The 142,690-nt window shown below is 45.4% G+C and overlaps 2 protein-coding genes across 12 annotated transcripts; both read left to right on the forward strand.

The window, feature by feature from the left end:
- The first annotated feature begins 39,194 nt into the window (after window positions 1–39,194).
- Arid1a (AT-rich interaction domain 1A) lies at window positions 39,195–116,147 on the forward strand. The gene is made up of 20 exons (XM_041651330.1): window positions 39,195–40,380; window positions 69,065–69,277; window positions 71,767–72,222; window positions 74,140–74,256; window positions 98,825–99,065; window positions 99,316–99,405; window positions 100,141–100,308; window positions 100,947–101,259; window positions 101,871–102,016; window positions 102,115–102,224; window positions 103,552–103,761; window positions 105,536–105,743; window positions 107,105–107,237; window positions 107,398–107,573; window positions 108,194–108,344; window positions 108,422–108,556; window positions 108,636–108,732; window positions 109,178–110,069; window positions 110,375–110,505; window positions 113,139–116,147. The coding sequence occupies exons 1-20, from the start codon at window positions 39,235–39,237 to the stop codon at window positions 114,861–114,863; spliced, it is 6,858 nt and encodes a 2,285-aa protein (XP_041507264.1). The 5' UTR covers window positions 39,195–39,234; the 3' UTR covers window positions 114,864–116,147.
- A 4,402-nt stretch (window positions 116,148–120,549) lies between these two features.
- Pigv (phosphatidylinositol glycan anchor biosynthesis class V) lies at window positions 120,550–135,727 on the forward strand. Of its 11 annotated transcripts, none has more exons than XM_041651889.1 (5): window positions 120,550–121,197; window positions 123,016–124,321; window positions 126,773–126,888; window positions 130,861–131,982; window positions 134,926–135,727. In XM_041651889.1, exons 3-5 carry the CDS (start codon window positions 126,811–126,813, stop codon window positions 135,193–135,195), a joined length of 1,470 nt encoding a protein of 489 aa, XP_041507823.1. In that variant the 5' UTR covers window positions 120,550–121,197; window positions 123,016–124,321; window positions 126,773–126,810; the 3' UTR covers window positions 135,196–135,727. The 11 variants fall into 11 exon arrangements, with proteins under 11 accessions (XP_041507823.1, XP_041507824.1, XP_041507825.1 ...); XM_041651890.1 differs by having other exon boundaries at window positions 123,016–124,315; XM_041651891.1 differs by having other exon boundaries at window positions 123,016–124,036.
- The last annotated feature ends 6,963 nt before the right edge of the window (window positions 135,728–142,690 follow it).

Here is a 142,690-nt window from a genome sequence, read left to right on the forward strand (position 1 = left end):
TGAGGATAACTTTCCAAAGTCAGTTCTCCCCATCCACCATGGGTCCACGGCTTGAACTCAGGTCACTGGACTTGCTCAACGGGCACCTTTAGCTGTTGAGCCATCTTGGTGGTCCTAATGTCCCCATTTTAGGAACCTAGAATCATGGTTAATGACTCTGTGTGTCCCCCAACTCCCCTCTTCTGTACCTGTAGATGTGAGGAATGGGTTCTTGGCAGGGTCTTCTCTGGCAGAATTAAAGCGGGAGGGCTTTCCTGGTGGGTGCTGGTGATCGTGTGTGATCCCGGCCACCCCTCCACTGAGCACAGCTAAGCAGACTGGGTGGAATGTTTAAGAAGCCACGTTCTAAAAGATCCTGAAGACTCAACTAGGCTTCGTTTTAAAGACTTTGGAGAGATGAGCCAGCAGTGCTGCCGATTTGGGCTAAGGCGCTCCTCTGATTTAGAAGAGATTACTAGGAACCTACAATGTGATCTTGGCAGTCATGAGAGCCCAGAGGGACAAAAGTTGGAGTCCAGGGCCCATAAAGGGATTCAGGACTCATAAAGGGTAACAACCTTGAAAAATCACCGTGTTGGTCCAAGTTTAAAATGCTTCACAGTGGTATAACAGAGATAGACACAAATTCTTCCCACACAGACTACATGTCAACTCCAAATCATCCCCATGTTGCAGAAACATCTCAGAGCCTGACCTTGCATTAAATTGGTCCTAACTACCGGACGCTTAAAAATCTATGGCAGCATTTTGGAGGCAGAGTCAGGCAGAGCTTTGTAAATTCTAGGCCAGGCTGCAATAGAATTTGCAGAACATAGATAACACAGGGAAGCCCAGTGAGACCAGGCCTCAAAACAGAAACAAAAACAAACTTGATGGTGCAAGAGAGATGGTTTAGTAGTGATGAACCCTGCTCTTCTGGAGGGCCCTAGTTCTGTTCCCAGCACCCCTACTTGGTGGCTCACAATCACCTACAATCCCAGTTCCAGGAATCCATGTAGATGAGGCTGATCCTCCTGCCTCACACTCCCATGTCCTAGATTACAGGTGTAATTCACCACCTGGCTTGGACATTTTTTTTTTTTGAGACAGGGTTTTTCTGTGTAGTCCTGGCTGTCCCAGAACTCACTTTGTAGACCAGGCTGGCCTCAAACTCACAGAGATCCACCTGCCTTTGCCTTCCAAGTGCTGAGATTAAAGATTAAAGGCATTTGCTCCCAACACCTAGCTGGCTTCTACTTTTGATATATAGTTCTGGTTGGCCTGGCACTTGCTATGTAGCCCAGTACTGCCTTACACTCACAGCAATTCTCCTGCCTTAGTCTCTTGCTGGTATAACAGAAACACGCCCCCAGGCCCACCTTCACTGATTGATTTAGAAGGTCTCAAGACCTCATTGGATTAGGTATTGCTTTTATCTCATTAGAACGAAAGTTGATATAAAATTTTAAATTGAAAATAGATTTTTTTTCTTTTTTTTTTCTTTGCTTTCTGAAAATAGATTTTTTAAAAAAAAATTGTTTGTTTGTTTTTGTTTTTCCAGACAGGGTTTCTCTGTGTAACAGTCCTGGCTATCCTGGAACTTGCCCTGTAGACCAGGTCTTTCTTTTTAACTTAAAAACATATTTTTGAGATAACATCTTATTCATTTACCCCAAGATAGCCTTGAACTAATTCTGTAGCCCAGACAGACCTTCAGCTTTCAATTCCCTGGCCTCAGCCTCCCTCATCTTGCAGGCTGGCACCACAGGGTTGGGCTGTAATTATATTTTCTAATAGTCCCAGAGACTTGGCTCAGTGTTTGATAGCTGTCTAGTGGGTTAAGCCTGGTTTATCTTTCATTTCCTCTCCCTCTCTCTGTCTCTCTTTTTCTTTTCTCTTTTAGTTTGGTTTAATTTAGCTTCTCAAGTACTGAGATTACAAGAATGAGTCACCAAGCAGCGTTTATGCTTTTGTTTCTAGTCTGGGGGGTTGAACCCAGGGCCTGCTGTGGGCTAGACAGTACAGCAACTGAACTACGCCTCTAGTCCGTGAACTTCTTTTTCCTTCCACTTACTTATTTTGTATGTGTGTATGGGGGGGGGGGCAGTGCTGCAGTGCAGGAGCCTTGGCCAAGGACAACTTATGGGAATTCGTTCTCTCTTTCTTTCCTTGGGGATTGAACTCCGATCTTTAGCCTCGATGGCAAGCAGTTCTCTCCTTCCATTGAGTCATCTTGTCTGTCCTTGAACTTGTTTTTAACAGGTGTCTGGGCCGACTCTGGACGACACATGAATAAGTTCTCCATCAATAATGCATTTTCTGCATTTACTACACAGCTGCGCAAAGCCGATCGCCTGGCTTGTGTTACTTACCTTCTCTTTGTTCACCTGGCATTCACAGGTCCCCAAAGAGATCACGTGGTTGGATTGATTTGTCGTACTCCGTGTTGAGTGCTGCCCTTGAACACCAAAGCTAGCGCCGTTGGCTCGCAGTGGCTTCTGGCTAGCCTGCCTATAGCTCCTTTGAGTTTGTAATCGAGTTTCTTTCATTTGGGTTGTGTTTTATTACACACATGGCTCGGCTCCATACTCGGGAGCCTGAGGTCCAAGGACCTTGAATTCAAGACTTGCCCAAGAACAGGGTGGATTGGCATTCATGAGGTAGAGTCGAGGCAGGTGGATCTCTGTGCGTTAGAGGACAGCCTGATCTACAGAGAGAGTTCCAGGACAGCTAAGGCTACACAGAGAAACCCTGTCCTAAAAAATGAAAACCAAAAACCAAAGCCAAAGGGGGGGGGGGGGATAAAAGACTTGCCTGAACTACAGAGTGAACTCAAGGCTAGGCTAGTTAGCTTACTGAGACTTTTTCTCAAAAATAAAAACACAAGCCGGGCGGTGGTGGCGCATGCCTTTAATCCCAGCACTTGGGAGGCAGAGGCAGGCGGATCTCTGTGAGTTCGAGACCAGTCTGGTCTACAAGAGCTAGTTCCAGGACAGGCTCCAAAACCACAGAGAAACCCTGTCTTGGAAAACCAAAAATAAATAAATGAATGAATGAATGAATAAATAAATAAATAAAAATAAAAACACAAGGGTCACAGGTGCTGGCACAAGTCTTTATAATCCAGCACCCTGGAGGAGGCAGAGGCAGGCAGGTCTCTGAGTTCCAGGCCTGTCTGGATTACATAGAAGGTTCCAGGCCAGTCAGGGGTACACAGAAAGACCTTGTCTCCAGAAAAAGTTGGGGGTGGAGGTCAGGGCTTGGAATGTAGCTCAGTTTGTTAGGTGCTTGTCCTTACGCGCTGAAACTGAGACCCTGGGTTCCATCCCCAGTATCACGTCGCAACTAGGCACGGTGGCACGCAAGGGAGGTGGAGAAGGGTTACCAGTTTAAGGTCCTCCTAGCTGAATAGAGTTCAAGGTCATCCTGGAGTGTGTGAGGCCTTCTCTCCAAATAAATAAATAACTCAGAGATATACCTCAGGGACAGAGCACTTAGCCAGTGTATGTAAGGCCCTAGGTTCATCTGCAGTCCTAAAAAAAAAAAAACCCAAAATGGCTATTTCTGAGAAACCATAAAACTTTTCAAAACACTGAACATATTGATTTTATTTAACTTATTTGTGTGTACATATATGTGTGTGTCCGTGTGATATATGCATGCCTGCTGGTTCATGTATGATCCAGGTTGATATGGGTGTCTTTATTGCTCTCCACCTTATTGTTGTGATAGAGACCCTCACAAAAAAGCCTCCCCTTAGCCGGGCGGTGGTGGCACATGCCTTTAATCCCAGCACTCAGGAGGCAGAGACAGGCGGATCTCTGGGAGTTCGAGGCCAGCCTGGTCTATAAGAGCTAGTTCCAGGACAGGAACCAAAAACTATGGAGAAACACTGTCTTGAAAAATCAAAAAAAAAAAAAAAAAAAAAAAAGCCTCCCATTTTACTATACTGGCTGGCCAGTGAGTGCCTAGGTCCGCTTGTCTTTGCCCCTAGTCCTGTGGTTCCAGACCTATGCACTCAGGCTCCCTCTTCCTGTAGTTACTTGGCTTCCAAGCTCAGGTGCCGATGTCCAGCAAACACGCTATTGGTTGTCGCCTCAGCTCCAAAATCCTACACCACTTTCCATTCCCGCAACCAAATATCACATTGACACCAATACTTACTTGTTTTTTTGTTTTTTATTTTGGTCTTTTGAAACAGGGTTTCTCTGTAGCTTTGGACCCTGTCCTGGAACTTGCTCTGCAGACCAGGCTGGCCTCAAACTCACAGAGATCCACTTGCCTCTGTCTCCTGAGTGCTGGGATTAAAGGAACGTGCCACCTCCGCCGAGGTCCTGTGTCCATTCTTCTTATAGGCCAGTGGTGACAGATCGCACTGGCTGGCCCTGTAAGTAGCAGGGTGCCGGTCACATCTTGTGCGCAGGTGCAGAATTGATTGGAAGAGGAAGGAAGGGAAGCCCAAGTGGGAATAAAGTTTTGTTTTTCTAATGTGCCACCACCACCGCAAGATTTACTTTCTGTTTGATTTATGTAATATGTACGTCCCTGGATGGGTATGTGCACATGGTAAGATTCCTGCGAAGACCAGAGGGAGCATGGAATCTACTGGCACTAGAGTTGTAGGTGGTTGTGGTCAGCCTGATATGGGTGTTGGGAACCAACCTTGGTCCACCACAAGTACAGCACGTGCTCTTTTTTTTTTAATATTTATTTATTTATTATGTATACAGTATTGTCAGTATTGTTTGCATGTGTGCCCAGAAGAGGGCACCAGATCTCCTTACGGATGGTTGTGAGCCACCATGTGGTTGCTGGGAATTGAACTCAGGACCTTTGGAAGAGCAGTCAGTGCTCTTAACCTCTGAGCCATCTCTCCAGCCCAGCAAGTGCTCTTAATAGCTGAGCCCACTCCCAGTCCCATATAGACAGATATTTCTTTAGGCAGCCAACTCACAAAAAAACTACACAGAGGATTATTATTAATTATGAAAGCTCGGCCTATTGCTTAGGCTTGCCTCACTAGCTCTTATAACATAAATTAAGCCATTAATAGTCATCTACGTTTGCCTCAGGCCTTCTTACATCTCTTCCATCTTGCACCTTCTGTTTCTTCTCTGTCTCCTCTATTGTCTTTTCCATGGCTCAATTCATCTCCTCTTCCTCTTTCTCTGCCCGGAAGTCCCGCCTAACCTCTTCCTGCCTATATATTGGTCATTCAGCAGTTTATTAAACCCATCAATTAAAACATCTTCACAGTGTACAAAAAGATTATCCCACATAATATAAAGATAGCCCCATCAGAGTTAAATTTTTGCCCTTTGCTTTCTCATTTGTTCTCTCTTGAGAGCTCACAGGTGACATAGGTACATGTGGAAACAGGCGAACAAATTGTGAGCTTGCCTTTGACCATGAGGGCGCTGGGGTGGAACCCAGATTGGCAGGCTTGGCAGCGGGTCATTCTCCTGCTTAGCTACCCTCTTGGCCATGGCTTTTGTTTTATAGCCGTAGGAATAACCGTAGGAATGGTGTGAAATGTATCACAGTATCTACTTGTTGGCGGGTTCTTTTGTTTCATTGAGACGAAGTCTGACATAGTCCAGGTTGGCCTCCAAGTTGCTAAGTAACAGAGGCTAGCCTTGAACACGAGATGTTTCCATCTCTGTCTCCCGAGTATTGGGATTACAATCACCTGTCACCAAGCCTGGCTCTCGCTGTGGCATTTTCTTGATTGATGATTGATGGCACCAACTTAGAGTGGGCAGAACTACTCAAGTAGTTCTGTTTTGTTATAAGGAAGCGGGCTGCATAAGCACTGAGGAGCAAGTCAGTAAGCAACAATCCTCCACATCTTCTGCCTCAGCGCTTGCCTCTAAGTTCCTGCCTTGAGTTCCTGTCCTGACTTGCTTCTGCGATGGACTATAAGTTGTAAGATGAAATAAAGTCTTTACTCCCCAGGTTCCTTCTGATCAGTATGTTTATCCCAGCAATAGAAAGCAAGCTGGGATCTCAAGCCTCAGCCTCCTAGGGCTGGAGTTAGAGGCATGTGCCAACACTTCTGGCTTTATATAATAAAGTTCATTTGAGAGATGTTAATTCAGAACCTTTAATGGTGTGAAAACATTTTTTGTTTTATAGATTATTCTATCTTTTTGAGACAGGGCCTCAAACTCCTGACTTTGTGCATTCCTTCCTAAGTAGTTGGTACTGCAGGCACATGCTGCCAAGCCTGGCTTCAGTTCCTTTCTCCATCTGTCCTTCTCTTCCTCCTGCCCTTGTTTAAAATTCACTATTTCTTTTTCTTTTCTTTCTTTTTTTTTTATTTTTGGCTTTTTTTTTCTTTTTCTTTTTTCTTTTTTTTTCTTTCTTTTTTTGGCTTTTTTTGAGACAGGGGGTTTATATGTAGCTTTAGATCCTGTCCTGGAACTAGCTCTTGTAGACCAGGCTGGCCTCGAACTCACAGAGATCTGCCTGCCTCTGCCGAGTGCTGGAATTAAAGGCATGCGCCACCACCTCCTGGCTTAAGTCACTATTTCTTTTACTTTATTATTATTTTCTTTCTTTTGAGACAGGGTTCTTGTGTAGCATTGGAGCCTGTTCTGGAACTCACTCTGTAGACCAGGCTGGCCACAAACCCACAGAGATCTACATGCTTCTGCCTCCCAAGTGCTGGGATTAAAGGCATTAACTGCCACTGCCCGGCTCTTTCTTTTTTAAAAAGAGACAGATTTTTACTCTACAGCCTAGAACTCACTATATAATTCAGGCTAGCTTTCAACTTGTGGTGATCCTTCTGCCTCTGCCTCCCAAACGCTAGGATTTCAGGTCTGTGCTTAACACTCACCATTTTCCTGATGTATCATTTGTGAATGATGTAGCTAATTTATCTACCCTTTTTCGTTTGGAGTTCGTCTCTGGCAACCTCTTGAACCTAGCCTAAATATGTTTTGTTAAGACCACTCAACTAAAATTCTCCGATCAAAATCACCAGGGACCTCGATGATGTTAACCAGATTGTCATGACAGCCTCATCCTTATTTGAGAAGCACTCATGTGATCACAGCAGGAGGAACAGAAGTTCATGGTCATCTTTGGCTACAGAGAGAGTTTAATGTCAGCCTGGAATACATGAGACCTTATATCAGCACAACACACACACACACCTACAATGTATAAACTGATGATATTATATTTATATAATATGATCTATATGTGATATATATATAATACATATAAATAAGCTCCTGATGTGGGGTATTTGTTTACACTGTGTGACGGTGTGTCATTGTGATTGGTTTAAGAAATAGCTGAGGGGCTGGAGAGATGGCTCAGTGGTTAAGAGCACTGACTGCTCTTCCAGAGGACCCGGGTTCAATTCCCAGCACCCACATGGCAGCTCATAACTGTCAGAAGATCCAGTTCCAGAGGATCTGACACCTTCACACCAATGCACATAAAATAAAGTTAAATAAACCATAAAAATATTTAAAAAAAAAAAAGAAATAGCTGAATGGCCAACAGCTAGACAGAAGAGAATAAGCGGGACTTCCTGGGAAAGGAGGAACTCGAGAAGAATCTAGGAAAGCAGGAAGATGCCAGTGGAACACTGAGGAAGATGGATGTGTTGTGGAGGATAGGTAACTAACCACAACACAGACGTAGACTAAAAGAAACAGTTAAGTTATAAGACCTCATTGGGAACAAACCTAAGTGAAAGGCCAAGCTTTCACAATTGATATGAAGGCTCCAAGCCATTATTTGGGGGTTGGTGATCCCAAAAGAAAGTCCAATTACAACTTCCAGCCCCAGAAGTTGAAGTTCCCTTGATGATATAAACTTCTGCCTCTATCACTGTACCTCCAACACCTAGATAATGTCAGGAAAATCACAGACCATTTATGATGAATGAATGATTGTCATCATTGAATGTGTAAATTATTGAATATGTTAGATAAATAGAATATGTTAATTTTCATATAACAAAATGGGCTATTTCTGGGAAAGCATCCAACTCTCCTTAGGAGCTCTCAATAATTTCTTTTTCTTTTCAGTTTTTTTTTTTCTTTTTCTTTTTCGAGACAGGGTTTCTCTGTAGCTTTGGTTCCTATCCTGGAACTAGCTCTTGTAGACCAGGCTGGCCTCGAACTCACAGAGATCCGCCTGCCTCTGCCTCCCAAGTGCTGGGATTAAAGGCGTCCGCCACCACCACCTGGCTCTTTTCAGTTTTTTAAGACAGGGTTTCTCTGTGTAGCCCTAGCTGTCCTGGAACTCTCTCTGCATACCAGGCTGGCCTTGAACTCAGCTCTACCTGCCTTTTCTTCAAGAGTGCTGGGATTAAAGGCGTGCACCACCACACTCTTCAAATTTGATTTCATAGGCCTCGCAATGTAGTTCAGTAGGGAGAGTGCCTGCCCAGCACTCATGAAGCCCTGGGCTCTGTCTCAGCAATGTGTAAACTGGGTATGGTAATGCGGGTTTGCAATCTTCATGGGGGGGGGGAGGGCAAGGAGAAATGAGTTTTTCCAGCTACCTGAGACTCTCTCTCAAAACAACAACAACAACAACAACAACAAACACCCTGCTGTTTTTTTGACTTGTTGGTAACATAATAATGGTATGTGCACCATAGCCATTTCTGCATGCCATCTAAGGCATGTTGCTTTCCAATTTGCAATTCCATCAGGAATTACCCAGATCATGCATCCTTGCATCAGTACTGGAGCTGTCTGTAGGTGTGAGTCTCACCCCAGGGAGCCCTGCTGACTTGAAGCACCTGGATCAGGTGGCTCTGGGTTTTGTTTTGTTTTTTGCATTTTTCGAGACAGAGTTTCTCTGTAGCTTTGGAACCTGTCCTGGAACTAGCTCTTGTAGACCAGGCTGGCCTCGAACTCACGCCTCCAGAGTGCTGGGATTAAAGGCGTGCCAGGCTCTGGGTTTGCTAGTTCATTAAGTCGCTTCATATCTGCGTGTCCTGTGCCCAAGAGAAGCTACTTTTCTTCCCCCATCTACCGGTGACCTCCATTTACTCCTAGGAGTTAGAAGGCTGAGGATTGCCGCAGTTCAAGGCTACATAGCAAATTTCATGCCAGCCTGAGTACAGAGTGAGCCGCTGCCTAAAAAAAAAAAAAAGTTTGTAAGAAGAGACTGCTCTTTCGTTTCCAGGCCGCCCAGAAACAAAGAATCACACAGAAACTATATTAATTACAACATGTTTGTCCAATGACTCAGGCATATTTTAACTAACTCTGACATCTTAAATTAATCCATATTTATTAATCTTTGTATCACCACAAGGCTGTGGCCTACCAGTAAGGTTTGGGTAGGTGTCTATCTCTTTCGGCAGCTACATGGAGTTTCTTTGACATGGCCTACTCTCTCTCTATGTATATAATATATGTTCAGATTTTCTGTCTGGTTTTATTCTACTAGCCAAAACAGCTTTATTTATTAACAAATAGAAATAACACATATACAGAAAGACATCCCACATCATCTCCCCTTTTTTGTCTAATTAAAAAGGAAGGTTTTAACTTTAGCATAACAAAATTACATATACCAAACAGTTAACAAGCAAGAATTATAGTTACGGTATTTAGTCCATTTACATATGGCAAACTTTATTATCTATCCTGTCTGAGTCTAAAGTTTTATATCTAATTTATGCTTTATCATAACTAAGGAAAATTATAACTATCTGTCTTCCACTCTTCAAAGACCCCAGAAGGATATAATATTACCTAAGTAAAGTAAACAGGAAGTACATTGTAAACATCTTCCAAAGTTCTAGAAATAAGATAGATGTCTTAACTGCCTGGACAGTCACTCAAAGGTTTTTGGAATGTTGGGGCATGCATCTTCAGCCTACTGGCCCATAATATCTGGCAGACTTTTTAGTGAAGCAAGAAATTGGAAGATCTGTTATGCTGTGTACTGGCAAAGTTTGTCAGTTGCTTTTTTCTGTGTCCTGTAGAATGTCTGGCAGAATCTATCATGAAACAAGAACCCTGAAGTACTGTCTTACCTTCTTTTTTTTTCTTTTTTAATTTTTTTAATTTTCGAGACAGGGTTTCTCCGTAGCTTTTTGGTTCCTGTCCTGGAACTAGCTCTTGTAGACCAGGCTGGCCTCGAACTCACAGAGATCCATCTGCCTCTGCCTCCCGAGTGCTGGGATTAAAGGTGTGTGCCACCACCACCCTGATGTCTTACCGTCTTTAGGCAAGTTCAGCAGTCATTTTTCTGTGGATCCTGCATGTCCAGTTTATACAGCATACCATTAAGCAATCCAGGCAAGAGCAGTTTTTTTTTCCCTAAATGGCTAGCGTCGTCACATTGAAGGTAAATTTGTAACAAGTTTCTTCAGTGTCCACCAACCAACCTCTCTGAAGTAACTGGTGCTGCCAGAAGCAGACAATTCTCACTGTAGAAAAAAGTCTAAGTTCTTAAAATCTGTTAAATGCTATATTCAGTAGGTCTTTGAAGTGTTAAAGATTATCTATCTAAATGAAATATATCTCTGTACATCTAGAAAACCTAACTAACATGACTATTATAGTTGACTATCAATCCGTAATTTTTTGTTATAAATTACATTTTTTTTTTTGGTTGTTTGAGACAGAATTTGGACCCTGTCCTAGAACTAGCTCTTGTAGACCAGGCTGGCCTCAAACCAACAAGGATCCATCTCCCTCTGCCTCCCAAGTGCTGGGATTAAAGGCATGTGCCACCACTGCCCAGCTTATAAATCACATTTTTAAATGAGCTGTACAAACATCATACCTTAAACAAGAGAAGAAATACATATACACAGTGTAACAAAATTGACCTTAAATTTGTATCAATAGACCAAAATCCAAACCAAAGCAAAGTATTCATATCTATATCATAGTTCCCTTATTTTATTTATTTATTTTTGGTTTTTCAAGACAGGGTTTCTCAGTAGCTATGGAGCTAGTCCTGGAACTCACTCTGTAGACCAGGTTGGTCTTGAACTCACAGAGATCCACCTGCTTCTGCTTCTCAAGTGCTGGGATTAAACGCATGCACCACCACCACCTGGCCCACTTATTTATTATTATTATTATTATTTTTAGAAATTGACTATGAAAAAAAAAAAGATTTTGACTGTGACCATTAATCCTTTATAATCAACCCCCTTTAAATGAAAACAAACATTTATAAACAATCATTTTTGGGAATTTGGGCATAGTTTCCTCCAAACTGCTTCCTGCTCTTTGTTGGGCATATTATTTTTAAGGTTCATAGATACCTTTCAGGGGATGCTGTTCCATCAAATCACATTAGCCTAGAAGGAATTCACAGTTTCTCATCTTCTGTGAAAACAAAAGCAGAGCCTTTCTTTCAAATTAATATATGCTTAGACTCAAGTTTTTTTTTAACCTTTTATCTTTATTCTATATATATTGGTGTTTTGCCTGCATGCATGTCTGTGTGATGATGGCAGATCTGGAGCTGGAGTTACAGACAGTTGTGAGCTGCCATGTGGGTGCTGGGAATTGAACTCAGGTCCTCTGGAAGAACAGCCAGTGCTCTTAACCACAGAGCCATTTCTATAGCTCCAGACTCCAGTTTTAAAATCAAGATACTTTTAAAATATATATGCTGGTTTAGCTTGGCAGCCCCCAGAATCAAATGTCTCTCTGTTGTCAAAAAAAATTGTAGAAAACACAATAATATACACAATCCAGACCCTCTGTGTATATTCCATCTTTACATGGCTTATTATTTTTATTCCTTTAATCTATAACTGTCTGCACTTTTTTATATTACTTTTACTGTCTCTTCAAAGATTTTGCTTTATTTTTTAAACCTATTTTTATTTTTTTATTTTTTTTTATTTTATTTTATTTTTTTTTTGGTTTTTCGAGACAGGGTTTCTCTGTGGTTTTGGAGCCTGTCCTGGAACTAGCTCTTGTAGACCAGGCTGGTTTCGAACTCACAGAGATCCGCCTGCCTCTGCCTCCCGAGTGCTGGGATTAAAGGCGTGCGCCACCACCGCCCGGCTTTAAACCTATTTTTAAAAATAACTGTTTATACTCTTTTTTTTCACTCTCCCAAGTCTATGTACTTTTATCTAACACTGTGACCCCTTGAGAGGCCTTTTTTTTTTTTTATCGGAATCTGCTTTTGTTTGTTTGTTTGTTAATGCTTTGGTTTTTCGAGGCAGGGTTTCTCTGTAGCTTTGGATACTATCCTAGAACTCACTTTGTAGTCCAGGCTGACCTCGAACTCACAGAGATCCACCTGTGTCTGGTTCTCAAATGCTGAGATTAAGGCATGCACCACTACTGCCTGGCTATCTGAACCTGTCTTTACTGTGTATCTGTAATCATTTTCTGACCAGGAACCCTTTTTTTCTTCTTAAATGCTAAGCAGGCATGGCTAGGATCAACTCTGAGGTTCTGCCTGTTTGCTCTGCCCAGTCCAGCATGGCAGAGGCATGATTACCACCTCAGCGAACCGTGCTTATTGCCCCAGTTCCAGGGACGCAGAGTGTCTATGTCACCATTAAGCAATTTGTACCACTTTGCTCACAAATCCCCTTTAAATGCTCGGTAATGGGAACTTCCAAAAACGCCAGAGTCATTTGTGCTGCCTGAACCAGCAAGCTAGCTCTTAAAAGAGCTGTGATGTTGTTGCTGCTCACACTGAGTCAGGGAACCTTCTCTTACAGGAATCACGCCTCTGCTTGCCTCTAGCAAACAGAACCCACCAAAGAAAATGCTGCTGCTGGGAAGTTGTGCTCTACACTGCTCTTTTGTGTCTAGAATCCCTTCTCAAGCTCTCTTGGGTTTTATGTGGATGGAGTTGGCCCCACATTGGGCGCCATTAGATAAGCAAAGACTGCTTCTTTGTTTCCCAACTGCCAAGACCGGAATGATCATACAGAAACTACATTAATTACAACACTGTTTGGCCAATGGCTCAGGCATATTTTTAACTAACTCTCACATCTTAAATTAATCAATTTCTATTAATTTATATATCACCATTAGACTGTGGCCTACTGGCAAGTTTTCATGGGTGCCTTTCTCTTTTAATAGTTACTTGATGTCTCTTTGACTTTGCCTACTCTCTCTCTATATGTCTCTTCGAATTTCCCACCTGACTTTACTCTGCTAAGCTATTGGACAAAATAGCTTTATTCATCTACCAATAAGAGCAACACATATACAAAAGGATATCCCACATCAAAAGGTTTAACTAGCAGTAGTTGCTCATGCCTTTAATTCTAGTACTCAGGATGCAGAAGCAGGCAGATCTCCCTGTTTGAGGCCAGCCTGGTCTATAAAGTAAGTTTCTGAATTCCAGGATAGCCAGGACTACACAAAGAAATGCTATCTCAAAAAAAAAAAAAAAAAGTTTAAAATAGTGGTTTAGCCAGGCAGTTGTGGTGCACACCTTTAATTCCAGTACTCCGGGGCAGAGGCAGGCAGAGCTCTTGAGTTTGAGGATAGCATGGTCTACAAAGCAAGTACCAGGACAACCTGAACTGTTACATAGAGAAACACTGTCTCGAGAAACAAAAACAAAAACAAAACAAACAAAAAAAGGAAACAAGGGGGAAAAGGTAATAGAGAGACATTATTTAAGGGTTTTGTTTAGTAATTTAGTTCTCGAATGCACTCTGTAGATCATGCTGGCCACAGCTTCACAGAGATCAGTCTACCTCTGGCTTCTGAGTTCTGAGGTTGAAGGTTTGTGTCACCCCCCACACACTGTTTTTTTTTTTTTTAACTTTTCACTTTTTTATTTGTTTGTTTCTTGTTGTTTTTCTGTTTTGTTTTGTTTTTGGTTTTTCTTTTTTCTTTTTTTTGGTTTTTCGAGACAGGGTTTCTCTGTGGTTTTGGAGCCTGTCCTGGAACTAGCTCTGTAGACCAGGCTGGTCTTGAACTCACAGAGATCTGCCTGCCTCTGCCTCCCGAGTTCTGGGATTAAAGGCGTGTGCCACCATCGCCCGGCATCACACACTGTTTTTTAAGAAAGGCCTCACTGTGACCTGAGGCCAAGCTGAAGGGTCAGTGCCTCTGAGGACCTATTGTCTCTATCTCCCTAGTCTTAGAACTATAAACACATCCCACCACCACACGTGGCTTCTGCATGTGTGCTATGGGGATTGAACTCATATTTCTATGCCTAACTAGGAGTTCTCTGACCGAGTTATCTCCCCAGGCTCCAGACTCCTTTTTTTTTTCCTTTCCTTTTCTTTTTTTAGTTTCTTTTTTTTTTTTAATATTTATTTATTTATTATGTATACAATGTTCTGTCTGTATGCCTGCAGGCCAGAAGAGGGCGCCAGACCTCATTACAGATGGTTGTGAGCCACCATGTGGTTGCTGGGAATTGAACTCAGGACCTTTGGAAGAGCAGGCAATGCTCTTAACCACTGAGCCATCTCTCCAGCCCTTTTTTTAGTTTTTTTAAGACAGAGTTTCTCTGGAATAACAGCCCTCGCTGTCCTGGAACTCACTTTCTAGATCAGGCTGGTTCGAACTCAGAGAGCCGCCTGCTTCAGGAGTGTTGGGATTAAGCTGGGATTAAAGGCATGCAACAGCAAGGCCCAGCTTTATCTATTGTTTTCAAAACAGGGTCATTAAACCCCAGTGATCTGTGCTGTGTCCTTGCACAGTTCTGGGGATTGACTAAACTGGGGTGTCAAGAGAACGGAAAAAGGACATACACACAGACATAATGTACAAAAAAGCTGGACGTGTGCAGATTGGGCTCTCTGATGGAGAAGCTGCACCCAGTAACTCTGCATGTTTATTATGTGCAGTTGAAAGTGAGGGTTATTGCGTATAGCTGAGCTGGCGGCACGCTTCGTTCATCTTGGTATAAGCACTCTTTTGGGGGAGCAGTCTTCAGTCTGTAAACGTTTAGAGGGAGAGAAAGCACACACTGTCAGCATTCATACTCAGACTAGCCATTCCTCAGAGCTTTCCCCATGGAGAACCATGTCACTCCCATGAGTCTGAGGCATTGCTATCCTTGACAGACCATGCCCATGACAACAACACACATCCATCCTACATACCTGTCTTCACCTACGCAGCAACGGGATTACAAATTCAAGCTACCAGCCGGGCCGTGGTGGCGCACGCCTTTAATCCCAGCACTCGGGAGGCAGAGGCAGGCGGATCTCTGTGAGTTCGAGACCAGCCTGGTCTACAAGAGCTAGTTCCAGGACAGGCTCCAAAACCACAGAGAAATCCTGTCTCGAAAGACCAAAAAAAAAAAAAAATTCAAGCTACCATGTTTGGCTTTTTTTTTTTTTTTTTTTTTTTTTTTTGGCAAGATTTCTCTACAGCCCTGCCAAGGACACACACAGACACACCACACACACCAAAACAAAACAAAACAAAACAAAACAAAAAAACTGCCTACAGGTTTGTTTTGATTTTATAAGACATGGTTTCTTTGTGCATATGTAATCCTGGTAGCCCTGGCCTTACTGGAACTCCCTCTGTAGACCAGACTGGCCTCAAACTCAGATATCCACCTGCTTCTCCCTGAGTGCTAGGATTAAAGGCATGTGTCACCAATGTGAGCTTCAACCCTGTTTTGTTTTGTTTTGTTTTGTTTTTAAGATAGGGTCTCTACGATGTAGCCCTGGCTGGCCTGGAACTAACAGATATCTGTCTGCCTCTGCCCCGTGATTACTGAGTTAAAGCCTTGTACTCCACATCCAGCCTTACACGATTTGGAAGTGGAGCATACATTTAAATATTGAAGCATTTCATGGAAAACCAGCTTCTAGTCTGTGCACAAACTGATGGAGTCACTTATCACTCTCTCGAATGCTGCGGTTTCTTCATGAAGAACTAGCTGGAGCCGGCTCTGGTGGCGCAGGCCGGTGAAGGAGGCAGAGGCAGGTGGATCTGGAGTTCGAGGCCAGCCTGGACTACACATTTAAAGAAAAAAAAAAAAAAAAAAGAACTAGCTGGAGCTTCCGTCCCAGCGATGGGGACTGTCCTACTTTGCTCTCCGGTGCTGTAATAAAACACTGACTATGCCAAGGTGAGGGCACACACCTTAGAGGCAGCAGCTGGCGGATCTCTGTGAGTTCGAGGCCAGCCTGGTCTACAGAGCGAGTTTCCAGGAAAGTCAAATCTGTTAGACAGAAAAACACTGTTTTTTGAAAAACAAAACAGCAATAACAACAAAAACATTGACAAATAAACAGTTTGGGGAAGAAAGGGTTTATTTCATTTTATAGCTTCCAGGACATCAAGAAGGGAAGTCAAGGCAGGAATCTCATGCTACAACTGAGGTAGAGGCCACGGAGAAACACTGCTGCCTTGTTCCTCTTGACTTACTTCAGCTCTTTCTTCTATACCTCAGGATCACTCCCCAGGGATGGCATCCATCACAAGGGACTGGGCCCACCCATAGTGACTTTTAAACAAGAGAATGCCCCCAGAGGCTTGCCTAGGGGGTGATGTAATGGAACACTTTCTCAGTGGAGGTTCCCTCTTCCTAGATGACTCTTGCTCGTATCAAGTGGACAAAACTCTAACCAGCACAGTGACATGTGAACCGATGCAGAATTAAGTTCAGTATGGTAGCACCTGCCTGTCTTCTCAGGGCTTGAGAGGCGGATAAATGAGGATTGTGAGTTCAAGGCCAGCATAGGCTATGTAACAAGACTGTCTGAAAATAGGAATAAAAATCCTTTCGAGGGGCTGGAGAGATGGCTCAGTGGTTAAGAGCATTGCCTGCTTTTCCAAAGGTCCTGAGTTCAATTCCCAGCAACCACATGGTGGCTCACAACCATCTGTGATGAGGTCTGGTGCCCTCTTCTGGCCTGCAGGCATACACACAAACAGAATATTGTATACATAATAAGTAAATAAATAAATATTTAAAAATATCCTTTCGAATAGATTTTCTGTACTCTGATATTAGATTTCTCCACCGACGCAGTAATCCATATCAAGCCAAAGTGAAAAAGTATAACAGGTTTATGTGCACAAAGGAACTCCTGGGTGGGTCCACACTAAAGCTGGGAGATATTACAGCTTGTAGGTGAGGGATGATGATGTATCCACCACAAACTAGGTTTGTGCCCCAAGTACAGTCAAAAGCTGAAAGCTTTAGGTGGGGCTTCAGGCTGCTGTCAACTTCAAAGGAGGAGCTGCCACAACTGCCAAAAGTTGGGAGCTGGGCTTTTCGGGGCCTTCCCTTTGTGCAGAGAGTCTCTGAGTGGATGGGGTTTGGAGAGACAGGAACGGGGCTTCTCAGACTGTGTGGGAGCTAAAGAGTAAGCTCCAACTGAACACTTTCCCCGGGGATCCACACACTACCTCACGTGCTGGTTTGTGTCTAGTTATTCCTGGGAAGTTTCAGATTTTTGTTTGTTTTTGGTTTGTGGAGACAGGATCTCTGACTACACAGGAACTCACTCGGTAGACCAGCCTGGTCTGCATTGAACCACCAGAGATCCTCCTGCCTCTGTCTTCTGAGTGCTCGGATTAAAGTCGTGTGTCAAGCAGGGCGATGGTGGCACATGCCTTTAATCCCAGCACTCGGGAGGCAAAGGCAGGTGAATCTCTGTGAGTTCGAGATCAGCCTGGTCTACAGAGCTAGTTCCAGGACAGGCTCTAAAGCCACAGAGAAACCCTGTCTCGAAAAAACAAAAAAAAAAAAAATAAATAAAGTCGTGTGTCACCCCAGAGCCCCAGAAAATTTGGTGAAGTAAATGAATGACTATAATTCCGGTACTCTGGTGGTAGAAACAGGCACATCAGAAAGTTCAAGGGCATTTGTAGCTACCTGAAATCTGGTTTAAAAAATCTTCCCCTCACAGGGCGGTGGTGATGCACAACTTTAATCCCAACATTTGAGCAGCAGAGGCAGGTGAATCTCTGGGTTCAAGGCCAGTCTGGTCTACAGAGAGAGTTTCAGGACAGCCAGGGCTACACAGAAAAAAAAAAAAAAAAAAAACCCTTTCTTGGGAAAGGACAAATCAAAGCAAAACCCCCACAGAAAACAAATCTCCCCAATTTAGTAACTAATACTTTATCTCCCATCTTACCGTGAGTCCAGGGCTGGCGGTGATGTGGCTCAGGCTTCTTCATGAGGTTTGTGAGCTCTTTGTCAACATGACAAATAGCAAAGAAAACAGTTTGCAAGGAGGAACAGAATATTTTGGCTCATGGCTTCTGAGGTGTCAGACTATGGCCATTGGTGCCTGTTGGTGGTGTGCTGAGACAGAGTGTCACCGTGAGGGACAAAGCTGCTTACCTCATGGCAGCCAGGGGAGGGGGAAGAGAAAGAACGAGCAGAAGACTGGAAACACCAGGGACCCTCTAGCACTGGGGTGTAATGGAGTTGGTTGAATGTTTGCTTCCTATGCAGGAAACCCTGGATCAGGAGTTCAAGGTCATCCTCAACAACGTGGTAGGTTCAAGGCCAGCCTGGGATTTGTAAGACCCTGACTCTAAAAAAAAGAAAAGTCGAAGGTAAGAGGGGAGAATAAACCTTCCATGACCCACTTCTCCAACAAGTACCATTTCCTAACCTTCTTTTCATCCACGAGTCTGTCAGTGGATTAGCCCATTGATGAAGCTCATGAGCCCATCTCTTCTCAGTGATCCAGTCCTGGGTACTGACGCTCTGAGGACCAAGTCTGTACTGTTTGTTTGTGGTACATTCTGTATTCAAACCACAAGGGTACGGGCAAATTTTGGTGGTCAGAGTCCTCTGTGGGACTAGCCAAAGAATGAAGAGCCAACGCCAACAAACAAACAAACAAACAAACAAAACATTCCAAGGGCACAATGGCGGGAGGCCTCACTTGTTTTCCTGTGGGCCTCTATGCAGGTTGACCTGACAAAGGCAAGTTAGTTTTCAGTAAAAATGCTATCCAAGAAAGAACAAGGGAGAGGACTGCAGTATCTTTTGTGACTTGCCCCAGATGGTACCCACTTTTGTCTCCCTGCCTGGAGTCAGGGAGATATGTTTTATGCGTATGGGAGTAAGGCTCCTTGGGAACCACGAACTTGGAGACTGGTTCCTAATGAATCTATTGTTTGTTTTTATTTGTTTGTTTTGAGGCTGGCTTGGAACACTCTTGTAGACCAGGCTGGTTTCAAACTCACAGAGATTCTCCTGAGTACTGGGATTCAAGGTGTGAGCTGCCACACCCAGCCCAGATATTTGAATCTTTTGACTGAAATCAGACTTCAGGAAAGCCCATTGGAGTAGTTTTGTTTACAGCTTGGTCACATGATGGGGGGGGGGGAGCCCGGGGGTCAGATTACATTGTGTGTTAGCATCTCCGGCTTCCTTTGGACCCCAATTCTGCCATTCTTCTAGAAACATCCAGGGAATATTTGCCAATTAAACTTTGCTTGGTTCAGAGAGAACACCTGCCCTCCAGGCGCTCCTAGCCGGTGGGAGCAAACTTCAAGAACAAATATGGCAACGGAGGCGGGAAAGTTTGGAGAAAAGGATCCACGCGAGGCAGGGTTAGCAAACCATGCCCATCGGTTTAGCATACCATTGATCTGCTTTTGTAAAAATATTGTGCTCTTCTCCGGCCGGCCGCTCTCTGGTTGTCTGTGGTGTGGCTACTTTTGCAGTGACGGTAGAAAGGAGCCCTAGGGCCCTCACCGGGCAGAGTCTTCTCACAACCTGCAGGATTGACCGTCTGATTCCTTTTTATAAAATACCAGTTGCGAGCATGCAATGGTGCGTGTGGCGTGACTGGTGCCTGTGACCCTGGCACAAAAGAGGCTGAGGCTGGAGGAGCAGCAATTCTGAAGGCCAGTCTGGACTACTACATAGGAAGTTCCTGACGCAAAACAAAGCAATAACGAGCAATTAAATAAAAGCCAAAAAAGTTTGGCGATGGGACGAGGAGAGCTATTAGACCCTTTGTGGCAGAGGAAGGAGAAGAAGTAGCATGAAGGAGGGGCCTGACAGTTGGTTTTTGCCACGCAGGCCTGAGGACCAGAACTCTGCCTAGAACTGATTCCAAAACGTCGTCCTCAAATCCCCTCCCTCCACAATTTCACATCCACCCCAACGCACACATCATCCACAATGACAGTTTTAAAATTAAACCAAAACTGATTTGTGTGTGTGGACTTTTGTGTGTACCCAGGGCAGTATTTGGAGGTCAGAGGGATCCAACCTAGAACTTAAATCACCAGACTTGACAACAGATGCCTTTTACCCATGAAGCCATTTTTGAGACAAGGCTTCTCTGTGTATCCCGGGCTGTCCTCAAACTCAGAGATCCTCCTGCCTCAGCCTCCTGAGTGATGATGGGATTAAAGGTGTATGCACCACATCCAGCTTTTTTTTTTTTTTGGTTCCTTGTGTTTAGCATTTATGTTCTTGCCGGGTGGTGGTGGCGCACGCCTTTAATCCCAGCACTTGGGAGGCAGAGGCAGGCGGGCGGATCTTTGTGAGTTCGAGACCAGCCTGGTCTACAAGAGCTAGTTCCAGGAGAGGCTCCAAAACCACAGAGAAACCCTGTCTCGAAAAACTAAAAAAAAAAAAAAAAAAAAAAAAAAGCGTTTATGTTCTCTTTCAGTGTTTTTCTGTACCCATATGCATTTTTGTTTACGTCTGTACATATGTTATTGCTTAGATTTAATTTTAATTTTTAAAAAATATTATTTTAAAGCTGGACATGGTGGCGCTCATCTTTAATCTCAGCACTTTGGGAAACAGAGGCAGGTGGATCTCTCAGGACGAGGCCAGCCTGGTCTACAGAGTAAGTTCCAGGACAGCCAGGGCTACACAGAGAAATCCTGTGACAAAAATAAATAAATAAATAAATAAAATTGATTTAATTTAAATTTTAATTATTTTTTTTAGTTCTAATTTTGTAATGAATTTTTCTGGGAGGGGGAGGATAAGTGCATAAAATGTATTTGACACCAAAGGTGTAAAATTTAATGTGAAGCTCTGTAGCTTCCATTCCTATTTTGTTGTTGTTTGTTTAGGACAGGGTATCCCAACTCCAACCCTGCCCCTGCTGTGCTGGAATTCACCAGGTAATCAGACTGGCCTTGAACTCACTTGTGTCCACTTCCTGCTTCTGTCTCCTAAATGCTGGCCTTAATTATTTTATGTGCATTGGTGTGAAGGTGTCAGAGCCCCCGGAACTGAAGTTATAGACAGCTGTGAGTTGCCATGTGGGGGCTGGTTCCTCGGGAAGAGTAGCCAGCGCTCTTAACCACTGAGCCATCTCTCCAACCCCTGAGGTTTTTGCTTTGTTTTGTTTTTGTTTGTTTGTTTTTACAAGATAGGGCTTCTTTGTGCTATCCTGGAACTAGATTCTTAGAGTAGGCTGGGTTTAAAATCTGAGTTCCACCTGCCTCTGCCTCCTGAATGTTGGGGATTCCAGGAGACTTTTTTTTTAAGGTTTTATTTATTTATTATGTATACAGTGTTCTGTCTGCAGGCTAGAGGACACCAGATCTAATTACCCATGTGGGTGCTGGGACTTGAACCCAGGACCTTTAGAAGAGCAGAGGCATCTCTCCAGCCCCCAAGAGAGTTCTCAAACTACAGTCCCTATGTATATTAAACGTCTTTAGAAACAGCTTTCCTGGGTTTACAGGATGAGTTTTAGTACAGTCAGAGTTACGTAGAAAGACCCTGTTTCAAAAACAAGAAGCAAACAAAAAGTTTTCAGTGTGTGTGTGTGTGTGTGTGTGTGTGTAGGTCAAAGGACAACTTGCAGGAGTCAGCTCTCTCCCCCGACTCTGGGGGTCCTAGGTATTGAACTCAGGGCCTCAGGCTGCCGAACCATCTTACCCACGTTCTTCGAATGGATATAAAAGAACAGCCATGAGGGCTTGAGGTTCGTGAGCTTGGATTTGAACTGCCTTTCCCAGGAGTGAGGATGTGAGGTAGAGAGACACGCGGGTTTCCTCAGAAATACACTACAGTGGATAATAACCTCTAGAGGAGCTAGATGCCCCCAAGTCACTGATAGAAGGTCTCAGAACCAGGCTCCCGCACGCAGGGAAGGTGTCTCTGTTGCTATGCTAGTTTTCTTTGGGAATGACATTCAGTTCAGATAAATTCATGACAAAAACTTGGCATTGAGAAGCTTCCTCTATGAGAAACCAGCATCTTCACTTGGGGGAACAGAAAATCTGAACTCTGCTCTCTTTTGTGGGCAGACTCTGTAGACTGCCTTTTTCTGTTTTTTTTGTTGTTGTTGTTGTTGTTGTTTTGTTTTGTTTTTTAATAGAGGTCACTTAGAGCATACCTGATGTCCAAGTATACCTCGATTGTGATCCCTGGAAGTGGCAACAGGAGCCAGGCCAGGCAGAAGCAAGCTTTGAGAGGCGGTTACGTTCCCTGGTGTGTGAAGAGCAACTTGGGGAAATGAAAGTGAGGTAAGGAGAGAAATGTGAGCCAGAGAATCAGGAAGAGAGTGGAAGGCGGAGTTCCCCCTCGGCCCCACGTGCGTTTGCACACACGCACATGCCTCATTCTCTGCCTCTCGGTCCCTCGCGGGTGCCGGGGTGTAATCCGGCACGCTACACCCCTGACCACTCCTGCTGACACTTGGTCGTGAGTAGCAGCCTTGACTGTCAGAGAAACAGCCAAGAGAAGGGTCTGGCTCGGATGAAGAGAGAGCTTGACCCACCGTCCACTAACTTCAAGAAACGGGCAAAAGGTGGCAGCACTGGCAGCACCTGCAGGTGTCTGAAGGAAGCTTGGCCAAGAGCCAGGTCCACTTGAGCTGTCAAGTCCCAGGAGACGCTGGAAAAGGAAACTCCACCCAAGGCCTCATCGTTAGCCTAGACATGGAAGGGAAGCCTTTCCAACATAAGTGTGTGTCCCTGGGTGTAGGACACGTGTGGAATAAGCAATTCTATAGATAGGAGTAGATCAGCTGCTGCCTTGGGCCACAAGCTGTGTAGAATGAAGATTAAAACTGCTGAAGACTGGGGCTTTGCAGGGGGATGAGAACCCTGGCCCGGACCACTCTCTCTCTCTTTTTCTGTCTTTCTTCTTCCTTTCTCCCTTCTTTCCCTTTCTCTCTCTCTGTCTTTCTTCTTTTTTTATTCTCTCTCTCTCTCTCTCTCTGTTTTTCTTCTTCCTTCCTTCTCTCTCTCTCTCTCTCTCTTTCATTTTCCAGGACAAACAAGGTTTCTCCACGTAGCCCCACGTAGCCCTGGTTGTCTTGGTACTCCCTCCATAGACTAGGCTGACCTTGAACTCAGAGAGATCCTCCCGCTCCTGCCTCTCAAGTGCTGGAATCTAAGGCGTGCGCCACCATCACTGGGCTAAGCCTTATTTCCTTCAATGTCTTCTCCGTCTTGACATTTGCAGAAGGGGTGCTTCCATTGTAGGGAGGGCGGTGCAGGGAACATCATAGTAGAGTGTTCTCTTAGTATGCAGGACGTCAGGTTCAATCACCAGCAAAGCACATCCTTTTTCCTTTGTCCATTTAAAGAAGGCTTTGCTCTCTAGAGCTCTAGAAAAATCCATAAAGAATATTTTTCCTGTCAGACATAGTAACATTCACTTCTTCTTTTTTTTTTTTTTTTTGTGAGAAAGGGCTTCTCTGTGTAGCTTTGGAACCTGTCCTGGAACTTGCTCTGTAGACCAGGCTGAAATCGACCTGTCTCTGACTCCCGAGTGTGTGCCACCACTGCCTAGTGAGTGTGACTCACGCTTTAATCTCAGCACTATCCAGACAGATCTCTAAATCTGAGGTCTGCCTGGTCTACAAATTCAGTTCTAAGACATCCAGGACACAAAGAAACCCTGTCTTGAGAAAAGAAATAAAAATAAATAAATAAAAGGCTACTTTTCTTGGTTTTATTTTTGAATCCTTGTGTTTGTGTGTGTATTCATGTGTGCATATTTTGTGTGTGCCAGGGTGTGTGTACGGAGGGGTTGTCGGGATAGAGCACACCCTTTCACCTCCTTTAAGATGGGATCTCTTGACCTTCTGGGGACTGTCCTCTTTGTGCCTCCCATTTCTCCACAGGTGTGCTGGCATCACAGATGTGTGCTTCTGTGTCCAGGGGATCGAAACTCGGGTCTTTGCAGTTGCCTGGCAAGCATTTTGCCCATTGAGCCATCGCCCCGGCCTTTTCCTCTTTTCTGCTTTTTTTTTTTTTATTTGAAGCAAGGCCTTGCATTATAGCTTAGGATCACTTAAAACTCAGTAGGTAGCCCAGGCTGGTATCAAACTCATGGCAATCCTCCTGCCTCAACCTAGTGAATGCTGACAGAAGGTTAGTTTTGGGTTTTTTTTTTTTTTTTTTTTTTTTTTTTTGGTTTTTTCGAGACAGGGTTTCTCTGTGGTTTTGGAGCCTGTCCTGGAACTAGCTCTTGTAGACCAGGCTGGTCTCGAACTCACAGAGATCCGCCTGCCTCTGCCTCCCGAGTTAGAAGGTTAGTTTTTTTGTTTTGTTTTGTTTTTTTTTTTTTTGTTTTCGAGACAGGGTTTCTCTGTGGCTTTGGAGCCTGTCCTGGAACTAGCTCTGTAGAACAGGCTGGTCCCGAACTCACAGAGATCCGCCTGCCTCTGCCTCCCAAGTTCTGGGATTAAAGGCGTGCGCCACCATCGCCCGGCTAGAAGGTTAGTTTTGAGGCAGGGTCTCGCTATGTAGCCCTCTAGGTGCTGGGATTGTAGGTGTGTGCCACCCTGCCTAAAAGATATTTATTATTTGTTTGTTTGTTTGAGGCAGGGTCTTTTTACATAGTCCTGACCGTCTAGGAGATCACTACTACGTAGACCAGGCTGGCTTTGAACTCACAGCAATCGCCCTACCTCTGCCTCTCAAGTGCAAGCATGAAAGGCATGCTAAAAGTGATTCTTCTGCTTGGGAGTATTTTCCTCAAACCCCCTTCACTGTGTTTTAGGGTCTTTTTGCTTTCTTCTTTATGGTTCAGTAGGTGAAGTAATTTGGAAAACCCAACCTTAGAACGCCCTGCTCCCCGGAAGGCCCTTGCCTGCCCCCATCCCTGTAGCAGAGGCATTAAGGACTCTTGAGATGACATCACAAGCACACTGCCGCTTCCCACCCTAGGCACTCCAACCCCGGCGCGGAGAGGCACAACCACGCACGCCAGAGCCTTGTCCTCTCTCTACCTGGCCTCGTCTCCTCAGTGACAGAGACAGATGGGGGAACGCTGCTCAACTTGTTTGTTTTCTTTTGGGCTTTATATTCTCTTTCCTCCAATTTTGTCTGTCTTCTCTAGTCTCTGGAAGAAAATGCAGCCACTGCCAGCAGTCACCAGCAAGATCTGTTGAGGGGCGTTGGGGAATTCAGATGTACCCACTTTTCAATCCCCCCCCCAAAAAAAAACCCAAGACAACTACTTTTGCAAATGTAACCTCTTCCCCACACCTAACACTGTGAGCTCAGAATCCCCTATATGCTGTATGGAGATTTAAAGATTAGTTAGTTTTCCTCTATATTTATGTGTGTGTTTCAGATGTAGTGCAAAGGTCCAGTTTACATTTCTTCCTCTACTCTCTCTCCTTTCTTTTTTAAAACATAATTTAGCCGGGCGGTGGTGGCGCATGCCTTTAATCCCAGCACTCAGGAGGCAGAGGCAGGCGGATCTCTGTGAGTTCGAGGCCAGCCTGGTCTACAAGAGCTAGTTCCGGGACAGGCACCAAAGCTACAGAGAAACCCTGTCTTGAAAAACCAAAAAAAATAAAATAAAAAAATAAATAAATAAAAATAATAATTTAAATTTTCCCCCCAAGAAAGGGTTTCTCTGTGTAACCTCAACTGTCCTGGAACTCTCTCTGTAGACCAGGCTGGCCTGGAACTCAAAGAGATCCACCTGCCTCTGCCTCCTGAGCACTGATATTAAAGGCGTGTGCCACCACCACCCCACATGGATTTTAAAAAGATCTTATTTTTGTGTATGTTATGTATGTTTTACCTACATGTATATATACGCACCACATGCCTGGTGCCACAGAAGTCAGACTGGGGATCAGATCCCCTGGAACTGGAACTATATTTTACATGGTTGTGAGCCACCATGTAGGTGCTGAGAACCAAACCTGGGTCCTCTGTAAAAGCGGTAAGTCTCTTAACCGCTGATCATCATATAGCCCCAACTTACTTTTTGAGACTGGGTCTCTCGCTAAACCTGGAGCTCACTGGTTTGGCTAGACTGGCTGGCCAACAAGTCCCTCCCTGGCTGCCTTACAGGAACACAGTGTCACCACCCCCCCTCCAGACAGGGTTTCTCTGTAGGTTTGGAGCCTGTCCTGGAACTAGCTCTCGGAGACCAGGCTGGCCTTGAACTCAGAAATCCGCCTGCCTCTGCCTCGTGAGTGCTGGGACGTGGGGGACATGAGTGCTGGGATGCGGGGGACGTGCATCACCATCGTCCGGCTGAGAATGTCTTTTCTGTAGGAGCTGGGGACCTGAACTCAGTTCCTCACTTTAGTAAAGGAGTCTTCATCCGGAAGTCACTTTGTTTTGTTTCAAGATAGGAGTGTAGCTACTCAGCCCCAGGTGGCCTGGAATTTACTAACAGAGACTAGGCTGGCCTGGAACTTTCAGGATTATCTGCCTTCTGAGTGCTGGGATAACAGATGCCTGCTATCATGCCCAGCTCTGTATTTGTTTTCTTAAACTGTAGATGAGTGCGATGCCCCCGGCTGGCAAATGGTTAAGCTTTTAAGGTAAACATCAGTCTGCTCTTTATAAATACTGTAGTGGACAACTGGCTTTACTGACGTTGTTTATAAGGGGAAAACTGAGTAGAGAATTCTCTTAAACATGTATTTGCAAATTGAAGAAGAAAACATAGGGTTTTACACATTCGTCTCCTTATCATCTCTTTATCAGAGCCTTAAATAGGATGTCTTTGATGAACTGTTCTGCTTTGTGTGGATGCTAGGGGAGGTTTCTGAAAAGTCTGACCTGAGGAACCAGATGCTGGGGGCAGGGGGTGCGGCCACGTATTCACAGAGTGAGGAAGTGCTGATCGTTGGTCTGGGACTTCCCAGGTCACTAATTTTGAAACCCACCCCCAAATTCTGATCTCTCAATGGAGAGGCCTGAAAGGCTGGAAGATGATTCTATCTCGCGCGCGCAAAGGGCTCTTTCTCTAGCAGCCAAGTGGACTCCAAGGCAGGCTTGCTCTTTCTGTTCTCATCTGTCCAATTAAGGGCATTATTTCATTTGGTGCATCTTAGCCATTCATTTTGGTGGACAGTTGTTTCTCTCGTTACAAAGACCAAAGACCATTCTAAACCCAGTCAGCCAAAGAAGTAGACCAAATATCTCCTGATTCCCACATAGCCGCCCTGGGAGCACGGGGTTCCAAGCTGAGCAGGAATCCCGGCCGTGATCCTGAGCATGCCATGCAAGGGCACTGCACCCTGCAGAAGCATGAACCTCAGGAGCAGACTGCGTGGCCTGAACAGCACACAGGAAAGATTTTTGTGCCGTTAGGTCCTTGAACTCAAGTATTAGAGACCCTGAGAAAAAGTGAGGAAAAATGGCTTTTGGGGTGTGGGTGTGAGGACTGGAAAGGCTCCCTCAAATCTCTTCTCTAAGGGGAGGCAAGGCTAAACTGTAAAGCCTAAAGGTAGCAGTAATAACAATACACCTTTCCTGACTATGCCCATGATCTCAAAGGACAGCTTGACTCCTCAAATCCTCCTAGAGGTCTCAGAGAAGGAGAACCACTGTAGCTTTTGTTTTAGTTTGTTTGTTTGTTCAGGACAGAGTTTCTCCGTGTAGCCCTAGCTGTTCTGGAACTCTCTTTTTTAGACCAGGCTGGCCTCGAACTCATAGAGAAACACCTGCCTCTGTCTCCTGAATACTGGGATTAAAGGCGTGAGCTGTCCCTCCTGAGAAACACTGTAGTTTTAATTGTTTCTTGTTTTCCTTTTCTATTTGTTTGTAAGTTTTCTTAGAAATTGAGACACCTTGGTCAGAACACCGGAACTTATAAATAATGTGGCTTTTTTGTTTTGTTTTGTTTGTTTTTTGAGACAGGGTCTTATGTACCTGAGGCTGGCTGTGTAGCTGAGGATAACTTTGAACTTTTGATCCTCCTGCCTCTACCTCCCATGTGCAGGGAATGCAGGTATGCAGTACCACCCCTGGTTAAATGGGGCTGGGAATTGAACCTAGAAGCCAGGCTTTTGTGCATGGTGGGCTTTCCCAACTGAGCTACACCCCCAAGTTCTAAATAAAATCCTCTTTCTCTCCATCCATACTGGGGATTGAATTCAGGACCTCAGTGTTCTCCCACTGATCTATAGTACCAATCTATAAATACATTTTGAATGAAAAAGCCTATTCTAATTTGGAGGTATGCTGCTTCCTTTTAAAAAGACATCCACTTAGCCAGTAAGGGCTAGGGTTAAAGGGCCAAGCAGTGATTAAAAGAAAAAAAAAAAAAAAAAAAAAAAAAAATAAAAAGACATCCACTTATAGTGAATTGAATGAGAGGATTGGCATCCGAAACCAAAAAGCAGAAAAATCACTGACTGGTTTCAGTGAAGAACAAAGCCATTCAGCCAGAGGCAATGGCATTTGCCTGAATTCCCAGTAACTGCGAGGTAGAGGCAGGAAGATCAGGAGTTCAAAGCCATCCTTGGCTACCTACCAAGTTCAGTGCCAGACTGAGTTACATGAGCTGACTGCAAAAAGAACAGGTATGTGTGTGTGCCGGGGGGACAGGTCACAAAAAGAACAGGTGTGTGTGTGTGTGTGTGTGTGTGTCGGGGGGGACAGGTCACAAAAAGAACAGGTATGTGTGTGTGGGGGGGGGACAGGTCACAAAAAGAACAGGTGTGTGTCTGTGTATCAGGTGGACAGGTCACAAACAAAAAAACCCAGATATGTAGGGGGGACAGGTCACAAAAAGAACAGGTGGGGCTGGAGAGATGGCTCAGTGGTTAAGAGCGTTGCCTGCTCTTCCAAAGGACCTGAGTTCAATTCTCAGCAACCACATGGTGGCTCACAACCATCTGTAATGAGGTCTGGTGCCCTCTTCTGGCCTGCAAGCATACACACAGAAAGAATATTGTATACATAATAAATAATAAATAAATATTTTAAAAAACAAAAAGAACAGGTGTGTGTATGTGTGTGTGTGGGGGGGCAGGTCAGGGATGAATAGCTCTTGCAGCTGTTGAGGAGGATGAGAGTTCAGTTCCCAGTTTCAAGGAGGGCTCATTACTGTCTCTTAACTCCAATTCCAGGGGATCTGATACCCTCTCTCGCCTTGGTGGGCACCTGCACACACACACACACACACACACACACACACACACACACACAGAGAGAGAGAGAGAGAGAGAGAGAGAGAGAGAGAGAGAGAGAGAGAGAAAGTGGAGCTGGCTGCTGGGAGTTTGACCAGTGAGTATAGGGGCAACACAAATTGGACTTGTGTGATTTTTTTTTTCTTTTTTTCTTTTTTCTTTTTTCAATTTAGGGTTTCTCTGGAACTCAGACCAGGCTGACCTTGAACACACAGAGGTCTCCTTGCTTCTGCCTCCTGAGGGCTGGGATTAAAGGTTTAAAGGCGTGTACCACTACCACCTGGCAGGTTTCTTGTTTTATTTGTTTGGGACAGGGTGGGAGGATTCTCAAAGGTTTGGAGGACAAAAGACCTGGGAAGACTGGGAACTGAATGTAATTTGGCTGGGGATTAAAAAAAAAAGGGGGGGGGGATGTCAACACAGCAGAAAGCCACAAAAAACAATGCATCTTTTTTGGACATTGCTGCTTAGAAATAGGCATAACCATTTGGACCCCTTGGAATGAAAGTCTGGGGCTGGATTTAATTCAGTGTTTTAGAGCATTTATTGCTCTTGTGTAGGACGTGGTTCAGTGCCCAGCACCCACAGGGCAGTTTACAACTGTCGGTAGCCCCAGGGTACCCGGATCCTCTGGCCTCTGAGGGTACTAGATACGCCGGCAATAAATGCCCTTACACACATGCAGGTCAAATATTCATATGCCCAAAATAAATATAATTATTTTTCTAGAGTCTATGGCTGGAGCTCAATCACCTAAGTGCTTGCCGTGCAAGCAGGAGGACCTGTGTTTGGACATCCAAACAGGCACAAAGCAAGGCATGGAATTAAAAAATTAAAGAAGTATCTACACGAGCTAGGCGGAACATCAAGGTCTCTTACTGTCCAGGAGCTCTGTTGTTTAGAAAATTCTTCTCCTGCTGTTCCTGCTAAGTGTTTATCCTTTGCAATCACACTTTAAAGTTCAATGTCAGAGGTGTGTGTGTGTGTGTGTGTGTGTGTGTGTGTATGTGTGTGTGTATGTGCCCACGTGTGTGGTAGAGGTGATTGGCAGGGAGACTCAGCTCGACAGATAGCCTATTGGGGGGGACGGAGAAGAAACACCTAAACTCATTGCTCTTCCTTCAGCAGGTCGCTGAGATAGGAAGTGTTCACAGGCAGCCTGAAGGAGGTAGCCTTGAATTCTTGGGGCTCCGCCTGACTATGCTACCGCCTTTAGTGCTGGTTCCGTTGTATACAGGGCTCTCCCGGGGATTTCTTTCTTTCCTTTTTAAAGATTACTTTTTATCATTTTTATTTGTGTGGGTGCCTCTGTGTGTATGTGCACAAGCACGGGCTTGCGTGAAGAGGCCAGAAGAAGGCAGGGGAACCCCTGGAGCTGGAGTCACAGGTGATTTGGAGTCATCTCCCCACCCCCGCCAACCTGCAGGGGGTCCAAGTTCCATTGTTCTTTCGTAACTGCTGATTCATCTCTCTAGTCCCTGTCGAATTTCACTGTAGAATTTTGGAGATTTCTACGGCCAAGAAGTAGCAATAAACGCAATTTCTGCAGCATTTATCAGTAGTCTAGGAGATAGTTAAAGCCAAGCAAGGGTCGAGGCACTTAATGAAGTTTGTAAGTACTGCCTTGGGATGTTCTTAATATCAACAAACTACAGTGTTTATATCGGGGTGAACAAACTACAGTGTTTATATCGGGGTGAAAGAATACGACGCAAGACTTCTGACCCGAGTGGAAGGCTGATGTTGGTGGGAACTGGGTCCGAAGAACACAAGCAACTGGGGACTGAAGATGAGTACGTGCAGCAAGAAAGTCAGGGTAGAGGCCATTTGCCCTGCTCAGAACATTGCTCAGATGCTGTGCCACGCCTATAGCATAACTCAGTGAGCCACAGAGAAACCTGGTCTTGAAAATCTATAACCAAACCAAACTAAACCAAACCAAACCAAACCAAAAACCCGATAATGATGATCAACAAGATTACTTTTTTGATTTGGTTTTTGAGACAAGGTCTCATTTTGTAGCCCTGGCTGTCCTGGAATTCATTGAGTAGATCAAGCTGGCCTTGAACTCACACAGATTAGACTGTCTCTGCCTCCCAAGAGCTGGGATTAAAGGCAAAAACCACTCACCGCACAGCATGAGATTATATTTTTTTAAAAAAAGTCTTTAAAGCCGGGCGATGGTGGCGCACGCCTTTAATCCCAGCACTAGGGAGGCAGAGGCAGGCGGATCTCTGTGAGTTCGAGACCAGCCTGGTCTACAGAGCTAGTTCCAGGGTAGGCTCCAAAGCCACAGAGAAACCCTGTCTCGAAAAGTCTTTAAAAAATGTGTTATCTTGGACTGAGGATACAGCTCAGTTTCTAAGTTGACTATCATACACACACACACACACACACACACACATATATATATGTAAAAGTATAATTTTGTTGCAAGATATCTCAGTGATAGATGATAGACGCTTGTCCAGCATGCTGCTAGGCTATGGGTTCAATCTCCAGTACATCAAGTGTATTCTAGATTCTTGTTTGTTTAGGAAAGAAATACAGTGTTTAATGCTAGTATTGTATATTCTTGTATGGATGGGCTCCAGTCACGAAGCACAATATGCTGGTGTCTGAGTGTACATGAGTGTGTGTCTGAGTGTACGTGAGTGTAAATGTGAATGAGTGTGTGTCTGAGTGTACGTGAGTGTGTGTATGAGTGTGTATCTGTACGTGAGTGTAAATGTGTATGAGTGTGTCTAAGTGTACGTGAGTGTGTGTCTGAGTGTGTGTCTGAGTGTACGTGAGTGTAAATGTGAGTGTGTGTCTGAGTATACGTGAGTGTAAGTGTGAATGAGTGTGTCTGAGTGTATGTGAGTGTGTGTCTGAGTGTACGTGAGTGTAAGTGTGTCTGAGTGTGTCTGAGTGTACGTGAGTGTAAGTGTGTATGAGTGTGTGTCTGAGTGTATGAGTGTGCGTATGAGTGTGTGTATGAGTGTACGTGAGTGTAAGTGTGAATGAGTGTGTGTCTGAGTGTACGTGAGTGTGTGTGAGTGTGTGTCTGAGTGTATGTGAGTGTAAGTGTGTATGAGTGTGTGTCTGAGTGTACGTGAGTGTGTGTATGAGTGTGTGTCTGAGTGTACGTGAGTGTGTGTATGAGTGTGTCTGAGTGTACGTGAGTGTAAGTGTGAATGAGTGTGTGTCTGAGTGTACGTGAGTGTGTGTGAGTGTGTGTCTGAGTGTATGTGAGTGTAAGTGTGTATGAGTGTGTGTCTGAGTGTACATGAGTGTAAGTGTGTATGAGTGTGTGTCTGAGTGTACGTGAGTGTGTGTATGAGTGTGTGTCTGAGTGTACGTGAGTGTAAGTGTGTGAGTGTGTGTCTGAGTGTACGTGAGTGTGTGTCTGAGTGTATGTGAGTGTAAGTGTGTCTGAGTGTACGTGAGTGTGTGTATGAGTGTGTGTCTGAGTGTACGTGAGTGTAAGTGTGTATGAGTGTGTCTGAGTGTATGTGAGTGTAAGTGTGAATGAGTGTGTCTGAGTGTATGTGAGTGTAAGTGTGAATGAGTGTGTGTCTGAGTGTACGTGAGTGTAAGTGTGTCTGAGTGTGTGTCTGAGTGTACGTGAGTGTAAGTGTGTATGAGTGTGTGTCTGAGTGTACGTGAGTGTAAGTGTGTCTGAGTGTGTCTGAGTGTACGTGAGTGTAAGTGTGTATGAGTGTGTGTCTGAGTGTATGTGTGTGTCTGAGTGTGTCTGAGTGTACGTGAGTGTAAGTGTGTCTGAGTGTGTCTGAGTGTACGTGAGTGTAAGTGTGAATGAGTGTGTGTCTGAGTGTATGTGAGTGTAAGTGTGTATGAGTGTGTGTCTGAGTGTGTGTCTGAGTGTACATGAGTGTATGTCTGAGTGTGTCTGAGTGTACGTGAGTGTAAGTGTGAATGAGTGTGTGTCTGAGTGTACGTGAGTGTGTGTCTGAGTGTGTCTGAGTGTACGTGAGTGTAAGTGTGAATGAGTGTGTGTCTGAGTGTACGTGAGTGTGTGTCTGAGTGTGTCTGAGTGTACGTGAGTGTAAGTGTGTATGAGTGTGTGTCTGAGTGCCGGTGTGTGTGTGTGTATATTTACATGTTACCATGTGTGAGTGTGACTGACTGTGCGCACATGGTTTCTAAAGGATCTGTTGAACAGACTAGATGGTGTTGGTTCTTTCTCTTCTCTAGCAGAGCTGGCCGGGCAGTGATGTAGTCAGAGGCTACAGTGGTCTCATGGTGCGCAGGCCATGACAGACGAGGCTTCTGCTTCTGTAGGAAGGCAAGTGGGACAGCTTTCTGTGGTGCCCTGCTCCGTCACCACCACAGAAAGGGGTCTCATGACCAGCCTGGGGGCTGGGTCCACTTCATCTTTGGAAAACACCCTTCTTAGCAGTGATAGATCAGTTCAAAGCCAACCAAAGCTGGTCAGAAAGCTTTCCCCGAGGGCCGTTCACTTCCTGTCTCATGCTTCAAAGATTCCTTTGGATTGTCTTTGATTCTACCATGAAAAGCCTAGGAGGGTCATGTGGGGGACTCCTTGAAGTGGTTGTGTTGTGGAGAACAGTGCAGCATCTGGGATTTCAGCTGCCTCTGTTTCAGAGGGCATGCTCTCCTCCCTCCATTTTTTCCTATGCTCTCCGCCCCCCTACTGTGTTTTGCTTCTTTCTATATCTTTTCCACAGATTCTGGGGAGGAGCAGAAGACTCCATTCCAGATCCATTTCAGAGTTGCTGGGAGGAACTCCCTCACTGGGGCCCACCTTGGTGAGGAAGTAAGCGAGCAAGAAGGGCTGAGAGATGGTCTCCTGGAAGGCTGGAGTTATCCTTTCTGATTTCCTTCTCCATCCTTGGCGTTAATGCTTTCTCTCTTCCAGTTATCTTATATGGAGTGTGAAGCTTTTCCTAACTAGGCTTTAGAGAACAAAACAAAATCACTTTCCACTGGTTTCTGGATTTGCGCCTGTGCCCTTCCTGGTGCCACGTACAGAGAGGTTATCTTGACTTTGATGACGGTTGTTGTAGCCAACTAGCTTCTTTGGAAACAGGTTTTCAAATACTATTTTTGTTTCACTTGGTGAACACAAATCTTCAGTGAGACTCAGTAGAAACAAGAATTCGGAAGTACTGATGTGAGCTGGGTGGGGTAATGAAGAACCTAGTAACTGAGGCCGAGGACCAAGGCAAGTTCATGGCCAGCCTGGCCAATAGGTGAGACCCTGCTTCTGATGACACTCCCCACAATCCTGATTTGTCCAGTAATTACATAAAACTCGAATCACTTTTTTAAAAAAATATTGGCAACTGTTTTACTATCTTTTCAAAAAACAAACAAACAAACAGTAAGTAGACAGTAAGATGAGATTCCGAACCAGAAAATTATCTTCAGTGTCAGACTGTGAAAGACTTGGTGTTTTCCTTCTGTCGGGTTGACCTTGGGAGTTATGTTTTATTTGAAATCCCACAGACCAGGACCAGCACGGACCTGTATTTAGCTTATGTCGTTATTATTTCAGCACTGCTGGGAATCAGACCCCAGGGTCTTAGCCATGCACAACGAGGACCCCCCTACCACTGAACTGCAGTTATTTTATTTTGTATTTCACTTTGTGAGAGAGCTGGTGGTGAAGATAATTCTTGTGTTATCATGAGAAGTCAGTGGATTTATGCCCAAGGCTATTTTTCTTCGTTGAGAGAAAAAGTCTTATTCAGAAATGAACATTTCTTAAAATGGGTCCTTTATTATTTTTGTAGAATGTACAATCTCCCAAATTGTTTTAAGACTTTGAAATGAATGGAAAAGGACTCCAGAAAAGCAGTGTGAGAGCGCTCCAAGCTGTTTGGGCATCTTCGTAGGTCCTTGGCAGGCGCAAGTTTACCGCGAAGAGCGATGAACGCCATTCGAACTCCGTTCCCGGGCCGAGATAATCCAGTTCATATCTTACCGCTCCTGTCTGCGAGCCGGCAGCATAATGAATTGCCTTGACTCTAGCTTCAATCCACTTTCCTCGCTTAATATGCAGCCCAAAGTTTTGCGGCTCACTGTCAGATGGTAGTGCTAGACTTTCACACCGATCCCAAAGCCTCCGCTGGGGCTGTTTCTTCACACGGAGTTACAAACTTTAAGAAACACGGCTCCAGACGGAAATCCACGCCAGGCTTTGAACTCTGCTTCTGGCTTCCGTCAACTGACACAGTTGCCCTTTTGCTCAAACTCGCAGCTCCACTTCGCACTTGAGAGCGCTCGGCTGGGTGTCTGCTGCGGCGCCGCGGCGGGAATGTGCGGGGGCCACAGCCCGGCTCTGCACGCCCCAGCCCGGAGCCCTGCCGACCCCTTCCCCGTCGCCAGCGCCCTCCTGGCCCGAGTGGAGCAGGGGCCGGAGGCCTGCGGGGAGGCGAGGCCGACCTTTTGTTTGTTTGAGGAGTTTTGTGTTTCAGGAATAGAGAGTGAGCAAACTGCGAGGGAGGAAGCACTGGTCCTCCCTACAAGCGTTTCTTTCTTCTAGCGAGCCCTCTGGGCCCAGCTTCCACATTTTGCGGTTGACTGTGTGGGATCTTCCTAGGTTCATCCCTCATCCGCGGGCCCAATCCACGCACGCTGTGCAGCTCGAGAAAATGAGAGCACATCCTCTGCCATTTTCAGCCGTCGGCTGCCGGCAGCCCAGCCCCCTTTCCTTGGCTGTGGCAGTCGCCGGAGTTCCGGCGCCCAGAAGCGGCACCCGATCCGCGCAGTCCCGGATCCGGTCCGCCTTTGCCGAGTGCCGTCCTGCCGGGCTCGGCGATAAGAACTCTCCTGTGAGAGCGAGCGAACGAGACTTTAGTCCGGTTTCCATGTCAACGATTCAGTCCATATTTGCCATCAGGCTGTCGGTGGCAGAAGCGCTTTCGTGAGGGGAGCGCTGTCCTAGCCTCCTAATCTGCGCCGGGATTCCTGAGCTGCCTGGGTGTGGGGTGAAAAGGCAGGGGCTGTGGGGGGGAAAAATACCGAGGGGAGGACCCACAGCCCCGAGTCGGGGTCTCGCTGCTCGGGCCAGCCACGTGCCCGCTCCTCCCCTCCCCCTTTCCCGTCCCTGTGCCCCTGGGGAAAGCGGATGGACCAGTTTCTAAGAAAGTTCCTCAGCCCAGCTGTCCCGAGCTTAATGTTGTAGAGCTTTGAGTGGAAGACTCCAAAGGTTTGGCATTTAAAAAAAAAAAAAAAGAAAAGTAGGGGAGAAGCACACTCGCTCTCCTGACCCAGGTGGATATATTTTATGCACTTTGCCTCACTGCTAGATTAAAATGGTGGCTGTTTTCAAAACAGCGTGACCACGTGTAGGGAAAGGGATTTTGGCGCTTTTCACATTCCCGGCCATGGAAGAAGGCCATGTGGACTTTCCCTGAAGACGAATCCATTCTGGCTTCCAGATTTTCACTGGGCTCCAGGTTTCCCATTACACCCCAGCTCTGAGGAAAATGGCAGGGTAATTGCATGTAAAAAATTCCTCATTTGTGTGCGGGACTCAGGACTGTTTGGCAGCTCTGAGGCCGTTGATTAAATAGCAAAGCTCTATTTCTGAGGCAGCCTATAATTTGGTTTGTAGGACCTAATGCACCAGTGGAGTTGTTGCTCCAGAGGACTGTGAAGGAAAGAGGGCCCTGGTCCACACCAGCCAGTCCCATCATCTTGGCAGGTTCGTTTGGTTCTTGGTTGGGGGATGGGTAAGCATTGGGGCTCAGGCCGGGTCCCCACTGTAGATCACCAGGAAGGTTTGGAGTGTAGAACGTTCTTGATTTTCCTTGGGGGTAGAACTCAACTTAGCCTTTGGGGATCATTTGTGGTGACCTACAGAGTGGTCAGAATTCTAGGGGCCGTGGAATCCACAAGTTCTAAAATGATGGCCTGTGGCCTCAAGTCTCCATCTATGCAGTGTGAGGGGGAAGGGGGCTTCTGTGGGCGATGCCGGCCCCCTGGCCTGGTGAGAAGCAGGCATTCCTTCTGGTTTCTCCTAGCTTGCCCTGTCACAGCATTCCAAACCTGCCTGAGAAGAAAAGGCTGCTGTGAGGTTGGCAAGGCCTGTAGAGGGGACAACTCTGAATGCCTTGATCTTTTCAGATAAACCTGGCCTTAGGGTTTCTGGTAAACTTCAAGGAGTCTTTACACCTTGGGACAGACAACAGATCTGAGGGGCATCCGCTTTCTGTGACCTCTTAGGCTCTGCTTTTCCTCTCTTTAAAGAGAAAACGGTTTCCATTTTCTGCATCCCTCTTCTGCAGTGGTTTTGGACACTGAGGTTCTGCCAGTCCCTGGAGCCCCTGCTGTGGGCTGTTCCCAGTCTTCCGAGGTTCTGCCAGGACACTGGGCTGCTGACCCTGTGAGCCCGGTTCCCAGGAAGAGCTCACAGAGCTTGGTGGGCCTGGAGGACTGTCTTAGGCCCCCAAGGATCAGTAGCCACCATTTTTATGTTTAAAGTGAGGTGGTGGGATGCCCACGTTTGATTCCAACGCCTTCTGACACTCTGATCCCATTGTTGAATTTGCTCACAACTGGAGTGTTTTTCTTCTCTCTCTCCTTTTCTTTGGCTAAGTACACAAGATGCAGCTTTGGTGACTCCACTTTTCACAGCCACACTCTTCTGCCCTCTGACTCTGAGTGACCTGGGCAGTCCCCTCCCTTCTGTCAGTCGGTAAAATGGGGCTAATCCAGACCTCATGCCCCCAGGGCCTTGTCAGGGCGGGCTAATAAGGGCAGGGACAGGGAGGACGCCGAGTCTGAACAATGGTCAGTTCTCCTTTGGGGCTAGCCCAAGGGGGTGAAAAGCGGGGCCCCCTCAGCTGGGGCTCCCGAGCAGGTCTGCGAGAGCCTTTGAAGCAGCAAAGTGCTAGCGACGTGCTAAGTCGCAGCCAAGACACCAGGCCCGGTGCCAGGGGGTCAGGCCCGGGCCGCGGCGGCCGCGGTTTCGGGCTCAGGCCAATTTTGCAGGCGCGGGTAAAGTTCATGCGGCCCGCTCCCTTCGGGGCGGCCGGGAGGGGACAGGCTGGGACGGGAACGCCGCGCGAGAGGCGGCGCAGGCTCCGGCAGCGCCGGCTCCGGGCCGGGTTTTCCCCGAAGCCTTCGGCGGCGGCGCTGCCGAGCGAAAGAGGCTGAGGGCTTGCCGCCGCCGCGGCTCGTTCTCTCCCCTCCTCCTTTGTGAGGGGAAGGGAGCGAGTCCATTCCACGGCCTGCGCCCGCTCCGCGCTCCACTCCGGGTTTTTCGGGCGGCCGCGACGGCGCTGGGTAAAATGGCAGTGCTGAGCCTCGTGTCGGAGTGAGGGGGACTCGGAGGAGAGTGGGGCGCTCTAGCCGCTCAGTCCCGCCGCCCGCCCGCCTGCCTGCCCGCCCGCCCGCCCGCTCGCTCGCTCGCCCGCCCGCCCGTCCGTCCGCCCGTCCGCCGCCGCGCAGCAGCCTCGGTCCGAGCCGCGGCCGGAGAGGCGAGGCAGGGCGCCCGCCAGAGCCGCGCTCCTACTCTGCCTCCCGGCGCCCCGTCCGCTGCCGCGCGCCCTCCAGCCCGCCCGTCCCGGGTCCCCCCTCCCCCCTGCTCCCTCCCTCCCTTCCCGCCCCCTCCCCCTCGCCTCCCTCCCTCCCTCCCTCCTCCTTTCTCCGGCAGCAGAAAGCGGAGAGTCACAGCGGGGCCAGGCCCTGGGGAGCGGAGCCTCCACCGCCCCCCTCATTCCCAGGCAAGGGCTTGGGGGGAATGAGCCGGGAGAGCCGGGTCCCGAGCCTACAGAGCCGGGAGCAGCTGAGCCGCCGGCGCCTCGGCTGCCGCCGCCGCCTCCTCCTCCGCCGCCGCCGCCAGCCCGGAGCCTGAGCCGGCGGGGCGGGGGGGAGAGGAGCGAGCGCAGCGCAGCAGCGGAGCCCCGCGAGGCCCGCCCGGGCGGGTGGGGAGGGCAGCCCGGGGGACTCGGCCCCGGGGCGGGGTGGGAGGGGGGGAGAAGACGAAGACAGGGCCGGGTCTCTCCGCGGACGAGACAGCGGGGATCATGGCCGCGCAGGTCGCCCCCGCCGCCGCCAGCAGCCTGGGCAACCCGCCGCCGCCGCCCTCGGAGCTGAAGAAAGCCGAGCAGCAGCAGCAGCAGCAGCGGGAGGAGGCGGGGGGCGAGGCGGCGGCGGCAGCGGCCGAGCGCGGGGAAATGAAGGCAGCCGCCGGGCAGGAAAGCGAGGGCCCCGCCGTGGGGCCGCCGCAGCCGCTGGGAAAGGAGCTGCAGGACGGGGCCGAGAGCAATGGGGGTGGCGGCGGCGGCGTTGGAGGAGCCGGCGGTGGCGGCGGGCCCGGCGCGGAGCCGGACCTGAAGAACTCGAACGGGAACGCGGGCCCTAGGCCCGCCCTGAACAATAACCTCCCGGAGCCGCCCGGCGGCGGCGGCGGCGGCAACAGCGACGGGGTGGGGGCGCCTCCTCACTCAGCTGCGGCCGCCCTGCCGCCCCCCGCCTACGGCTTCGGGCCACCCTACGGCCGGAGCCCGTCTGCCGTCGCCGCCGCCGCGGCCGCCGTCTTCCACCAACAACATGGCGGACAACAAAGCCCTGGCCTGGCAGCGCTGCAGAGCGGCGGCGGCGGGGGCCTGGAGCCCTACGCCGGGCCCCAGCAGAACTCGCACGACCACGGCTTTCCCAACCACCAGTACAACTCCTACTACCCCAACCGCAGCGCCTACCCCCCGCCCCCCCAGGCCTACGCGCTGAGCTCCCCGAGAGGTGGCACTCCGGGCTCCGGCGCGGCGGCCGCCGGCTCCAAGCCGCCTCCCTCCTCCAGCGCCTCTGCCTCCTCGTCGTCTTCGTCCTTCGCTCAGCAGCGCTTCGGGGCCATGGGGGGAGGCGGCCCCTCAGCGGCCGGCGGGGGAACTCCCCAGCCCACCGCCACCCCCACCCTCAACCAACTGCTCACGTCGCCCAGCTCGGCCCGGGGCTACCAGGGCTACCCCGGGGGCGACTACGGCGGCGGGCCCCAGGACGGGGGCGCGGGCAAGGGCCCGGCGGACATGGCCTCGCAGTGCTGGGGGGCTGCTGCTGCGGCGGCGGCGGCGGCAGCGGCCGCCTCGGGAGGGGCCCAACAAAGGAGCCACCACGCGCCCATGAGCCCCGGGAGCAGCGGCGGCGGGGGGCAGCCGCTCGCCCGGACCCCTCAGGTACACAGCTGAGTGGGGAGGGGGCTGGGGCGAGTGGGGCCGGGGGGTATGGGGTGGCGTCCTCGGGGAGCAGGCCTCGACCGTGGGCTCCCTTCAGGCCTGGGCCCCCACTACCGGGGAGCTGCCATTGTCTGGCTCTTCTCTCTTAAAATGGCTGCCTGTCTGCCTTCCTCTCCTTCCCTCGATCAGCCTTTGTGTGGGGCTTCTCCGGAGGTGTCTGTCCGGTTTGTCCCTCTCGGCTCGTCCTTTCGAACTCTGGGGGTCTTCCGGGGGGTGCGGAGCAAAGTGGGCCTGGAAGGGCCAGGCCCGGGCTAGGGGGTGCTGGGGGTCCAGGGTAGGGGTGTAGGCAGTGTCAGGAACGCGGGAGAAAGAAGCAACGTTTTCTTGCTCACCTGCCGCTCCTCTGTCCCCCTTGCCTTCCTCTAGGCCGTCCCCTAAAATGTGCTTTTGAAGAGTGGCCCCTAGGGCTCGGGGGACTTGGGGGAGAGCTGGGGCCTGCTCGGGGGCAGCTTGAGGCCGACCGTGGTTCGCCCTGGGCCGCCCGGGCCGCCTCTTGTCTTTGGCTCAGCCGGCCCAGTGGCCGGGGCTTCTCTGGAAGTGCTGGTAAACAGCTGAGTGATTGGAGTAGTAAGTGCAGATTGCTTTGGTTTGGGATTTGAATTATGGAGGTAAAATCCTTCTGTCAAAGCCAGGAGACAGTTGGTCTTAGGTTGACATCCTATCTGTGATCTGATTGGCTCCCCATCTTCTGCTCTTGGCCATTTATAATTGCCTCTGATGTAATGGTACAACAATCCTGATGAGCTCATAAACTTTTACACTCTGCTTTTCTGCCAGTGATAACCCAAACCATCGCTGCCACTATCCTCCTTTTATTCCGGAGCTGAAATTGGCTGTGACCTTGAGGAGGGAGGTTTAAGCAGCAATACTGTATCAGCAGGAGCATAGCCCCAGACAGGCTGCCCTTGTTACATTGTGCCTGAAACAAAAGAGGAGGCGATGGCATTTTGCTTGTACCTTGGATTTATTTTGCTTGTTATGTTTTATGCAGTCTGAAATAGATTCTGTGTTGTTGGAACAGTAGCTGGGCTTTTCTCTACAATGGGTTTGCTGTTTGTTTTGGTTTTGTGACTTTCCTGATGGTATAAATGAGTTCTTTGATGGCTCTGAGGATACATTTGTCTTGAATAATTTTTGACACTGTTCCACTTTACAGGACTGAAATTATTTTACTGAATGGCAAATGTGGGGATCTGTAGGGGAAGAAGATGGGTTTTGTTAATATTTTTGCTTAGAGCTTTCTGACAGAATTTGATATTTAGGATCAAGAGTTCCCTTTTAAGCAATGCTTGTGTCTTTCTTTGTTTACATGTTGAATCTTGTTAACACTTTTCTTTTGTTAGTTGAACTTTGGAGAGAAGAACTAAATTGAAAGAGATGCTGTTGTCTTCCAGATTTAGAGAGGGATTGTCTCCTAAAAGTCCTTTTTTACGAAATTTATGACATATTCCTGGAATATCGTTTTGTCAGCATTCTTTTTAGGGCTTTAGAATCGAGATTGGCCAGTATTTTTTCTTTGTATTTTAAGTTGTGTACCTCTTTTCTTTTTTCCCTTTTATCTTTCAGGGTGTAAAGATATGACCTACAATGCCACTTATGATGGTCACTTTTTGGTACCTTTTCTTACAATCTGTTTGATTTTACTTTGCTTTCCTCTTCCTTGGGAAGGGCATGATATTTCCACAGAGGGAAGGGATGTCCTCGGATCCCCATTCCCAGCAGCTGTACCTTTGTGCTGGATTGTGTTCGTTGGACGGTGATTTCCCGCATTCCCCCATTTTACAACTACTTTTGTGCTCTTCTGTTGAGCTGGGAACTCTGAAAATAGCCGTGGAAGGCAGCACTCCTGCGATGCTACGGTCTTGTCCAGTGGTCTTCATCTCTGAGAATAGGGGCATACTGAATTTTTTCCTGCTGTCTCGAGGATAAGTTCTGTCTTAGAAGACAGTGTGCACAGCCTCTCCAGTCATTCTGCGATGTCTGCTTTTCCTCGCTTTGTTTTGACTAAGAAATTTTCGTTTCTTGAACTATTAGAAGAAATAATCAGGGGTGGGTGTCAAGGTTTATTAAAAACTGAGTTTTATTTTGTGTCAGTCTTGTGTACCTCAGGATGTTCTGGAACTTACAATGTTTATGTAGCTTAGGTTGATTTTGAACTCCTGTCTTTGCCTCCCAAGTGCTAGGATTACAGGCGGGAGCTATGTTTTATTTATTTTTAAATCAACTTTGGTAGTACAGTAATTTCTGATTTTGGTCATTAAATAATTGAGCATTCCCTATCTAGGTAGTGGCTATATGTTCTGTGCAGGGGACATGATAAGAATGTAGGTTCAGCCCTTGGTTAGAATCCTGAGTCTGTTGCTGTTGGATGGATTTTTTTTTTCTTTTTAACTCTTTTTGATCACACTAGGTCCCAGCACTCAGAAAATAAATTTTCTGTTCAGTTTCATTTCAGTTCTGAGATGCAGGGATTGAGCTGGAGAACGGTGGCTTGTGGTCGATAGTACAGCTCCAGGTGTGCAGTCTGGGGGCTGCAGGGGGTGTCCTCGGGATAAACCTCTCATGCCCTTTGGAGTCTTTTGGCTTTGAACTCAAGCAAGGATAACTTTTGACCTCTTGATCCTCTTGTTTCCACCCCGAAGTTGTGGGATCTATATATGCATATGTCACCAGGCTTAGTCTATTTTTGTAGATTTTAAAACTTTTATGTGAATGTGATTGTGCACCTACATGAATTATGTGCACCAGATGTATACAGGTGCCAGACGTGACTATGTGTCTGAACTGGAGTTACAGACAGTTGTGAGCTGTCTGTGGGTGCTGGGAATCGAACCCAGGTCCCCTGCAAAATCAGTAAGTGTTCTTAACTGCTGAACCATCATCTGTCTCTACAGCTCTAGGCCAGGTTTTTAATGTAGAGCTGGGGGGTTGAACCCAGGACTTCATACAGGCTAGGTAAGCACTCTGACAACTGAGCTATATCGCTAGTCCCTGAGTATTTTTAAGGAAGGTCATTCCTTTCCCCAACCCAGTCATAGTTTAAAGACTTTTTTTAGGCTTAGGTGTGGTAGGTCTTGGGAGACAGAAGTAGGTGGAATTCTGTGAGTTCCAGGCCAGCCTGGTCTGCATAGAATGTTCTAGGCTGGTCAGGGCTGTACAATGAGAGATCCTGTCTCAAAAAAAAGCAAAACAACAAAAGAATATTTTTTTTCCTAGCACATGGTTAAGTAAGGTGATGATGTTATTTGACTTTGGTTTTAAGAAATAAAGATTAGTACGTGTTTTTCATAGGGACTAACACCATCACAACAAAGTTTTCCTTCATCCTTTTTAATAACCAGTAGCATGTTTCATATGGGACTGACAGTAGAGTTTTAGGTTGCCTAAGGGAGTTAGTTTATGCTAAGATCTTTACTTAGGTCACTTTTAGCAGTAAATCTTGAGTATACTAGTCTATTATATATAAAAAATGAAATATAGCTTGGTGTGGTGGCGCATGTATTTATGAGGTGGGGAGGGATCGGAAGTTTGAGGCCAGCTTGATCCACAGAGACTCCGATTACCAAACCAAGCAGAGCTAAAGTGAATGTTCTGGATTTGACTGTAGAAGCAAGGCTGTTAGTTTCTGCTGGACACTAATATTCCAGATCTGGGAAACATAAGGGAATCCTGGATTTATCAGGATATGTGACAGATACCTGTTTTGCCTGGGATACAGAACAAGTGAGGGTTCTCTCTTAGAAGGGGCCAGGAAAACCACACAAAGAAGATCCAGTGGTGGAGACTTCATCTCTCCCCGCTGTGGATGATGGTGGTGCGGGGACCTGGGGTAGTGGAATGAGGAGAGAGGAGGCAGCAAGGTTGACTTCGGTACGGATCTGGGTGAGGACTTTTCCCCTTCAGTTGAAGCCTCCCTCTGCTGTAGTCTATTGGATCAGTTTATACAGGTGTGATGTCAGCCGCACTAGGTGGTCACACAGCAGCTGGGGAACTAGGCTAACAAAGTAATGGGCTAGGCCCTCTCCTGGCCCCACCCCCAAAAGACTGTATTGATTTGCTTAAAATCTTAAATTTTAGAAGCAATGGCAGCATGCAGATTTTTTTTTTTTAAATGGTGTTCAAGAGCCAGGAATGGGAGTTGACTCCTGTTTCCCAAGCCTCACAAGACTGAGGCAAGATCTTGAATTTAAAGCTAACCTAGGTTACATAGTGAATTCCAGGCCAGCCTGGACTACCTAGAGAGAAACTGTATCAAGAGGGAAAAAAGTGTACCACATGGTCATAATCCAGTAGGAGGCTGCGGGACCATGCACATGCCTGTAATCCAGTAGGAGGCTGAGGGACCACCCACAAGTGTGTAATCCAGTAGGAGGCTGCTGGACCATGCACATGCCTGTAATCCAGTAGGAGGCTGAGGGACCATGCACAAGGCCTGTAATCCAGTAGGAGGCTGCTGGACCATGCGCATGTCCAATCCAATAGGAGGCTGAGGGACCATGCGATTTCTGTTTCTGGAGACAGGCAGAGCTATGTAGCAAGAAACTGTCTCATTACAAACAACCTGATAAAGCATATAGAATAAATTGATAAGTACCCTTCCAGTGAACTGTGGTTCCTGGGGCTCTGAAAGAGATTCAGAATCCACCTAGCTTTTATCTTTGTTTGTTTGTTCTTTGGTTTGCTTGTTTAGATTGGTCCTTAACTGCACACTGAGTTGTGTTGCTTAGTGGTGAAGGGTTAGAGAGTTTATAGCTCAAGAGTGAGGGAGGCTTAAGGTTCCTCATGAAACTGACCCAGGGCAAGTCATTTGTATTTTTGGTTAAATGAAGCTAGCTGGTGCACCAAATAAGCTAAGCTTGCTTTATGTTGAAGCTCGTTGGTTTCTTTCATAGTCTTCCATAGTATATGTGTTCCTTTTTCAGCGGCACCCCCCACCCCTGCCGGGTGTGTGTGTGTGTGTGTGTGTGTGTGTGTGTGTGAGAGAGAGAGAGAGAGAGAGAGAGAGAGAGGTCGTAGTGTCTGTCTGTGGAGCTTGGGTCCTGATGTGTAGCTCAGATTGACTTTCAAACTCTCAGTCTTCCTGGGAGTTAAGGTTTGGACCTGAATTTCAGTGGTGTTTTTAAGTTATCTTTCTTCCCGTAGGCTTAAGGAACTCAAGGTTTTTATCTCCTGGGATTTGCAGGGACAAGCTCAAAGAAGTTGAGTGCTACAAAGAAAAAACTTGTCTCAAAACTGTTAATCTGTTTGTCATTTGTCATTTCACCTGGCTGGAGGTTTTTGCAGCAGTTAAGGTAATGAAATATTAGGCAGATTTCATTAAAACTGGAAAATAGTGGCTTCAGGATCCCTAGGAGGCAAGTCACTGGTGTGGGATAGGAAGTGGATATTGATACAATTTAACATCAGCCCACTCCTTTGAGGACAGTGGTTAGAGCAGGAGAAGAGGTAGCATTTAGCTCTTGAGAGGCTCAGCAGTGGGGCAGGTCTGGGTCTGGTTTGGGCAGTTGGTTGTGATCTGAGTGCCTGGACTTGCCCTGTAAGTTTTGCTGAGAGAAACAAAGTTCCTGAGCTGGGAAGAGGAAAAACTAAGTGTTAGACTGTAAATTCTTTAGGTCTTTGTTTTTCTTCCCTTACCCTGTTTAAGGAACTACATGGTGTGTCTTGCTGTAGTCCTGGAAGTGCTTTTTCCCCCAACACACCTCAGTTTTTCTTCCTTTCCTTTTAGTAGCGTAGAAGTGTGGTTTCTGCAGATTGGAGCTGTGCTAGAGGGAAGCTTGCTTCTCTAGTGGAGGAAAAAAGGTAGAAGAAAAGGTGTTTGATTCTCGGCTTGACACAGCAGCTTCTGCCTCTGAAAGAGCCAAATGTTTCAGAGCTTTGTGTAAATACTTGCTGAGCTGTCAATATGTACCCAGGAGGTTTCTGTAGTAAGATGTAAACGGCTCTATAGAATGTTTGACAGGCAAATTAATAAACAGTTTTCAGGCAAAGATAATGCTAGTTGCCTCCTGAGGAATAAAAAATAACCCTGCTTAAAAAGGGATAGGGACGAAGACAGTGCTGTGGGGCAGCACAGACAGGACGGAGAAATGGGAGAGGTAGTTCTAATACCAAGTAGAAGATGCCACCCTGGAAGGGAACCTCTGTGGTTTGATTTCATGCTAAGTTGAAGACATAAAACCCTGTTAAAAGTCAGTTGCAGTTACGTAGAAAAAGCCGACAGAAGTTTGGAAAGAATGCTCTAAGTTTCAGTAGTGAAATAAATGTGTTCCAAAAGCTTGGCTTAGGAGACTTTGAGTTAAAACCTTGTTCCTTTGGAAACGGATTTGTAGTTTGGCATGAGGTCTTGTTGGATTGGATCTACATTTCTAGAATACCAGAAAGGAGAAAGATACTGAAGGCTCAGTGTCAGCCTCACTCCCTCTCTTGTTGAGCTGTGCATTATAAACCTACTTGCTAAGGCTAACCTGGTCTATAAAACCAGTTTTCAGGACAGCCAGGGCTCCACAGAGAAAGCCTGTTTCAAGAACAAAACAAAACAAAAAAATCTGACTCAGTCACCTTGTGAAATGGCCACAATAATTTGTCAGTGTCTTTTAAGACTAAAATCTCCAATCTAGGTATGGTGTCCCACACCTTTAATCCCAGAACTCTGGAGGCAGAGGCAGGTGGATCTCTCTGATTTTGAGGCCAGCCTGGTCTACATAGTGAGACCCTGTCTCACAACTACCATTATTACACCCAAACCCTCTTCTTAACCCCTTCCCCCCAAAAAAACCAACCTAAATTCACTGACTGATACCAGTTACTTCATAAGAAGTGGAGATCTTTTTTTTTTTTTTTTTTTAAAGATTGGTGTTTCTGTGAGAACCTGTTTGATTTAGCTCAGATAATAGCAGGGAATATGAATGTAATTATGGCCCTGATGATAATTTTTAGGTTCAGCTGTGTTACAAAGGCTATCAGGTTGTTTTTTAAAGCAAAATTAAGAAAAAAGAAACTTAGATAATGCTGACTTTGGTTGCCTGTAGCTTTTCCCACTTCAGGTCAGAAGATCTGGAGACTCCAGTGGCCTGAGAAAACGGGCACAAACACTTAACACTGACTAGATACTGGATAGGAAAGAATTTAAAAAAGAGAGGGCCAGGTGTGAGGTCTCTACTCTCATCAGTTAGGGCTTGGGATTTGGAAGACTAGAGGCTTACAAAGTATTAACTTGCCCTTTATCCATAATGATTTTCCAATTTAATGGACTTTATAGAATTTAAACTGTACAGCCATTCCCCGGACCTGTAGTTTACCTTAGTGTCACAGTGACTTTGAGATGGCATACTAACCATAAAATTGCTGAAAGAATGGTTTCACCGTAGTACTGTTTCCTATGGCTGTGTTGGAATCTGCTAAGTTCTAGAGCTGTTTGTGCATATATTTGTCATAACTCTGCATTTGAAAGGTCTTGACAACTTCAGAGTTACGGATTCTGGACAGCCTGTAGTCATGGTAGTTCAGGTTTGGTTGGTAAATCTGGACGACATTCTCTTTTGTTTTCCAGAGACAGGGTTTCTCTGTAGCTTTGGACCTGTCCTGGAACTCTCTCTGTAGGCCAGGCTGGCCTCAAACTCACAGAGATCCTCCTGCCTCTACCTCCCAAGTGCTGGGTTTAAAGGTGTACACCACCACTGCCTGACCTGGACATTCTTAAAGTTAGCTAATGAAATAATACTAAGAAAATTAATAGTATTGTTGCATTTATTTGCGTGAGTAAATGTTATGTGTTTAGGTGCCAGAAGAGGAGGTTGGATCCTTTGAAGTTAGAGTTACAGGTGGGTCGTAAGCCAGCCGAAGTGGGTGCTGGGAACAGAATTTGCGTCCTCTGGCAGAACAGGAAGAATTCCTAACTACCCAGCCATTTCTCTAGTCATGAAGTACCTGTTTAGGACTCTTACACTGCTGTTATTTCTGAAGAGGTGGGAATTGTGCTCAAACTGAGTTGTTTTAGATCTTATAATATTGATTGATGGCCTGATGGATGGATGGATGCAGTTTGCCATTGTCTGTTCAGAGAAATGGTCTTTAATATTGTTTATAGATTGACTTTGACCAAGAAACTCAATGCTACAAACATGATTATTCCTTATGGAGCCTCTGAAATTCAATGATTGTTATTTGTCTTACATACTCGTCTTTGTGTTAGGACCTGGCACTTGTTAAGGACCATCAATGGATGCTTAATAGCCAAGTGTCAATTGTGTGTTCAATGTCAAACCACTACAAATACAAAAAATGCTTCCTCCTGGAAGTGGATAGGTTAGTGTAGAATCTTTAAAAGTGTGTGTGTGTGTGTGTGTGTGTGTGTGTGTGTGTGTGTAAAATTGCCACGGAGTGAGAGGTCGGAGGACAGCTTACCTTGTGGAGTTGATAAACCTCTTTCCATCTACCTTTACATAGAATGTGCATGGAGAGAGAGTGTGTGTGAGTGTGTGTGTGTGAATGTGTTTGTGTAGTTTGTCAGACTTTTAAACAAACAACTTGACCCACTATGCCATCTTTTCAGCCCTGCAAGTATGGAATCTTGAATACAGATTCTAATTTAGAAATATCTCTTCTAATTTCTCTTTTGCCTTGGGGCTTTTGCATTCTTGGAAAGTGAATTTTGAGCAGTCCAGCACTCGACATCATTGTTATCTGTCCTGGTCAGTAGGTGTGCAGGATCTGAAGATGAACTCCCTAAGCTCACATTTTATTGTAACCTCCTCCCCAACCCCCCAAACAAGGTTTCTCTGTCCTAGCTGTCTTGGAACTAACTAGCTCTTGTAGGCCAGGCTGGGCTCAAATTCACGGACCTGCTTGCTTCTGCTTCCCAAATGCTGGGATTAAAGGCGTGCGCCACCCCGCCCTACTTTATTGTATCTTTTAACTATTTACTTTCTGCAAGCATACCTGAGTGTCTGTATGTGCTTCATGTTCTTGTCTGAGCCCACTGAGTTCAGAAGAGGGCATTGGAATCCTGGGGCTGGAGTTATAGGTAGTAGGAAGTTGCTTTGTGCGTTTTGGGAACTGACCCAGTCTTCTGCATTCTGCAGGAGCAGTAAGCACTTGTAATCATTGAGCCCCAGCCCCACATTTTACAAGAGTCAAGTTAGGGTAATCATTCACTTCAGTCACTTTAACTGTCCGTTATTTATTTATTTATCTATCTTATCTATTTATTATTTTCTCTTAGTTTTTTTGAAACAGGATTTTTGTGTATTCCTGGCTGTCCTGGAATTTGGCTTTGTAGACCAGGCTGGTCTTGAACTCAGAGATCTACCTGCCTCTGCCTCCTGAGTGTTGGGATTAAATCCTGTACCACCACCACACAGCTGAGGAAAGTTTTGTTGATTTGTTTTTTAAATTGCATGTGAAGGAAATATTGGGGAGTTTTTGTTGGTCACTTGTGCATATTAGGGAGAGTGTCTTTGAACAGGTTGAGTTATTTCCCAGTGGCTTCTGCATATTCTAGGGGCAGACTGGAATGGGAAGAAGCCTGATGCCAAGAATGCATTCCAGCAAGCTTCAGTGGGAAATTCCATCCCTAAATGTTGACTTAGTGTTGGTTATGGTGCATATTAGAAATCACTCAGTAATCCAGGACAGATTTTTGTTGTCCTCCAGGAAGGTATGTTGACACTAAATACTAAAGGGCTTTGGGTATTGGGCTGTGTGGTCTGAGGGCCCGAGTGGACTGCTTGAATTGCCACCCCCATGAAGAGGGAGAGTTCCCCTCCCCTTGCACTTGGATGTCCTTATGGCTTTGTTGCTTCTGTGTTCCCAAGTCTGCAATGTTAGATATTAAATTTCCTTTTCCCTTGGCACTGGCACATTCACGATTTTCTGTGGCTCATCACCAGCAGCCAAGATTTTTATATGCTTTTCACTTTAAACTTAGCTTTTAGCTTGCTTGTTTATCTCTGTTAAAAGGACCCCACCTCCACCCCCAAAGATCTAGCACCAGTGTGATTGCAGCGGGGGAGTGTGAGGGGTCGGTGTGATATCACTTATTTAAAAAGCCCATTTGTCATGTGCTTGTTTTTGTTTTGCCTCCTTTTTTTCCTTGAGCGCACAGCGTGCTCAGGATCTTTCCCAGCAAGAGTGCGTTTGGGCCTGACTCAAGTCTGGTGTACTTTGATTTTAAGAACAATATGAATTTGGCTGTGTGGTAGAGGACTAAAGATGGCATTGTTTGGGGTACATTCTTTTGGAGCTTCTACCCAGAGATATCCCTTCTCTGGAGTGGACATTACAGCTTTCTTCAGTCCTTAGCAAACAGGTTACCCAGGCAGAAATGCTGGCGATTGGTTGCTGTTTTGCCCATGTCTTTTTTGGCATATACAAATGGCTTTCTCTCTGCCCTTTGGACAGCATTCTGTTCTGATCTTGAGGCTGTGGAATTCACAGGCTGGTCCCACATTAGTCTAGAGCCTGAAACTCTTGTTTGCTTTTGTTTTTCCAAGCCAGGCTTTCTCTGTGTAGCCTTAACTGTCCTGGGAACTCACTCTATAGACCAGGCTGAACTCAAACTCAGAGATCTGCCTGTCTCTGCCTCTCCAGTGCTGGGATTAAAGGTGCCTGCCACCACCACCCAATAAGCCTGAAATTTTTTTATCATCCAGTTTAGATGACTTGTGCTTTGGCTTCCAACTTTTACCTGTTTAGGAATCCAGGCTGCCAAAGAAAACTGTATCATTTATAATGGATTTAGGGAACAATTTGTCCAAAACATTGCTCAGAGCCAGGCATCTTTACTGAGATCTAACTTTGAAGTAGCATCTAGCATGCTAGGATTGAGTGTCCAGGACAGCTACTGTGTGTGCACTGTGGACCTAGTGTGTGCTGAGTAAACATTGTGCTTGATTCTCAGTAATTTCTTCATCAAAATCTTGGAAGAGGCAGATTTTGTTATTCCTCTTGGCTTCCAGTCATAGAAATAGAACCATAAAACGTCCTTTAGGGGTCGTAGTTTGTTTAAGGGGAATCAAGGTTTGTCAGAGCCATAGCTTTTGATTACTGTGACACTATACCTAGTTGTTGTCCCTGTCCATTTTTTCCATTTAAAGTTTTATTATTCTGGGTTTCTTATAAGTGGACATGACACTTGATTTATTGCTGTCTTGCAGTTCCTGGGAAGAGAACTGGTCCTTTGAGCTGTTATCAAGAGACACCTTTGAGACTGGGGATAGGATTTGGGTTCTTAAGATAGAATTTACAGAATAATTATTTTTCAGAGACTTGGAGTTCCAGTTAGAGAGGAGGGCATTACTGTATTTATCTGCCACCTGGGTAAAGTGAACACACATGTTAAGTGCCATATACAGTTTCATAGGAGAGTCGGAGGGTCAGCCCTAAGTCCAGTTTTAAATATTCTTTAGCCCGTGAGACTTTAGATTAGCTATTTCTCTTCTCTGTATTCTAAACCACACGATGAAAGAAAACATAACTTTGTAGGCTGTAATATGAACCAAAGATGAGAAAAAGCACTGTTAGATTATGGAAATTCTTTTTTAAAAAGATTTCTTTTTGCCGGGTGGTGGTGGCACACACCTTTAATCCTAGGATTTGGGAGGCAGAGGCAGGCGGATTTGAAGCCAGCCTGGTTTACAGAGAGAGTTTGTTCTAGGACAGCCAGGGCTACACAGAGAAACCCTGTCTCAAAAACAAAAAGAAACAAACAACCCACCCCAAAATCTTTTTCCTGTGTATGCACAGTGAGTGGGTGCAGATGTGTGACAGTGCACATGGAGGTCAGAGAGCGACCTTGTGATGCGGATTCTCAGTTGTTAGGCCTGCACGGCCAGAAACTCAACTCAGTGAAGCTTCTTGCTGCAGCCTTTTTCTTTTGAGGCAGGGTCTTATCTTATTACATAGTACCAGCTGCCTTGTGGAAGCCTCCTGAGGGTCATGTCACCATACCTGCCTGGTTTGAGAGACTACCCGGGTGGCCTTGTTTAGAAATTGAAACCCTGAGTCCAGAACTTCACATATGCTGTGATAAGTTCTTTAGGTTGTCCTGGTTGGTGGACACTCGAAGTCGAAAAGTGCTGCATTGTGCATCTCCACTCAGCTAAGCTTCAGGGCATATCTGAATTGCCTGAGGTGCTTCTAATTATACTGTAGATGGGTGTTTCAGATACATCTGTCTTCTGTGATGAAAGTGTTACTGGATAGAGAAAAGGCTGTAAAAGTGCTTGAAGTTGTGTTAGAAAGCCTCATGGGCTACTAAATAACAAAACCCTGTAGATTCTGTGGCTTAAGCCATGTGTCGTTCATTTCTCACAGTTCTGAAGTCTAGAGGTGCAAGGTGAAGATGTCAGTAGATTTGATTCTAGGTGAAGTCTCTTGCTTGTGGTCTTTTTTTCTGATTTTTCAAGACAGGGTTTCTCTGTGTAGTGCTGGCTGTTCTGTAGCTCACTCTGTAGACCAGGCTGGCCTCAAACCTTGCTTGTGGTCTTAGCATCTTCTCACTAGGGCCTCCAATGCCATTGAAAAGTGCTAATCCACTGGGTCGTGGTGGGACAGGCAGAGACAGGTGGATCTTTGTGAGTTTGAGGCCAGCCTGGTTTACAAAGTGAATTCTAGGACATAGAGAAATCCTGTCTTGAAAAAAAAAACAAAAAACAAAAAACAAAGAAAAGGGGGGGGGCAGTGCTAATCCCTGTATGGGGGAATCTACCATTGTGATCCAAGCTAAATCCAATTGCTGGCCAAGGCCCCACTCTCTAAAACCATCCCATTAGGGGTGAGGACTTCAGCATAGGCATTTTAGCCCAACATTCCAAACATTTAGCCCATGTACACAATAGATGGATCATCTCCTGTTCAGTGGTGATGACCTCTATTGGGATGGCACCCATATTCTGTTTATTTACAACTGGCCTCTTGCTGGTTTTCCTAGTTTTGCATGACACCTCATGGCAATAATATGTATCTGTGGTGTTGGGAGTTGGAGGAAGGTAAAAAAGACTGTTTCTGGGTATGTCTTATAGTCTCCAAATATGACCAGTTTAGTGCTTACCTAATCTCAATACTTGGGAAATGGAAGGAGGCAAAAGGATCGGGAGTTCAAATACAGGCTCAGCTACATGAGATCCTGCCTCCCCCCCCCCCCCAAAGCATCAGTATTTCAACACTAGTTAAATGCCGTGTTCCTTCTGCCTGTGATGGCTCCCTGATCTGAGACCAGGAATGTGATTCTCTATGTAACTTCTCTCTCTTCCTCATGCCCAACTCTAATGACCAGCTTAAGTTTTTTCCTTGTGTCCCTTTTGAAGTTCTAGCAAAGTAGAATCCTAGCAAGTTATCCCAACATTGAAGTGGGTCAGCCCTGTCTGAGGAGTGTATGGTTGAGCTGAGACCTGTCTCCAGTTGTATAGAGTTCTTCTTATTCAAGATTGTCCTTGACAGTGTAATGGAAATAGCGAAAATACTCAGTCAGTAAACATTTAACAGTTCAAGTACCCAGTGGAGAGCCAGTGTTGTAATTCATGTGTGCTTTCTAAACCTCAAGTAGGCCTGGTAGTTGTGGTGTACACTTTAATCCCAGCTCTTGGGAGATAGAGGCTGGTGGATATGTAGACCAGGTCAGCCTGGTCTACAAAGTGAATTCCAGGTCAGCCACCATTCCAGTGGTTACACAGAAGCTGTCTAAGACAGACAATCTCAAGTGGAATTTATATGTCCTTTCCCCTAGAAACCAGTATATTTCAGACCACGTTCTCCTTGCCGCCTGAGACCCACCCAGGACAGGAGGCTGACAGTGTGACCTGTGAACTGACGCTTGTCTATATAGAGGAATACTTTTAATAGGGAGTTGTGTGTTGTACAGATGTGTTTCTAACTCATTTTCTCATTCTCCTGCTTTTGGCTTTATTCCTTTACACCCTTCTAATGCCTTTCATCCCTTCATTTGGCGTCTAACGTAGGAGAATATAAAGCATACAGACGAGATGCTCCAGGAACTTTACCATGCTAGAGTTGGTACAAAGCTTGGAGTTGCAGGTAGTACCACTTCTACTACAACATTTCTGAGAAAACCCTACTGTCTTACAACTTACCTCTGTTCCAAAGGTCTGGATAATTAAAGACAGGAGCCACTTTTGTCTAATAAACGGGAGTTTCTAAATGGTTAGCACTTTGTTCCTCATGTTATTGTTTTTTTTGTCTAGAGAACAATCTTAGCCTCCCTACTTTTTGGGGGTCAGTTGGCACAGGACAGCTTTGTAACATTCCTGTTTTTCTTTCACTTTGTGATTCTTGTCCTTGCTCTTCCTAGTGCAACTTGGAATTGACTTCTCTAAAACCCCCACAGAAAAACCTCTGGTGACTAGTAGTGGTTTAAAATAAAATATGATTGAAGTAGTTGGGCTCACCCGCCCAGACACATACACTAAAGGGACATTCTTAGTGCCTTGAAATAAGATCATTTTTGAAGAGTGTATGAACCAGAGGAGGAGATGAAAGGGGATAAGATATTGGCTAAGTTTTCATGGTAGTTTAGTATGCCATTATCCATCTCAGCATGGTCAACTGGCCAGAGTGCAAAGAGAGAACACAGACAGTGTGCCTCTGAAAAGACAGCTGGTGACTTTGGTCTCCTGTGTTTCTGGTGAGAATCTTGAAGCTGAGCCGTGTGCACACATGTTCTTTTTAACAGTGGCTTAGCAGTGTGAGCAACATACTTTGGACACATTCAAAGGAAGGAGAGAATTTGCTAGACTATATCATTACCAATCTGCAAATTGCTGGCCTTAAATCCTATGATTTGGGCACACCTGGAGTAAGGCTGGCGGTAGCCTTGGGTGTCCTGGAACTCACTCTGTATACCAGGCTGGTCTTGAACTCACAGAAATGTGCCTGCCTATGCCTCCCAAGTGCTGGGATTCAAGGCCTGCGCCACCACCTGGCTTGATTAGCTCTTCCTTAACTTCTGTAATTGTGTCTGTTGTAGTGTCAGTAGACTTGGGATGGGTCTTCATTGAAAAAATGGCTTTTTAGGGGAGTGGCCCAAGATACTTAAAATGGAGTGTGTTGCTGCTCTTATCACAGTGCAGGACCTGCTGTACACGTCTGTGTGTGAATAAAGTCCCCTCTTCAGTGTTGTTCTGCAGCCGCCTTTTTAGTGTAGAAGGAAAACTTTGGCAAGAGAAAAAACTATGCACTAAGATTTAGTATCTTTAATTTTAATAAATGTGTTTGTGTGTGTAGTCTGTGCCTTTACAAAAGAAAGAGATAGGTTTTGCCTTTGCTTGTTTAGTTGGTTTGACTACTGTCAGCAAACCAGATACTGGGTCTGGATGAGTATTTTAAAATATTTATTTATTTATTTATTATGTATACAATATTCTGTCTGTATGTCTGAAGGCCAGAAGAGGGCGCCAGACCTCTTTACAGATGGTTGTGAGCCACCATGTGGTTGCTGGGAATTGAACTCAGAACCTTTGGAAGAGCAAGCAATGCTCTTAACCACTGAGCCATCTCTCCAGCCCCCTGGATGAGTATTTTAAAAGTAATCTGAAGAGCTGGACAGTGCTTGTGCTCTTCCCGATGAAGCTGTGTCAGGTTACATGACCTTGCCCCTACTCCTTTTGTGCCATATCACACAATGATAAATATGACACGTACCAAGATAACTGCACTCCCCCAAGCCTATGGAGTCACCCATACCAATGTCCTTTCCCTAGTAGGTGCACTGGAGGATGGCAGTGGAAGTACTTGCCTTTCCTTTGTCAGGTCATACCACCTGTGCAAGTGCCTTGTTTGGTGTTGAGTCATGTCACCTTGTGTAACAAAGACTGTACTCTTAAACTCCTCATTTAATTGGAATTAATTAAATAGGCTGAAATAGCACCTAGATTAAGTGTACAAAAATTGGGGTTTTGCTAGTATAAAAAGTCTTAGGGCAAAATGTTTAACTCATGAGTACCTACTATGTGCTAGTCCAGTTTCATCAATCAGCAGGTGCTTACTGAGCTGCACCACCGTCAGACCGTGTGCTGTGAACTCAGGGCCTGGAGTCCCCACCCTGCAGATCTTTGTCGTGAGGAAGAAAGTGCGAGTGAATAATAATAGATATCAGCATGGCTGTGCTTATAATAAATGCACTAGAGGGGAAAAACTTCTGGTAAATCATTTTGCAATAGTGGCTTCGTTTTGTTTTTGCTTGCTTTCTTATTTGTTTATTTTATTTTTTTTATTTATTTATTTTATTTTTTTTTGGTTTTTTCGAGTCAGGGTTTCTCTGTGGTTTTGGAGCCTGTCCTGGAACTAGCTCTTGTAGACCAGGCTGGTCTCGAACTCACAGAGATCCGCCTGCCTCTGCCTCCCAAGTGCTGGGATTAAAGGCGTGCGCCACCACCGCCCGGCTTGTTTATTTTATTTTCTGTTTGAGTTTGGATTTTACACTTTAAACTAGAGTAACCTGGATCGCCCTAAGTAATCTAGGCTGATCTCAGCAACGGTCCTCCTGCCTTACATGTGAGCTATCAGACCTGACTCCAAGTATTTAAAATAAAACGCTGTGTTCTTTGCCAGCAGGTGTTTTTGTACTATTTAACTGTTAGGGTTAAAAAAAAAAACACTTAGAGTGGCTAGTGTCACCTAGTATCATCACCTCTTTTGAAAGTATTGCCTGTACTGTCAGAATTCTTTCCTGGAAGAAAAGGATTTTCTTTGAATTGAATAAATTCCTCTGGGAAAATAGACTGAAAGTAGGTGATACTTTAGACTTAGACTGGCCAACCTTTTGGATGTCTGATTTGTATGTTGGTGGGTTTGTTTGCTTTTGTTTTGAGATAGGGTTTCTCGTGTAGCTCTGGCTGTCCTGGAACTCATTCTGTAGACCAAGTTGGTCTCAAACTCAGAGGTCTGACTGCTTCTGCCTCCCAAGTTCTGGGATTAAAGACATGCCCCACCACTGCCCAGCAATTTTTCTGGTTTCTAAGCTTTGCTGCTGGAAATTGAGACTTGTGCAGGATGAAGGTAGCTAAGTGTGTTAGATGATAGACATGGCACTGAGTCATACACACATGCATTGCTGCCTCCTGGGGCTTACATGCTGTCTAGGTATATACATTAGGCAAGGGCAAGTGATTCTACTATCTTATGTGGTAATAGTATGGTGGAAGAAAAAAATTAGAGACTCTTTGTAGAAAGGTTCTGAATTCTCATTTTATAAATGGTTCACAGGAAAGGCCATACCGAAGAGCTTGTCTGTTTAGGGGCTGCATTTGTTTGGTGCTGAGAGGTTATTAATGCTGGCCAGGCTGGCCTCAACTCTAGCTGAAGATAGTTTGCACTACAGATCCTCTCTCCTGCCTTCACCTGAGTGGTAGAACTGCAGGTGTGTCACAACCCTCCTCTTCCTAGTTTATTCCTTGCTGGAGATTAAACCCAGCACTACATCTCCATCCTTGAAAAGTTGTTTAACATAAAAGATTGATCCCTGTCTAGAAGTGAGTGTTTCTGGATCCAGTCTCCTAGACTGGAGCTTGTTCATGCGGATGGAAGGTGTGCTTTATCCTTGGTTCACTTATTCCCTCAAACCCGGAGGATGCTATTATCGTGGTGTATATAACAGTCCTCCCCCCTTTTTAAAGATTTACTTTCTTTCCTTCTGTGTATGGGTATTTTGCCTGCATGCATATATGTGTATATATATGTGCATGACTTGTGTGCCTGGTGCCATGGATCCCTGGAAATGAACTGTGAATTTGCCATGTGGATGCTGGAAATTGAACCCATTGCTTTCAATTACTGAATCATTTCTCCAGTCCCAGTAGTCCCCCCTCTTGTCTGTGGTTTTGCTTTCTGAGGTTTTAGGTACCAACAGTCAACTCCTGACTGAAAATACTGAATGGGAAACTTCATGGAGATAGCGAGCGATTTCTATCTCCGTTATTCCAGACTTGGTCATATAGCCATGCCTGTTTGGTAGTAATGTTGTTTTCAGCGCTGAGAATCAAATCTAGGTTCACATGCTAGACTGAACTGCACCTCAGCCCACTGTGTGTGTGTGTGTGTGTGTGTGTGTGTGTGTGTGTGTTGTGGTGTGTGCGTGTACATGCTCCTGCTCATGCATGTCTGTGTTGGGTGCCTTCCCCTGTCACTCTCCATCTTATTTTTGAGATAGTATCTTTCACTGAACCTGGAGCTTGCTATTTTGGCTAGACTGGCTGGCCTAGATCCACCTGTCTTTTGCTTACCCAGTGTTGGGGTTATAGACACCCATTCCTGTGCTTGGGTCTGAACTCGGTCTTTATGCTTGTGCAGCAAGCATTTTACCCATTGAGCCAGCTCCCTAGTGCTTTTTTGAGTTCTTTGTTGTTGTTTTTGTTTTTAAAGATAGGTTCTCACTTTGTAGCCAAGGCTGGCATCAAACTGGAATCCTGAGTGATGAAATGAGAATTGTGAATGAAATACCACACGCCTGGCTAGTCTTTATTTTCTAGTCTCCATCACCTGCATGAACATTGTGTGGGGAGGGCAAGGGAAGAAGGTCTCACTATGTAGACCAGGCTGGCCTCAAAGTCACAGAGATCTGCCTACTTCTCCCTCTGCCCAGTTACTTCTATTCTCTTGATGAGTAAACTGAGGGACAAAGAAATTAGAAACACTATGGGCAAAACTCTTAATCCAATGGCCCAGGATTGCCATACAGACTAGACCCTCAGAGCATGTCTTTTGTTTGTTTTCTGAGGTGGGGGGCTTTATTTTTATAGTGTTGTATTTTAAGCAATAGTTGAAGACTTTTTCTTTAAAGCAGGAAACCTTGCATACAGTTCTAGCTTCCTAGAGTTTATGCTAGTTAAGTGTAGAAACAGTAAGAGAAGTACCATCTCCCTCAAATAGATTCCTGAGCCTGTCGTCTTGCCACTGATCAGAATCCTGGGTGGTAGCACTGGGTTGAGTACCATAATGAATGAAGCTGTTGTGAGGACTAGTACTGGAGCCTACCCTTTCTGCGGATTCTTAGGAACTTGTAGTGTTGTCTTATCCTTACGTCTGTAAAGGGGGCTCCTGATTTATCAGATGACCTTCTGTTCTGCTTTGTCCTCTTAGGGCCTTAGCCTGTGTGGTTTTTTTTTTTTTATGACCCCGTGTTTTAAATAATACCTGAAGAATATTTTGCTTCATCAGCCTGCCCCTGCTGGGATTAAAGACATTGACTACCATACCTCCCAGCAAGAGAATATTTTTCTGAAGAAGTTGCTTGTTTTTTTTTTTATATTTGGAAGTAGAAAAATTGGGCATATAAGTCCAGTCTTATCAAAAAGCAGTCTTCTGTGTTGTAGCATGAACCTTTGCACTGTGTAAGAGTGACTGATGAGCTCGCTGTGGATAAAAGGAGACGTCCCTTCTTAATTTGGTGCTCTAGCTGCTCTATTCGAAGTATTCTTCTGGCTGCCAGGGAAGAAGTAAAGAAACACCAGCCACCCAGATGTGTTTTTTCTGGTGTGTTTCTTTTGGGTGGGCAGCTGTGAAATGGTTATTAATTGACTCTTGTATTCTGTTAGTTTTATTAGATGGTTTAGTGACTCTCTTTTGGTCTCCTTTTCTTCTTCTTCTTCTTCTTCTTCTTCTTCTTCTTCTTTTTTTGGTTTTTCGAGACAGGGTTTCTCTGGTTTCGAGCCTGTCCTGGAACTAGCTCTTGTAAAGAGACCAGGCTGGAATCGAACTCATAAAGATCCATCTGCCTTTGCCTCCCGAGTGCTGGGATTAAAGGCGTGCACCACCGCCGCCTGGCTGCTCTTATATCCTAAATTAACCCATTTCTATTCATCTGTATATTGCCATGTGGTTGTACACCACCACTGCCCAGCTTGGTTGCCTTTTCAAAACCTTACTAAAATTTCTGTGTTCCTTTGGTCTGGATAAATAGAGATCCGTAGTCCAAGTATCCCCACTCCACCCCCCCCCCCTTTTAAGTCAGAATCTAGCTCCCCCACTTTTCCCCAAACTGGCTGTATGGAACCCACACCACCCTTGAACATGCTGTGGCCTAAGGACTGGGATTCTAGGCATGGGTCAGCCCATGCCCAGCGAGTTCTGTATCCTGAGGTAGTGTAGGTTTGGAAAGACCTCCTCAGGTCTAGCCACAGCTCTTACTTACCTGATATGTTGCCAGTGTGATCTCATTCACCTTTTGAACACAGGGAAAGTTTAAAAGAATTTAAGATAACAAAACAGGCTTGGGGGAGGGGCAGTTGCAAACTACCAGTTTGTTCAGAACTTGAATGAATTATTATTTATCTTTTGTAAGATAATAATGAGACTCCTAGGCCAGGTGGGTTTGACTCTGGATAAAATGTTAGCATATGTGATAAGATTGTCATTTCTCTACCCTCCCTAATTTCCATTTCTCCGTGGCTGAGATTGCTGTGGTAAGGCCAAACAGGAGGTTAGGAGTGGGTTTTTGTCCTGGGATCTAGCCATGTTTCCCATTCTTAAAAGTAAACCATGGCTGGGTGTGGTATAACTACCTATAGTCTCAGCAATACTGATGATCACTTGAGTCCAAGAGTAGAAATCAGCCTGGACAAGATAGTAAGACACCACCTCAAACCCCTGTATAGTTAGGAGGCAGGGTCTCAGGATAGACATATCTGAGCTGATTTTTCATAGTACTTATCTTGTATTTAGGTAGGAATCTGATTGATGTCTTTAAAACAATGGTATATGGGTGGGTGTCATGGTGGGAAGGGAAGGCCAGGATAGTCTAGTTATAGAGAAACGGGACAATGGGAGTGATTTATGCTAGTCAATTTATGTACCAGGGAACAAGGCTGTTCTTGTAGGGGAAGTCTACTACGTCTTAAGATCTAAGTGATTTCCGTGGAGCTGGCAGGGAAAGTGAAAGTTTGCTGGTTGGGAGAGGCCTTAACTTTTGTACTTACCTCTGCCCGGAGTGCCCCTTAATAGTGAAGGGTCCCCTCTGGGACTGATGAACAGCTGCTGCCAGTCCCTAGAATCACAGGAAGCGGAGGCCTGGTGCCTTTGTATAGGAGCTCTGCAGCCAGACAATAGTTTGTGCTGGCGGGGCCATGTGGCGAGTCACGTGACCCGGGCTGTATTCTGCTGGGGTCCTTACCCATCTGTTCTCTCGGCTCTTTCTGGGTTATCAGGCGCCAGTCCAAGTCTTCCCAGGCAGCCAGCTCCATGGCCAGAGATTACGAGCACTAACCTTCCTGGCAGGGGCGGTGTGGCTTCGAGTTTATGCAGATTAGCCATGTGTTTCTCACTTCAAGGCGGTCCACAGGAAAAGCCTTTTCCTGTGTTTGGCTCTCAGTGGGCGGTTCCCAGCTTACTGTACTGGGACTCAGGCAGCAGGCATGCACGAGAGGGATCACAGTACACTGCCCCCCCTCCACCTCCAATGCTACGTCACCACAACACAACCACTCGCGCTCTCATACTGTTGGTGTCATTCATTCGGTGCCAAGATTGCTTTAAAAAATTCCCTTGGCCCCAGTTCAAACAGGAGTACAGCTGGGATGTGTTAGATTTTAGGCAGTCTGCCCTCAATTTGAGCTGAGTTATAAATAGCCGTGCCGACTTCCTTAACTACCGCTCTCGGAGGTAAAATGCAGGTTAATTACTGTGGGAATCAATTAGGGGGTTCTTTCGGTTAAAGAGCCAGGGATGCATTTTTTATTGTTATTATTAAAACTCATAAACAAATCTGGCCAGGAATAAATTGAAAGCACAAGAAGTAAGAAATAATACTTGGAGGTCCAAAATTCAAGGGTATGGATGGCTCTAGGTTTATCCTGGCACCAACTAGTTGGCATTTAGAGTGAAAGAACAAATGTGTATTGCTCAGGACTTCTGTTGATGGATACTCTTGGCGGTCCCTGGCCCAACTTTTCATTTTATTCCTTCTAGTCTTTGGCACTGCTGGGCACTGTTGGCTATAAAGGCCACTTCTGATCACTTCCTCTGTGCACCTTTGGCTTGGCACTATCGATTCGTTCTCAGACTTTTCTTTCAGAATTAGTTTCTTTTTTTTTCTTTTTTCTGATGCCACTACCACATGATATTGGGATGTTTGGAAATGTTAGTGCTTGGTCTTGTCTGCTCTCAGTGGCTCACAGCGAGATAGAAAATTTGCAACTATGTTTCATCTTTTAAGTGTCCTGAAGCTGGTTACTTTTGTTTATCTGATGCTTAACCCTGATGAACCATAAAACTCAGTTTGTTACATTCAGCAGTTCACAGGGTCATTGTGGCTTTTCTTGGTGCATTGAGAAACTTGTGAGTGATTCCAGTAGCCACCTGGTCTGGAGGTACTTGTAATTCCATTTGATGAGAGCAGGGGAAAGAACCCTGCAAGTGGTTGGTTAGTCTGCAAGCTGTTTGTACCGAATATATTCAGACGGATAAGCCTGCTAAGCGTCCTTTCCTTTGATGCCCCTAAACTGCATTCTTTCATTTGTCAGGCAGTTTATAACTTGGCCAGTGATCTGGAAGGAGCTAAGTGGTAGACTGAGATGTGTTTTCTTATGGCTCTTTCCCCTTTTTATTTTTATTTTTTTATGAATGCAGGATAGTATATAGCAGGGGGCCTGACTTCCCTGATCAAGGGCCAGCGTTTTCCTCTCAATTATGTGTCTCTGTGGCAGAGCCTTTGCTTTTGAAGTGTAATCACAGTAATCTACTCCTGTGGTTTCCTATTGAAAGGATTTCCTCTGTCTTTCCCAGAGTGGAATCTCTGGCTCTTTTGCAGCCGATTTGGTGTTCCCATCTTCTCCTTTGTGGCAGCTGACTACTGAGACTGGCTTTTCTACTTTACATGTTGTAGAAAATTTTCTGTTTCAGTAAAACTGATCAGTGAAGAATTAATGTTACTCTCTAAGAGACTGGATAATGGCCCTTTTTTTTTTTCTAACTACAAACCACATATCTTCCACAATATTTTTAAATCTCAGAAGTGTGAATTAAAAGTCTTTTGATATGAAGCTATGTAGCTTTGTTTAGTTGTTTGAGCTGAATATATTTTCTTTTGCCAAATAAACTGCATGGTCTGTTGATCATGATGATCTTTTGATGAGAGGAATGAGTCTGATGACCAAAAAATGTTAGTTTCATTTTGAGAAACAGTTCTTGGACTGCCCCTTTATTTGGGGTCTACAAATATTTCTGAAGTTGAAACAGAAGTCTCTTGAGCCCCTCGTAACTCTTGTAGGTAGCTCTCTATTCAGTTGAACACATAGCTCTTATGTGATAGCAGACTTTTAACCTTTTTAAAAAAAAATCCTACTGCGAGGCCATAGTGGCTTTATACTTAGCCTCCCAAGTGCAGAGAAGGTAGGTGCTGTTGTTCTTAATTCTGCGGGTTAGACGGTAGAGACATTAGGCGAGGAAGAAGACACAGACACGCAGCGGTCCCACGTGGGTGCACTTTAATGGGGGAGGTGTAACAGGCAGGTAAGGGGCATGGAGACATGGTAGGAAAGGCGGGGGAAGAGAAGAGAGCGAACTCGTGGAGGCCTTTGCTTTTAACGGGGAATGCAAAGGCTTCTGGGAAATGTGTTCCGCGCTTGCGTGCACTGGAGTCCAGAGGAATGCTGGGAGTTGTGGTCTTGCAAGAGAACAACAGGTGCCACCATGTCACTGGAACTTTTTAGGTTTGACTGTGTGGGGTTGGTATTCATTGAAACTCTTGCTAATACAGGTTGAGTTGTCTCAAAATGTCCTTGTTCCTTCATGCCTTTTCTAATCTCCCTTCTTCTAATTCAGTTCAGTATATTTTTCCTCTCTGCCCCCAAAGTCATAACCTATTTTGGGATTGAAGATGTCTTTTACCGTCTGTACTGAAAGTGACATCTTGTTGTATGTTGAAAGGTTGAGTTGTGCTATTAGAAGCCAGTGTAGCTCTGAGAGTGGAACATCAGGAGAGCACACCCAAGGCTCAAGTTCACTTGCTAGCACTGGGGTGAGAGGAAGCCATTGTGAATAAGACAGCAGAATCAAGAAGCAGAACATATAGCTTGGAATATATAGCTTTGGGGGCGGGGAAATGGTTTGTCGTCATTGATAATAACTATCATTTATTGAACATTTAACTAAGCACTGTGGGAAGTTTTTTTTTTTTTTTTTGTCTCATTCTGTAGCCCAGGCCTGCCTAGAGATTGTAGTCTTGATTTGTATGAAACTCATGGTGATCCTCCTGCTTCAGCTTTCAAGTGCTGAAATTAAAGGCATGATTATGAGCATCCCACAGCAGATTGTGGGAAGTTGTTTACTGTGTGCATTGTAAGTAATGAACTAAAGTGTTTAAGGCCAGACAGTGAGTTAGGATTTGAACCCAATTCTATCAGATTGCTACACTCTTTACTTTTTCTGTATGTTAATATTGTGTGGAGTTTTATAGGAAATTTGGAGCCATATTTAGCAGGAAATGGTAAATTATTTAGAAACATTACTCTCAAACTACATTGTAGTAGTGTAGCCACTAGTCATATATGATTATATAGATAACTTAGTTGGTAGGATACTTGTCTAACAAATTTTGCCCTGGATTTGATCCCAAGCACCACATTACCTAGACATGGTGGCACATGCCTTTAATTCCAGCACTTAGAGAAGCTGGTTGGGGGTCAGGAAAACCAACAGTTCAGGATCATCTTTTTTTTTTTAAAAGATTTATTTATTTATTAAGCATACAATGTACTGCTGGCAAGGAACGCACCAGATCTCATTACAGATAGCTGTGAGCCACCATGTGGTTGCTGGGAATTGAACTCAGGACCTCTGGAAAAGCAGCCAGTGCTCTTACCCTCTGAGCCATCTCTCCAGCCCTCAGGGTCATCTTTTGATATAGCTTGTTTGAGGCCTGCCTTCCTAAGATACTTGTGACCGTTACTTAAAAGAAGTAATTAATAAATAATAATTTTTATCAATAAAGTTAATAATAGTAACTATAAGTGAAGATACTAAGCTTAGCAGCACAAACCTTTAATTCCATTTACTACAAAGCTGAGGTAGGAGCATCAGGCTTTCAAGGTTAGAGGCTGAAGAGCGGCTCAGCTGTTGAGAACACTTGTTCTTGCCGAGGGCTGCAGTTTGATTCTCAGCATCCACATTGTGGCCCACAACTGTCCATAACTCCAGCTCCTAGGAATTCAACACCCTCTTCTGGGGTCCTTGGATATTAGGCATACACACAATGCATAGATAGATATTTAAGCAAAACACTCATACACATAAAATACATAAATTTTTGTTTGTTTGTTTGTTTTTTGCTTTTGTTTTTCGAGACAGGGTTACTCTAGCTTTCAAGCCTGTCCTGGAACTAGCTCTTGTAGATTAGGCTGGTCTTAAACTCACAGAGATCCACCTGCTTCTGTCTCCCGAGTGCTGGGATTAAAGGCCTGCGCCACCACTGCCTGGCCATAAATCTATTTTTTAAAGTTTGAAATTATCCTGGGCAACATAGTAAGATCTGTCTCAATAAAAAGTAAAATGGGGAATCAGTGGCAGAATATTGATATAGCATGTATCAGGCCTTATGTTCAATCCCCAGGACTACAAAAAATAAGCAAGTATACACATAATAAAACTACCCGGGCAGTGGTGGCGCACACCTTTAGTCCCAATACTCAGGAAGCAGAAGCAAGTGAATCTCTTGAGTTCGAGGCCAGCTTGGTCTACAGATATTACATGACAGTAAGAGCTGTACAGAGAAACCATATCTCAACAAAACAAAACAATAAAAATAACAAAATATAACTGCCACACCTTTAATCCCAGCATTTTGGATGCTAATGCAAGGAGATTGCTGATTTGAGGTTAGCCTGGTCTACATGTAGCACATTCTGTCTAGCTGAAAAATAATTCAGTTCTCCAGTTATTGTTTCATATTTTAAAAGTGTGTAATAATAACAGGTGACAGTCCATTTTTTTTTTTGAACAATGCTTTACTGTATCAGTAGTTTCCAGTTAATCATGGATGTGAAGTGGGGAGGGGCTCGCTCAAGTCCTCCCACATCAACAAAATTGGAATCTTGAGGTCTGTGCATTTGTGAAGCTTCATGGAAAATTCTGATCTGCAGCCGTTGTTGATGGACATTGTTGTAGAAGCTCCATAGTAACACCGTGGTAATAGCTGCTCCTGGTGTTCTAGGCAGCCTAGACTGACAGATAGCCAGAGCATGCTAGTTAGTCTCTCTTATTGTCTTCAATTGAGGACCTCAGCCAGACAGCCTATGTAACCTGGAAGGAGGTGAGGTATAATGTGTGGCATTTGAAGTATTTTCCCTCACTCCCCAGTCTCTGCACTATTGCCACTCATACTGAGGAAAATTGTGCTATTTCTCACTAGCCCAATTTCTGTTAAACTTGAATGTCCTAAATGGCCTCAAAATAACCCATGTAGGTGACAAAATTCTGATTGGAAGCATTATTCAGGCTTCTGATGTAGAAGTTAAGATAGTTGGAAATAGATAGCCCTGGAATAACACTGAAGGATAGTGATTTGGGGCAGTTTTCCTGTGATTCTCTAGTTTGAGAAGGAAGTAGTGCTCCCACCATGGTTACCTTTTTAGGTGAACTTTATCCATAGTTTGAGAGAACTTTGCTTCTGCTTCATTTTGTTTTTCTTTCAAAACAAAGCTACATCTATATAGTTCTGACTGGCCTGGCTTTGAGTCTGTGACGCTCCTGCTTCAAGCTTCTAAGTAGCTGGGGTTACAGGTGTTTCCTACCATAGCCCCCCACTAGCTTCTGGGTTTTTTGTTCTTGATAGTTGGATATTCCTTCACAATGGCTGTACTTTCTCTAGTATAGTAAACACAGTGAAGGAGAGAGAGATGGAGGAAGGAAGAGGCAAGCAATTGTTTAAATGAAGCACATCTTAAATTATCAAGTAATTTATTATTTATTGAGTAATGAACTAAAAAGAACCACAGGGATGATCTAGACCTCTAGTCACCCCCAAACACCCACATTTAGACTCCATCCCCCCCAAACTGGGACTTGAACCTAAAGCCTTCTACTAGAATGTCTCCAGCCCTACAGCAGTACTTCTTAAAAAATATGATCACCAGGGCACTTGTTACAAATATGCACATCCTAGTTCCTGTTTGAACCTACTGAACCACAAATGGATGCCGGTGCTCTTGGACAAGCTCTCCAAGTGATTGGATGTATGCTGCTGATTTACTGACCTTCATTTGAGAGTTAATGATATTTACACCTAGAATACTTAAATTTACCCCTACTCCCAATTTAAGATTTTGTTTCAAGATTTGTTTTAGGCTCTGAACCTATGCTGCAACTGAGTGTATTTAAGAGATATTTAGAAGAATTCTCCTTTTTCATATCACAAGAAGATACAGACAGGCATCTCTGGCAGAGGAAAGTTTGTTAGGACTGTCTTCTGTAGCACCAGTAAGATGAAGCTATGTCAGAAAGTGAATGAGCTGATTGAACCTGTCACACCATAAAGGACTGGAAAGTCACATGAATTTTCAAGTTTGTTTGTTTGTTTATTTATCTCCTGTCTGTCTGTCTGTCTGTCTGTCTATTTATCTATCAATCAACAGGATCTCATTACCAGCTCAAGTTGTCCTGGAACTCCTCCTTATCTAGCCGAGGGCTCCCAAGCTAGGATTATTGGTGTGAGCCACCATGTCCAACTATAAAGCTGTATTTGTACATTGATGCCTGTGCTTTGAACTTTTGAGCTTTGTGTTGTTAGTGTTGTACTTTGTTCCTTTTGGCCTTTTGAGACAGGGTCCCCTTTAACCCAGACTGGTCTCAAACTCACTTTGCATCTTAGGATGACATTGAACTGCTGATCATCTTGTCTTTACCTTCCAAGTGCTGGAATTATAGATACGTGCCACCACACTCAACCTATAGCTTGCTACTGTTATTTAAAGGTTTCTTTTTATTTGTGTCTCAGCATGTTTGTGTGGGTATATGTCCTGTTGCGTGCATGCGTGTGTGCTTTGGGATGTGTGCTTGCTAAGATAAGAAGAGGTCTTTAGATTCCCTGGAGCTGAAGTTACAGGTGGTTGTGAGCCATGCAATGCTGGGAACCAAACTCTATGCCCTTAACTACTGAGCATTTCTTGAGCCTTATATCTTATTCTTTGAGAAGACAAGGATATGTCCTTTTTTATTTTCAAATTCTCTCAGTTTTAAATGAAATGGATTTTCTCTTGAAATAAACAAGGCACCAACTTCATTACTGTTCTTTCAGCAGTTATTAGCTTTGTTGTTCATTTAAAGAAACCATAAATTGGACTACTTTGTGCCATGCGTAGCATTACAAACATGCGAATAAAAATGCACTATGGAATCTGTTCTCCCCCAGCTCCACCCCAGCTCTTTTTCAGTTTTCTAGGATGCTTCTGTATCTCAGGTTTTGAACCTTCTAAAATGCTTTTACATAGCATTATCATTTTATTTATGAAAATCTAAGTTCTGAAAAGAGTTGAATGACTCCTTAAGGGTTACTGGATCTGCCCCATTACCTTTCCATAATAATGGTTTCTTATGTGGCATGTGGACTTTAAAAGACCTCTATGTGTTCATGCTGGCCAGAGGCTGTGCAAACTTGAGATTAATGAAAATGTTCTTTATTTTGTAGCCGTCCAGTCCAATGGATCAGATGGGAAAGATGAGACCTCAGCCGTATGGTGGGACTAACCCATACTCACAACAACAGGGACCTCCTTCTGGACCGCAACAAGGACATGGGTACCCGGGCCAGCCATATGGGTCCCAGACTCCACAGCGGTACCCAATGACCATGCAGGGCCGGGCTCAGAGTGCCATGGGCGGCCTCTCTTATGCACAGCAGGTATATGATGACCTTCTTTGCTGTCTAAAATTGCTGTGTGAGGATTAGAATGGCTTTCAGACCTCCCCTAAATACGCCCGTAGGCTAACTGTAGACAAGATAGTGCGCACTATCCTGTGTCTGTCTGTCTGATATGGAACATTGTTTTGTATAGGCATTGCTTTTATTGGTTGATGAATAAAGCTGTTTTGGCCAATGGTTTAGCAGAGTAAAGCCAGACGCAAATCTGAACAGAATGACACCATGTAGCCACCAAAGAAAGATGGCAAATATTACCTGTAAGCCACAGACAGCCTCATGGTGATAACACAGATAAATAGAAATGGGTTAATTTAAGATGTAAGAGCTAGGGCTGGAGAGATGGCTCGGAGGTTAAGAGCATTGCCTGCTCTTCCAAAGGTCCTGAGTTCAATTCCCAGCAACCACATGGTGGCTCACAACCATCTGTAATGAGATCTGGTGCCCTCTTCTGGCATGCAGGCAGGCATGGAAGGAATGTTGTATACATAATAAATAAATAAATATTAAAAAAAAAGATGTAAGAGATAGCTAGGAATGCACCTAAGCTATTGGTCACACAGTGTTGTAATATAGTTTTTGCGTGATTATTCGGGTCTGAGCATGGTTACCGTCTACATGTGTTTTTCTGTCTGTCTCAATATATTTTGGGATTGGTACCCAATCTACCTTTTTTTTCTTACCTGGCTGGTCTTCCCTTGGGAGACTAAATGGAATAAGGATCTATTTATTGCTATTATAGTAGAAACCGTTTGTGCCATTTGCCTTGTTGGTGAGGAGGCCTTTACCTTTCTCCTGGCCTATAACATAAGCTGTCTGAGTTAAAAGAGAATGTTTAAGGACAGAGTATGGAAGAAAGAAGGAGCTGTAATGACCAGCAAAGATGTGACAATGCTGTTACAGATGAGACTTCTCTCCTGTCAGTCTATCTGATTTCCTTGCCATTGTTTGGGGTGGGGGTTGCTTTTGGTTTTCAATGCTGAGACTTTAAACAAAGGCCTCAAGCCTATTAGATAGGACTCTGCTACTTAGCTCCATCCACAGTCCCTGCACTGTCACCGTTGTAAAAATTATATTACTATCATTTACTTGAGCATGAGAGCAAAATGCCAGGTCTTACACAGAGGACTACTTGCTCAAATAAATCCCAGGGATTGAACTCAGGTCATCAGGCTTAGTGACAAGTGTCTTATCTGCTAAGCCATATTGCTACCCCAATATCTATCATCTTTTCCTTGTTTCTGTGTTGACAGATTTTCTACCACTTATAAAAAGATAAAGACTGGGGGCTGGAGAGATGGCTCAGTGGTTAAGAGCATTGCCTGCTCTTCCAAAGGTCCTGAGTTCAATTCCCAGCAACCACATGGTGGCTCACAACCATCTGTAATGAGGTCTGGTGCCCTCTTCTGGCCTGCAGGCATACACGCAGACAGAATATTGTATACATAATAAATAAATAAATATTTAAAAAAAAAAGATAAAGACTGTATGAAGTCAGAGATTATTTCCAAAACTTTAGCAAAAATCAAACAATGTCTTCAAATAAAATTTATACACGTTTCTTTGTTGTTGTTGTTGTTTTGTTTTGTTTTTCAAGATGGATGTATAGCCCTGACTGTCCTGGATTTCACTCTGTAGACCAGGCTCGACTGTACAGATTTGCCTGCCTCATAAGTGCTGGCATCAATGGAGTGTGCCACCATCCAGCTTTTTTTTTTTTAATCCTTTTTTTTTTTTTTTTTGAGGCAGAGTTTTTCTGTGTAGACCAGGCTGTTCTTCCTGCTTCTGCCTCCCAAAGTACTGAGACTAAAGATGTAAGCCATCTCTCCCTGCTGTCTTTCTATGAGAAAGGATGGCGTGGAGTTCTCTCAGATTTCAGGCTGGCCTCTAACTCTAATGCATTCCAGAATGACCTTGAATTTCCTGATCTTCTGCTTCTTGATCCCCCAGTAGTGGGATGGAAGTAGAGATAAGCTGCATCCATCCTGCCTGGTTTGTGTAGTATTGGGGACTTCGTGCATGGTAGGCAAACACAGTGACTGAGCCCCTGGATATTTTAAAAATGAAACTAAATGAAAGAGAGCCAAGGTATCTTAGTGATTTGTACACAATTCAGATTACTAAGTATTATTCCTTCAATTGTTTGAACCAGACGTTTAGTGCCTCTTCATTGTAGTTAGAATAAAATTCCTAACATAAAAATAACTTGGGCCATGATAAAAAATGAATAGGCTCACTGGGGAAAAGAACTGTTCTTGAGCTCGTGTGAGTTGCCTGAATGTTAAATAAGATCAGTTTTAGTGGGTGAATTCAGTCTTATGTGTAAACAAGTTTGGCCATTCTTTTAAGACTTAGTTTAAAGAGGACTAGAAGACCCCTGAACCTTGTATGTGGTGATACTTGACTACTCTGCTCATCACCTTTCTTCATCTAGGTGAGTCAGTTCTAAAAGTATCTTTTCTTTCTTACAGATTCCACCTTATGGACAGCAAGGCCCCAGTGGTTATGGTCAGCAGGGCCAGACTCCGTACTATAACCAGCAAAGTCCTCATCCCCAGCAACAACAGCCACCTTATTCCCAGCAACCACCATCCCAGACCCCTCATGCGCAGCCTTCATATCAGCAGCAGCCGCAGACTCAGCAACCACAGCTTCAGTCCTCTCAGCCTCCATATTCCCAGCAGCCATCCCAGACTCCACATCAGCAGTCCCCAACTCCGTATCCCTCCCAGCAGTCCACTGCACAACAGCACCCCCAGAGCCAGCCCCCCTACTCACAACAACCACAGGCACAGTCTCCCTACCAGCAGCAGCAACCTCAGCAGCCAGCATCCTCGACGCTCTCCCAGCAGGCTGCATATCCTCAGCCCCAGCCTCAGCAGTCCCAGCAAACTGCCTACTCCCAGCAGCGCTTCCCTCCACCACAGGTGAGTGGCTTTGCCTCTTGTCCTACCTGTGCTCAACCAGAGGCAGCTTATAGCTTGGTGTCATGACAGCACTTTCCATATGCATATACATAAAAGCCAGTTAAACGCTGGGGAAATGTGTATCGGGATTGATTGAACTAATAAAAGTATACCCTTTTGAACTACATAAAGACTTGTAGTTCTTACTGTGAAAAAATAAAGTAATGGAAAATCCGGTAGACAGGAAATTAAAGGCAGTGGGTCTGATTCCCACCCTCTCAATCAGCATATCAAGAATGTAAGCATCTAGATTTGGAAAACTTTGATCATTTTCCAAAATAATCACTTAGTTAGCTGTACTATATACAGTTTGTTTTTGCTGCCATTCTGTTCTGTTGCTCATAATATTCTGGATTCTGAAATTCTCTGTTTAGAGTTTGTTTTTTTTTTTTTTGTTTATTTTAGACAAAGTCTGATCTGGAACTCAAGATCTGCCTAACTCTGCCTTTAGTGCTGGGATTAGAGATTTGTGTCACCAAACCCAGCTCTGAAATTCTTAATTTTTGAGGGTGGTTTTGATTTTAAGAATTAGAGAACAAATCTTTGCGGGGGTTGAGCTGTTGTTGTTTTGGGTTTTCAGGACAGAGTTTCTCTGTAGCTCTGTTGTCCTGGAACTAGCTCTTGTTGACCAGGCTGGCCTCAAGCTCACAGAGATCCGCTGTCTCTGCCTCTTGAGTGCTGGGATTAGCTACCATCACCCAGTTGAGAATAATTCTTTTTAGAGCCCCATGAGGAAAAATGACTGACTATTTAAGTATTTTTATGTGGTGGTGACATTTTTTAAATAAATAATCTGAGCCGGCTGGTGCTGTCTCACACCTTTAATCCCACCGCATGGGAGGCAGAGGCAGGCGGATCTCTGTGAGTTCGAGGCCAGCCTGGTGTACAAGAGCTAGTTCCAGGACAGGCTCTAAAATTACAGCGAAACACCCCCCCTCCCCCCCCAAAAAAAGAAATAAATCATCTGTCAGTACTCTCACTTTAGATAGGGGCTCTAGCCTCATTTTTTTATTGTTTTTATATAAACCATATTGCTTAATCCATTGCTTGATAAGATACTAAACTTACAGTTAGTTATATTTCTGCCTTCAACCCCAAGAAATGGCTCTCCTTGGGTAGCAGTAAATAGACAATGATACCATCAGATTCCACTGTTGACATTTATGAGTTGGGGGTGCTTTTTTAGTTTTTTTTGGGGTGGGTTTTGGGGGAGGGCAATTCTTCACTATGTAGCCCAGACTGACCTCGAACTTGCTGTAATTCTGTTGTAGCCTGTCTAGTGCTAGGCATTCTTTGACATTCTTAAGAATCACAGCTTAAACTTTTGTCAGGTGAAATTATGTGTGTGCAGTTGCACTTTTCACACGTGACTCTCCTGTGTAAGAAAGCACCACAGCTCTTCTATCCCAAAGCAAGCTTGCCTGTTCTCTTTCTTTAGGATTTTCTTTGTGTGTATGAATGGGTGTATGACTTCCTGTGTACCTTGTGTGTGCCTGTTTCCCACAGAGACCAGGAGAGGGTGTTGAATCCTCTGTAACTAGATAGAGGTACTAATGGTTGTGAGTTGTGAGCCTTTGTGTGGATGTTGAGAACTGAACCTATGTCCTCCACAAGAGCAACAAATGCTGAGCCATCTCTCCAGCCCCAGTCTGGTTGGTCTATTGGGGTCTCTCTCGCACGCTCGCGCTCTCTGTTTCTCTTTCTCTCTCTCTGTCTCTTTCTCGTTGTTGTTGTTGCTCTTGTTGTTGCTTATTGTTTTAGAGATAGGGTGTGGAACTCAGATCTGCCTGCCTTTCCCAACCAAGCACTGAGTGAGGTTTAAGGTGTGTGTCACCATATGGGACGGGCCTCACAGATTTTTTTTTGTTTTCCTTACAGGAGCTTTCTCAAGATTCATTTGGATCTCAGGCATCCTCAGCCCCCTCAATGACCTCCAGTAAAGGAGGGCAAGAAGATATGAACCTGAGTCTTCAGTCAAGACCCTCCAGCTTGCCTGTGAGTATTTCTACCAGGTGGCAAGGGTGATGGACCAGAGAGGGGAAAATAACTAAAAGAGGTTTTGGATGTTTTGGTGGCCCCTAAATTCCTGGTCTTCCAGAGCACCTAGCTACATACATACATACATTACCATACCCAGCCTCTGCTTTGTTCTGATCTGTGACTGTGTGTAATCCTGTCTCAAACTCACAGGGATCTATCTGCCTGTGCCTTCACTTACAGCCTTTTTGTTTTGTTTTCTCAAAATCTTGGGCCTCTTGTGTGTGAAGGGACAGAAAATGTAGATGTAAGAAGCTCTGCTCTCCATCCTGGGGCCACGAAAAAGAAAAAAAAAAATACAGGATTTTTCTCTTTTTGACATTTAAAATTTTAAAAAGTATCTTAGTTTAAATGTTACTTCAGTCTCAACATATTCCTGTGCATCACATGCATGCCTGGTGCCCTCCGAGGCCAGGAGAGTGTATTGGATCCCTTGGTACTAGAGTTTCAGAATGGTGTGAATGGGAATTAACCCAGGTCCTTGGCAAGAATATCCAGAACTTTTAACTGATGAACTATCTCTCTAGTTCTGTTTATTTAACTTTGCTTTTCAGGTCTTACTTTTTAGATTCTGCTTTAAATTAGTTTAATAGGTAGTACCTTGGTACGTACATTCAGGCTTGCAATGCCACATTGAGCATGAGTTGAGTAGAAGTGGTTGTGCTAGTGATGATTTTCTGTGAATGTGTGTCTTCTAGAGTGCTTGATGTCTAACTACTTGATTATGGAATCAAATGTGTGCTTGTGGAGTTAACTGACCATACCTCAGAAAGGCAGTATAGCCTAGAGCTTGGGCTCTGGGCAGGCTGTAAAGATGCACACCTGCTTCCAAGCCTGACAACCTGTTGTTCTCCAGCCTCACATGTGTGCTGTGACACACCCACATAACAGAAACACCCAATGAATAAATGCCTGTTTAGAAAAGATGTGTTTGCCCAGGTGGTGGTCGCACATAACTTTAATTCCAGAACGCAGGAAGCAGAGGCAGGCCTGGTCTACAGAACAGCCAGGACTGCACCAAGAAACCCTTCTCAACCAAAAACAAAAAACAAAAAACCAAGTGTTTGAACTCTGAAGGCAGAGTTCCGATAACTCTTAATTCTGCTACCATGCCTGTAGCCTGTACCTAACCCACATCACTTTTCTGTGCCTTTGTTTTCACATCTGTAAAATGACACTAAGGTACTTTAGGTGATAGTAAATAGCTGATTGATTGTTATAGCTGATTAATAGAGAGGAGGGCTTGGTTTATAATAGGCTTAATGTGTCTGGCATTGTAATCATCCCAGAGGGTATAGGAAATACTTGGATACCTATTGGCTGTTGTGGGAATGTTTGCTCATGGCCTTTACTACTACATTTGAGCAAAGTCTAAGCCTCTAAAAGTGAGTTTCTTGGACACAAATAAAATAGGTTGTAGGTAGCAAGCTCACTTTTACAAATTCTATTTCAGTGAGGGGTTAAGTAGTTCCACATATGCACAGGAAAGTCTTTTAAAATCAGGAAGAATTGTGGTGGCTATGGTTGTCATCCGAGCACTGGGGGACCTTCCTTAGGTGGGAGGATCTCTCTGAGTTCAAGGTCACCCTGGCTAAGAGTGTGGGAGTCTGTTTCAAAATATGTCGGCTTCTTGATGTTTGCAACCTTCCAGGTTATTCCGGTTTTAGAGAGATGGCACCTGGGTCTTCTATTTCGTTGTCAGGTAACATTTCAGTAGATATGTATCCCTTGCTAGCCTCAAACTTGTAATTCTCCTGCCTCTGCTTTTCAAGAGATTATCATCATAAGCTACCATCCTCAGCTAGCTCCTAGACTATTATGGACACATAGAGAGTGGTAGCTCTTCATCACAAAGCTTCCCATTGTCTGCAGAGACCTAATCCAGGCTCATGAAGCCGAGAGAAGAGCTCTTACTGGGATGAAATCTGTCATCCCAACAAAAACAAAACCATAAAGCAAAAAAAAATTAAATAAATAAACAGAAAAACAACCAAAGAAACAAGAAAAATACTTCTCATTATTGTCTATGAATCCTTTTGATCAGTGTCTGTGTGCACCCACGTACCATAGTGCACACTTGCAGGTCAGAGGACAACCTGTGGAATCCATTTCCTCCTTCCACCTTTATGTAGGTTCAAGGAATCATACTCAGGTCACCAGGCTTGCATCATTGGGTACCAAATGCACTGGGCACCTTGCTCACGCCTAATTTTGTTTCTTTTTTTTTTTTGTTTTGTTTTGTTTTGTTTTTGTTTTTGTTTTTCGAGACAGGGTTTCTCTGTGGTTTTGGAGCCTGTCCTGGAACTAGCTCTTGTAGACCAGGCTGGTCTCGAACTCACAGAGATCCGCCTGCCTCTGCCTCCCGAGTGCTGGGATTAAAGGCGTGCGCCACCACCACCCGGCTCATGCCTAATTTTGACATGAATGTCTAAATATTCCTCATGTATTTGTGGCTAAATCTGGATGGTGTGTTTTTGTGACGAACTCAGACTGATGGATTTCCGTCAGTGTAATAAAGTTGCTGACCTTCAAAAGGCTTCTTGATTCTGTGAAGGTTTCTCTGTGTAGTTCAGGTTAACCTTGATCTGCTGACCTTTTGATTGGAAAATATTTGGTATTTCCTGAGAAGGGTTATTAAAGACAAGCATGCTAATGTGTCTTCTAATGAATGGGAACCTAAAACCATCTGATTCAGTAACTGAATGAAAGTCCACCTTCCAGGAATAGGGAGAGTTGTCTTTCTGGGAACCCCGAGAACAAGTGCCATTTCCAGATTTGGGCTTCTGTTATGGAACCTGCCAAACAGGTCATTTGCTTTGTGGTAGAAGCTCCATGAAGGTGAGCTGGCTAAGTTATTGGCAAATAGTTGTTTTTTTGTTTGTTTTGGTTTTTTGAAACAAGATGTTGCTGTATAGCCTCTGCTGGCCTCGAATTCATGGCAATTCTCCTGCCTCAGCCCACCTAGTTGCTGCAATTGTAAGCATGTGTCACCATGCCTAGTTGTTACCTTATTTTTTGAATTTTTTATTTTATTTTTTATTCTTCTGTTGCCTAGATCAAGAAATGCCAAAGGTGGCTACACTTGCTTTTTACACAACCCAAGACCACCTGCCCAGGGATGGCATCTCCTAAAGGGGCTGGACCCTTGCTTTGGTCATTTAATTAAGAAAATGTTCCTCCTCAGACTTGTCCACAGGCTCCCCTTCCCAGACGACACTGCTTGTGTCAAGCTGACAAAAACACTAACCAGGACCCTTGCATCCCTTCACTGAGCAAAAGTATAGAAATTCCTGTATCTGGCACAAGGTCAGATGCTGGGATGTCTGATTGAACAGTCCTTCCAGTTTCCTGTCCCCTCTTTGCTTATATACCTCAGTCTGGCTCTAGGTTTCTGATCTTTAGTTATTCCTCTGAGGAATTTTTGCTCAGATAATAATATGAAGTCATCTAGACGCTATTACCTTGAATACTTTAATCCAGCAATTAATCGGTTAATGTTGTTATTGTTGTTATTATTATTATTATTATGTGTATGGGTGTTTTGCCTTTCATCGTGTGCATGCAGTGCCTGTAGAGGTCAAAGGGAGCATTAGATCTGCTGGAACTGAAGTGACCCATTATGTGGGACCTGAGAATTGAATATAGGTCCCCTGGAAGAGCAGCCAGTGCTCTTATCTGCTGAGCCAACTCTGTAGTTTGTGAGTTAATTTTTCATTCATCTTAATACAAAATCTAAAGCCTTTTTTTATATAATTACCCAGATATCAACAACACAGATTGTTGTGCCTCACATCAACCCAAGTTTTCTAATTGTAGGTCTGAAGTAGGGCTTTTATTGTTTGTTTTTTTTGAGACAGGGTTTCTCTGTGTACCTTTGGTGCCTGTCCTGGAACTCACTCTAGACCAGGCTGGCCTTGAATTCACAGAGATCGCTTGCCTCTGCCTCCCGAGTGCTGGTATTTTTATCAAGCTTCTTTCATGACATTGAGCTCTGCAAACCATGGGCAGCACTTTAAAAACCTGCTGTTTGTGTCCCTCTCCTCTCACCCGTCTCTGAGGCCTCACGTGTTCTCGCGTTTATTTCTTATGCTTCTCCATTCCCTTCGCTTCCTCTAGTCCATATCTTCTGCATCTTTCTTCAAAACTTAAATAACACCCATGATGACTGAACTGGCTAGCATGTCACATGTGGACAAGAATAAAGAATAATTCACTGTCTGGGTGGATATTCATCCTCGAAACCAAACCATTCCACCAAAGGTGAAAAGTCCTCAGTAACTTTCTGGGATCACTTCTCCTTCCTATCCCCACGTCACTGCTCCATGTTGGCAGAGCATTTTGCCCAATATATCCACTTATTTAAACAGCAAGCTCCTAGAGAGTTGACAACTTGTTATTGACACCCAAGCTTCCTACGCCTATGACATGAAACCAAGACTAGGAGCGTTCAATGTGTTAAATATGTGCTGGAGTGACCTGTTGGAAACAAACAGGCTGTTTATTATTTTGGTTTTTCAAGACAGGATTTCTTCGTGTAGCCTTAGCTGTCCTGGAACTCCATAGACCAGGCTGGCCTTAAGCTCTGCCTCTGTCTCCTGAGTGCTGGGATTAAAGGTGCATGCTACCAAAACCCAAGGCTATTTTTATACTTGATTTGCTTTGTTTTTAGATAGATCTTTGTTGCTGTTGCTTAGACCAGCCTGAAACTCAATGTGTAGCCCAGGTTCCCAAGTGCTTTGACTATTGCCACAAGCCATCATAACTGACTTAAATTGGCTTATTAACACATGCTTACTTCAGGCTGATTTGGTGGGTCTTGCTTATTACTACTGCCATGGTGCCTGGCATGTGATAGGTTCTCAACTCATTGGAAATGAACCTGAAAATTGTCCTTAATAAACAACTAGTGAAAAAAGAGGCCAAGAATTTTAAAGCGTGGGAAGAAGTTTATGAGGATATTTGGAGGGAGGGAAAGGGGAGAGATGTTGTGATTAAATAATAATTCCCCCAAATAAATAAATGAGATGTCTATAATGTTGCTCTGTGTCTGATGGGGACAATTTGGCCCTATTACTAGATTGTTGTTTTTAATGCTAAGTTAGGGGAGACATGACTGGTCCATACTTCTTTTTAGAGGAAGTATTTGGCCTTACTGATTATGGCCTTAGGAAATGAGGTTAAGGTTTGTTATCCACCTTATACGTTAGTTTGCCGTTTTATGTCAAGAAGATCCTTATAAGGAACAGGTGAGGTCTCCTTCATTTCCAGGCAAAATCTTTGGAGACTAGCCTGAAAACTGATGTCTGATTTGTGATTGACTCGGAGTTGTGGGGCTGTTTAGAGATAAAGGAGAGAGGTTTAGTCAGGTTTTTCACTATGTAGCTTCGGCTGACCTGGAACCTCCCTCTGCCTTGCATGTACCAACCAGTATTAAAATCATGCTACACCACTCATGCCTGGAGCTGTTTTTTGGTGTTTTGTTTTTTTTTTTGTTTTTTCGAGACAGAGTTTCTCTGTGGTTTTGGAGCCTGTTCTGGCACTAGCTCTTGTAGACCAGGCTGGCCTCGAACTCACAGAGATCAGCCTGCCTCTGCCTCCCGAGTGCTGGGATTAAAGGCGTGCGCCACCACCGCCCGGCCTGGAGCTGTTTTTTTAAAGATTCTGTTTGGGCAGGCGCACATTCATATCAAGCTGCTCACGACTGCTTGTAACTCCAGCTCTAGGAAATATAGAACTCTTTCCTGACCTCCCCTGCACATACATGTACAATCGTGCAAATGTATATACACTTAGGCACAAGCCCATATGAGGTGTGTGTGAATTCCTTTTCTCTTTAGTTGAGCATTGTGGTTGGCAGATACCCATTATCTCAGCACTGAGAAGGTTAGATGGGATCATACTAGAGGCTATCCAGTGAAGCCTTATCTTTGAAAAAAAGGCAGCTGTTTCAACAAGTGTGCGCTTTCCCAGAGTAATACTCAATTTTTTTTAAAACAGGGACATATTTGTTTGTTTATATTTGGTCTTGAAAATTCTTGAAAATATGCCTGTGATAGGAAAATGTACAAGATTAAAAACCCTATCGAGGGAAGGTAGATAGAGCTAACTTCCACATTTTTGGCATACATTAAAATTATATGGCGCATAATGAAAATTCTGAATCAGTTGGTATAAAGTCATACACCAAAGTTTGCATTTTTTAGTTGACTCCACTTTAAAATACCACAGTTGGAACACACTGCGCTAGGTAGAGCTTTTTATTTGTTTTGTTGTTTTCTTTTGAGATAGGGTTTCTGGAATCCAGTTTCTCTGTAGTTTTGGAGCCTGTCCTGGAACTTGGAGAGCAGACTGGCCTCACCCGACCAGACAGTGAATTGAAAATGGCTCAGTTGGTAGACATTTCAATCACAAGGACCTGAGTTTGAGCACCAGCATCCATGTAAAAGGTGGCCAGTGTTTAATAATACCAACACTGGAGAGGTAGAGACAAAAGAATCCTGGCCTGGCCGGGCGATGGTGGCAAACGCCTTTAATCCCAACACTCGGGGAGGCAGAGGCAGGCGGATCTCTGTGAGTTCGAGACCAGCCTGGTCTACAGAGCTAGTTCTAGGACAGGCTCCAAAGCCACTGAGAAACCCTGTCTCGAAAAACCAAAAAAAAAAAAAAAAAAAAAAAGAATCCTGGCCTGCTAATCCAGCAAGTTCTTGCCAACAAGAGACTCTGTCTCTAAAAACAAGGTGGATGGCACCTTTTGAAATAAAATATTCCAAATTGTTCTCTAGCCTCTCTTGCCTCTCTCTTCTTTTTCCTAACCCCTAATTTAGAAGCAACAGACTGTTTTGAAGTGTGGGCTCAGAGCAGCTTGTTCTTAGGTTAGCCCTTGTACTGCATAGCCAATACTCATTTCCTTAGTAAGGCCACCAAATCTAGTTCTACCTCAGAAAAGGATTTTGAGGGGACTGAGAGGTGGCTTAGCAGATTACTGCACAGGCGCTATCTCAGCTCCATCCCCAGAATTTGAGTAATGTAGAGGGAGTGCAACCAATTCTACACTGTCTTCTGTCCTTCACTCTTGTGCCGCGGCATTTGTACATCCACACGCAGGTACCATACATACAGTAAATCTAAATTAAAATTTTAGGAAGGACTAAAAAAGCCTTTTGCATCAATTCTGTTCTTGTTGCTAACCTCCAGGTCTCTATTAACTTCTCTCTTGTCCTGCTATAGGCTCTTTTTTTCCCCTTCCTAGAGTGTCCATAACAGTGTACCAGAAGGGATGGGGCGGGGACCTGGACGTGTCACTGCTTGCTTCTTTAAAAGCTCTTGACCACCTGTTCTCTGTATGGTTTTTGGTTTATTTGTTTGGATTTTTTGTTTTTCAAGACAGGGCTTCTCTGTGTGTCTCTGGCTGTCCAGAGTTCTGTAGACCAAGCTGACCTTGAACTCACAGGGATTCTCCTGCCTCTCCCTCCCTGAGTGCTAGGATTAAAAGCCTATGCCACCACCACCCAGTTTTATCTATAGGTTTAATGTTATAACATAAAATTTCTTTTGTGTTCTGTAGGATAAGGATGGATATGCGTACATGTATGTGTGAACATTTTTATCTCATCGTCTCTAGCCACTTAAAAGCTGGGATTGCAGATCTATGCTAACATGCACAGCATACGGAGGAGGTTGTTATTTTTCTTAAAAAAAATTTACTCTTGCTGGGCGGTGGTGGCGCACGCCTTCAATCCCAGCACTCGGGAGGCAGAGGCAGGCGGATCTCTGTGAGACCACCCTGGTCTACAAGAGCTAGTTTCAAGACAGGCTCCAAAACCACAGAGAAACCCTGTCTCGAAAAACCCAAAAAAAAAAAAAATTTACTCTTGATGTGTGTTTTTGTTTGCATACATGTATATATGGATATCTGCAGCTCAAGTTATAGGTGTTTATAAAGTGCAATGTGTATTCTGGCAAGTGAATCAGATTCTGTACAGTAGCAGAAAGTGCTCTTCTGCTGGGCCAGTTTTCTAGCTTTTACTTTTTGATATATTTTGTAGGTAAATTTTCCATTTCTGGAGTAAAACCTGGCATACATTTAACTATAACTATGATAGAAAGGAAATAGTTACTAAAGATTGTCTGTTTTTGACTTCTCTTGGAATCAAAACCCAGGATTCTGGTCAACTTTTCTTGAGGAAAACTTGCAACAGAAGAGCAGGTGCCCGGACTGTCCTTTTTTTATTTTTTTTTTATTTTTTTTTTTTGTGGTTTTTCGAGACAGGGTTTCCCTGTGGTTTTGGAGCCTGTCCTGAAACTAGCTCTGTAGACCAGGCTGGTCTCGAACTCACAGAGATCCGCCTGCCTCTGCCTCCTGAGTGCTGGGATTAACGGCGTGCGCCACCACCGCCCGGCCCGGACTGTCCTTTGATGAGTGCTGTCAGTTTGATAAAGTCAGTGATCCTTTTTATGACCGCACAACACAGATGGGCTTGGTGGCACAGCTATTTGTGAGACCTAGACGAGGGATTCCAAGTTCAAGGCCTGCCCAAATAACTTAATGAAATTTTAGCTGAAAAAATTAAGTCTGGACAAGTGAAGTTGTGAATGACTTTAATCTTAGTACTCAGAGGCAGGTATATCTCCCTAATGAGAAGCCAAGTGTGCTCTAGACTAGACTTATCTGAGGTGTTGGAAAGGAAAAAGGTAGCTGACCAAAGAGGACAATAAGAGTGTGGAAGGGGTGCACTGAAGACATAGAGCGTGCTTGGACAGTCTTCCTGGAGTGGGAAGTAATAGAGAGGAGGAGCTTTAGACCACAGGGTTGGAGCCCTTCGGATCTGCTGTTAAAGGCCTACAGAAGGCATTTGTTTTGAGGTGCTGTTTGCTTGCTTTTCAAAAAAGAAAACAATTAGTGTGCATTATGGTTGAAAAGCCTCAGGTCAGAATAAGGGAGTACAAAAAGTTAAACTTAGTTCTCGCAGGAGATAGGGTCTGCTCCTTCTAATGTTTGCATAGTCACATGCGAGAAAGAATTTATAGACTTGAAAATAAATGTGCTGTACTTGGTGCACAATTTAAAACATTGATTGTCCAGTTTGGTCTTTGGAGGGTAGAGAAGGCGGGGGTGGGGGGTATCTATCTCATCTTTCTGGCCAAATGCCATTTTTATGTTACAGAGTTATTAGCTTTAGTAAGATCCAGAAGCATGCCTAGTTACAAGTCATAGATGAAAGACTAAAACCTAGATAGGAGTAATTCTGGGTGGTGCTGGAGAGCTGTCTTGCATGGTAGTTAATAGTTAAACCAAAGAATGAAGTAGACCTCGGGGGCTAGGATTAGAGTATAGAGAAAGGAGCCAGATGGAGCCCTGAACAGGGCCTGTAGTCACCAGGTAGATGCAGCCAACAGAGATCGGCACGATCGGCATAGGACCAGGATTGTATATTTCTGGAGCCAAAGGAAAGGGGAAAATAGTCCGTATCAAGGCAGACACACAGGTGGGTTGTCATGAAGCAGTTTTATTGGGATCCTTTTTACATAGGAAAAGGAAATGAACAGAGGAATAGTGAATTGTTTCTTCCCGCTCTCCTTCTGACCCTCTCTTTCTTTCTTGTTTCATGTAGCTAACCCTGGGTAGCCTAAAACCTACTGTCGATCCTTTTTCTGAGTCCTAAGTATTACAGGTGCTCCACCACACACAGTGAAGGAGCGATTGGATTGATAGGCACTGAACAGGAGAGGTGGCTGAGTCAGCCCAGATCCCCTGCTTCGTTAGTATAGGACAGAAGACAAAAGGGTGAAGATGCTAGCAGACTGATTATTGAATCTGGAGGAAAAAAATCTGATGCTCCTGGCTTAGCTTATGGAGGCCTCTCTGCCCTGCCTGAGAACATTTTAAAAGACGCCTTTAATCCCAGCACTCGGAGGCAGAGGCAGGCGGATCTCTGTGAGTTCGAGACCAGCCTGGTCTACAGAGCTAGTTTCAGGACAGGCTCCAAAACCACAGAGAAACCCTGTCTCGAAAAACCAATAAAAAAAATAAAAGACTGATGTGGCCTGGCAGTGGTGTCACACACCTTTAATCCCAGCACTCAGGAGGAGAGGCAGGTGGATCTCTGAGTTCAAGGCCAGCCTGATCTACCGTGCAGCCAAGGCAACACAGAGAAACCATGTGTCAACACTACTCCCCCAAATACAAAGAGCCTGCTGGCAAAGATCTAAATCCTGTATCCCTGACTTGGTAGGAGTGAGTGTTATTAATGCCAAGGTGAAGCAGAAAGAGGAATTTCTAACTGCCTTTAGATATTACTTACGTAAAGTGGGCTTGAGATGGCCCAGTGATTAAGAACACTTGGGGATCTTACAAAGGACCCATCTTAAGTTTCTACCACCTGTATGATTCGTGCTCAGGATCCAACACCCTCTTCTGACCTGAGGCACAAGGTGTTCATGTGGTGCAGATACAAACATAGAGGCAACATGTTTGGACAAATAAATCTAAAAAGTAAAAAAAAAAAAATGAAAGAAAGAAAGAAAAAAGATTTCACTGATGAATGTTCCAGTTTGGATTATGTGTTCTAGAAAGGGGAAAGTCTAGGGAGGAATTGCTATCTTAGAGATTCGGAATCTAAGAAGGTAGGAGGGAGACCTGAAAACAGCTATAGTCCAAATCTGTGATCCCAGGAAGCAGGAATTGAAATAGACCCATTTTCTTTTTATTTCTGAAAAATACAAAAGTCAAAATCATAATTTAAATCCAGCTCTGATATTTCAAATAAAGCATTTTTTTATCATGCCTCCCAGTATAATGTCATAGATAGATGAATCATGTTTTGTTTGTCAAGATAGTTTCCTCTGTTTCAGTGTTCTTGATTTTTTTAAAAAAAGTATTTATTTATGCGCTTATTTACTTTTTATTTATCTCTTTATTTGAGACAGGGTTTCTTTGCTGCCCTGACTATCCTGGAACTCAGTCTGTAGATCAGGCTGTCTTCCAACTCAGATTCTGTTACCTCGCTGCCTGGGATTAAAGGCATGTGCCACCCTGCCCGACTGATTATTTACTTTTATTTTATGTGCATTAAGTATTTTGCTCTGTGTGTGTGTGTGAGAATGTGTTAGATTCCCTGGAACTGGAGTTATAGACAATTGTGAGCTGTTGTGTGGGTGCTGGGCATTGAACCAGGATCCTCTGGAAGAGCAACCAGTGCTCTTAACCACTGAACCATCTTTCCAGCATTGTGTTTTTCGAATTTTTACTTTTATTTGTATGGGTGTTCTTGTGTCCATACCCATGTACCACATGCATGTTGCTACCTGCAGGAGACAGAAGACTGTGCCTCAGTTCCCATGGGGCTGGAAATTAAACCCAGGCCTACCAACAGAATAGCCAGTATTCTTAATTTCTCAGTTGTCTGTTTAACCTATTCTCCGATCTCAAACCCTCATGCCTCTGTCTCAGAGTGTTGGTGTTACAGGCATGTTCCACCACACACTGCACTCTACCATAAAACATTTATTTGAGTTGTCCTAATGGAAGACCAGTGGGTGATTTGCACTTCACAGTTGTTTACTATGTGTTTGTGTGCATTCTCAAATACCACAGTGCTTCCTGCAGGTCATAACAGTTTTTGGACTTTTTGCTAAGTGGCCCCTAGGGATCTAGTTAGGGTCCTTCAGGCTTCTACTGCTAGCTATCTTGCTGACCTGCATTTCACTTCTGTTTTCCCAGATCTTGTGAATCCCAGATGATAAGATATGAAAGGGTAACTGGAGGGAGCTGTGCCCCAGGGTGACCTGTAGGATTGCTTGAGGAAGGAACAGTCTGGAGAACTACAGAGAATAGGCATTGGGTGGGAGCAGACCCCTGTATGACAAAGCATCTCTGCTACTCAAAGTATTGTCCTGTGGTATGGAAATTGTTTGGGAATGCAGTTTCTGAGGCATCATCCCTGATTTATTGGTCTTTTTTTTTTAATTGTTGTTTTATATATTTATATATATATATATATGTATCTATATATTTCTAAATTCAACTTGCTTAGTCTGTATAGTTACTTGTATGTAACAATTTACAGAATAAACATTTCTAACTATTTTTTAAAATTTTATTTATGTATGAGTGCTCTGACTGCATGTGTACCTGCATGCCAGAAGAGGGTGTCACATCCCATTATAAATGGTTGTGATATGCCATGTGGTTGCTGGGAATTGAACTCAGGACCTCTGGAAGATCATCCAGGGCTCTTAACTGCTGAGCCATCTCTCTGGCCTTATGTTTATATTTTCAGGAGTGCAATTTGGTTTTGGGTAACTAATTGTGTTCTTCCCTGGAGAAGAGTATTTTTGTTACTCTTTCTTTTTTTTTTTAAGGTGTATTTATTTAATATGTATACAGTGTTCTGCTTGCACACTAGAAGAGGGCACCAGATCTCATTACAGATGACTGTGAGCCACCGTGTGGTTGCTGGGAATTGAACTCAGGATCTTTGGAAGAGCAGCCTGTGCTCTTAACCTTTGAGCCATCTCTCCAGCCCTTTTGTTACTCTTTCTTTGTAGTTTTTTGTCTTCAGTTGTTGCTTCATAGTTTTTTCCTCCTCTTATTAAATGCCCATGGTGTTGTCCTGTTCCAGTCAGATTTAGGCAGCCATGTTGGTGACTCTTCATGGGAGTCGCTTCTGACATTTCTAGGAGACGCAAATCCCGTCCTTGGTGCTTGCAATCACTCAGCGCCCTCGGTTCCTGGGCTTTGGGGGGAGGGATTGTGTTGTCGATGTTTCCTTTGAGATCATTTTGTTTTAGACAGGGTCTTACTATGAAACCTTGGCTGACCTAAAACTTGAAGAGATCTGCTTGTCTCTGCCTGCCTCCACCTTTAGAGTGCTAGAATCAAAGGTGTTACCACCACACCTGGCTGGTCTAACTCTTAAGAATCCCTTCTTGTTTAATGATTTAGAAGCCCATAGTTAGGAATTTTTAAGGAAATAGTTTCAAAGGAAATAAGGAAACACCACGCTGGAGACTTTAGAATGAAGTACAATTTACTGACCATGTAAATAGTCTCTAGTTATAAGATAGCATAGCTTAATTATGGATGCTTTTGAGATCCCGGCTCAGGGGCTGCAGCTCCTAGCACCACTCTGCAGCCTCTGCTATGCCTTAAACGCTCTCATAATTCCTGGTTTGTTTGGCTGTTTTTATTTATTTATTTTGTTGCATTCCTTTTGTTTGAGATGTTTTTATTTCTTTGTGTCCGTTTCTCTCTATTTGTTGTTTTTTTATGTAACAGATACTGGACTGGAACTCTGTGTATCCCAGGCTATCCTTGAACCCCTGTCCTGCCTCCTAAGTACTGGGATACTCGAGTGGGCAACATGCTCAGCCCTTTGTTCTTAAAGACCATATAGATGTCTGCTGTGGCTTCAAGCCTCCACTGCAATGTCTTCTGGGACATAGACCTTCATGTCTCTTACCTCTACTTGAGTACTTCAAATTCTGTGACCTCAGTTACCTGCTGAGTTTAGATACGTATTCAGTCAGCCTTCATGAAATGATGCTAGATATTGCTACCTAGCTGAGCTTAGAGGCCAGCTCTTTTGTGCTCTATCAGGGGGAGCAACAAATGCTGTGAATGCTTAAAAGTTTGGGAGATTTGAAAGATTTTAGTCACGTTGTTTTTATTCCCTTTTGTTCTTTTCCTAGTAACAGTCCATGCCTGATTTCCTGGTTTATACTCTAAGGGTGACAAATACTGGGAGTAGTTTTAGTAAACAAAAGGGTGATCTGTTACCTCACCATCCGGCCAGGCCACATCTGGAATTGAACCAGAATGCTCTCATAGCCTTGAAAAGGAATTCCCACCCCCACCTTCATTCTGCCAGGTCTGCTGAGACTGCTCAGAGCAGGGTGTACCATGTATATGTAGCCATCCTTTTCTAGAACGCTTTGCTCTGTGGCAGAGCCAGCCAATCCTCTTCTTCGTTTTAGTCACACTGCTCTAGCCCTGATACTGCCTGGTGCCTTCCGGAGCCTATGCTGCACATTACTGCATGCTTGTCCCTGGGCCCATTTCCTGTTTCTATTCTAGTCTCTGGTGGCTGAGCTATGCTTCCTGCCTGTGTGTCTCACACAGATTCTTGTTGCTGGAACCTTTTGTTTTCTTTAGAACAACCTCAGCTTGAAAAGCAGCTGAACTTTTTAATATGGTGACTCCTGAGTTGGTCAGACCTAAGAGGACTGATGGGAAGAATACATGTCTTTGACTTGCTTTTCATTTTGTCCCTAGACTGCTAGAGGAAGCTATAGACCAGAAACTTAACTATGGGGCTCTCTTCCCTACCCACTGGGTGCTCCGGGTTGTTAGTACTGCAGTTCCGTGTTGTGTGCACTGCTGCTTACAAACATGCTTTCTACCATTGAGGAAGACACGCGGTTATCTTCCTAGTGCTATCTTCAGAACAGCCTATAGAGAACATAGGAATGCAAAGTTTGCCTGCCACAGAGTCTTACTATGTAGCCTTGGCTGACCTGGAGTTCCCTATGTAGACAGACTGGCCTCTAATTCAAATAGATCCATCTACACCTGCTTCTGCCTGGGATTAAAAATGCTGGATCTAAAGGCATGTACCAACACACCAGTTCAAGTCTAACCCCCCACCCCCCATATACACATGTACAACCTCCCCAACATACACATACACAGCTCAGCTTAGAATGAGAGAGAGTGCAGGGAGGTTGTAAAAAGAGGAAAAGGAGACAATTCTAGACTGATATATTTAAAGGACTTCCCTCCTACCCCCAAGGAAAGCATTTGCTTAACAGAGTGTACTCTGATTAAATCTGTACTATTTCCTATGTAACTACTCTTGTGGGGTCACTTCAATACTGAAGCGGAGTGTTTAGTGCTGAGCCCTGTGCTTGGGTATGGTTGTAGAGAAACATTCAATAATGAGGAAAGGATTGAGGGATGTGATCCAGTTTCTTTAAGATTTTCGTTTTTGTTTTAACTTACACAGTTAGGAAAAAGGTGAGATGTGGGCAGAATGAATATTAACCACACTGACAGCCACTGTTGTCCTCCACCTTCCCGCTTCCCACTTTACATATGGAAAAATTAGATCCATAAATATTATTGAGTAAGAGAAAATGTGAGGTTCTCTCACTTCTAATGCATTATTTTTACTGTTGGCGCCAATTCCTGCAAAGAAACAGCAGTGAGATCTTTAAACGAATAAGTGGACCTCAGAGAGGGTAAGGGAATGAGAGAGAATGCTAAGTATTCAGAAACTGCTTTGAGAACGGAAAGGAGGTGTGGAAGAGACTTAGGGTGGCGTTTCTAGGTAAAGAGCAGAACTGCTTGTAACTTCTGAATTTAGGTCTGTTCTTTGGGAAGATTTACTCTGGAAGCAACGAGGTCATCAAACCCAGAGTCTTCTGAATTCCTGAGTCGGCTCACGGGTGAGTCTGCAGCCTTTCTGTCACAGGACTGAAGCATTGTACTCCCAGTCCATTTCTGGCGCTTTTATAATGTTCTGCCGAACATACCAACCCAAATCAGAAAGCCAGCCCAGAAATACGTTGTGCCGTTATTTTGTTTATTTGTTATTGAGTAAGGGGACAGGGTAAAAATCAGGTTTCAATAAAAGAAATCGTGTTGATAGGAAGCAATAAGAAGGTTTGGATTTTTCCGCCACATTGTCTTCTAGAACTTGACAAAGGCTCCCCTGCATTGCTGTCCTGGTTTTAAAGGACACTGAGGTTGGTGACTGCTTTTTCTGCCTTCAGAATCAGGGGTTTGGTGGAGTAGGTGGACTTCTGGAAGTATAAGCCAAATCTACCTAGAAATACCTTCTTTGTAAAGAAACTACCGGGGACTCCCTTTAGCTAAGCTTAGAATCTGTCAGATTTAGTCTAGAAGGAAAGACCCTTGGCGTGGAGTCATCTTTTTTATTCCTAAGCACTTGCTGTCCATCTGTATGCTGTGTTGAGCCCACACAGTATGTTCTGGTGCTGTCCATCACCTGTGGTTCCGTCTTCCTCACATAGGACCAGCATGGAACTGACAAGTATTGTGACATAATCTTTGATTACCATGAAGTAGAGGCCACCTCCAAGTTGGTAGCGTCCTTCCCATTTGACATTTTCCAAGGATGCTGAGGAACCATGCCTTTTCAGAGGTGGGAACCTAGGGATTGAAGGCCTTTTAAGAATCAGCAGATCTGTCACTGAAGGCCAGGCTTGACATACAAGAGATTCTGAATGTTGTCTACTGAGGTAGGTTAAAGTAATTTCCCAGTAGTTTGGGGACAGGGTAAAAACCAGGTTTCAATAAAAGAAATCGTGTTGATAGGAAGCTTAAGAAGGTTTGGATTTTTCGGCCACATTGTCTTCTAGAATTTGACAAAGGCTCCCCTGCATTGCTGTCCTGGTTTTAAAGGACACTGAGGTTGGTGACTGCTTTTTCTACTGTCAGAATCTTGTCTATTCCCCATTACCAGATCTACTAATTGTTCTACCCAGATATTTAGACTCTTATCCTACTGTGGTAGTGAAGATCTCTGGCTAATATAAATTGGAACTTTACAAACTGGAGACTGTCGGTCCCTAATTCCAATTATGTTCAGCACATTGCTAACTTAGTCTTCCCCAGTTGGCCTTCCTTGCTTTCTGGTTGCTGTGGTTCTGAGGGAAGAGTCAGATGAACCTAAGACAACGCCCTCTTCCCTGTAGGACTTCTCATGCTCCCCTTGCTCCTCTCCTTTTCTTCTCGAGCTCCGGGCCAATACTGATGCTGTTGGCGGAGCAGGCTGTGTATGCTTAGCCTTCCTAACAGGTTTGACTTGGAGAACAGCGGTTGCTGGGTCCTTTCCTTTTCTAGCTTTCTAATACTCTTGTTTCCCACTGGAATTAGAACACCCTATTCCGCTAATATGCACTAATACAATTCAGGCCCAGGTCTGACTATAATCCCTACCCCACCCCCAATCAGATGTAAGTCTGTTAACTAGTGATTAACTAATGATATAAAAAACACCATAGATTTTGTTTGGTTTTAGTTTTTCGGGAAAGGTTTTCTCTGTGTAGCCCTGGCTGGCCTTTAACTCACAGAGATCTACCTGGACACCATAGGTGTTTTTGGCCAAGGGGTAGTTACTAAGTTGATAAGATGTTTCTCTCTGGTTCACATGAGAAGCCTTTGAGGGAGACAGGATCCATGTATATAGTGGAGTTTAAATCACCCAGTTTTTAGGTTGGTCCATATAAGAATACCAAGCACTGATTTAAAAGGTTTTCCGGACTGTGGGTCTTTACTTGGAGCAATCTAAAGACTGCCTCCTATGACTAGGGCTCCTCCCTTTTTTCATTTATCTCCTTGGAGATGGTATGTGGAATTTTTCTGGGGATAAGGACAGCTATGGAGAGCATCCTCTCATCTCTCCTTTGCCAGCTCCTTGTGTTGGGTGGGGGTACACATACAGATGTTGAGCAGAAGCATTCATTGTGGTTAAACCTCTAACTGAGAAGGTCTGTGGGAGTGAGATTGTTGACCCTTTGTGAAATCAATGGCTGCTGTATTAGCCATGCTGCTGTTTGAAGGAGCTTCAAGCACAGGAATGTAAGCAGCGTAACAGTCTTTCCTAAACCCTTTCTTCGGCTGCACCCTCAGCCTCCATCCTAAGACCTGCCTTGAGATTTGCTGAGGTGAGTTAGAGACCAGCAGGTCTTTCTTTTGCTGTCCTTACAGTTAGAGTGATGTTTCTTCAGTGATAGCAGCCTTGCCTCCCTCCCAAGAGCCCCTTTCAGGCATCCCTTCCTGATTGCTCTGACTCTAGCAACAGCTTCTCTAAGTCTCAGGGCCGTGTACTTCTCTTCCTCAGATGGGAGAGTCGCTGCTCTGGATGGCAGTACCTGTCCAAACCACATAAAAGGTAGAATAGAACTGGGCAGGGCAGTGAGTTTGAGGACAGCCTGGCCTACAGATTGATTTCCAGGATAGCCAGAGCTGTTACACAGAGAAACAGAGAAGCCCTGTACTGAAAATTCAAAAAAAAGAAAGAATGGGGGTAGAGATGAGATGACCATTAGAGACTGACTGACTCCAGAGGGGAAGATTTTGAGACTATTCATCAGACAGCGTTTAACAAGCATCTTGTCTTTTGTGTGACTCACATTTTCTGGTCGCTAATAATCCAATCCTGCTTAGTTTCTCAGACTCACTGGTGTAGTATAAAAGAAAGGGCTACAGTACAATGTAATCAAATATTAAAAGCTTGGTGGCAGTGGCATACCCCTTTAATCCCAGCACTCAGATCTCTGTGAGTTCAAGGCCAGCCTGGTCTACAAAGCAAGTTCCAGGATGGCTAGAACTGTTGCACAGAGAAACCCTGTGTAGGGTGGGGGAATGAAGAACTGGGGTAAAGTAGTTGGAGGTGTAGTTCAATGGTGACACTTGCCTAGCAAGCTCTAGACCTTAGGTTTGCTCCTCAGCTCTGAATGGGGATGATTAAGAACCTCACCTGTATAGAGAAGATTATGAACCACAAAGTTATCCTATGCTCCTGATTTAAAGTAGATATTGTAAAGCCAAGTGTGACAGTATACTATCTCCCAGATCTCCTTTAATCCCAGCACTTTAGAGACTGAGGCAGGAAGACTGCCAGTCTGAGCTATATTCAAGAGTTTCTGGCCAGCATCAACTACATAATGAAACTTTTTCTCAAAAGTAACAGAAGAAAATAATAAAATAGATATCTAACAGAATGGCTGGTAGATCTTAGGTAAAACTAGATTTTGTTTCTGAAATTGGGGTTTCTTTGTATTGTCATATTTATTGGCCGTGAACTTGGATGTTCCTCCTTTTCTGTCTCAGGTAGCTAGGGCTGTGAGAGCACACTACTGCATCTAATCTTAACCTTCCCAAGGCAGAAATCGACTGTGATCCAGAGTTGTTGGGTCTATAAGACATTTAAGGCAATTGGCCGCCTCCTTTGTATGGTTTGGTGAGGAAGAAGTGAGTTAACTTGGTCATTGTTTAAAGGAATGCTCTTTTGCCCTGTTGGGGAGGGTGGGAGTTGAGTTAAAGCTTATTTAATGGCTTTCTTTCGAATATTCAGTAAGGGGCCTTCCCATCTTTTTGCTTGGGAAATAGGGTCCCTAAACAAGACTCACTTTTTCTATAATGTGAATGGAGCAAAGTAGGAAGGCTTTTATTCTAGAAAACAGAAATATCTTGATTTCTCTATCTAAGCTTTATCTTTTTGGTTGATAATAGGATTAGAACAAAGTTGGTCTAGCAGAGGGCCAGCCGAAGAAGAGGCACCCTGTTCTGTGTTTTGATTCATTCTTGGCGTTGTATCCAATATCAGCTTGCCTGTTCTAGAAGTGCTACCCTTGATTGATAAATGAGGAGCATGGTTTCTTGTTTGTTTTAAGATAGCATCAAAAAAAAAACTTATCTTTTTGAGATAGGGTTTCACTTTGTTAGTTAGATTGGCCTTGAACTTGTTAGTTAGAATGCTTCTTCCTGGGTTATAAGCAAGCACCACCTTGCTTAAGCCTTTGTGATCTATTAGATTTTTAAGTAAGAATTAATTGTCTAGGTTCTTTTTCCTGAGTTTGTTGAATCTGTTGCTTTCTTCTTTCCTTCTGCCCTGTGAGGGTCGTGTCCCCCCCCCCCCCCCACACACACACACACATTTCTTCTGTGTTCTTGAGGATTTCTTCTTATTCTTCAGCTTGGGAGCAGCTTCCTGCTGTGTCTCTGAATTTGTGGGACTGGACTGTGGTAGGGGAACTGACAAATTTACAGCATAGATTTGGTTATTTCTCGTTAAGAATTTAGACTTTTCTAATAAGGATCATTCAGAGTACTTGTGTGGCTGGACAGGGCAGGATTTACCTGGCTTGCTCTCTCCTCTCCATATTGAGTATCAAGGGCATGCAAGTGAGCAGTGTCCTCAGCCCTTAGTTAGTTCTGTTACGTTTTACCTGCCAGTAACAGCACAAAGCTAGGTAAAAGTTCCTCGAAACTAAATAGATGCAAGAACTCTATGAGTATATGATTGCTAGTCTTATCATCCTTGCATAGTTCTTTTGGGAGATCATCTTCCTGTTCTCTTTAACACTAAACTAGTAGCTAACTGTTTAACCAGGAAGCTGGCTCATGATGGATCTTGTAATTTTTTTCTTTTTCCCTGTGGCAACTGAGCCCCCAACTCCACCATGAGTTATGGACTGTGATTTCAGGCACGGTTTTGTTGTGGTGTGAAGAGAAGGTGTCAGCTGCTGAATTTTGTTTGTCAGCAGAGACTGACAAACCCATGCTGGCACGCTCTAGGGCTGGGCAACCAATCACAGCTGGAACAGTTATCGTCATGGAGTCCCTATGGGCTTCCTCTATCAGGTCACATCCCAAAATAACATTGGGCAATATTTCAAGTGAAGAAATGAAGGCTTTCGGGGCTGTAGCCAGCCTGGAGTGTGAGATTCTGTGTGAAATAGTTGGATCTACTCCAGCGCTTTTGATCTGCATGGTAGATGAGCAATAAAATTCATGAAACACGTTGGAAACACGTGAGGAAATTCTTCTGGCCTCGCTGCTTCCTTGGAACTGGCAAGGGCACTGAGTGGGCTGATCCTCGCCTCCCATCTCTCAGCAGGATTACACTTGGAGAGGAGCAAACCCAGGGGAAAAGCTTTCTACTAAAGAGGCACTGCTACAGCTTGCTTGGCAACCCCCTCCTCTCCCAAGAAATACTTATTACATGGGTCTTTTTGGTAGCATTTTAAGAACTTGGGGTTCTGCCGGGCGGTGGTGGCGCACGCCTTTAATCCCAGCACTCGGGAGGCAGAGGCAGGCGAATCTCTGAGTTCAAGACCAGCCTGGTCTACAAGAGCTTGTTCCAGGACAGGCTCTAAAACCACAGAGAAACCCTGTCTCGAAAAACAAACAAACAAAAAAAAATACTTGGTTCTGAAATGCCAAAGGCAGCCCCTACTGGAGAAAATAGGGGCTTAGATTGAGGGTACTGTGTCTGTGTGAGCATGTTTGTAGAGACCTGACTTGTTAGGCACACTGGAGGTCTGACTTGACATCCAGATGTCAGCTTTTTGTGAAACAGGACCTGAAAAACTGGTGTGTCCCAAGTAATAAAAGGTCATGAGATCAGGGTAGTATCTGTCCCCACAACAGGGCTAGTTTGGGAGACAGCTTTGGCAGACTTAAACCGTTATTTCTAATTTTAAAAAAAAATTGCCATGTGATTAACGCCGGGACTAATAAATATGTTCAACATTTCCTGCTGCTTCGATGTTATATAATGCTGTTTCTTTTCTCTCTCTCTCTCTCTCTCTCTCTCTCTCTCTCTCTTTCTCTCTCATTAGAAAAAAACTAATTTATATGTGTATAGTGGATGTTTGTGAGTGGGGTTTGCCTGTGTTTATGTATGTAGCTGTGTGTGGTAGCATTTTATTTGTATTTTAACAAATAAAGCTTCCATGAATATCAGAGTAAAACAGCTCCACTGGTCAGCCTTACAGACCAGACAGTGGTAACACGCATCTTTAATCCCAGTAGCCACACTAGTTGCCATAGAAACCCGGTGGTACATGCCTTTAATCCCAGCACTCAGGAGGCATAGGTAGGCGTATCTCTGTGAGATGAAGGCCAGCCTGGTCTACAAGAGCTGGTTCCAGGACAGGCTCCAAAGCAACATAGAGAAACCCTATCTTAAGAAGAAATTAAAAAAAAGAAAGAAAGAAAATTTCAGACTGAGCCTGGTACAGTGGCATTTACCTGTAGATACAGGCAGGGAATCAGAAATTCAAGGTCACACTTAGTTTGAGTCCAACCTGAACTGCACTGCGAGAAGCTGTATCAAGAGAGCGTGGCTGGAGGGAGGAAAGGAGGCTGAGTGAGCCCCAGCCGAGCCTGTGAGAAGTTGAGGCCAGAAGGATTGGGAAATGCAAGGTCAGCCTTTGGTACTTAAGGAGTGTGAGGCTAACCCGGTCTATAGGAGACCCTCTTAAATATTGAGAAAAAAGAAATGGGGGAGGGGAGGGTGTTGGATCATGACAGGGTGAAACACAAATGCCTTGCAAAGTAACATCTGGTCAGATAGTAGCTGTTGTTAATATTGGCTCTTGCTCTTTCAGATTCTTAAATGTTCTGCTTAGAATCATTTCAAACCAATGTTCGCTGTGCTGAGCAGTTACCGTTTGACAAAAATATAACAAGTTGTTAGGTTGGTTTTTGACCAATCGAGAGATCAAACTAATACTTCCACCTTCCTTGGTACATTCTGTGGTTGGGTATCCTATCTGACGTGGGGCTGTTATTGACAGTAGCTTGTTTAGCATTGTTTCTTCAAGGACCTTAAGACATTTTATGAAAACTGACAACACTCTTCAGAATGTGTAGGCTGTTTCTGGGCTCAGTCAGCCAAGGCTGAGCAATTACCTATTAGGTCTGTTATGAACTCTGCTCTCTAAGAGAAGTGCAGCTGAGCTATCTTCTGACCTGTAGCCTTGCTGTGTGTCCTGGACATTTGTCTACTTTCTCAGTTCTTCCTAAAGTCTCTAAGGACATGAACCATCTACTATTGAGGGCAGCCAAAAGATATTCAAGAGGGTCTTAGGCATTATCTGAAATGTGTTTACTGAGATAATGTTTGTATTTTACTTGTATGAATAAAAAACGGTCCAGAAAGAACACTTAATTTTTCAAACCAGATTTCAGGTTTGGAGGCTAGAGAGTGAACTGAGTTGGAAAAGTTTCTACCTGACAGGCATGTATGAAACCCTTTCTCAAAAAACAGATGAACAATACTAGGCATGGTGTAGTACACACTCTTTTGTAAAACTGGTGCCAGAAAGGCAAAGTCAGATAAGACAAATCCTGAGGCTTGCTGGCTAGCCATCTTAGTCTCCTTATTCAGTTCCAGTTCCATTTGAAGACTTTGTCTTAAAGAAACTGAGTTGGACTGATGATGGCTAAGAGCACAGACCGCTCTTCTGGATGTCCTGAGTTCAAGTCTCAGCAACCACGTGGTGGCTCACATCACAATCATCTATAATGTGATCTAGTGCCATTGTTGTAGTGTGCAGGCAGAACACTGTATACATAATATAGTAAATAAAATCTTTAATTAAAAAGAAACAACAAGGTGTATGACACTTAAGAACAGTACCTAGATTGACCACTGGTGTCTACATGTGCAAGTGTACGCACCATATCAAAACACACAAGCAAAATAAATGCATAGGAATAGAACTTGGAAGTCAACTCTCATGGTGCATACCTATACTTGTAGGACGTGGAGGTGAAATTCAAAGATATCATTAGCTATATAGTGAATTCAAGACCAACCTTGGCTACATTAGACCCTGTTTTAGAAAATAAATAAAATGGGTATTTGATTTTATTATCTTGCAGAATATATTAATTTCTTATACCAGTAAGCAAGGAGGTCATCTCAGAAACTACGAGCTTTTAAAGGACTATAGTGCCTGAGGGAACCAATTGGTCCCTCGAACAGAACATTGAGTTTGTTAATTTGGCAAACTTCTGTCCATCAGGAGTTGGAAATTTAGTGCCAGACCTTCTTGGCATTTAAGAGATTCTCTTTCCCATGTTCCATATCCTTTCTTTTCTCTTCTACCAATTTCTCTGTTAGAGAGATTTGGATGGAAAGAGTCCTTAGGTAATGGAGTTTTACAATAGAGTGAGGGAAGGACTGGAGCTGAAAGCACTGGCTGCTCTTCCAGAAGACCCTGGCGTGATTCCCAGCACCACATAACATCTCACAGCTGTCTGTAACTCCAGTTAAGGAGATCCGACACCCTCACACAGACACATGCAGACAAAACACCAGTGCACAAAAAATGAAAGGGAAATTATTAGAACAATTGGTAAACAGAACAGTGATTTGAGAGTGGCCCAGTCTCACTGAAAGGGCACTTCCTCTTCCCAGATGTGTTACAAGGTCTTGGTTGGGGCTAGAACAGACCAGAAAACTACAATTTATAGCCCAGTTACCCATTTTTATAAATAGAGGTTTATTGATACACATACACATTTTCAATGTTTGTGGATACTTGTGCTACAATAGCAGAGTTAAGATAGGTTGGTTGGCTAGATAGCAGGTAGATGACTGGTTTTTGTTTTGTTTTGAGATAGGGTCTCCTAATTGGCTTGAACTCTCTGTATGAACAGTCTGGCTGAATTGGGTACCCCCACAGCTGTGTGTGTGTGTGTGTGTGTGTGTGTGTGTTCTTTTGTCTTATGACAGGCTCTTCCTATGTAGTCCAAATTGATCTTAAACTCACAATCAAACTGCCTCAGTCTTAAGTGCTAGACTTACAAATGTGTACCACCTTGTTTAGAAGTATTAATAGTTTGGGTCTACAACGTTCACCAAGTCACAAATGCATTCTTTGTGGTCCTTAATGAAGTTTTCTCTATGCAAACTAGTACTATGACCAGGCATGTAGTGTGTTTGCCCTCCTTTTACTAATTTATATCCTTATGTGTGTGTTTCAGGATCTATCTGGTTCAATAGATGATCTCCCCATGGGGACAGAAGGAGCTCTGAGTCCTGGCGTGAGCACATCAGGGATTTCCAGCAGCCAAGGAGAGCAGAGTAATCCAGCTCAGTCTCCTTTTTCTCCTCATACCTCCCCTCATCTGCCTGGCATCCGAGGCCCCTCCCCGTCCCCTGTTGGCTCTCCTGCCAGTGTCGCTCAGTCTCGCTCAGGACCACTCTCGCCTGCTGCAGTGCCAGGTACCTTTAAGTATTGGTCTTTGGGAAGAAGGAACACTGGCTGGCTGGTCTTAGTGATATAAGGGAGCATTGATTCATGTCTGTATGGATTTTCTTAGCATTTGAAAGGGGGAAGTGGGAAAGCTTTGGGTAGATACCTCTTTATAGATGACATAGGAAGTGTTTCCAGCTCCAAATTTACCTCTTAGCTAGAATTAATTTGCAGGCTGAGCCATGGTTCATTTACTTGTGCTTGTTTTGTCTATAACAGGCAACCAGATGCCACCTCGGCCACCCAGTGGCCAATCGGACAGCATCATGCATCCTTCCATGAACCAATCAAGCATTGCCCAAGATCGAGGTGAGAACTTGGCTTGGAATAGGGAGAGGGCTAGCAAGGTCACATAAACCATTGATATTGTGACATGATGTTAACTACAAATACACTAGGCCAAATTCACAACTGTCCCACAGGCTACAAATTGAATGTACCTGGTGCTAAAGCATTTTCTTTACTGCCCTGTGCAGTAACTTTGAGACCCACGTTGCAGAATGCTTAGAATAATTCTAGCAGCAAACTGTGAAGTTCCAGTGAGCTTGGCCATGTTTGCATCCCCAGCAATCATTCTGCATGTCTCAGTGCTAACTAGCATTTTGGTAGCTTGCCTAATTTAGTAAGCGTTTTCTGAAGACTCAGCATTAACGTCTTTACTCATTGGATCATTTACATTGTTTGTTTGTTTGTTGGTTTGTTTGGTCAGTGCTCTTTTTCAGCATGAAAGTTGATATGGGGCGGAGGTGGCACACGCGTTTATTCCCAGCACTGGGCAGGCAGAGGCTGGCAGATCTCTGAGATTAAGGCCAGCCTGGTGTACTGCCTGAGTCCCAGGACAGTTGGGGCTACACAGAGAAGACCTGTTCTAAGAAAAATTTTGATATGTCTACCCTCTGTAAATGGCATATCACTTTAAAAGTACCTGAAGGGGTAAATGATAGTAGCAGATTCAGTGCCAAAAAAACATCTCAGCAAAATGAGGAAAGTATTTATTTCCACTGTAGTGAGCAGATAATTACATGGATACTTTTCCACAAATAGGTTATATGCAGAGGAACCCTCAGATGCCCCAGTACACTTCCCCTCAGCCCGGCTCAGCCTTATCTCCACGTCAGCCTTCTGGAGGACAGATGCACACAGGCATGGGCTCCTACCAGCAGAACTCCATGGGGAGCTATGGCCCCCAGGGGAGTCAGTATGGGCCACAAGGTAAATGGGCTACCAAGTGAAGGAGACAGAGGTGAGAGGAGAAAACAGCCACTATGGTAACAGCTGGGGTCCTCCTGGCTTACTTACCCAGCTTAGTCCCTGAAGTAGAGCAAGACAAGGTTCCATCTGTCTTCACTTATTCTGTCACCTTGAAAAAGTCTTTGAATTTCTGGGCCAACACGATGACTTATCAGGTAAAAGCACTGTGCTGTGAATCTGTGTGCATTCATAGACACAAACATACACACAAATAAATAAGATGTTTTGGTGGGGGCAAAAAGAATATATAGATAAAAAAAAATTCTATTGGAATCTGAAAGGCCTGAATAGTGATAGAGCCAGCCATTATCTGTGCTGGGCAGTCATGCTGGAGTGTGGCTCAATAATATAACACTTAACTAGTACGCTCAAAGCCCTGCAATTAATCTGCAATAAACCCCACTCCTAAATTTGGGAGCAGGACAATGGACACATCCTCACATGCTCTTGGCCTCCCCTTTATTACTTCTTGTTTTTAAACCATAGAGCTGTTCATTTCCTGACCAAAATATTGATTGATTCTCATTTTTGGGGTTTCAGATTTGATAAGTACTAGGGCTCACTAACCAAAACTTCTGTCCTCTTTCCCTCCCTCTCAGGAGGCTACCCCAGGCAGCCTAACTATAATGCATTGCCCAATGCCAACTACCCCAATGCAGGCATGGCTGGAAGTATGAACCCTATGGGTGCTGGAGGTCAAATGCACGGGCAGCCTGGAATCCCACCTTATGGCACACTTCCTCCAGGGAGAATGACTCATGCATCAATGGGCAACAGGCCTTATGGCCCTAATATGGCCAACATGCCACCTCAGGTTGGGTCAGGGATGTGTCCCCCACCAGGGGGAATGAACCGGAAAACTCAAGAATCTGCTGTTGCCATGCATGTTGCTGCCAACTCTATCCAAAACAGGTAATACTTGGGAAGTGAAGGGATGTTCATGTACACATTTGGTCCTAGAGCAGAACATTGTATGTATGCATGTACAGATTCATGTACATACATTTTATTGAGATCTTCAGAGTACTCTTTTCTTACAGTTTAAACAAAGACACACATGTGCACACACGCACATACTTATTAAGGATCTTGGAGTAAAAATTGATAAGGCACAGTATATGCCTAGAACTTATATCTATAGTCCTAACTACTTGGAGTCTGGGCAAGAAAGGATAATTGGAGAGAGAATGCTGAATTCCAATTTGGGTGCTCAGCATGACAAATAAATGTTGGAATTGAGCGTGTCTTATACGCCTGTGAGTGGAAATGCAGCAATTTTAGAGGTTGCTTACAGGAAGGACTTTACTCTCCAAGGGTTAGAGCCCTTCAGTGTTTGCTATATGGAGCTCAAACCTTCCTTGAACCTTTTGTGAGAAATAGAAGATAAGAATAACTAGGTGTGGCCTGAGTCTGGTTTGAGAGACTTAGACTTTTCTGCTCTGAGATGATTGTACAACCCTATTTAGCTCATGGCTAAATCTGACCTAACCTTTTGTTGTATTAATTTCCATCGTCTTCCTTAGGCCACCAGGCTACCCGAATATGAATCAAGGAGGCATGATGGGAACTGGACCTCCCTATGGGCAGGGGATTAATAGTATGGCTGGCATGATCAACCCTCAGGGACCCCCATATCCTATGGGTGGGACCATGGCCAACAATTCAGCAGGTAAGTATAATTCATTGCTTATCCCCAGAGATTTCTTCAAGAATGATCTTTAAGTTGTAACAAAATCTGTTGGACTTGAATGTCTTTCTTTTTTCCAGGAATGGCAGCCAGCCCAGAGATGATGGGCCTTGGGGATGTTAAGTTAACTCCAGCCACAAAAATGAACAATAAGGCAGATGGGACACCCAAGGCTGAATCCAAATCTAAGGTAATAATTTTTGTCTTCAGTCCTTTCAGCTTTATATCTTACCTTCTTCACCGAATGATAAGAAGAAAAAATGAAAGAGAATGACAAGAAAATTTCCCCAAGCATAAATAGTTCTAGAATAATCTCTCATACAGTTGTTTGAGGTTACCTATAGGATCTCTGTGTTAGTAGCAGCATACTGTCTATATCACACTATAGAGAAAGCACCAGACTCTGCAGTATGGCATGTTCTCGTTGATGCCTAGCCTCCTCTGTTTATCCACTGATGTTAATGTGTGATGTAGGCAACTGGCTGCCCTTCTCTCCTAGACTTCCTAGACCCAGAGCAGCAAAAATGGTGGGGATTTCAGTTCTTGACCACCTTGTAGGTTGGATCTAGGTGTGCTATTAGGATTTGCATGTGTGTGCTCATTTGTGTGTATGTGCAAATGCCTATGGATGCCAGAAGAGGATCTATTTGATCCCGTGGAGCTGGAGTTACAGGAACTTGTGAGCCATTTAATTTCGAACCAGACTCCAGTCCTCTAAAAACAACAATCATGCTTAAACTGGTGAGCTCCTGCCTTGTTCATCTGTTTTGTTGGTGCATCAATTGAGACAGGGTCTCACTATGTAGCTCTGGCTGTCCTGGACCTCACTGTGTAGAGTTCCGGGATTAAACGCATGTACCACCGTTCCTAGTACTTGATTATTTTTAAAAAAGAAACAAAACAATTTGGGTGGGAGGATTGGCCCATATCCAGCATGCAGGAAGCAGAGGCAGGTGGATTTCTGAATTCAGGCCAGACTGTTCTACAGAGACAGTTCAGGATAGCCAGACTTGGCTCAACATCATCATCATCATCATCATAATAATAAAGAATATAATTAGGGGGTTAGAGAGATTGCTTAGTGATCAGAGCACTGGCTGTTCTTCCAGAGGATAAGGTCAAAAATTCCCAGCCACACACATTTCAACTCCAGTTCCAGGGGATCGACCCAATGCCTTCTTCCGGTCTTACAAAACTAGACACATGTAGTGCACAGACATATCTATAGACAAAATAGCCACTGGGATGATGTAATTTTTAAATTTTAAAAAAGTTTCAAATAAAAAGTCACATGCCCAAATTAACCAAACCCATCTTAGTGAACTTTTGTACATCTAGAATAGCCATAAAAGAACCAGTAACTTCTGAAGAGACCCAAGCAGGAGGATTCCACAGCCAGCCTGGGCTCTTAGAAGACTTGCTCTCTCAAAGGGAGAGGGGCAGAGAAGGGTTCTGATGCCCTTCGTGTGCATAGGCTTTGGCTTTGATGAGTCTCTGATTTTGACCCGCCCCTCCAGAAATCCAGCTCTTCTACTACAACCAATGAGAAGATTACCAAGTTGTATGAGCTGGGTGGTGAGCCAGAGAGGAAGATGTGGGTGGACCGCTACCTGGCCTTCACAGAGGAAAAGGCCATGGGTATGACTAACCTGCCTGCTGTGGGTAGGAAACCTCTGGACCTCTATCGCCTCTATGTGTCTGTGAAGGAGATTGGTGGCTTGACTCAGGTAAGTACCAGACAGACAGTTGGCTTCTGAAAGCATCACATCTCACAGTGTCTCTTAGACACTTCAAACATGTGACCTTAACCATGTCTGTAAATCATATGGTAAAACAGGGACAGTGTGTCTTGCCAAATGTTAGAAATAATGAGAAGAAAGCTTTAGCAAGGCTCGCACTGAGTCATTTGGTCTGTAAGTTGGTACGCCAGCCAGATTCCTTGACCCTTTGAATTCAAGAAACATCTCAGAAGTAGAATTTCTAAGTAGTTATAGAGGAAGAAGCAGAATGGTGGAAAATTATGTGTCAAGTTATTTTATACTGTGACTTCAGAGACTGGGTCAGTCCTTGCTCCAAATGCCATTGTATGCTTTGCCGTTTTGTTTGCATTTGCTGGAAGGCTCACTGGTGAGGCTATGCTGACTGATAGTGTAGCCTTTCAGGATTTTCTTCTGTGAAGTTTTCTTTATTATCCAGACCCGAAACTCCTGGGTGTGGGGTGGGAGAGCCTGACAGGGAGAGACTTATTCCAAACCTAAATCAGAAAAGGAAAACAGCTGTCACCAGCAGAAAAGAAAGTGACTGGAACGAAGCCAGCTAGCAGTCCATTATGATTCCCCCTCGCCACAACGGAATACAAAACAAAACAGGGCACATGCTAACTGCCATAAACTGGCGTGGGAAGCAAAGCCACTTAGGGCTGCTGAGGTGACCCTGGGACATTCCTACTTCTCACTCTAGTTGGTTACTTGTACAGCTTGTGGCAAAGCAGATTGGTGCTTAATACCTTTGCCTTACTTCTGGTGGTTGGGCCCCTGAACTCACTGAACACAGGAAGAGGTGTTGAAGGAATCTCTGAGCCCGTGCTTGTCTTCCAGTTTGAAAAGGAAATCTAGTTGCTTTTGTATTCTAAAGACAGAACTTATCTATAAGTGAAGATGCTGAGAACAGCAAGACTGAGCTCTGAGCTTGGCTGACAGATTAGTGTGAAGGGGCCATCCCAGTAGATGGGGCAGGTGGCATGTGAGTTGGGGAGAAAAGCAGAATTACACAGACCATTGCTGACTGTAAAGACAGCCTTGGTGCCACAATCATCATCACCGCCTTAGATGTTCTTCATGGTCACCTCCCTTCAGTGTAGGGGCTCTCTCTGATTCCCAGGCCACCTGTATCACAATCCAGTGATCTTTCTTTGGACCAGTACTGCAATGTCAGTATTCTCAGCACTAGAGGGATAAGTTTCCAATGGTGTTTAAGAATACACAGTGGAACTGGGCATGGTGGTGCACACCTTTAATCCCATCAGAAGCAGCAGATCTGAGTTTGAGGCCAGCTTGGCCTATAGAGCAAGTTCCAGGACTGGCTCCATAGCTACTGAGAAACCCTGTCTCAAAAAAAAAAAAAAAAAAAAAAGACTACACAATAGAAACCTGCCCAGCTAGCACAGGCTATATTAGAAGGAGCCTTTAGAAATGGTCTTGGTCAGTGTGCCCTGTGGCTGAAAGAAAGGAGAAAAGACTGTGGACCCAGTGCTCTTCAGTCGTTACCTCACACTGGAGGATGGCAATCTTGTGAGTCCTTAGCTTAACTAAGTCAGCCTATCAGACGCCAAGGGTTGGAGCATAAAGACCAAATGCTGGCTTCTGTTCCAGTATTGGTAGTGGTATCATCTGCAATTACTTAGAACTTTTTAGTTTCTTGCAGCAACCAGTTTGGTCTTGTAGCTTGAAGCCTGGAAGGCCAGGTCAAGTATATTTTTGACTCTTCTGGTTGGTATTAAAGGTCAACAAGAACAAAAAATGGCGAGAACTTGCAACCAACCTCAATGTGGGTACATCAAGCAGTGCAGCCAGCTCCTTGAAGAAGCAGTATATCCAGTGTCTCTATGCCTTTGAGTGCAAGATTGAGCGGGGAGAAGACCCTCCCCCAGACATTTTTGCAGCTGCTGATTCCAAGAAATCCCAGCCCAAGATCCAGCCTCCTTCTCCTGGTAAGAGTGGGTGAGCAAGGGTTTGCCAGTCTTGAGGCTCGGGAACCCTAAGAGCCTGCAGGGTTCCTTAAGTATTGGTGCTTCCCTCCCTCCCTTCAGGGAGCAGAACAGATGCCAGAGATGTGTGTTTTACCCATCCACGTGGCTTAGCAGGTTGGCAGACTAAAGAGCAACAGTGGTGACTCCCTTGGGAGGTGCTGTGCTGCAGTCTTAAGTTTTCACTTTCTAATTTTCCTGTTGTACACCTGGCATCTTGCCAAATGTTTGTAAACTAGTGAGTGGGAGGGACACCCGAGGAGTGAGGGAAAACTGACAAATAGCAGTGTGCTTGGGCCATCTGGGAGCGTTGGCCTGCTGATGTCAGCGCCTTAGAATGCCGTTCAGACTAGAGCCCTAAATTCCCCAGAGAGCTAAGATGGTAATGAATGGAAGGAGGGGTAGGAAGGGAATATGAATGGAACTTTTTGATGATAGGGGTGCTTCTGCTTACCCTCCTTTCTCAGAGGAGGCTGGGGCCTAGGCTAGCTTGGGCCTTAGAAGGTGGGAGCAAACACATGTGCCCTGTCGTGGACCTCAGAGAGTGGTGCGGTGCTGAAGTGACTCATCTGCTGGGGGGAGGAGGGGCCTTGGCCATGGGTGCCCAAAGCTGGGAAGCTGTGACCCGTGGAAGCACTGCTAACTGGGGATTCTGTGCTCATGTCTTTAAAGGAACATTGGAACCTGAGTATGACATTGTGCTGAGTGCTTAATAGAAACATTTAGGCTCTGGCTGGGTGGTAGAGGCGCATACCTTTAATCCCAGCATTCAGGAGGCAAAGGCAGGCTGATCTCTGTGAGTTCGAGACCAGCCTGGTCTACAAGAGCTAGTTCCAGGACAGGCTCCAAAGCCACAGAGAAACCCCATCTTGAAAGACCAAAAAAAAAAAAAAAGAAAAGAAAGAAACATTTAGGCTCTGGCCATGTGACTCCTGCACCCTGGGTTTTACTTTTTGTTTCACCATCATCATGGTATTTATAATATCAGATAAATTCTTTGGAGAATAAAGCAAGGCAGACAGGAAATACCTGTAACTTAATGACCTGGCATGGTGAAATAAGCCCACATCCTCTTTCATTTCTAAGCTATAAATGCAACCAAACATAAAATAGTAAGGTGACACAATGTCAACCCAGCACTCTGGAGGCTGATAAAAAGTTCATCCACCCTGGGCTACACAGTATGAGATCCTGTCTCAAAAGAAATCAGATAGACTCATACATATATACTTGCGCACACCCCAGATTCTACAGCATTCATTTTTTTGTGAGAGTTAAATATGTTTCTGGCAAGTAAGCTGCTCACTCTGCATCTCTGTCCACAGCGGGATCAGGATCTATGCAGGGGCCACAAACTCCTCAGTCAACCAGCAGTTCTATGGCAGAAGGAGGAGACCTGAAGCCTCCAACTCCAGCATCTACACCACATAGTCAGATTCCCCCCTTACCAGGCATGAGGTAAGGCCCATGAGCAGTACAGCTCGGAGTGTGTCTGGGGTGGAACGTGTAGTCCAAGGACGGTTCCTGCCTTAACCTGTCCAGCAGTGACTCCTCTGTCTCTTGACTTAGATGAGGGATTGGTCTGCTGGGGGTTTCATTCATTTTTCTTACTCTGCAGCAGGAGCAACTCAGTTGGAATCCAGGATGCCTTTCCTGATGGAAGTGACCCCACATTCCAGAAGCGGAATTCCATGACTCCAAACCCTGGGTACCAGCCCAGTATGAATACCTCTGACATGATGGGGCGCATGTCCTATGAGCCAAATAAGGATCCTTATGGCAGCATGAGGAAAGGTGACTGACTGACTGCTAGGTGTTGTTGGCTTATGTTTGTGCAGATGGGAGCTTGAGTGGCTTGGTGTTGTTACTGAGGTAGTTTCTGAGATTCTTCTATGTATCTCCTGACCATATCCTTCCCTTCCTCCCTGCCTGCCTTCCTCTCTTTCTTTTCTGGTGTGATGCTAGGATCAAACCTAGGGAATCACATATACTAAGCAAGCATTTTCCCACCGAACTACATCCTAAACCACCTGATTCCATTTTGGGGTGTTTTTTTTTTTTTTAAGACCTTTTTCTTCTTTTGCTTTCCCTAGCCACTCTAGAGGCCTTTGTATTTCTCCATTGAGGCTGTCAGAAAAGCAATAGGAGCCGGGCGGTGGTGGCGCACGCCTTTAATCCCAGCACTCGGGAGGCAGAGGCAGGCGGATCTCTGGGAGTTCGAGACCAGCCTGGTCTACAAGAGCTAGTTCCAGGACAGGCTCCAAAGCCACAGAGAAACCCTGTCTTGAAAAAAAGAAAAGCAATAGGAAGGGAACCATGTTTTGTAGAGAGCCTGGAACTTTGGGACAGGCCTATATAGCTTGCCTAGCCTACCAACCTACCAGTTTTCTCATTGCCTTCCTTTCTACACTCAGCCCCAGGAAGTGATCCCTTCATGTCCTCAGGGCAGGGCCCCAACGGCGGGATGGGTGACCCCTACAGCCGTGCTGCTGGCCCTGGGCTGGGAAATGTGGCTATGGGACCACGACAGCACTATCCCTATGGAGGTCCTTACGACAGAGTGAGGTAAGCCACTGCACTTATCCTGCCCTTCGTGCTCCCAAGCTATGATGTACTCAATTCCCTTCTCCAATTTTGTTTAGGACGGAGCCTGGAATTGGGCCTGAAGGAAATATGGGCACTGGGGCTCCCCAGCCAAATCTTATGCCTTCCACCCCAGACTCGGGGATGTATTCTCCTAGCCGCTATCCCCCGCAGCAGCAACAGCAGCAGCAACGGTGAGTGGATCCTTGTTCCTTTACCCTTGTTGGCTCATGTTTTGTCATTCTCCACCCTAACACACTTTGTCTTCTGCAGACATGATTCCTATGGCAATCAATTCTCCACCCAAGGCACCCCTTCCAGCAGCCCCTTCCCCAGCCAGCAGACCACAATGTATCAACAGCAGCAACAAGTAAGGAGGGTAACTGGGAATGCAATACCCCACAGGTTCCCCATAAAAGCAGTAAGCAACCAAGTCTATAAAATTCACTTTGCCTACTACCTTGATATTCCTCTTGCCCAACTAGGTTGTTCTACCTAGAGAGTCAGATCTCAGAATCCTCCATGTGTCAAGTCTCTCCTTTCTCTAAAAGGGCTAGAAACAGATTATATTTTGATTTGAAGTTTTACTTATTTTTCTATTTGGAGGGAGAACCCTAGAAGAGAAAATAGTGGTTGCTCTTAGAAGCAGCTTCAAAAGGTAATTTGCAAAGGTGTTTTCTTTTGTTCTCTTGACATCTGTGTCCTGTCTTTCAAAGGAGCAAAAGAAAAATGTCTAGTGGAAGACATCCATAGCACTTGTAGTTTTTGTGACTGAATACACAATATTAATTTGCTCTCTGTTTTCTCTGCCTTAGAATTATAAGAGGCCAATGGATGGCACATATGGCCCTCCTGCCAAGCGGCATGAAGGGGAGATGTACAGTGTGCCATATAGCACTGGGCAAGGGCAGCCTCAACAGCAACAGTTGCCTGCAGCTCAGTCCCAGTCTGCCAGTCAGCAACAAGCTGCCCAGCCTTCCCCTCAACAAGATGTGTACAACCAGTACAGCAATGCCTATCCTGCTACTGCCACCGCTGCTACTGAGCGCCGACCAGCAGGCGGCCCCCAGAACCAATTTCCATTCCAGTTTGGCCGAGACCGGGTCTCTGCACCTCCTGGTTCCAATGCCCAGCAGAACATGCCACCACAAATGATGGGCGGCCCTATACAGGCATCAGCCGAGGTTGCTCAGCAAGGCACCATGTGGCAGGGGCGTAATGACATGACCTACAATTATGCCAACAGACAGAGCACAGGCTCTGCCCCCCAGGGTCCTGCGTATCATGGTGTGAACCGAACAGATGAAATGCTCCACACAGATCAGAGGGCCAACCATGAAGGCCCATGGCCTTCCCATGGCACACGCCAACCTCCATATGGTCCTTCAGCCCCTGTACCCCCCATGACAAGACCCCCTCCATCTAACTACCAGCCCCCACCGAGCATGCAGAATCACATTCCTCAGGTATCCAGCCCCGCTCCCCTTGCCCGGCCAATGGAGAACCGCACCTCTCCTAGCAAATCTCCATTCCTGCACTCTGGCATGAAAATGCAGAAGGCAGGTCCGCCAGTACCTGCATCACACATAGCACCCACCCCTGTGCAGCCCCCTATGATTCGACGGGATATCACCTTCCCACCTGGCTCTGTGGAAGCTACCCAGCCTGTGCTGAAGCAAAGAAGGCGGCTCACAATGAAAGACATTGGTAAGGAGTGCTCCCTGATCTGGTGGCTGAACCTACCACCCTTTCCATCTTCCACATGGTTTCCTCCATCCTGATACTCTGGATATGGTTAAATCAGTTAGATTGTTTACTGAAATAAAGGAAAAGAATTTGAAGGGTGGAAGAAATAAGCTGATTTCAGGTTTTTCTTTAGGACTCTGCCACATACTTGTGTCCTGGACAGCTTAGAAGCAATGAAGTCAGAATAGCCTGACTAATGGGACATGCTTGGGGTGCCTCTAGCCAGCCAGGGCTTGATGGATAGACAACATAGAGGTTTATTTCAGGAACCCCGGAGGCATGGCGGGTAATGATGTCCCTCAAGTCTGGGCTCCTGGCAGAGAGCACGTGGGCGTTAGACACCATTAACATCCTACTATATGATGACAACAGCATTATGACCTTCAACCTCAGTCAGGTGAGTACAGGTTCTGGGCAGGGTGGGGAGGACTTGGACATTGTTGTTGTCCGTAATACTAAGTGACTACAAGAACAAAACCAGCCTCAGCTAACACGCTTGTCACTTTGCTGGAAATCTTTGTGTATACTTTGCTTCCCTTTACACTGGACATGGGAACAGTATTAATTTACATGAGTTGTTAGTGTAAGGTTAAGTTCAAAAAGAGTTTTGTTTGGGAGCAAGGTTGTTGTTGGGTTTTATTGTTGCTCCAGCTCTTGTTGAGGTTTTAGCCTACCCAGCTGCGATGCTCAACTGGGAGGTTTTTGCTTTTATTTTTTGAGACAGGATTTCTCTGTGTAGCTCTGATTTCCTGGAACTTGTTCTATAGGCCTTGAACTCAAGAGATCTGCCTGCCCCTGCCTCCTCTTAAAAGGTACTACTTACACCTAGCTGGGAGCAGCCTGGTGCTTGTGGTGCAGACACCAGCACTCAGAAGGCAAGGGCAGGAGGATCTCTGTGAGTTTGAGGGCAGCCTGGTCTACAGAGCGAGTTCCAGGATAGCCAAGGGTGCATAGAGAAACCCTGGCTCAAAAAAAAAACAAAAAGAAAGTAATCCAGCAAGATGGAACTTGCCAGTGGAGACCGAGTTCAGTTCCCATATTAAGGTGTAAAGAGAGAGAACTGACTCCACCAGATCTCCCCTGACCTCCATGCTGCATACAGTCATACTCCCCTCCACCTGGAATCCTTTTCCCTCCTTCCCTCCCTCTCCCCCCCCCTTTCCTTCCTTCCTTCCATTTATTGATTTTATCTTGTCTTTTCAAGACAAGGTTTTAAGAGTGCACCACAACCACCCGGCTCTAGAGGATTTTATTTATAGCTTAATTAAAAAGAAATTTAAGATTGGAGACTGTAATTTAGATGGTGAAGCGCTTCCTTAGCATGTGCATGGTCCAGAGATGAACTCCCATTGCCGCATAAATCAGGTGTGGTGGCACACAAATAATACCAGCACTTGGGAGGTGTGCATTTAGGAGATCAGAGGTTCAAAGTCATCTTTGTTTACCTAGATAGTTTGAGGCCAACCTGGGATACATGAGACTCTGTATATTAAAAAAATAATAATAATAACAATGACAGGAAAAAAGTATGATAGACTACTAGGGATATTTCCAGTCTACCAGAAATAACATTGTGGTATCTGTGTCAGTGTGACCATAGCAGGTTTCCCCCTCCCTCCCATTTATACTCTTATGTAAATGAAGGCATTGCTAGTCTTAGTTTTCTTGCATAGGTTGAGGAGGGGTGTGTGTGTTTGCTTGTATGTGTCTATCATCTATATTTCTGGGGTGTCTGTGTATGTGTCTGCCTGTCTTGTCTGCATGTGTCTGTGTACCACTTATGTCTGGCGTGCACACACGTGTGTGTGTCTGTCAGTGTATCTTGTCTGCATGTATCTGTGTATCACCTATATGTCTAGTGCTTATTTAGGCTGCAGTGGTTGTTGAATCTCCTAGAACTAGAATTAGGGGTTTTTGTTTGGTTTGTTTTTTTTTTTTTTTGTTTTGTTTTGTTTTTGTGTGGTTTGAAGCCTGTCCTGGAACTCGCTCAGGCAGGCCTTGAATTCACAAGATCCCCCTGCTTCTCCCTCCCTGAGTGCTGGGATTAAAGGCACATGCCACCATTACCCAGCTAGATTTACAGTTTTTTGTTGGTTAGGTTAGGTTTTTTGTTGTTGTTGTTTTGCTTACTTATTTAGTTGGTTTTATTTTCCAGACAGGGTTTCTCTGTGTTGCTTTGGATCCTGTCCTGGCACTAGCTCTTGTAGACCAGGCTGGCCTCGAAATCACAGAGATCCGCCTGCCTCTGCCTCCCAAGTTGAGCTATCTCTCCAGCACCCTACACCGTATGTGTCCCTACATAGCCCAGACTAGCCTTGAACTGGGCTTACATTTGTGATGCTCTGAAGCTGACCAAAGCATGACTGACTTTTCATTGGATGATATTGCTGTACACAGGAAAGTAAAGAAAGAAATTTTCATTATTTTCAGTATCCTAGAAAAACTTTAAAGTTTAGCGGGTTTTTCATCATTTTATACAGCTAACTTCTGGGAAAGGCAGTATTCAAACCAAGGCTTTTTTAAAGGGAATTCAACCAAAAGTGAATCTTACTGAAAATTAGTGGAGACTAAATGAACATCTGTTGACAGTGTGTTCCTTTTCTAGCTTGTGTTGGGAAGGGCTTATCCCAGCATGCTTCGACTTGGGCTCCATATGGCCATGGGGTATAGACCACCCTAGATGGGCAGTGGCGGTGATCAGGGACCTAGTAAAAAGCGAACATTCATTCAGAAAGAAGAGATTTCAGAGTGTTGGGCGTTACTGATGTGTGGCTAACAATTCCAGCCTGCTAGGGCAGGCTTATGCGGCCATTGTTTGGGCAGAGGGGAGGCTTTGTGCTCCTTTTGTGAGAAGATGGGTGAGAGAAGTGAAGCCCTACAGTCTGCCCAGGCAGAGGCCTTTATAAAGGGGACAGCTTCACCTCCTAAGTGAGAAATGGTTAGCTTGAAATGAAGACAATTGGATAGAGCTTCGGGACTCTCGGGTCAAAGATTCTTCCCCTGGTTTATTTCCTTTTCTCTGTCTTTCAGCTCCCAGGGTTGCTAGAGCTCCTTGTGGAATATTTCCGTCGATGCCTGATTGAGATCTTTGGCATTTTAAAGGAGTATGAGGTGGGGGACCCAGGACAGAGAACACTATTAGACCCTGGGAGATTCAGCAAGGTGTCTAGTCCAGCCCCCACAGAGGAAGAAGATGAAGAAGAACTCCTAGATCCTAAACTGGAGGAGGAGGAAGAAGTGGTTGAAAATGATGAGGAGATGGCCTTCTTAGGCAAGGATAAGCCAGCTTCAGAGAATAGTGAGGAGAAGCTAGTCAGTAAGTTTGACAAGCTTCCAGTAAAGATTGTGCAGAAGAACGACCCATTTGTGGTGGACTGCTCAGATAAGCTTGGGCGTGTGCAGGAGTTTGACAGTGGCCTGCTGCACTGGCGGATTGGTGGTGGGGATACCACTGAGCATATCCAGACCCACTTTGAGAGCAAGGTAGAGCTGCTGCCTTCCCGGCCTTATGTGCCCTGCCCAACGCCCCCTCGGAAACACCTCACAACAGTAGAGGGTTCACAAGGGACAGCAGAGCAGGAGGGCCCCCCGCCTGATGCCCTTCCAGAAAAAAGGATCACAGCCACTATGGATGACATGTTGTCCACCCGGTCTAGCACGTTGACTGATGAGGGAACAAAGAGTGCAGAGGCCACCAAGGAGAGCAGCAAGTTTCCATTTGGCATTAGCCCAGCACAGAGCCACCGGAACATCAAGATTTTAGAGGATGAGCCCCACAGTAAGGATGAGACCCCACTGTGTACCCTTCTGGACTGGCAGGATTCCCTTGCTAAGCGCTGTGTCTGTGTCTCCAATACCATCCGGAGCCTGTCATTTGTGCCAGGCAACGACTTTGAGATGTCCAAACACCCAGGGCTGCTGCTTATCCTAGGCAAGCTGATCCTACTGCACCATAAGCATCCAGAGCGGAAGCAGGCACCACTAACTTACGAGAAGGAGGAGGAACAGGACCAAGGGGTGAGCTGTGACAAGGTGGAGTGGTGGTGGGACTGCTTGGAGATGCTCCGGGAAAACACGCTGGTCACGCTGGCCAACATCTCGGGGCAGCTGGACCTATCCCCTTACCCTGAAAGCATCTGCCTGCCTGTGCTGGACGGACTCCTACATTGGGCAGTTTGCCCTTCAGCTGAAGCCCAGGACCCTTTCTCCACCCTAGGCCCCAATGCCGTCCTTTCTCCCCAGAGATTGGTCTTAGAAACCCTCAGCAAGCTCAGCATCCAGGACAACAATGTGGACCTAATCCTGGCCACGCCCCCATTTAGCCGCCTGGAGAAGTTGTATAGTACCATGGTGCGCTTCCTCAGTGACCGAAAGAACCCAGTATGCCGGGAGATGGCCGTGGTACTGCTGGCCAACCTGGCACAGGGGGACAGCCTGGCAGCCCGGGCCATTGCAGTGCAGAAGGGCAGCATCGGCAACCTCCTAGGCTTCCTAGAGGACAGCCTTGCTGCCACACAGTTCCAGCAGAGCCAGGCCAGCCTCCTCCATATGCAGAACCCACCCTTTGAACCAACTAGTGTGGACATGATGCGGCGGGCTGCCCGTGCACTGCTTGCCCTGGCCAAGGTGGACGAGAACCACTCAGAGTTCACTCTGTATGAGTCACGGCTGTTGGACATCTCGGTATCACCATTGATGAACTCATTGGTTTCACAAGTCATTTGTGATGTACTGTTTTTGATTGGCCAGTCATGACAGCCGTGGGACACCTCCCCTCCCTGTGTGTGTGTGAGTGTGTGGAGAACTTAGAAACTGACTGTTGCCCTTTATTTATGCAAAACCACCTCAGAATCCAGTTTACCCTGTGCTGTCCAGCTTCTCCCTTGGGAAAGTCTCTCCCCACCCCCACTCCCTAACACCTTTCTGTTCCTCATCCTCACCTGCTTCCCTCAGGACCCCACCCTATTTGAAAAGACAAAGCTCTGCCTACATAGAAGACTTTTTTATTTTAACCAAAGTTACTGTTGTTTACAGTGAGTTTGGGGAAAATGGCTTTCCCGGTTCTTGCATCAACGGGATGCCACATTTCATAACTGTTTTTAATGGCTAAAAAAAGGAAAAAAATACAAAAAAACCCTGAAGGACAAAAGGTGACTGCTGAACTGTGTGGTTTATTGCTGTCCATTCACAATCTCGCAGGAGCCGAGACGTTCGCAGTTGTGAGCAGACCCTGTTCACTGGAGAGGCCTGTGCAGTAGAGTGTAGACCCTTTCATGTACTGTACTGTACACCTGATACTGTAAACATACTGTAATAATAATGTCTCACATGGGAATGAGAGAAGACGCTGGGTCAGCAGCAAGCTGTAGTTTTTAAAAAATGTTTTTAGTTAAATGTTGAGGAGAAAAAAAAAGGCTTTTCCCCCAAAGTATCATGTGTGAACCTACAACACCCTGACCTCTTTCTCTCCTCCTTGATTGTATGAATAACCCTGAGATCACCTCTTAGAACTGGTTTTAACCTTTAGCTGCAGCGGCTGCGCTGCCACGTGTGTATATATATGATGTTGTACATTGCACATACCCTTGAATCGCCACAGTTTGGTCCCCTTCCCAGCCACCCCTTTATAGTATGACGAGTTAACAAGTTGGTGACCTGCACAAAGCGAGACACAGCTATTTAATCTCTTGCCAGACATCGCCCCCCTTGGTGCGATGCTGTACAGGTCTCTGTAAAAAGTCCTTGCTGTCTCGGCAGCCAATCAACTTATAGTTTATTTTTTCTGGGTTTTTGTTTTGTTTTGTTTCCTTTCTAATCGAGGTGTGAAAAAGTTCTAGGTTCAGTTGAAGTTCCTGATGAAGAAACACATTGAGATTTTTTCAGTGATAAAATCTGCATATTTGTATTTCAACAATGTAGCTAAAAACTTGATGTAAATTCCTCCTTTTTTTCCTTTTTTGGCTTAATGAATATCATTTATTCAGTATGAAATCTTTATACTATATGTTCCACGTGTTAAGAATAAATGTACATTAAATCTTGGTAAGACTTTGTGAGGGTTTTTTATTTTCAAATTATTTAAGAACTTTACCTATGCCTGAAAAGATGACTTAGCAGTTAAGAAGACCTATGTTTGGGTGGCTCACAACCTTAAGCCTTCTGTCCAACTCTATGGGATCTGACACCTGACTTGAGCCATAGACAGCTAACCTCATATCCACAGACCCACACACAGACGCCTAGACTCAGATCCACAGACCCAGACACCTGGACTCACCTCCACAGACCCACATGCGAACTCACACACATAATTAAAAACTAAATCTTTTGAACAGGTTCAAAGGGGAAAAAAAAAAAACTAAATCTTTAACCAGGGCCAGAGAGATGACTCAGTGACTAAGAGAACTTACTTTTTGTTGTTGTTTTGTTTTCAAGACAGGGTTTCTCTGTAGCTTTGGAGCCTGCTTTGGAACTAGCTCTTGTAGACCAGGCTAGCCTCGAACTCACAAAGATCCTCCTGCCTCTACCTCCTAAGTGCTGGGATTAAAGGCATGCACCACCACCGCCCGGTGAGAATTTACTTTTACAAAGATCCTGATTTGGCCCTCAGCACCCACGTGGTGGCTTATAACCTTTGTAACTCCAGTTCCAGGAGTGATCCAACACCCTGTTCTGAACTCCATGACCCCCAGGCACACATGGCGCGAATGCATACAGGCAGGCAAAACACTCATACACATAAAATTAAACCATAAAATCTTTTGCTAATAGCTGCATGTAGGAGCACACTCCTTTAATCCTAGCACTTGGGAAGCAGAAGCAGATGGATTTCTGAGTTTGACACCAGCCTGGTCTATGTAGTTCCAGGACAGCCAGAACTATATAGTCACATACTGCTTCAGGAAAGAATAAATAGGAGCTTGACCTTTGGCAGGATCCTGCTTCCCCTTAGATGCTCTCGTTATGTGGTGGCCTCCTCCACCCACTGTGACAAAGGGAGGTTCTTTCAGAAATTGTTACTAACCCATTTTCCTAGAAGCAGCCTCTAGCACTTGGATTGCAGTTTGCCTTTCTCTTGACTCCAGACTTCAGCACCACTACCGAAAACTTGAGCAGAATGTGTAGAGGAAACGTGCCCTGGCTCCCTTGAGGGCCTGGTTTGCTCAGTTTTTGCAGTAAATGGCAGGTCCGACCTAACATGTTAGGCTAGAAACTCTCCTTGACTCATTTGTTTTTGTTGTTTTCGTGATTTTGTACCTCACTGTCCTAGAACTCTCATATAGACAAGGCTGGCCTCCTCTCTGCCTTCTGATACTAAAGGTGTGCACTACCACAACCAACCCTTGACTCTTCTAGGAAGTTATCCTCAGTCCTCCCACTGCAGTTTGAGCTCATGACGCTGTCACTTCTTTTCCAAATTCAAGACAGGGTTTCTCTACAACAGCCCTAGCTGTCCTGGAAGTAGCTCTTAGAGACCCGGCTTGTCTTGAACTCACAGAGATCCGCCTGTCTGGGATTAAAGGCTTGAGCCACCATGGCCCAACCTTTCCCAAATTCTTAACCCTCCCCTATTGTGTTTTGCCTGGGTATAACACCCACCTTTAAAGTCAGAACAAAGTTCTGTTATGCTGAAGACGGTAAGAACCTGAGCCCCTGGGTGTTATGGCATATACCCTAAGTCTCAGCACTCAGACACAGGCAGGTGACTGTGTGAGTTTGAGGTTAGACTGCCTGGAGTTACAAGTCAACTAGGTCTGCATACTAAGACTGTTTTCTAGGGGAAAATAAAAAAAGGCTGGGCATAGTGGTGCCTGCCTTTAGTCCCAGTATTCATGAGTTCGAGGGCAGCTTGGTCTACAAAGTGAATTCCATGACAACCAGAACTGTTACACAAGACAAACCCTATCTGGAAAAACCAAGAAGGAAAAGAAATCCCAAACCTTTCTGGCATGAGACTGTCTTGCTCATTACCTGGCGGCCACCTCTCTAGTGCTCCACTTTCCCCAGACTGTCTACTGTGGAGATGCCCTTCCCTCCCTCCACAGGGCCAACTCCAAGCAGATGACTGCTGGCTCATGCTACCAAAGTCTTGTGATCTTTGTTTAAATCTCAGTGCTAGAACACGAGCCTAATGTGTCCAAGGCTTTGAGGTAGTTCAACCTCCCCAAAAGAGTGGGGCCTCGCGAGATGGCTCAGCTTGTAATAGCCTCCGACTCCCCAGGACCCACATGCTTGGAGAGAACCTTCTCCCCTGCTTTTTCTGACCGCCACATGCAAAAGAACACATAGAGGTATACATATTCCTATATTCCTTAGCACCTGGTTTACTTTGATTCTGAGACAAAATCTCATGTAGCTCAGGCCTCAAACTTGCTGTGTGACCTTGTATTAGCTACCTCAATTGAAATTGTGGTCTGAAGTGGTTGGGAAGTAGGGAAAGGCTCAAGGGTTAAAGATCCAGAAGAGAATTTTGGATTCCCTGGAGTTGCAGGCAGTTGGGCACTGACCAACATGGTTACCAGGAACCAGAAGTTAAGAGCACCAGCACCCACATGGCCGCTCAGTGCCGTTTGTAACCACAATCCCAGGGAATCTGATGCCCTCGCCTGGCCTCTACTAGCACCAGGCACACACATGCAGGCAAAATTTAACACATACTTTTTTAAAATGTCAAGAAAAAACGAAGCCGGGCGATGGTGGCGCACGCCTTTAATCCCAGCACTCGGGAGACAGAGGCAGGTGGATCTCTGTGAGTTCGAGACCAGCCTGGTCTACAGAGCTAGTTCCAGGACAGGCTCCAAAGCCACAGAGAAACCCTGTCTCGAAAAAGCAAAAAAAAAAAAAAAAAGCCGGAGCAACGGTAATCGTTCACCTTTAACTTTAATCCCAGAATTTGGGAGGCAGAGGCAGGTGGATCTGAGTTTCAGCTCAATCTTCCCTTGCTGACTTAGGTCCCTTCCTTCTTGCTTGTCTTAGCTCTTGTTAGCATCTGGCCTATTGTGATTTTATCCACTGGAATGTGAACAGTGTGTGAGGATCACTGCTCCATCCCTTTCTGACATGCATCCTGGCACACGATATCTACTTAATAACTAGTCAAGAGGCATCATAGTGCCGGGCGATGGTGGCGCACGCCTTTAATCCCAGCACTCAGGAGGCAGAGGCAGGCGGATCTCTGTGAGTTCAAGACCACCCTGGTCTACAGAGCTAGTTCCAGGACAGGCTCCAAAGCCACAGAGAAACCCTGTCTCGAAAAACCAAAAAAAAAAAAAAAAAAAAAAAGGCATCATAGTGGTAGATACAGTTGCTTTTAGGTCAATATTGCAATATCCCCTTTCTGTTCATCTCTCTCTATTCATATCATCCCTTCCAAAGCTTAGGAAAGAGAAGAAAAAGTTCAGATTTTTTTTTCTAGAGAAATCACAGATACTAACAAAATATGATTCACATAAGTGAAGTCTAAGGTGGTTTTTTGTTGGATACTTGTCTGCTGAACAAAATATGTTGCAAATAATCCTCCAGCAGCCCTGTGTCTCCAAGGTAAATGCAGTGGTTCCCTTTCATATGTAAAACAAGACCCACCTGACCAGGGCCCAAGTTCTCAGTACCACGCCACACTTACTTCATCCACAGCAGGCTTCCGGGAGTGGTTTCTAGTGTGCTTGGCATGAGGCAAAAGAATTTTAGTCAAGCACTCATCGAACTTGGCGTGGCTGTTAATATTTGAGTCAGGGACAGAAATAGCAAATTAGTACTAACCGAGAAAAAAACGTCTTTGTCAACCAAGATGGTTTCTGATAAAAACCAAAGGGGCTGCGTTTCATATCTTTATTTTACTTAGTAATACTCTAACCGTTATTTTTGCTATGGGCCTTGAACTCGCACTTTGCCACCCAGAAAGTGCATTTCTGGGCTGTGTGTGGAGCATTACCGAGGAGTTCTGTTTCCTGGGTTTCTTTAATCTGCTCTCTTGCAATTCCGGGACAGCCTAGCCCAGTCTCCAGTTTCTGATTGGCCTTAACCACTGGCCAAGAGAACTGCTGACCACTGAGCTGGGAGTAATTGGCCTTTGAGAAGTAAACAGAACCTGGCCAGTAGAGAACCCCGGGTGTGGCCAGTAGTTCTTTTCCCAGGCTCCTCCCTCCCCCACCCCACCCCCAAATGACCTTAACCTTCTTTCAGAGCTGGACAGCAGCCAAGTCCAGCCTAAACAATACTCTGAAGCTGATTGGCTCTTTTGCTTGGCAGCCACTGCCACCCCCAAGGAACTAAGGCCTTCCCACCAGGCTTCTCAGTGGAATCAAGGTTTCTAACTATTGAACGGCAAACACTGAAGGCCCTGTTTTTGTAATACGTCCATGGTTTTTGAAGCGTCAGTGTTTGGCACCCATAACTGGAAACGGAAGAGCCTTTGTAACCTGGGGTGGGTGAGCATCTTTAAGTGACATGGCAGAGGTCAAACAGGATACTTTTGGTAATTGTCCAGGACCTAATTAGTGTCATTTCAGAGGTCAGGATGGCTGTAAATACCGCCCAGGATCCTTGGAAAGTGTCACCGGGCACTTTCTGATGGTTGTACGTACAGTGAGGAGATGTATCAAAGTTCCTGAAAGGCTCGTCGTGATCTTTAGCCTCGCCCCTGGCAGCTGATGATCAGGAATCAGGGCATTATGGTCACTTTCATTGCAATGGTGTGGCTTCTGATCTGGTCTCCCAGGTCAGGGTCAGCTACTGTAATTCCATAGGAAGGAGGTGACTTTGGAAAGTTGGTTTTTTTTTTGTTTTTTTGATTTTTCCAGACAGGGTTTCTCTGTGTAACAGCCCTGGCTGTCCTGGAACTCACTCTGTAGAGCAGGCTGGCCTCAAACTCCCAGAGATCTGCCTGTCTCTGCCTCCTGAGTGTTGGGCTCAAAGGCGTGCGCCACCACTGCCCAGCTTGCTTTGGAGAATGGAATGCCTGGAAGTACAACTAGAGCGAGCAGATACGTACCCTGGGCCGTTCTGAGCCCAGCCCGGGCATCTCGGGTGGAGGCAGGAACAAGGTCAGGAAGCTACGAGGAGGAATACATTGTCAGAATGCTTCAGGGAGGTGAGCCTGACTTCTCTCCATCTTCAGCGGGTCAACTATTATTTGGACATGGGCTTGGATCAGTCTGTCTTTAAAGAGAATTTTCTGCTAATCACTTCATAAATCACTTGAGGGCAACAGTTTATGAACACATCTTCCTCAGTGGTACTTCCTCATTGCCTGTGGTATGGACCCAATGGAAGAAAGAGACGGTAGGTAATAGTAGGACTTGATGTACCTTATATAGGATATAAATAGTTCCTAAAGAAACTTAGCCAGGGAGATAGAAAGCAGAAACTTGGGAACAATTACAGCAACATTAAGTAGTTGGGCATGGTGCCTCACACATGTAAGTAATCTCAGCCCTCAGGAGGCTGAAGCAGAGAGGATCATAAGTTTGAAGCCAGCCTAGGCTACATAGCAAGACTTTTGTCTCAATAATAATACTAACAGAGCCAGCTTGGAAGGCTGGGACCTGAATTCAAGACATGTGTGACCTTGGGCACTTCCTTTGGTATGCCTTGATTTGGTGTATAAAATATGGCCTCAGGTTAAATTGATTCATTCCTCGTACACAAAACTGTTTCTGTAGAGCTAGGGATTGAGTCTAGGACAAGCGCTCTGTCCCCAACAAGTGCTCTAATAACTTGGCTGAGAGATTGCCCTGGTCTTCCATTCTATTTCAGAAGTTAATATTCCTAAAGAGGAAAGCAGGTACTGGAGTGACACGGACAGGGTCAAATCATTAAGTAAGTGACATTCAACAGGGCGGTGGATGTGGATGGATATACTTTGTCTCTGAAGCCAAAGGATGGTCTGATGTGATAATGTTTCAAGCAAAATAATAAGAAGAAAAATAAACATAAAAAGATCAGCAAATACCGAGAGGCAGGAAAGTTCAAAGAACAAAAATGATGTCATCCTCTTGCCTTTTAAGATTCTAGAAATAGCGGCATTGATGAGCTTAGGAAACTGTATTGTGAAACTGTTCCCAGATGGTGTCAGGTATTTCCTTTTTAATGCAAGGTGAGAGGTGTAGTCTTTCTAGAGCCCAGGGACTTGGCTGGCTGGCTCCCTTGCCCTCTCTAGTTCTTGGTTCAGCTGGCTGTGTTGCTGCAGGCTCCATTTTAACCGCAGACTGTGAAGGCAAACGGTGGAGGAGCTGCCTCTTTCACCTTTCACACAGCCTTGGAGCCCCACAACCCTCCCTTGCCATCCTGCCACCTCGGTGTCGTTGTTGGGGCTTTGCAAGCACAACATTCAGCTTCCTTGTTTTCCTGTAGGAGCAGAAGCCAGAAAATGAACCGGGAAACAGAGCAGAAGAGGAGGGGTTGGTAGCTGGGAAGGAAGGAGGGAGGGAGGGAGGGAGGAAGGGACGAAGGAAAGGAGGAAAGGAGGAAGGGGAAGAGGAAGGAGGGAAGGGAAAATTGCAGCCAAGTGCAACCGAAGAGCTAGTCAAAGTTCTACCCCAAAGGGTATTTCAGCAAACAGTCTCACTGCTCACAAGAGGACCCTTGCCTCTTTTACACGTGGATTCTGAGGGAACTGACATGGACAGACAGAGCCTTGAGCATTTCCCCCATGAGTTCACACAACAAGAGCAGCTGATTTCTCTGTTTTGCCTTGAAAGAGAGCGCTGCGGCGGGAGCCTCTAGAGATTCAAGTCACAACCTTGGGCCCTAGTCAACAGTGTGCCCAGAGAGGCAATGCCATTTCACTCACGCTACTGCAACCAAGGCGCTGTTTCTACGCTGAAAAACCTGGAAGAATGACTTTGTAAACTCCTTTTTTCTCTTCACCAACCACTAAAATGTGCTTTATGCCTTATTCACTTTACAGATAGCGGAGGGGGCAGTTTTAAGTCCCGGTTCTGAAATGATACAGCTCCTGAGCCTCCACCGAACTGACGTGGGCTAGTTTTCTTTGCTGGGAGAGAGAGCCACCATCTCTTTGTTCCCACCCACATTAGTGGCTGTTGCAGAAGATAAACCCCTCCCTCAGCCAGGGTTGTGGCCAGAGGTTAACCCAGACCCAAACTACGTTGAGAGGACAGATAACTGAAACCACAGGCGGCTTTGGAATCCTGAGAAACAAGAAATCCAACGGAGAAGAATTTATTATCTATTTCCTTTGGGGAGGGTGTAAAGTCGTTCTAACAGTTTCCGTTACATGGGTACCAACTGGCCGCTCCTCCCCAACAGACGGTTTTGTTGAATTAGCTTCCTTTTTTTCTGCTTTTGGCGCCACTTCCTACGACAGAAACTGCTTGAGGGAGGAGTCCTCGGGGGTGTTCTCTGAGGTTTCCTTCCTCGTTCTCTGCAGCCACCCGAGGTGGGGCTGAGAACTGAAGCTGGGCAGAGGTCCTCCATAGCCAGAGGAAGGGAAAGTCAGGGGGGATCCCCCACTTTCTTTGCGCCCAGGCGCTGGGTATCGCTGCTTGCCACAAAAAAACCCACAAGGGGTGTCTCTGGCCTATTCATACTGTGTAATGTGTGCCAGGTCCTGTGCTGAGCTGGTGTGGCGGGACAGGAGAGAACATGCGGCTCCCGCTGCGCTGGTCAGGCCTGGGGTAGCACCCGGTCCAGCCTTGGCCCACAGCGGGATGGGACTGGGGCGCGAGAGCTGCTGAGAGCGCGACGCCGCGCACACGCTGACGGCGAGCGAGAGGCAGACTCCTCAGGTGTCACCACGCCGGGAAGGGGCGACGCACACCCTCGGGCCCCCGCCCCAGCCGGGGTCAACATGGCCGCCGAGCAGGGAGGCGGGGCGCTCCGAGTCCGGGCAGGAGCTGGGCGGGGCCGCCGTCGGCGGAGCCAGCGCGCAGGCGCAGGACACCCGGGACCCGGATGGAGGTGCTGAGGTTGGAGCTCGGCGGGGGTGGTCTGGACGCGCGGGCACGGAGGACCCGACGCCAGCTCTGGAGCTCTGGAGTTCTCCAGGGAGGGAAGCTGTCAAACGGAGGCCGAGAGAAATTAGGCGGAGGCTGTAGAGCCGCGAGGAGCCCCGCCCCTCCGCCATAGCGGCCCCCGGCGCCGCCTCTTCCTTTGCGGCCTCCGGCCCTCGTCTGCTTCCGGCCCCGTTGCCCGGCCCGGCCCTGCAGTTCCCTCGGGACGAAGTCCTGGGCCGTGGCTGCCTTGGGTTGAGGGTCAGTACCCCGTCCCGGGTAGGAAGTGTGTCCGAAAAGAACAGGCTGGAACGGGCTGCCGGCCCCGCGGGGCTTAGTAGAAGGAGGCCGTGCGCTCCGCGAGGCCTCTGTCCCCGAGCACCCTGGTCAGAGCGCATCACCCCACCGAGATGTTAACCTTGCCTGGAGAGGCCAGGGCTCCAGTTGAACAGGCTTTCCCAGATAGGGCCCATCACCATAAGCTTCCAGCAGCAACATGCGCTATCTTCGGAAGAAGTACTGGGCTAGGTGTTGGAGACCTGGGTTGTCCTGGCTGGAAAGGAATGCAGACCCTTTGTGTTTGTGGCAGAACGCGCTCATGACTTTGGAAGCAGTGCATGAGAAACTTTAAAAGTAGTGGGTGTGTCACGTGGCTCCAGTGAGCCTCAGTTTTCATATCCATAAAATGGCAGTGGTAATCATATACCGGCCAGCTAGTGTCTAATGAGATCTCCAAAGTCTGTCTCACGGGAAAATTAAAGAATGAAACTTGTTGGTTCTAAGCGTCCTACCAGTTAAGAGTGATTTGGCGAGGGACTTATTTCAAACGGATATTGGCAAATAGCTAGAGGAATAATTGACTCCTGATTTTACTTGGTTTGATCGAAAATTAAGTGTGGGTTGCATCTCCTGTGGCCACTGAGGCCAGGGTTTAAAAGAGGAAGAGGTGAATTCAGTACTTTTCTGTTCCCTGCCTCCCTTGCGCGTGCAAGTGGGGAGGCCGGTGAAGAAAAAAAAATGCATTTATCCTAGGACAGAAGAGATTGGGTGTGCGTGTTTCTGTGATTTCTTTGGTTTAGTGAATCTAGTGTTGGAGATACATGTGCAGTCAGAAAAGTACTCCTTACGGGGGCAGTTCAGAAGCTTAACTCTAACTGAACTTCCCCGGGTAAAGCGATGCGGAGTTGAGAGGGGCCCTCCTTTTCCCCTGGCCTCCTGGTGATGAAGCAAGCATTAGGTGCCCCCTTGTGCCAACCTAGAAGTACTGTCGCCGCTAGCCAGTCCTGTTCCCTTGGCGGAGGATTTTATTTTCTCCCATGGCTTCTGTGACTTTGTCATTTGCTTTGCTTTGTTTGTTTTAATTGTTATTTTGTGTGCTTTTGTTTGTGTATATGTGTGTGGCTAGACGTGTGCCATGGCATACCCGTGTGAGGAGGTGGGAGAGGACAGCGTGGGGGAATGCCTTCTCTCCTTCAGTTTTGTGGGTCACTCTGGTGGCAAGTGCCCTTACATGTTGGCCCATCTTGTTTTTTAACATGACCTGTGACGGGAGGAATATCTGGACCGGTGATATTTAGATCTAGAGTCAGAGAACTGGCCATGCTGCGTCCCTCCTGTCGTTCAAAACAGATGTATAAATGTCAGTTTCCCTGCTCTTCCCGGGACTACACTTCGGGCCTTCCCTGCCCTCATACAGAACAGACAGTGGTGTGTCAGGGCAAGAGGCTGTGAGGAGGCTGTGAGAGCGTAGTGAGCGGGCGCTGGTGAGAATCAGAACATTGCAGAAAGCAAGTGGAACCTAAAAGTTTGGGAGGTGTTAGCCACCTGAGAGAAGAAAAAGGAGGTTTGTGGTTCTTGCTTTAACACTGTAGGAGCCATGACTGCTTAAAAACAAAAAAGGAAAAAAAAAAGGAAGGAAGAAAAAGAAAAGAAAATGCCTTGACGTGCATTCTGTGTCTGGTAATAGCTTTGGTTTTTGTACGTTGTTGCCACCCCTGTGGAGATGGGAAATAGCCGTTTACTCCTTCCCTGGTGGTAGACTCTGTCTTGCCCTAAGTTTGTTTTAGCAATGGGAGCTGGCTGAAGTCCTGCCGAGCAGCGGTTTCCTTTCCCTTCTCCACTTAATTTAACAGACCAGCTGAACACACATCACAGAGCTGCGCTGGCATGTGGAGTTATTACAGGCTTCTAGGATGGTTCTGTGCCCCACTCTGGGGACTCTGGTTTGGGAATTAGTTTATTATTCTGGGCAAGAGGGAAAGGGCACATGCCAAATAATAGCAGCCACAGCATTGGTTTGTGTGGCACTTTTAGTTTAGTCCGCTTTGCCATGTGACGGATTTGGGAGCTGGGAGTGGGTGGGGATAGTCTTACCTCATTGTACATATAAAGGAATCTCAGAGGGACTAAATGAGAACTTGCCAGTGACAGAGTTGGGACTTGACTCCTATATAAAAGCATTCAACAGGCTTTTAAAACTTCTGGGCACTTAACTTTTCAGCTTCTTGCTTATCTGTATAGAAATTACCTGAATACTAGAATACAGTGTTTCTCAGAGTGACACCCAGTGATCCATCTGCTTTCAAGATAGTCTCCCTCTGGGAAGTCAGATGGTTATGTTGTCGTACAGTGCTGAAGGGGGTGGCTCCTGTGAAGAAAATGTTATTTATTTTCTTTCAGCCCATGTGTGACATTTTCTTCCTTGGGTGTTAGAGTTTAGAAGCCTGAGGAAGCTCAGATGTGGCGAGAGGATGTTGCCCCTGGACCCATCCCAGAAAGAGGTGCTGAGATTTGCAGTCAGCTGTCGCATCCTGACCCTAACGCTACAGGTCAGTCTCCGACACCTGCTCTGAACATGCTGTTGCCTTATGACTGAGTAGTAATGAAGAATAAATGGTCCTCACCTCTCCACTTCCTGCTGTGCCTCTTCATGTGGTTGGACCCAGACAGACTTAGACCTGGCAGCTGAAAAGAGGGCAAGAGCCTTAGTAGTGGTATTAACCTGTGTCTTACATGTGAACCAGACATGTTAAGCTATGTAGCAAGAAAAAGGGCTAGAGTTGGACCCCAGGCTCCCTAACTCCTACCTAAACTAGAAGTTTTCTCACAGACTTTATTTATCTGATGGTCTCACCAACAGAGATACTTTGAGGTGTTTGTGACAGCTCAGGGTGTTGCTAGGGCACCCTGACTTGGAGCCTGAGCACTGTGTTAGTGGACTGGGAGAGAGGAAGCCCTTCCAAAGTTCTGAGACTGTCTATAAATATTCGTCAGGAATGGTTCCCCACTTGCTATCCTAGCCACTCAGTTCTGAGTATATTTGCCCTTTGTCACCCTTTTCCCTAGTCTGCCTTGATACATACTTTAATCAAAGTCACATATATATGAATTATTTGGTGCCTAGCTTAGTGTTTTATACTTGGTAGGTCTAGTGCTTTATGCTTGGTAGGTCTATGAGTTTTTTTGTTTTTTGTTTGTTTGTTTTTTGAGACAGGGTTTCTCTGTAGCTTTGAAGCCTATCCTGGAAACAACCTCTTGTAGACCAGGCTGGCCTCAAACTCACAGAGATCCGCCTGCCTCTGCCTCCCAAGTTATGGGATTAAAGGCGTGCGCCACCACTGGCGTCCGGCAGGTCTATGAGTTTATGATCATTGTCAACACCTTAGAGTTACTGTATTGATATAATGATGTGTATTTTTTTAAGATTTATTTTATTTATTATATACACTGCTCTGTCTGCTTGTATGCCTGCATGCCAGAAGAAGGCATCAGATCTCATTGTAAATGGTTGTAAGCCACCATGTGGTTGCTGGGGATTGAACTCAGGATCTCTGGAAGAGCAGTCAATGCTCTTAACCACTGAACTATCTTTCTAACCCATGATATATATTTCTTTATCATCCATATCTGGGGCTCCTAACTGCTTCCTTTGTAGAAACATTTTCTTTCCTCCCTCTGAGCTTCTAGCTCTGAATTATTCCTCCTTATTAAATGAAGCACTTCAGGTTCGCCTGAAGGCTGTGCTCTTACCTGTGATTGTCACCCCTATCCCATTTCTTTCCACTGTTTGTAGTGGTCTGATGAAGAAACTGACCAAAGAGTCAGGCAGTGGTGGCGCACACCTCTAATCCCAGCTCTCAGACAGATCTCTGTGAGTCAGGCCAGTCTCATCTACTGAGTGAATTCCTGGACAGCCAAAGCTACACTGAGAAACCCTATCTTGGAAAAACAAAAATAAAAAGGTGGGGGTGGGGGAGAAAGAAAGAAAAGAAAAGAAAGAAACTGACCAAAAAGAGAATGAGCCTTTAATTGGGCAGTGCTCTTATTGCTAGGCTGGGGAGCCTGACTCAGTGATGGCTCTGGACCAGCATCAGCTGAGTTCCTGGCAGAGCCAAAGGAGCAGTGCAGCAAGTCAGCATCTGGGGTAGGGAGCCAGGACAGCTGCGTTCTCGTTCAGCGGGATTTTGGAAACAGTATATTTCCTCAAATCCCTGAAGCTCAGCCACCAAAATTATAGTAAGTACCTATTCCCAAAACTGTGCTAAATTATGAGTGAAAGGTCATGTTTTCCTTCAAGTAACTGACAACCTAATGAGGCAGAGAAAGACATTAACAATAAATTGGATTTCACTCTCTCTCCTCGCCCCTTCCAGCTCTAAAGCTCATGCTAGCAGATTCTATCCCTAGATACTGCCACTGTTGCCGCGTCTCTGTCAGTGAAGGCTTTGACTCCCGATTCACGTGCATTCTGTTTTCTGTTGACATCTGTGGTTTCAGTAGTAAGAGGATGATATGGTCAGCACCCTGATCCTCAGGTCATCGTCCCACTTCCTTTCAGGGACCTTGTCTCCACCTCTCTGTAGTGGTGCTCCATAGCCAACCCCTGCCCAAGAGTCTGTCAAGGCTTCTCTCGGTTCTCTGGCCACTGTCTCTCTTTTCTCTGCTGTTCATTCCTGTTCCTCAGACCTTCCGTAACGTTCTCTGGCTTTGTGATCCATGGAACCTACCATGTTTCTTTGGCCTTTGCCCACTAGCCTTCAGCTTCCTCTTCCTAAGCTGAATCTATTCCTTTCGTGGTGTTCATTCCTATGCGTACATGCAACTCTCTTCTTCCATTATCCCTGTTTTATACATAAGACAAAAGTCGAGTCTTGGTGAACATAGTGGTCTTCCTTCTTTGTGTCTACACTACCCATTTTTTAAAAAATGCAAGTATATTAACTAGCCTTTTTTATTTTTTTTTTTTATTTTTGGTTTTTCGAGACAGGGTTTCTCTGTGGCTTTGGAGCTTGTCCTGTATCTAGCCTTTTTTAAATACAAGATTAAGTGAGCCATTAATACCACCTGGAAATCTTGATGAATTTCCATATCCCACTCACCCTTCTGTTCTCTCAAATGTTTTTTGCACATCACAGTTACCTGGGGGACTTTTTAAAAAATGCAGTGTTGGATGGAGATGGAGCTCAATGGTAGAATTTGTACTTAGCATGTGTGAGGCGCTGGATTTTATATTCTGCCACACACACATGAACATACATAAAAATGAAAACTTTAAAAATTCAATCCCCGGGGCTAGCAGGATGGCTCAGAGGGCAGCCACATGTCTCCAAACCCGATAACCTGACTTTGGTCCCTGTGTTCCATGTGGTGGAAAGAGAACCTCCCACAAGCTGTCTCTGCAGGCTCTTTACACATCTATAACAGATTTTCCTGGTGCCGTCAAGTAGGAATTCGCATTTCTGCATAAAAACTCAGGAAAATCTGAGTGCCACATCCCATAGCCTACCTACATGTGTCTGTGAGTTCACTGGTGAAAGTGGATTGAGCTCTCTCCCCTCTTCTGTCCAGTAGGTGCTACCCCTGTTCCCTGCCCAGAGTTCCTTCCAGCCTCCCTCCTGTTCAGTGGTTTCTTTTCACTGACTTATTCCAGTGACAGCAAACACTGATCTCTCATCGCCCCCCCCCCACACACACACCAAGCATGGTGACTCACATCTGTAACAAGCACTGGACGTGCAGCACGGAAAGATCAAATTCAAGGTCATTCTCAGCTCTGTTTCAAGTTTGAGCCCCCGACTGCATCTGAAACTCCTTTCTGCTTCAGTTAGCTCGGTGGCTGCTCCCCTCTGTTCACTGAAGTAGCTCTACTCAGTCACTAGTGACCTTCTCATTGTTGAAGTCTGTGATCGGTTTTTGGTTCCTGTCTTACTTGGGGCCTGTCAACAGCATCCAACAGTTTCTCAGTCCTGGTTTTCACATGGTTCTAAGACACTGTTCTCTAAGACCTGGGCTTCCCATAGCTCACCATTATTCACTGTTCCTGGAACTCACTGTGTAGATGAGGCTGGCCTGGAATCCACAGATAACCTGCCTGCCTCTAGCTCCTGAGTTTAGAGATTCAAGGTTTATGCCAGTTTGTTTGGCTTCCTGCTTTCTTCCTTGCTGGATCCTTATCTCCTTGCCAGGAGGACTCCATCCTCATCCTTGATGAGCTCCATCTCAGGATCTCCTTCCTTCCCAGGCAGGCTCCTTCATTCTCACACCTGGGAGTACCATCCCTATTCCATTTCCAGTTTATATGAATTCTGATCTGACTTCTCATTTGTAGACTCAGGCATCTTTCCTGCTTGGTTGACCTCTGTGCTAGATTAACTAGTTAGCATTGGAGCTCCTTATACACATGCGCACACACACACACACACACACACCCCATACCATCAAGTCAGTTTTCCCTTTTTATTGAATGGTAATTCTTTCCTTCCAGTTACTTACCAACACCCTGGTTCTCCTTCACCCCACAGGCACTCTTCAATGTCATCATCCCAGATCACCACGCTGATGCCTTTTCTCCTCCCCGCCTGGCCCCCTCGGGCTCTGTGGATCAGCTTGTGGAAGGTCTCCTGGGTGGTCTATCTCGATGGGATGCAGAACACTTCCTGTTTATTGCTGAGCACGGCTACCTTTATGAACACAACTTTGCCTTCTTCCCTGGTTTCCCCTTGGCCCTGCTGATGGGAACTGAACTGCTGCGACCTTTGCAGGGCTTCTTGAGCCAGCGCAGTTGCCTGCTGCTCTCAGTAGCACTTCTTAACTTCCTATTCTCTGTGCTGGCTGCACTCACACTTCATGATTTGGGTTGTCTGGTTTTGCACTGTCCTCGCCAGGCCTTTTATGCAGCCATGCTCTTCTGCCTCAGCCCCGCCAATGTTTTCTTAGCAGCTGGTTACTCAGAAGCTTTGTTTGCCTTCCTGACTTTCAGCGCCATGGGGCAGCTGGAGAGGGGCCGGAGCTGGGCAAGTGGGCTGCTCTTTGCTCTTGCCACTGGGGTGCGCTCCAATGGGTTGGTCAGTGTTGGCTTCCTCCTGCATTCTCAGTGCAGAGGCTTTTTCTCTTCTCTTGTGGTGCTGAACCCGCTGAAACAGCTCGTCAAGCTGATGGCCTCTCTCTGCCTGTCCACACTCACTGTCAGCCTTCCCTTTGCTCTCTTTCAGTATTATGCTTATACCCAGTTCTGCCTGCCAGGCTCTGCCCACTCCATTCCTGAGCCTCTGGTACAGTTAGCTGTGGACAAAGGCTACCGGATTACAGGAGAAAATGAGCCCCCATGGTGCTCCTGGGAGCTTCCCCTAATATACAGCTATATCCAGGATGTCTACTGGAATGTTGGCCTTCTGCGATACTATGAGTTCAGGCAGGTGCCCAATTTTCTACTAGCTGCACCAGTAACTGTACTGGTTGTGTGGGCAACCTGGACATATGTGACCACCCACCCTCGGCTCTGCCTTACACTTGGGCTACAAAGATGCAAGGATAGTAAGACCCTAGAGAAGTCCCATCCTGGCTTCCTCAGTCCAAAGGTGTTTGTGTACCTGGTCCACGCTGCAGTGCTGCTGCTTTTTGGAGGGCTATGCATGCATGTTCAGGTGAGGTGGGTTTCTTTCTCCCTGGAATGACTGCTTGAATACAGCGCGGGGGGGGGGGGGGGGGGGGGGTAACTTTCTCTCTTGATGGCCCGTGCCTAATTTAGTCAACAACTGGGCAGTCAGGTGTACTTAGGCGCAGCTATGATCCCAGCACTGAGGCAGGAGGATTTTAAATTGAAGGTATCCTGGACTACAAAGCAGTTCAGATCCGCATAGGCTAAATAGCCAGACAAACACAGACCTGGGGCTTTCTTTGTTCCAGAATCTAAATTAGAACTCTGAGGATAGACATAAGTAAGATGAAATTACTGCCTTAATGAGTCTTATGGTATAAACACAGAGACAGACGTATTAGACAGATGAAATTAGGGGTTGGGGTGCAGCTCGGTTAGTAGGCTGCTTGCCTGACCGCACAAAGACCTTGGGTTCTTTCCCCACACTGCAAAAAAAACACCTATAATCCCAGCGTTTGGGAGGTGGAGGCAGGGGAAGCTCTGTGAATTCCAGTCAAGTCAAGGCTATATAGTGAGACCCTGTCTCAAAAAACGAAAACAGTTAAGGTCATTCTTTACTACATAGTGAGTTTGAGGTCAGCCTGGGCTATATGAAACCATATTTGTTTCAAATTGTAGTACTATTGTTATTTTTTAAAATATATGCAGCTGGGTGGTGGTGGCACATGCCTTTAATCCCAGCACTCAGGAGGCAGAGGCAGATGGATCTCTGTGAGTTCGAGGCCAGCAACAGTCCTACCTGTCCTGGAACTAGCTCTTGTAAACCAGGTTGGCCTTGAACTTACAGGGATTCACCTGCCTCTGCCTTCCGAGTTCTGGGATTAAAGGAGTGCGCCACCCTATCTCAAACAAAAAGTAAAATCCACTCAAGCAGGATGGAGAGATGGCTCAGCAGTTAGAAGCACTGCCTGCTCTTCCAGAGGACCCGAGTTCAATTCCCAGCACCCACATGGCAGTCCACAGCTGTCTATGACTCCAATTCCAGGGAACCAGACACCCATGGCAAAACACCAATGCACATTTTTTTTAAAAAAAGTTCCCCCAGACATGATGACACGTAATTCCAGTGCTTGGGAAGCAGAGCAGAGGCAGGGAGATTGTCCCCAGTTCTGGGCCAGCCAGCCTGGTCTATTTTTTGTTTTTTTGTTTGTTTTTAAGACAGTTTTTTTTTTTGTTTGTTTGTTTGTTTTGTTTTTTCGAGACAGGGTTTCTCTGTGGCTTTGGAGCCTGTCCTGGAACTAGCTTTGTAGACGAGGCTGGTCTCGAACTCACAGAGATCCGCCTGCCTCTGCCTCCCGAGTGCTGGGATTAAAGGCGTGCGCCACCACCCCCCAGCCAGCCTGGTCTTTTTTTTTTTTAATATTTATTATGTATAGAGTGTTCTGTCTGCAGGTATGCTATGCCTACAGGCAGAAAAGGGCACCAGATCTCATTACAGATGGGTGTGAGCCACCATGTGGGTGCTGGGAATTGAACTCAGGACCTCTGGAAGAGCAGCCAGTGCTCTTAACCCCTGAGCCATCTCTCCAGCCCCCCCCCCCCCAGCCTGGTCTTTATAGTCCATTCCTAGCCAGCTAGAACAACATTGGAGATCCTGCTCAAGAATCCAGTGAAATGTTCAGATTGTACTGAGAGTATAACTTAGTGGTAGAGCACTTGCCTAGCGTGTGAGAGTCCTGTCTTCAGTCTCCAGCACCAAAATAAAGTACAGGCCTTTACTGCCAAGCCTGATTGACCTGAGTTCAGTCCTTGGCATCCACATGATAGAAGAGAACTGAGCACACACACAGTCAATTAGTGTATTTATTGTGAATGTGAAAAAGTAGTTAACTCACTAAAGCATCATATTTAAAATGGGTTCTGAAGAGTTAAAAAAAAAACCCTCAGGTAAGAAGCATGTAGGAGTGGGGAGATGGATGGATTGCTGAAATGCTTACGGTGCAAACATAGGAGGTTGCAACCTCATAGCCCACATAAAAAAACAGGCATGGTGGTGCTCATCTATGATATTTGTGCTGGGGAAACAGAATCAGGGGGACCCCTGGTGGCTGGGCAGAGAGTTTAGCCAATCAGTGAACTACTTTGAGTAACTCAAGCAATCAGTTCAAGGCCACCCTCAGGTACTAGTTTGAGGTCACCTGCACTACTGGAAATCCTATCTACAAAACAAAGAAGCAGCAAACATCCCAGGCAGCTGTGGGGGATGGGTGTGTGGGGGGGGTTGGGCATGAGCAGAGGTGTGAAGGCTCTGTGAGAGCTTGGTTCAGCTGGAATGTAGGAGTAGACACAGCTTCTCTTGAGCCTTTCCCCAGGACACAGACTGCCATGGCGGTCTTTTAGGGTGTCTTGAGCACAGGCAATAAACTTCTTGTCCAGTGTTTGGTGGTGGTGTCAGTATAGGATCAGGGGTTTGATCTTATGTCCAATTTTAAAGTTCTTGGCTGTCTCCAAGTAAGTCTTGTCCTTCGTTCACAGGCAAATATTGACAGTTTGTGATGTTATTTGAGCCATGTGGTTAGGGAAAGTAAAAAATAGCCGTCTGGGTCTGTGACTGGATCAGCTTTTCAGTGAGTGCCAGGCTAGCTCAGAGTCTGCAAGGTAGGTGAGAGCCCTTGGAGATTGGCTCAGAACTGTGAGATGGGGAAAGATGAACCAGGACCTGTTGCTTCCCTCTGCCCTCAGCCTCCAACAGACTAAAATTCAGAGGTTGTGGACTAAAATCAGACACTATAGAGATTTTAGTGTTGGTTGGCCCGTTATTGTGGTAATTGGTTTGAGACTGATTACTGGTAACTCAAGGTTGGGTGGTGGTACACCATCCTTTCAGGAAGATCTGCAGCTTTACTGAATTTGCTTTCCTGCTTGTCATGCATGATTTACCCAGTCACATCGCTGATGCTCCAATCAGTATGGTCTTTTTTTTTTTTAGGTTCTCACACGATTTTTGGGCTCTTCCACTCCTATTGTGTACTGGTTTCCAGCTCACTTGCTTCAGAATCAAGAGCCACTGTTGAGATCTGTGGACACAGTACCTGAGGAAAACGCCCCACCAGGAATAAAGGCCCCCAGAAACTGTATCCTGAAACTCTTGTACAACTGGAAGGCTTGTTCTCCAGTCACAAGATGCATCCTAGGCTATTTCCTGACTTACTGGCTCCTGGGACTACTCCTCCATTGCAACTTCCTGCCTTGGACTTGACCTGGAGTCTCGAGGGACAAGCTGGAAGCTTCCAAACACACTGGCTGGACTGCCTGCACACCCTAGCGCATGTCCATTAGGATCTACCCTGGCCAGAATGGAGAATGTGAGCACAGCAGCCAGCCCCTTCTTGTCCAGGGTGGAACAAGTTTAGAGAAGGAACATTTTCTCTGCTGAGTGGAGCCGCCTCGAATCTCCCAGGTCAACAGTATCAAATAATCTTAACCTCCTACTGACCCATGTGGAAGGTTTTTGTTATTGTTTTTTGGGACAGGGTTTCTCTGTAGACCTAGCTGTCCAGGAACTTGCACCAGGCTGGCCTCTAACTCTACCTACATCTGGCTGCCTGTGTGTAAATTTAAATGTTTGATCAAAGCTCTAGGCAACAGCGTGGTCCCCCCAAGATGGTGGGGACAGTACAGCAAAGGAAAAAGGAACCACCTGCTCTAAGTGAGACCTTTCTGATGTTTTCTTTATGATGTGTGCATTTATGTAAAAAATCCTACTCACTATGAAAATTTAAAAACTTGTATTTGCAATGAATTACCTTTTATTCGGGGAGAGGGGCAGATCATGGGAGTTGAGACAGGGTCCCCCTGTGCATGTAGCTCAGGCTGGTCTGAGATCCACCTGTCTGCCTCCTGAGTGCTGGTACTAAAGGTGTGTGCCAAGGCTCTGCTAAGATACTTTTTATAAATTGTAGGGGCTTGGCTAAAACTCAGTAATAAAGCATGTGAGGCCCTAATTTCGATAATAAATGATTTGGAGCAGAGCACAGGATCCGAACCCTGGATCCTTATCTTCATGTTCCTACTATGTCATCCTAAACTACTTCCAGAGCTTCTTACCTGCTCTGAAACTAAGGAATGTCCTGGTTCCCTGCGGTATGCTTTAGGTCTTTAGGCCATAAATCTTGAGGTTACCTTAAACAGATCCCAATCTGAACACCTGGAGGCTCAAATGTGACCCTAGTGGAAAGTCCTCCGTTTCCTTTGATCAATTAGAGCCCCTCCACCACCCCTGGGAAGAGCCCTGAGTAGGAGCTGCCATGGGGAGTAATGACACCCACTCTTTCCTTCCTCAAAAGCTCCTGCTTGTTTGGTAGGCACTAATACCACAGCCCTGATGGGGATCATTGTAGCCAAGTCCAAGGGGGTCATGTGCCTGCTGCCTGGCTCTTTTGGTTACTAATAGTAATGTCACTGATGAGGGGGATGGCTCTCACCTTTCCCAGCACCCCAGGATGCCAAGGCAGGAAGTGCCTTTAGAGAACGCTGGCCCTGCCCAGCAGTGCCTGTTCCTGTCTTGAGCCAGGTGAGTTTGGCTCTGTATCATGATCCTTCTTCCCACTGAGCCAGAAATTCCAATAAGCAGCCTTCCTCAAAACAGATGGCAATACGCAGTAGCTTCTGGAAAGCTGAGAGTTGGAATTTGGACACACTCCCTCCAACCGTGACAGAAAGCTCAACTTGCCAGCTGAAGGGAAGCTCCTGGCTGAGGCCCAGCACCCTCCGTGGGAGCCTCCAGCCAGCCTGGCCAACGAGCATTCCCACCCATCACCACGGCACTAGCACAGCCAAGCGTTTGGTCCAGAGTCAAATGCTACTGAAAATGTACACACAGATTGGGGCAGCCCTCTGCCTTCTGCCAAGACACCGAGTGCCCTTCTTGGCAAAGGACAATCACCTCTGCCCTAGTGTCCCTCCAGCTGGCAAAGACTGCGCCTCTTCACCCGCAGCTGCAAATCCTAGGACTCCTCCCTCCTCCCAAAATTACTGTGGGTGGATCTGGGGTCCCAGTTAGCCGGAGCACTCACTGGATCCTTTGGTGTCTGCTTCACTTTTGTCTCCTCTTGGGGACTAACTAGAAGCGACTGTCCCCCTCCTGGGAGAGGCAACTCACCTCCCACAGAGCGGCTGTGTTCTCGTTGTTTTGTCTCTAGACCTCACCACCCCAGAAACCCTACACCTGAGGACCCCTGCTAGGCGAGCAGCACCTGGAGGAGGGCGTGGTCTCACTGACCTGGGAGGGCTGGTTGCTGGGGTTCTAAGGAATGGGCTGACTTTATGGCCAGCAGCTGTCGTTTTACCGGCCTATTAACAGTCTGTAATAGTCTGAGAGGAACATGAAGGGCCCAAGGCAGGAAGCTTCCTGTTTACCCGAGGTCTAGGAATGCCACTGCTGGGTTGGGCGGCTGCAGTTTAGAGAAAGCCATTTCCTTCTAAGACCCTGCTAAAATACAAACCAGATCCCCCGCAGACCAAGAAAGAGGTAGATGTCTTCTTGTTCATTAATGAAGGTGGGAGAAGAGGGGGTTTGGTCTTCCCTCTGGGGCAGAAGTCTGGACCTAAAATTGTGAAGCTTAAGAGATTGTAAATGGATTCTTTTTGCCAGTTATTTATGAATGCCTGTTTTGGGCTAAGGAAGACCCAGGCACACCTCAAATGTCTGTAGTGAGCTGCTGACCAGTACACAGATGCAGTCTCTAGGGAAGTGGTAAATTCTTTTAAAAGCAATACTTTTAGTGTGGTGTGTGCATGAACACAGCACACACAGGGAAGTCAGAAGTATCCTCCTGTGAGTTCTGGGGCTCAGACTTGGTAGTGAAAAGCCCTCCTGCTGGTCCAGAGGTGGCAAATTCTGAAGCATTCAGGACACTTTTGGCTTCCTATCTCTCTACTTGAATTTTGTTTGTTTTTCAAAACAGGGTTTTTCTGTGTAACAGCTCTGGTTGTCCTGGAACTCACATTGTAGACCAAGCTGGCCTCAAATTTACAAGAGATGGCTTGCTCCTGCCTTCCAAGTGGTGAGATTAAAGACTTGTGCCACCACTGCCTGACTCTACTTGAGTTTTTTTATATCGAGGATGGATTAAAGGTTTAATTAAGGGTGTGATGCACACATGCATTTCCTGCACTTGTGAGGCTGAGCAGGAAAGTTGTGCAGACCAATTACTACTGTGCTGCAAATCTTCAGGCGGAGCAGGCAGATCTCTGTGAGCTCCAGGATAGCCTGGTCTATAGAGTGAGGTCCAGGACAGCCAGGGCTACATGATGACACCCTGCCTCAGCGCCTCCCCCCAAAAAAGGAGGGGCTGGAAAGATGCTTCAGTAGTTAAAAGCCCGGTGTACTACTCTTGCAGAAGATCCAAGTACAGCAACTACCTGTAACTCTAGCCCCCTGGGGACCCAACGCCTTCTGGAAACAGAAACACAGTTTAAAAACTTGAAGTAGCTCAGTGGTAAAAAGTGCTTGCTGCTCTTGCAGAAGACAGTTTGAGTCTTGGCTACCTAAGTGTTGTACCACTGAACTACAGCCCCGGCCAGAGAAGGACTACAGCAGATATCAAGACAAGCAAGCAAGGGGAGAGTTCAGCCTGAAGGGAGCCAAGGTATTACTGTAAGATTTGCATTCAGGATCAGCCCACCCTGTACGAGCTGTGTGAACTTGAAACACACATGGAACTCTCAAGTCTGACTTCAGTCATCTGTGCCTCCTTATCTAAAGATTTTTTATCCACAGACTCAGTCCCTCAGGACAGTAAGGGAAATGTTACTTTGGGATTTTTGAGACATCTCATGGTACTGACTTACGTCCTTACTGACCTTAAACACTACATACCCAGGCTGGCCTGGAACTCTCCATCCTCCAGGTTGGGAGTGTCCATGTGTACTAGCACACCCTTCAGAAATAGTTGAATGGGGCAGGTTTTTAGTCTCAGCACTTGGGAAGCAAAGGCAGGCAGATCTCTGTGAAGTGAGGCCAGCTTGGCCTCCATAGCAAGTCCCTGAACAGCCAGGACTGCATAATGAGACTGTCTCCAAAAACAAACAAAACAGAAACACCACCAAACAAAAAATAGAAACAATGGTTGAAAAAGGAAATCAGTACTGAATATATTGGCTATCTTTATTACTTCCTAAATAACAGAACAACAATTATTTATATACCATTTACGTACTAACTAGTATAGAGATATTTGAAATACAAAAGAGGTTTACAGCCGGGCGTTGGTGGCGCACGCCTTTAATCCCAGCACTCGGGAGGCAGAGGCAGGCGGATCTCTGTGAGTTCGAGACCAGCCTGGTCTACAGAGCTAGTTCCAGGACAGGCTCCAAAGCCGCAGAGAAACCCTGTCTCGAAAAAAAAAAAAAAAAAAAAAAAAAAAAAAAGAGGTTTACATACAAAATCTATGTCATTTTGTGTGTGTGTGATTTCCTTTCCCTGGGACGGAGGAGAAACTGTGCTGCACATGGAAAGGAATAGCAGCGTTACAGAATAATTGTGAAAATTCAGTAGCACCAAATGGGAAGCTTTGGAAACACGTTAGCAAAAGAATAGTTGCGTGTTTTGGTCATGCTGAGGGTATCATTCATGTGTTGGAAAAAGTGGACTCCCATCCAAGGGGAGGGGCAGGAGCCATCCACAGAGAAGTGATCAGCGGTGCTCGGATGGGACTTCCCAAAGGACGAGAGAGTTGAGGAAGGGGCAGTAAGGCTTTGGGCAAAGGCTGGCCCTCCCTAGAGCCACCATCTTATCTGTAAGTCATCCAGACTTAGCAAGGCTGCTGCAGCCTTAACATTGGCCAGTGATTACCTGCACAGGCTCCAGCCCATTAACTTTCCCTCACAGAGGGAGAGAGCACTCCTCGGGAGGTCCTGTGCAAGGTCTTTCCCCTCCCTGGGGATATGTCAGCCATTAATGGATGTTTGGTGCAGAGGGCACTTTTCTTTGGTCCTGAAGCTGCCTGCATTCCTGTTGGCCTCTTGGCTGACCTAACTAAACTCACTGGTTCACTAAGCTGGTTTCTTAGGTTTGCTGCTGGTGCCCTGCCTTCGGTGGGCAGGCATGTGCTCATATCTCCCCTGGGAAAGTTAATGCACCAGACTGCAAGGGTGTGGTAGCATGGGTGCCTGCCACAGAGCCCTGCAAACAGTGCATCGGATAGTACATAGTGACAACGTCATTGTCATTAACCTGACGACATCATCACTAGCTACAAATAACGTAGGGAGGGGAGAGAAGAGCTGGGGAGATAATTCATTCTACAAAACTGCTTATCACGTAAGAATGAGAACTCAAGTTTGATGGCCGGAACCCACATATAAAAAGCTGAATTTAGGGGCTGAAAAGATGGCTCATAGGTTAAGAGCACACTGGCTGTTCTTCCAGAGATCCTGAGTTCAATTCCTGACACCCACAAGGTGGCTCACAACCATCTGTAATGAGATCTAATGCCCTCTTCTGGCCTACAGGCATACATGCAGGCAGAACACTGTATACATAATAAATAAAGTCCTTTTATTTTATTTTTTTGGTTTTTTGTTTTGTTTTTCGAGACAGGGTTTCTCTGTGTAGCTTTGGAGCCTATCCTAGAAATCACTCTGTAGCTGGGCGGTGGTGGCACACGCCTTTAATCCCAGCACTCAGGAGGCAGAGGCAGGCGGATCTCTGTGAGTTCGAGACCAGCCTGGTCTACAAGAGCTAGTTCCAGGACAGGCTCCAAAGCCACAGAGAAACCCTGTCTCGAAAAACAAAACAAAACAAAAAAAAAAACAAAAAAAAAAAAAAAAGAAAAACCAAAAAAAAGGGGCTGGAGAGATGGCTCAGAGGTTAAGAGCACTGGTTGTTCTTCCAGAGGTCCTGAGTTCAATTCCCAGCAACCACATGATGGCTCACAACCATCTTTAATGAAATCTGGTGCCCTCTTCTGGCCTGCAGTCATACATGCAGACAGAATACTATAAAAAATAAATCTTTCAAAAAAAAAAAAAAGAAAGAAAAGAAAAGAAAAAAGAAAGAAAAGAAAGAAAGAAATCACTTTGTAGACCAGGCTGGTCTTGAATTCACAGAGATCTGCCGGTCTCTGCCCCCCCCCACCCCCCACCAAGTGCTGGGATTAAAGGTGTGTGCCACTGCCACCTAACTCCCAATAATTTTTTTTAAATTTTTATTTATTTATTATGTATACAATATTCTGTCTGTGTGTGTGCCTGCAGGCCAGAAGAGGGCACCAGACTCCATTACAGATGGTTGTGAGCCACCATGTGGTTGCTGGGAATTGAACTCAGGACCTTTGGAAGAGCGGGCAATGCTCTTAACCTCTGAGCCATCTCTCCAGCCCCGTCCCAATAGTTTTTTAGAAAGCTCTGCATTCAGTCCCCACTACAAAAAGAAAGAAAAGGAGGAAGAGAAGAAGAGGAGGGGGAAAGAAAAGAGAGAAAAAGATATTGAATATAAGGGTTAGGAATGAAGTTGAAGGTAAGCTTGTCAACCACAAAAAAGCCCTTTCTAAAGCTGGGCATGTTGACAGCTGCCTTCAATCCCAGCACTCTAGTCACAGGCAAGCAGATCTCTGAGTTCAAAGCTAGCCTGGTCTACAGACTGAGTTCCAGGACAGCCAGGGCTGTCACACAAGAAACCCAATCTCAAAAAACAAAAGAAAAACAAACTTACTAAAATTCAGTGGTTTCTTCTTTTTTTTATTCTATTTTTTTTATTTTTTGGTTTTTCGAGACAGGGTTTCTCTGTGGCTTTGGAGCCTGTCCTGGAACTAGCTCTGTAGACCAGGCTGGTCTCGAACTCACAGAATTCTGATTGCCTCTGCCTCCCGAGTGCTGGGATTAAAGGCGTGCGCCACCACCGCCCAGCTCAGTGGTTCTTTCTTAAGAAGTCCATTTTTGAGACAAGATTTCACTGTGTAGCCCCGTCCAGCCTAGAACTCAACATGCAGACCAGGATGGCCCAGAACACATAGAGATCTGCTTGCTTCCACCTCCCTAGTGCCAGGATTAAAGCAATGAGCTACTGCATCCTACTGTGTGCTGCGTCCTGTCTTTGTCTGTCTTTGTCTCTTCCATGCATGCGCGCGCGCTCACACACACACAGAACTCCTGGGAGTTGGTCCTCTTCTAACAGCAGTAAAATCCCTCCTGACACGTGGCCAGCAACTTTTAACACACTGAGCCATCTCTCTGACCTAGAGGTCTCTGTCTTGTTCACACTGTAGTCTAGTACAGGTTTGGGGAGCGGGGCACATCCTGTCAAGGCCTTGAGAAGCCAGTCTTTGCTTCCTGAAGCACACACACTGAGGGGCCAGCCTGGAGGACATACTGCTCCTATCAACCTTGCACTGAGCAAACCTGCCATGTGACCACATCGGGAGGAAGAGAGGGAACACAGGTAATCATGAATAATTTCTTACTTTAACCATGTTCCAAATATTGCACAGGACATACGTATGCTGAGAAATTCTTGGTTGTTTATCTGAAATTCAAATCCTGTACTTCTACTTGCTAAACCTGGCAGGCCCTATGAGGAAGTGAAGCTTGGCCCAGTGTTCAGGAAGATGAAGACTCAGATATTTGCATGTCAATGCCTTTATGAGCCAAATACCTGTTTTTTCTTACAGAATACTTTACTCCAAGTCCCTGTCACCATCCATCTATGCGCAGTCTCTCAAGCAGTCGCTGGTGACAACTGACACATAGATACA

Source organism: Microtus oregoni, unplaced genomic scaffold, assembly GCF_018167655.1.
Source record: "Microtus oregoni isolate MIOR12 unplaced genomic scaffold, Mior012 000005F_ref0000423, whole genome shotgun sequence".
Taxonomy (NCBI): domain Eukaryota; kingdom Metazoa; phylum Chordata; class Mammalia; order Rodentia; family Cricetidae; genus Microtus; species Microtus oregoni.

Bases quoted from the DNA above. Each gene is read 5' to 3' on its own strand.
- Arid1a (XM_041651330.1), top strand. From the start codon at position 39,235: ATGGCCGCGCAGGTCGCCCCCGCCGCCGCCAGCAGCCTGGGCAACCCG. The intron at 74,257-98,824 runs GTGAGTATTTCT...TGTGTGTTTCAG, and splicing joins CAAGACCCTCCAGCTTGCCT to GATCTATCTGGTTCAATAGA. The intron at 108,557-108,635 runs GTGAGTGGATCC...TGTCTTCTGCAG, and splicing joins CAGCAACAGCAGCAGCAACG to ACATGATTCCTATGGCAATC.
- Pigv (XM_041651888.1), top strand. From the start codon at position 121,364: ATGGACCCAATGGAAGAAAGAGACG. The intron at 126,889-130,860 runs GTCAGTCTCCGA...TTCACCCCACAG, and splicing joins TCCTGACCCTAACGCTACAG to GCACTCTTCAATGTCATCAT. The intron at 131,983-134,925 runs GTGAGGTGGGTT...TTTTTTTTTTAG, and splicing joins GGCTATGCATGCATGTTCAG to GTTCTCACACGATTTTTGGG.